Here is a 139,947-nt window from a genome sequence, read left to right as displayed (position 1 = left end):
ATCCATGATCTGACGTTGTGATGGTCGCTCTCATAATAATGAACCAGTTACAACAGACTCTACTGCTGTTGAATCCTAGGAGTATTCGGAGGCACATCTTGTTTACTATGAGTGGTTATTCCTCCGGGGGCGAGTGCGTGTTGGTGCAAACGCAGATCAAAAGTTGGCAGTAATAAACCAACCACTTTGTGTCCTGCAATCCAACATGAAACCCTGTGTTCAGCCATGTGGGGGTCCGAGAAGTTTTCAGTATCACTTTTGCTGTTTGAAAAAATGTTGCCTGGTGCTGCCAAATGGAAAGTAAATATTAACATCCCAGGCAAGCGCTTGATTTTTCAGCAGTACTGCGTTTGTTTCTCTGAAACAAATCTTGGCATATGGTTGAAATTAGAAGGAAACAAATGATGAGGAAGTGATTGCCTATTGTTTTGTATTGTATTGCCTGTGTCTTCTTGGATGCGCAGGACCGGAGCAGAGGAGTTTTCATTTATTGGCTCCATTGTTGTGAAAGCAGGACCAGCTTCTACTCGGTTCAGTCGTTAGTAACACTTCTTCTCTCTTCTAAATACACTCATGACATGAAATGACGTGAAAGCTATACAGTGTGAAATTCTCACGTCCCGGAACTAATCTATCCAGCAGATACAATGATGCCTGTTATGTGCGAAGGTACGTCATGCAATTCGCTGACCTGTGTGCATCATATCATGCCCTCGTCTTTTTCGAGAAGTTCGGAAAGAGCGATACATTAACAACAATGTGTCCTTAACGTCGCCTTCTGTGGTTTCATATGATAATCACCGTATCGGGTGCATGAGAAAAACTGAAATTGATGCATTACTTTGATGAAATATTTAATAATCAGAGCTGAGATGATGGTGATGATTAACCATCAGTTAGATTCTCACTTGTGTCATATGGCAGTATGAAGAAGTACGGGTATGTTATGAATTAACATAGCATTCTATATAGTTTTAAAACCAGTACGATCCAAGGTAAAAGCAGTAAAAAGTGCTACCTAGTTCTTTTTCTTCTTCCTGCTGTTTTAATTACATCATTACTAACATGTCAGTCAAAGATCCCACAAACAGACCTACAGGACACAAAATGCAAACACGGATTGAAGCAGGTCTGGAAATCATTGAGTGTAAAAAGTAACCGTTTCTCAAAACCAAATGTTGTACACTTCTCTCCAGTCCAGTTGTTCAGCCCGAATCATCTTTGAAATTTGGAGGTCTTCCAGATACTTATGTTATATCCCTGAACATTTAAAATGGGAGTACACACACACACACACATTTTCAGAACCGCTTGTCCTTTACGGGGTCACGGAGCCTACCCGGCAACACAGGGCATAAGGCCGGAGGGGGAAGGGGACACACCCAGGACGGGACGCCAGTCCGTCACAAGGCACCCCAAGCGGGACTCGAACCCCAGACCCACCGGAGAGTAGGACTGCGGTCCAACCCACTGCGCCACCGCACCCCCAAAATGGGAGTATTGAACCCAAATCTGGTCAGTTGAATGAATACACAATTTCATTCATTCATTCATTCATTCATTTCTAATTCATGTCAAACCTAAATTCCCTCAGGAAAATTTTCCTAAGCCACAAACAAAATAAAATATATTAGCATTGAACCGCATCTGAACAATTACTTGTATTTGTATAGTTTAAATTACTGTGACCAATTACTTCTGTAATTGTCTAATTGTGTAACCAACCGATGGCTGCAACTCCTTTGTTTAAACAGAAAAATAATAATCCAAAAGAGAAAACTTTGAAGAACATCTCTGTCGTGTAGCATTGGAGTCTATGCTGAGACTATTAGGTTTGTTTCTAATTGGTTGTGTTAATCGTTGTCATTAAATGCTTCCGCTGGGTCAAACTGACCTTAACTGGCAGATATGTTTCAGATAAAATGACCTCTGAGTGACTGCAGCTGCTCCAGTCATGCACACCAAGAGCAGAGCTGAGTATCCGAAGAACATGCATCTGAAGGATCCTAATCCACCTGGAAACAAATAAAGAGCCTATAGATCGAAAAAGATGGTGCTGCATATCCTCATGGGACCGGCTATTTAACCTGAGACCGAATGTCTGAGGAATTTAAGACTTATAGACTCTGAATAGATTCATGAGAGTGGCCATGGTTATGTTGGGGACGCACTTGGAGGGAATCCAGGGCACTAGATGTTAGGTCATTTGTCAGATGGCTGCCATTCGTTGACCATTTCCTACGTTCTTTAAAGCTGTCTCCCATGGCACTGCACTCTAAGAGTAAACCACAACCTCCTTAACAAATCATATCTTTTGACAACATCCCCTTTTGTCTTAGGGGGCTGTCTCTGGAAATTTGTTTCCAGATGTGCAACATAAGAAATTGCCCTTAAATCACAGCCTGGTGGCATATCAAAGATCATAAATTAGACACATTAGCCAACGTGCCTTGACACACCTTGAAGTGGCTAATATTGGTTTATTGTAGCTTCCCCAGGTTGATGACTATGATGCAAAGCATCAAATGCTCCTGCTCAACACTGACCACCTGAATCTCTTGATTAACTCCAGAATAATTTCACTCACTCAGTATTTTTCGTCACATTGGTCTGGAGCCTATCCTAGGAGCATAGGACACCGGGCTAGGCAGGATACCCATTGGGCAGGATGCCAGTCCACCACAGGGCAGCAACACATACTCATTCACTCACACATTCACACGCTACAGGCAGCTGAGAGTCACCGATTCCCCTGAACACGTCTCGGAATCGTGGGAGGAAACCAGAGCATGGAGGAAACCAATGTAAACACAGGGAGAACGTGCAAACTCCAGACAGACCGAAGGGGGATCAAACCAACACCCAATCCCACTCCCCCCTGGCCGCCGTCGCAGAGTAATCCGTCAGTGAAATTTGAGTAAACAGCTCGGAGATTTGTTGCCGGATCTAAAATCCTGCGCGGCCTCGCTGGTCTATAAAGGATGGACTCCATTTTCGTCACAATATAACATTATACTTTCCATGACTTTTCAACCAGTTCTGGCAAACTCGAGGATGTGAAACGACTGCAGTTCTAAGTGCGACATTCCGCAGCACAAAGCCGCCTTGCTGAACTTCCTGCATGCCTGTCTAGCCGGCGCTCTCGCAGTCGCACTTCTGACGAATGTTGTGTCGAACGATCCCCCTCCTAATCTCCGAGCGACTAACTCGGCCTGCGGGGAAGACCACCCTGTGAGGCGAGAGGGACTACGCCACAGCGTCAGCTCTTTTTTCTTCTTTCGTTAAGCATCGTCAAGCATCGCTCCAAAGCGGCAGCATCTCGGTAGCAGAAATATCAGTAATTATCCCATCAAGGACCGAAAAAAGAAAAACAAACATCTGATTTATTTCACCCACGTAGGAACCCCACCGAGGGTAAATGACAACATTACTGGTTTTGTGATGCAAGCCGGAACGAAGTCGGAGGTGTAGGGAGAGAGACCGCCACGCAGCGGCACCTCTCGCTGTGGATTCTGAGAAAGTTTATTTGCTCTTGGCCCTGGGGGACGGACTCAGTGCCAGGGGTCAGAGGACTGGAAATGAATGAGATGACCCCCTTCTCAGTGGACGCTGTAGGAAGTGACTAATCCTGCCCTGGATTTTATGGTGGTATAAACACAAAAGTGAAGTTCCCCTTTACCTACCTTGCACTTAATTCCACTGTAATTACATGTTTTGATGTGGAGAGCAATTACTGGAAAAGAGAATGAGTTTGACGCCCCTCAGATGGTATAACAGTTATTGTTTTCCCCCTTGTTTGCTTACGGCTTGATATTTGTAATTGCCTCTTTCTTTACAGGGGTACCACAGCGGTTGGAGCTTGTGCCTTTAGACTCAGGGGTCACAAGTTCAAATCCCACCGATCCCCTGCCGTACCGTGCTTGATCAAAGCACCCTCAATCGTTCCTGTAAAATTACCCAGCTGTATAAACGGGTAAATCACCAAGTCACTTTGGATAAAAGTGTCAATGAACGAATGTACACGTGCTCATACTATCCTTAAGCTTTTGTTTTCAATCAGGCACTTGAGGTCTATGCGGAGCATGTTGGGGAGGGACCATCAAGTCAAATCCGAGTCCCGGCGAAGGCTCGTGTCGTGTTCGCACTAAGGGAGGGTAAAGAAGTGGTTTACCATCGTCTTCTCCTATTCATTTCTTTGCACTGAGAGAAGAAACCCAGGAAAACATGGGGATAACATGCAAACGCTGCGCAGACTGAGCCGGATTCAAAGCGCGTCTGAATGCACGACCCAGGCGCTGTGATGCACAAGCACTACCTGCTGTGCCGGTTTACCACAATTCCACGTATCAGGATTTGTTCAATACCTTTGGGCAATCGCAGTAGTCTCTCCAGCCAAGTGTGCCTCAGTTCATTAGAGATCCGGAGAGAGACTCAGAGAGACAGCTCATCACAACTGGATGTCTCACTATTGGACCAAGACATCTCTACCAAGTGGTCTGCGTTGCGTTGCTCAAGAAAACAGTCGCTCTGGAAACAGCAACACTCGGAGGTGGCCCGTCTCCAGAAAAAAACGGAGGGTGTGTTTTCCTCGTGTTGCTGTGTAAAGACAACGGGCGGCCTTGGGAATATCGCCGAACGGGGGAGCGGTGTCGTTGTTTATCTTATTACTAAGAAACAATGAGCGTCGGCTTACTCTTACAACTGTGTCAAAGGCCAACTACTAAACAGGAATTCTTTACAGATTTACATGAGACTTTTATCAAAAGCCAGACTTTCCTTTTATTGGCTTACTTTGTTTTTTCAAAGCAGATCCATTTCTTTTCGATATTTTAATGACCGAAAGGAGATGGTTAGAATGTGACAAAAGGCTCCGAGGTTCATTATTCATAGTTTACATCCAAGAAACTGCAGTGTTATTGTTATTGCCATTATTATGGTACGATTATTCAATCACCATCAAATTACCCCTACCAAATTATATACTTGGAAGAGTACTAATGTACGCTGTCACGAGGGAATATTTAAGGAGGAGGAGTAACAAATAAAACTTTAAGTTTTCCAAAACTTGTTTTTCAGTGTTTTCCAGCATTTATTATGAAATATACTGGGAACTTTTTCCCAGACTCCTCTAACACATTGTAATAATTTTAACATGTCACACAAGGAGGGAGACAGCGAAACCCAAGGAAAGTGTACAGTATAGCTTTTGGCAACTGCCACCGAAGGCGCGGCCAAAACAAGTTTCTTCCACCAGTTTGGTTTAATTGCGACAAAATAGCTTTTGTTGGCCAGCTTTTGTGTTTGAGCACTTTGAACGCGAAAGGGTGCTGCGATGGAGTCGCAGCTGCGGAGGTAGCGGAGCGCGGACCGGCCGTCTGTGTCACTGCCGCGCCTATCGTGTCTGGCTGCGGCCGGAGGGTGCGGTTCCCCGCGGACCTCTGCTCTCGCACACTGGGCTCAGGCACCGTCCGACACCGTCCAGCACATGCTAAACACAGAACTTGACCTCAGAGGCCGCATCGATGCTTGTTAAAACCAAGCCTTGCAGGTCCGCGTTGGGCGACGCTGTGTTTTCTCTGGCACGCACTCCGCACACATAGAGGTCAATCAGTTTTAAATGTTTTCCAATTTGTTTTTCTTTCACAAGCCAACATTGGCATCTGTCAAAATTTTTAAAAATATAGTTTTTTTTTTTTTCTGCAGTACTGTGCCTAACAATGATAGGCGCAAAATGTACATTGCATTGGCATGCCATCAGAAGAAAACATTAAGAATACACACACACAGTCTGAAAGCACTTGTCCCATGCAGGGTTGCGGTGAGCCAGAGCCTAACCCAGCAACACAGAGCATAGGGCCAGAGGACACACCCAGGACGGGACGCCAGTCCATCGCAAGGCACTCCAAGCGGGACTCAAACCCCACACCCACCGGAGAGCAGGACCTGACCAACTCTGCTGAGCCACCGCATCCCCCACCTAAGAAATAGACTGTTGCATATCCAGGAGTGGTTCGTATTTAAGCCATAAGCAGATTGCCAGAAACATAAAATGATTCTTAGACACTGTAATTTTAGGGGACATGTTTTGTTGGGAAGGGGGAGCAGTGGCGCAGTGGGTTGGACCACAGTCCTGCTCTCTGGTGGGTCTGGGGTTCGAGTCCCGCTTGGGGTGCCTTGCGACGGACTGGTGTCCTGTCTTGGGTGTGTTCCCTCCGGCCTTACGCCCTGTGTTACCGGGTTGGCTCCGGTTCCTTGCAACCCCATATGGGACAAGCGGTTCTGAAAGTGTGTGTGTTGGCAAGATTCTCCTCAGTTGGTCCAGTGGAAGAATCTCTTAGTAACTGACGTATGAAGTCACCCCTCAAGTAGCGTTCACCTTTTCAGATAGATTTCATTTCCTTCTCTTCTCATTTCTTGTTTCTTCTGGCTTTACATTATAAATCTGTTGCACAACTAAGGGTTATGATTACATGTTGGATGAATACATATGAATATAAGTCTTTCTCATGCACTCTTACTCCCAGCAGCGTAAATATTGCCTAACTTTGCAGATATAAGTTAGAAGCTTATAAGTTAGCAACTCGAGACTTTGGAAGAAAGAATTTCGGGAAACCTCTACCCTAAATATCTTGGGCATAACTGTTATGTGTTTGGTGCCAAATCTGTTTCAATCTGACCTTGTAGTACCAGGAAAATTGTGATAATAACGATGCATTCTCTCCGCCTCAAATTAAGGTTCTAATGTTTGGCAGAGGACTGCATGTTACCTTCCAAAACATAAACAAAAACACAAAGCATACCACAAGAATCAGGCCATTTCTCAGATAATGAACTATTTTGTCTTCGGAAAGGCGTAACTAGAATATTCATTTTGTAACGGAAACCTCCAAGACAAATGACACAAACGCTCTATTTTCCCTTGGACAAAGGCATGAGCCGAGTAAACAGCGTGAATAATAAAGAGAAGCTGAAAAATCCTAATTTTTAGCGTCGTAAAATGCTAATTTAGACATTTTTAATAATCGGTGCCATTTTACAGCTTTTTGGTACTTCGTTGCGTGAGTTATAAAATTCACAGGTTCATTTTTCTGACATGCGAATTTGTTTGAAAACATCCTGATCTCGACCCCTCGCTTGCCAACAATTAGGAGGCAGGCACAGGTGCGCCCGGGCAGCAGGGCCGCAACCGCATGGGGGCATTCCGTGAGGAACAGGTGACTGGTGTTCCCGTGGTGTCGGATCAGAGCCCGGAGATGAGAACTGTAGCCCGCCTCCAGACGTGATGGGCAGACCTCACAGGTAACGGGACCGAACCCACCTTGTGACTGAAAGGCTGGAGGATCTCGAGTCTCAAGTAGGTATTTTGCTGGAACAGCTTTAATTCCATGAGCAGCACAGTGGCACAGCGGGTTGCACTGTTGCCTAGGTTTGAACCCAGCTCAGTCCGCGTGGAGTTCGCGTGTTCTCCCTGTAGCGGCATGGGTTTCCTCGCGCAGTCCAAACACGTGTTTCAGGTGAGTTAGTGACGTGAAGTTGTCTATATGCACCTACCCAAAAAGTGCCCCATCTAGGGTGTACCCTTACTCAGCCTTGTGTCCGGTGATTCCGGGGTAGGTTCTGGACCCCCGTGACTCTGACAAGGACAAGCGGTTAACAAGAATCGACAGATGATGAAATCTCCCACCTCCAGGTATGATGGGCAGACGTAACATTCTTTAATAAATTAATGCAGAGCTAGCCATACTTCAATTTATGACTCGTTTGGCATTGTTTTCTTATTGTAATATTTTTCAGAAAAAAATAAACTACACGAATATATTTATATTTGATTTTTTTTTTATATTTTATTATGTGCATACTGTATATATAGAGAGTATTGGGGCCCTTAAAGACAGAGGCTGAGATCTCCCCTTAAAAATACAGCTGGAAGCATAGTGGTTCAAGCTGCTGCCTTTGGATTAATTTTGTAGGTTCAGATCCTACCTTCAGCTGCAGTACCCTTGAGCAACGTACTTACCCTACTTTTCTTCAGTAAAAAAAAATTACCCTGTTGTTACTTCTCAGCCAAGTGTCTGCTAAATGGATTTAAAAAAATTGTAGGCCAAGTAATTGATGGTAAAGTTGTGATACTGGTGCGAAAACGTCCCTGATGGGAATGGGGACATAGTCTGGGAAGCAGTGTGAGGACAGCATGGGTAGCTTTCACTCCTAACATGTTTTCCTGCAGCAGACTGCGCTTCCACAGATGCTCAGCGAAATAATAAAGTTGCGACATACCCGGAAGAGGTGAAATGGGATTTGAGCCTAGGAAAATGCAAATTTTAGAAACGAGACCCTATAAGTTACATACAGCTTCTCAACGGGCTGCAAACGAAGAAAGCGCAGCGGTTCGGCGTGCTGCGGAAATACAAAACGCAGGTCGTCTCGCTCTTCCTCTTTCATAATTTGACTGCGGGCCAGGCGTGTTGCAAAAATCCCCTCCAGCCGAAATCCCCTCACTCACCGACCATCACCGGGCCGCTCCTCATCAGGAACCCATCAAGGAGTGGATCAGGTCCTAACTCCCCACAGAGCAGAAACCATAGCGAGGGATGGATCTGCTGCCAGAAAAGATACATTACACCACGGCGGCAGCGGCTGCAGAAAAATGCTCTATTCATTGTATGTTCTGTTTGAATTGCATCGCAGGACCTTTCCTCCAAAGCCGCTTACGGCGATTGGGTGTCTTTACATTTTCCTGGTTTTCTGCAGGGGCTATTCTTACTTGCACTGTTCAGGTGAGAGTGACTTGCATAAGGGTATCACCGTGGGGTCCTTTCCGTCGACTGAGCTGCTCTTCCAAAACTTAAGTTCCCAAGATGTCCTGTTTGGATTACACGTACGTATCATCCGAAACCATTTGTCCCATACGGGGTCGCGGGGAGCCGGAGCCTAACCCGGCAACACAGGGCGAGGGGCCGGAGGGGGAGGGGACACACCCTGGATGGGACGCCAGTCCATCGCAAGGTACCCCAAGCTGGACTCGGACCCCAGACCCACTGAAGAGCAGAACCTGGTCCAACCCGCTGCGCCATCGCGCCCCCCATTTAGATGATTCAAAGTTAAAAGTCAAAGTCAACTTTATTGTCACTTCCACAATGTGCTTAGAACATACACCAGCGTGAAACAGTGTTTCTCCTGGACCATGGTGTGACGTAGAGGACAACATACACAACGTATTCTATTACTACAGTACAGTTCACAATAACTAACTATTAAACTGAAAACACTGGAATAAAGTGCAGTGGTGTGGTCGGTTCTATAAACAGAAATGTAAAGAGATTTAAAAGTGGTAGTGCAAAAAAAGCGAGTTATTTTTGTGCAATAATTGATCGATCGAATTATTGATGAAATCGGACCCGTTTCATTTACCGATTGCGACGAGAAACCCCTGCAGTTAAAGTCCAAAAATCTCATCCTTCCATGAAGTGGGGATGGGTTTATATCAATCAGGAATTTCTAACCGGGAGCGAAAGCAGCTTAGATGACCTAGCAGATGCCTTGGGAGCCTTGACTGACAGCCTTTATAGCCATTGGATTTGGCAACATTGTGAATCGGAGCACCACATCATTTACATCGTCTGCTTTGCGGAGATGGCGGCTTTGGAAGGTATAAAAGTGAAAAAGTGGTCATAACTATGAGACAGAATTTTTATCTGATTTCTAAATACATGCCTGTTTAGCCTGAAAAAGTTATCCAGTCCTTATCCAAATCCATAGTGAAGATGCTCTAATAAAATTTTTAAGAGCGAAGCATCTCCACTTGGCTCGACTATGAAAGATGTGGGTAAAAGGGCTCTACTGCTTGAGCTTGCATCTTCCAGACAAACATTATAACCTTTCCTTGTTACAGAAACAGTAGGCGATGGATCGACTGACAACCGAGAGTCCAGCGTTTCCTCATTTTTCTCTTAACACGGGGCAAAGGGTTTTAAGCGCAATAACAGGGATTAATGTGTTGTTCTCAAGCTACTAAACAAGTTAGTGCTGCACAACTTCATTAATACAATGGCTGGAGAGCCAAATTAATGATAGACCTTAGCTGCTCTAATGAAAGAGCGGCACCTTAATGTAATGTCTCCTGACGTGCACTGCTACTCGAAATCAGATCAGAAAAATTGCTCACATTCTTGGTTGCTTGTTAACTTGGTAGGCCAGCATGGCAGCTCCGACACCTTTCGTTGACATTGCCTTCATGCTTAGTCCTCCGCCCCTCCGGGCCACAGAGGAAGTGTTGGATACGGCTCAGCGGGAGATGACTCTATGGGATTCTTCGCTGAGTAACGCCAGCAACGACTTCTCTGTGTGGGTTTACTTTGCTTACGTGGAGTTTCCAGTTAAGAATCATTCACATTTTACATTTATTTATTTAGCAGATGCTTTTGTCCGAAGCAACTTACAATGGATACTATATACTGTTACTAGACCACACACCTTATTCACCACAGTGACTTACACTGCTGGATACACTACTTACACTGGGTCACTCATCCATACATCAGTGGAACACACACACACTCTCTCTCTGTCACTCACACAGTATGGGGGAACCTGAACAACATATCTTTGGACTGTGGGAGGAAACCAGAGCACCCGGAGAAAACCCACGCAGACACGGGGAGAACACGTAAATTCCACAGACAGCAGGGATCAAACCCACATCCTCTCACACCACCCAGCCGCTGTGAGACAGCAGCGCTACTCGCTGTGTCACCGTTACCTTAAGCGCTTTGTGGCAAGCGAGGGCCACACCTAAGCTTCCATTCCAAACAGAAAACCCTGCTTCAAATTCAGCGTTACGTTACATGCTTTTGTTGTAGCGGCGTTTGCTCGCATTTCTGCGTTTTCTTCTCATTTCAAAATTCATAAAACTGTTCATGCAAGAGTTTAGATCGCAAGACGTCACCCTAACCCTGCCATTCTGCTCTGAGTGATTTTGCCGGCTTAAACCGATCACTTCTTAAATTGCTGATGACACTTTGTTGAGACACAAGGGGGAGTGGCGGAGGCTGGAGTCTGTGGGAGGAGATGGAGAGACGGAACACACTCTCAGTTTCACACACAGCTGCAGCCATCTCCCGGAACACCCCCCGGGGCCCCGTCTCGCATTTTCCACAGGCAATCTCTTATTCTGGGGCAAAGTGGGCAGAGACTTAATTTTGAGCTATAAATAGGCGATCAATCACGCTCTCCCCCTTATTAGGAGCCTGTGCATTGTTTCTTCCACCGCTGGGGGCCTGTCTCGCCTCCCGGGATCGTTTATCATCCTCTCCTAGATAAAGATCGGCTTCAGATGGCTTCAGTTTCCCCTGCTCATTGCCAGGTTTTTTTCTTTTCTTTTTTTTACGTCAATAACAGAGTGCCAAGCGGATGAGCGTCAATAATTCACCTTGGGATAATAAATAAGAGCTTTGTGTTGGTACAGTATGAATGGCAACATGGGAATTGGTCAGACCTTGTAAGCGCGGAGTCAGTCCAGTTTACATATGGAGTGATGTAGTGGAACTGGACTTGAGACGGGAAAGTTGGACCGTAGGTTAGAGTCCTATTTTTCTGGAGACTGCTGCTGTGCCCTAAAGTGAGATAGAGAATCTAAATTTTATAAGTACATGTTTTCAAAGGCTGTTGAAATGGGAGTTTGTACAAATATGGCAAAATCTGAGAGCTCTGTTTTTTTGGGGTAAAACAGATCCCGGTAATAATGTTTAAAATATTTGAAGCTCTCGCAAGTGAAAATATGAAAAAGGAGACTATTATAATATGTTGACCTTAGTAATGTCCGAAATACCTGAACTACATGACTAAGAGCGAAAAGACCTCCATACGCCCTGGGACATGCAACCTAAGCTGCATGTCCTTTGTAAAAGACTTGGTTGTGATGTGACATAATATACATTTTACACTACATGCCCAAAACCTAAAATTCCGTACTTTTTGGAGAAAAGCATCAGCCAAGAGTATGAATAATAAACACATTTAGGTTAATTTTATTCACCTATGCAGCTACCACTGTATCTCTCGCTTAGTGACTTCAGAACCTGAAACCTTTTGCGTGAACCTGAGACGTTTTGTGTCTTTCGTATGTCAGTAATGCTTTATATCTCCTCTACGTGTGTAAGCCTTAGCGTTTATGTCTTAAGTTACTGTATTTTTCCTGCTGTATATTACCTTAGTAGTATGTGTCCCCTAGGATGTACATGCTGTTAGTTAGATGTCTTATTATGGTGGTTTGGTTGCCCTTATTGTTTGTGTATTTGCCCTTGATTGACTACAGATGCTCCTCTACTTATGATGGTTCGACATGATTTTTCTAAGTTACCGTTGTAAACATTCAGGAGAATCCCTACTTCGAATTTCAAATTTTGATCTGTTTTTGATCTGATCTGTTTTGATATACGGTACGATAATCTTTCCCGATGCTGGGCCACGGCACCGAGCCGCAGCATCCACTCAACCACACTCGCGATCATGCAGCGATCATGCGAACGAATGTAAACAACTGCAAGTGTAAACAACCGATACTGTGTTGAGAGTGTTTTTTTACTTTGTGTTTTCGCATCCCATCATGTCTACTAAACGCCCATGTGTGTCTTATGGGTAAATGTGCCCAGCTGTAGGCTATGGTAAGCGTTCTGAGCACATTTAAGGTAGGCTAGGCTATGATGTTCGGTACGTGCGGTACTGTATTCTTTTTCGACTTACGATTTTTCCACTTACGATGGGATCACCGGAACATAACCCCACCGTTAATTGAGGAGCATCTGTATATGAAACATCCTATTTAGCAATGGCTTCCATGTCTGTGTGGATGACCTCTGCTTTTTCATTCTTTGCACTTACTGTAGCTCTAAATTGTTCAGTGAAAGTTGCTTTGGACAAAAGCATGTGCTAAATAAATATGCTTAAAAGTAATTCCAGTAATTCCAAATCAAAGTTCATGATCGCAGCTGCGTTGGAAATTTTACCGCTTGCATTCATCGCGGAAGACTGCGGCGGATGATAGGAATGAAGAAGCGGATATCGCTTACGTTTGAAATTGTTTGTGTCCTTCACTCTAATGCACATGTGCTGTAGTTTAATACTTGACTCATCAACACCCAGACTTTTCTTCTGAGCCTGCAATGAATCAGTGGTTCTACATCTATGGTTGCATTGAAACGCCCCTTTCCCACAAGACTTCTGGAAATTATCCCATCTGAGTAACACAGAACCACATCCAGGTCTGTGAGAGACCCAGCAACTCCAATGAATATGAATGCAACCCTATTGAGTAAGACATTTACATATCAGTTTCACTGACTCACAGATAAAAAGTAATGAAGAACTGGGGGAAAGTGTTGGGGAGGGACCCCAATTTGTTAACAGTCGGCAGACCGCTGACTCACAGACGACTCTGACGTCAAAACCAGACGGCAGCTAAGATCTTATCTCCCAGCACTTTGACATGGCCGCATATTCATTAAAGCTATTCTCCAGATACCGACATAGCGGTGTTTGCAATGTGTTTTGAGTAACTGGGAGAGGTAGTGTGGAGGCGGTGGTCTGGAGAAGGCTTTTCCGCTCAGGTTACCCGCCCAGGAGAATCCCTATCAGACTTCCCCATGACCCTCATTGTGCGGTCTCTCTGCTGCTCTGTACGCTGACACGGGGGAAAAGAGGAAACAAAAGTTACGGTGACTCGGAAAGAAGTCGGCTCCATCGGCAGGAAGACATATTTTAAATCGATGAAGCGTACAACTCTGTAGGCTTCTGTTCACCGTAAACCTGCCGGTAGTAAATCCGTTGCCGACCGCTGTCGCCGTTCGTACGTCTACTGTGACAGCTCCAGAGCCACCTCTCACCCCTTTCCCAAGGAACGAGCCAGTGGCATTAATCCGTAACTTGCCGGGAAAAACGTTCTTGCTTCTGCAGTGTTCCGGTCCCGAGAGATATTCGTTTTTCAAGTTACTCCATACATCCCAGATGCTGGAGAATGTTTCATTGTTCAGCAAAATGTCAAAATTTTCACCATTTCCAGCTTATGAAACACAGCACACATTTTATACTGTTGACAGACGGTTACTACCGTGAATGTAAACCTTGCGATCGAATGCGTACAGCGGTGGCAGAGTGGCAAGAGCTGCCAGTGATGGTCTTTGGAAGAAACGGGACGTCATAACTTCTGCGAAGCAGATGCTCTCCAGATGTTCTCCTCTTGGCCACCGCCGATCCTCCTTTCCTTCACACGTCCACCACCAGCAGTCTCTCCTGACAGCACACAGCTCCGCTGGCCGTAGGTCATTTCGCGGCTTTGATCAAGGGGTGGGGGCACACGTTCCGGTGACTGGTGACTATGCCCCTGCATTCCCAGAGGGTCCTCCCTTGTGCCAGATCATAGCAACCCACCGAAACTGACTGCTCCCAGGCCAGACAGCTGATGACACAGACACAGCGTGGAAGTGAATAAGTAAATGACCTGTAAAGGGATAGTTGAATTGTTGAATTATAGGTCTTTTGCAGGTGGTTGTGAGTTAGTATCACTAAAAATACATTTTGTGAGTAAAACGGAAGACTTGTGGCTTGTTCATCTTCCCGATTCCTGGAGGCTTTGTTCTCGGAAGAGGAAGCTTTAACACCGCCGAGGTTCGTACTCATGGTACGACCTGAAGTATTTAATTAACGCATAAGGCGTGTCGGACAGACCAGTCAATAGAAGGCCGACTCTTCTTGTTTCATTTACCTGGGGATCGAGCAGCTAGCGCGTTTACCGTCTATCCGAAGATCTCGCTCAAATGCAGGTATGAAATACCTGCAACTGGAAGCCAAGGAAAGGTCAAAAAAGCTGAGAATTGAAAGGGAAAAAGTAACACAACCTCAGTAAGCTCCTTGCTGGTCAGTTTCCAAGGAGGATGAGAAGCCAAAGCTTCAACGAGCTTCGCTCACGTGCCGCTGCGAATACCTTCAATGAAACACAATGGTGTGTGTTAGATCCAAATGGGCGCAGGCGAGCGTGAGCCCAGTAGAGCTGTGGATAACATCCCAACTGATTCGGCTGTTGGCTGTTATTTTGGTTTCACGCTCCCTTTCAATGCGTATATTTACCACACTGGTATTCACCTCTCCTGTTGTGCCTGTTCAGAGCGGACAGTAGCACCATTTCACTCTTCGTTTCAGCTTACGTTATCGACAGTGTAATAATAAAACCATTATGTATAACCAGGTCACAGAGTATGTGGAACTCAGACAAACTGAATATACTAGTGAACATATGCCGTTTATCTAAAAGAGAATCCTGTACTTGTTTCCTTGGATGGGTTTTCAGAGGCACATACAGTACATATTTAATATCTTGACGGTATGCCGCTTAAACTTTCAGCAACAGCCTGGCTGTATGGAATAATTTTTGAATGAACATCCGTAAAGCTTCTTTCGCACTACGGATGGGAATTGGACACCCGGCCAAACAGATCAATACACTTCGATTTGCATCGGTGCATTTTCCAAAACGTGTGTCTTGGATTACTGTTGCTATTGTATTTCTCTGAGTGTTCATATTAGATTAGAAGCTGTACAGAAGCTCTCTATTGCATTAACAAACCTTTATTAAAGTAGACTCGTTAAGGTAAACTATCACAAGGCGGGAAAAGCTCCCATATTTTTTCTCATATACAGTTTGACATGTATTTCCTAGGAAACGGAGCAGATCTGTTTCACTAGCCTCTAGCAAAATCCTGTGACAGTTTCCAATTTCCTGAGTGACAGAAATTTAAGAGATGTATTAGGCTGCATCCCAGCTTCCATATGATGTTAGCGGGAATCTTTGAACTCCTTGTTTAATGTTTCTCTTTATGCTCAGTGTGAGGTGTCCACCTACTCTCTCTAATTGGTGGCATATGTCATATTTCAGACACATCTGAGAATTTAGATACAGGCGTACTCTGTTTGCTGGTTTGTTACTTTTGGACCCCCTGGGATGATCTTACTGTTTGGTTACATGGTTTGCATTGTCAAGGAAGTGTGTTGGTGACCCTGATTATTATAATCTCGTCCGCTTTCTGTGTCCCTGAGCTCTTAGAGCTGCGAGGTGCCTTTGGAAAAACTATAAAGCTACTAAATAAATAAATATAATGCAAATGTACTGTACATAAAATGAACCTTATGTTATGCAATATATCAAATTCAGGCCTAGAAAGGCTTCCCGCGATGGATTGGGCTCCATGAATAGTCCTCCAGAAACAATATCATAGAGCCAGAGCTTTTTGGATACACATCTCTTTCATCTTAATGGTAATTCTGAATGTATTGTCCTAATACAATAACAGCACTGCTTTAAACTGCCTATATGAGTTACCATTAGTTACATCTGAATGGGGGAACTCTTCTTATCTTATTTAATGACAAAATCCTTGGGAAGCTCTGTAAAGACAAAAGCAATGGTTGTGATCATTTCGTGCAAAAGCTGGATTAAGCAGCCGATTTTAAGATTTTGTGATGGACACCATGAGACCTGTTATAATTTGTACTTTAGAACCCATAAATCTCTCATAAATGATTAATGGTTGGTTTTCATCATCGTCCCATTGCTGTATACTTAAGAAGGAACCTAATAAAAAATGAAGCTAAGGCCAGGTTTAGTAATTCTTCTTTAAAAAAAATCCCTTTTGTTGCATCCAGTTGCACTTATTTCAGAGGTAATCGCTCAGAGTTCGAGGAAGGGGGCCAGCACATTACGGCTTGTTCCAGAGATTCCCGTATGCCTCCCGACGGAGCCAAAGCTGACTTGACTGAGACCACACGGGGTACGCGCTGCTGTCATTCCGCCCGTTAGACACAAGCAATGGCAGAGGAGCGTCGCCTGCAATAGTCATTGAAATGCGCAGCCCAATTAACCCGCTGAAAGAGGACTAACTGTTTGCATTCCCCGGAGCATGGTAGGGGAGTGTGGTGGGGGGAGCAGCGTTTGGTTTCACCATCGCTTGCAATGAGGCATAATTTTTTTCCGTAACTCATGATTTTCAACAGCTGGTCTAAGTGCTCCCTACCCATAGCGGAGAGATGCATGAAGCTGACACTCAGGAAGGTAATTAACTGGTGATTTTTTTTAAAAAAAAGTACTTTAACCAGGGTTTCCTAACTAGTTGCTCTGAAATGTATCTGTGAAGTTCCTCAGCAGTGCAGTGACGTGCAACATCGCACATAGCTAAGTGCGGCCGGTGAGAACGCACCGTGGAGCCCCCTTTGACCGTCTAGTTCACTGATCGTCCACTTCAGTGTTTCATTGTCACAACCACCGATGACAGCCAGTCCAGTCAACATGCATCTACAGATCTGTTGACTGACATCTTGAACAAGTGAGCCTTTCCTTGTTCTTGAGCAGGGTACAATGCAGGATTAATCTTTACAGGTAAACTGTGAGAAAGCCTTCTGCCAGGGGTGCCGGAGTGTAATGTTACACAGTTATTCGGAATGGAAAATGTTACAGCGGCTTCAAGCACCATCAACCATAAATGACGGTCATATTGTAGACAATGCGGTGTTTATAGGCCAGGTATTAAATATCTATGGAGCTGCAATAAGCCTTACCAATCAGGAAAAGGGAGCCAAGGTGGGGGGGCATGAGCATGCCAGTGTCAGACACTGAGATTTCAACACAGTGGTTTTTCTCTGTTGGCTCACGTATCGCATTTACCCTGTGCCACCTGCAATTTTCATATTTGACACTGAGGTGAAAAGGCAGGTAGGGGTACACTGCTGAGGGTAGGAAGGTCTGATCTGTGCCCACTTACGTTATTGTGCCCCTGTCATGAACAAGCACAGCTAGATGGAAGGCAAGAGGTAGGGCAGCTGGGCAGGAGGGTGGCATCGACTAGGGGACTGAGCCCACAGTAGAGTAGGAGGGGCTTGATCTCAACTCGAGATGCGCGGGAGAAGCTTAAACGAACTCCGAGTTTAGGAAAGCAGCCAGGACACGGCCGAGCACGCGCCAGGTTATTCTCTGCTGACATTCTTCATGCGGCAGCCTTCGCTTGCAAACCAGATGCCTGGCTGTTTTCTGTATGCACGGTGCTCAGTGCCAAGGCGTAAATAACGTACACCGTAGAGCCTTTGTGTGACCGAAAATGGGACGAACTCACATTCGAAGGACTTAATGAGAGGGGAAAGACAGCGAGCACATTTGGGAAGATTATGTACGCAACGGGGAGCTTTAATTACTAACCGCGCACGTCGTTCGGCGGTAAACAATTGCAAGCACCTGGACCGAGCTTGGTACAAAGATCCAACTGGAAGAAATTTAGCATGAGGGCTAATGTCACCCTGTGTTACGATTTGGCCCCTCTGTCTTTGTGTCTTTATTAAAGAGTAGAGCTCCGTGCTTGTTAGCAGTTCTCTCCGTTGGCATTAATTTTCGCAGTAGCTGTAGTGCTCAACAGAAAGCTGCTATAACCAAAGGGCATTGCACAAAACGGAGAAAATTACTCAATTAGTTCACTTAAACGGTACTTTAACTTGCGGTAAAATGCCACACCGTGAACCATGTAATCAAGAGTAAGTAAATATTATTACGGATAAAGTGCTGTTATATCTGCTGTCCTTTGTTTCTTATGATCACCCCTTTTTGTTTTACTGTTGAAGCTTGTGACAGAAATGGCTCTGGTTTCGCGGGGCAATGCTGCCCATCTATTCTGAAAAGCCCGAGTAACTCTGAGTAAGCCCCGCTAAGCTTGTATCAAAGCCACATGTGCTAGCCATTAAGACATATGGGCACAGTTAGGCCAAGAAAGACGATTCCCAGGTAGTTTATTCGCAACATTTTGGACTTTTCATCGCACAGTATTTTTACTGAGCAAGATATAAGAAGGTCTCTTTTTTTTCTCAGTTAGTAATCTGAGTCCAGAACAAATGTGCAAATGCTTTGCCATTAGCTTTTGGAAACACGCTGAAATAAAAGCGCATTATTTGCTAGACTTCGATACTTAAGATCAGAGCTAAACGTTTGGCCTCCTCTACATCCGGACAGATCTGTCTAAGAACAAGGTCTTGCGCTGATTTTATGTTGGGTTTCCTTGGGTGGAGGTCTCCTTCTACTGATTCGGGGTCTGGCCAGGAAACTCGCTTACCATTATGCACGTGTGTGTCATCCTTGTTTGAGCGTAATTAACAGTTATGATCTGAAATCCATCTGATCCTTTTCTCACCCAGAGGCTGTCAGTTAAACTCTAACGTAAAACGTATGCTTCGATTTCAGGACTTGCTGCTCCCACCTGTGAAACGCTGTTAGACGCAAACAGACTTAACTCAGTCTAATCTTCCTTAATTAGCTCTTTTTTAGTTTGATTTCTGCTCATAATGAGGCTCCCGCATTGTTTCATTGCTATGGTGCTGCTATTGCTATTCACTGCTATTGCTACGGTGATGTAGTCTCTCCAGTTCCCACCAGCGATGCCGAATGTGTCAAAAGTTGTCAACACCCGGTGGGCTTTCAGAAGATAGTTCTGATCACGGTCAAGCTGGGATGTCTCTCCCATAGAGACCGGCTCTGTAGACACTCCCGACATCACGGGCCTGGTTGGATTTGAGCTCGCGCTATCGGATACTATCGTTTCCGCAAAGCTGCCGAGGTCGGCCTGACACACGTAAGCAAAACTGTCACGGGTCGATTCCTCAGACTTTGCAGTTAACTTCCTGGGTTCGGGGTATCAAAAGAAGTAGCAGGGCAGAGACATTCCCGAAAGCTGGTTAGCTGTTCCAGTGGGATTCTAGGTCTAGCCCTGCAGGCAGAATGGTCATAGCGTCTATGAGTAATGCAATATTTTAGCTAGTAAAAGATAACAGTTCGCAGCAGTTGACTTCCTGACCATGTTTCACAGATGACTTGTATAGTTATGTTAATGAAAAAAAGGCTAAGGAGCTAACAATAATGGAGAGTACTTGCGTCATAGTGCTAATTTTATGCAACAACAGAATGCTAATAGGGCTAAAAACAAATAACGTTGGAATGTTAATGCTAATAACAAATGGTAGCCTGACCCTGGCAGTGGTAGAAGCGAAAGACAAAATGCGCCAGTAGTGCTAATTAATCATGAATAACAACGAGATGCTAATGCTCTTAGTAATTAATGACAATGTGATAGTAATTGAAATGTTAAAGGGGAGCTAACATAGACTTTGAAAATGCTGGTAAACCGTAAGGTTATCAGGCTATGGTCACGCGGCGAGTGACACTGGTGCCTCACGGTGCCCGGACTGTGCAGACAAGCTTCAAATCCAGCACGGTCTGTGAAAAGTTAGCATGTTTTCCCCACGTCTGTGCTACGTTCCTTCCCGAAGACATTTTGGAGGAAGGCAATGGTAAACCACTTCCATATCCACTCTTACCATAATCATGTGAGCATTAACCATGGGCCAAATGTGGCTTGACGGCACTTATCATTCCTCATACTAATTATGTATAGTTAACATGTGTAAATAAATCTGATTTATTTTACTGCTGCATGAACAGATTTGCTTCCATATATTTTGCTGCCAGAGGTCATTACATCCTGCAGTTATCACAATGATTGGGGGGGTGTAACCGCTTAATGATCCATCACTGAACTTTCTTTGTGTTCCATTGCATCTTGTATTACCTCACTTCACTGATCATCTCAATTCAGTCTACTTCCTAATTTGGTTTTCTACTTAATTATATCTTTGGATACCTTACCCGTGCATGTATGTACAGTGTATATACACACACACACACACACACACACACACACACACACACACTGCCTGAAACCACTTGTCCTGACCAGGGTCACGGTGAGCTGGAGCCTAACCCGGCAACACAGGGCGCAAGGCCGGAGGGGGAGGGGACACACCCAGGACAGGACACCAGTCAATCACAAGGCACCCCAAGTGGGACTCGAACCCCAGACCCACCGGAGAGCAGGACCCAGCCAAGCCCACTGTGCCACCGCACCCCTTGCTGTATATATAGTATATATGATAAATGTGTATGCATGCACTGTATGTTGCTGCAACATAAGTGAATTTCAGGTCTAGGAGTGATGAAGTTTCATTCTTTAACTCATTACCTAAAAGTAAAACTCTTTAACTCACCACCTATTTTAAAGAACGTGAAGAAACTATATTCAAAACTCTGTAAAGTATCAAAAATAGACTATGATTAATCCAACAACATGCACTGGCCTCATTTTCAGCAGATATACAATTGTTAGTGTAATGCCCAGAGCTGGATTTGATTGGTTGGCACTTCCACACCCAAAAATGGGTAAATGAGAAAAATGTCAGCTATATATAAATGATAGCCCACTAACTCCTTATCACAACCTATAAACCCCAAATGTGAATGTCTGAATTTTCCTCTATCTTCAAATCGTTCTTAAATCTCAGCGTAGATCGTTATATAATGGTGGAGTTAACATAGTACCCACTGAACTTATGAAATTCAGATGAAAACCATCTGTTTGCTGCACATAAAACCCTCTGAGGTTTTTTTTTTACCTACCCAGTTGTATTGGACGTTGCGTTACTCTTTACCCCATTATAAAACATTTTGCTAAGTGATATTCATAGACAATCAAAAAATCATGTTCTTTTCTTTTGTTAATAATATGTGTTGTGCTACTTTGACAGCAGGGGTGGCATGGTGGTGCAGTAGGTAGTGCTGCCACCTCATGGCACCAAGCCAGCTTAGACCAAGGTACGAATGTAGCTCAGTCTATGTAGAGTTAGTATGTTGTCACCATGTCTTCGTGAATTTCCTCTGGGTGCTCTGGTTTCCTCCTGCAGTCCAAACACATGTGGTTTAGGTGAATTGGCAGTGCTAAATTGCCCATGGCATGTGTGTGTGTGTTTACCCTGCGACGGACTGGCATCTCACTGTGACCCTGTCCAGGACATGTGGTTATCAAATATGAGCAAGTTATTTGACAATGACAAATAACACCCATTTTTGCTTTTTTTTTCCAAAATCCAGTGAATCAACCTCAAAATTGTTTTCGTGCTGTTACATGCTATTGTTGTGTGCTGTGCTATGGCTGTGCTGGGCTGTGCGAGGCTGGACTTTGCCGAACTTCTTTGTTGACTTAATAAAAATAAAACGAGTTAAAATTGGATTATAGTATTAAGTGTTCCAGTAAAACTAAACGCAGAGAAGAGCACAGAAAATAGACTGAATGATAAAGTAAACAGAGTAAAACCAATAAGCTCTTTGGCTTTTCTTTGGGAATATTAAATTAGCACTACCATTCAGACCAGACAACGTTTTCTGCAGCTATGAGCCAAGCTGGATTTGGGGGGGGGGTCCTGAGGGCACTGTGAACCCATTTTTGTGACCAAAGAAAAGGGAAATAAAGCACATCTGTGCGAAAAGAACATGCATTTACATTTGTAAACATGAGCCGCTCTCCTGTCCCCATAACGATTTCATTTTAGCGAGATGCTGATCTAGAGGAACCCAAAGGAATAAATAATCTCATTATCTGACACACTACGTCATGCAGTGTTCTTCGGGATCATCCACCTTAGAGATTTGCTCTCGAAGCAATGCAAAAACGATGAATATAGCCCATAAGAGGACTCATGTTCCATGGAAAGGAGTCAACTCACTCTAAACGCATGATCTCTAAATGTCAATGTCACTCTTCATGGTCCTAAGGCTGTGAAGCATAGTAAAAACGTAGTGTGCGTTGAATCTACATTTACATTACATTTACATGTATTTATTTAGCAGACACTTTTGTCCAAAGCAACTTCCGATGAACTCTATGTAGTGTTACCAGCCCACACACCTTATTCACCGTGGTGACTTACACTGCTGGATACACTACTTACACTGGCTCGCTCATCCATACATCAATACACCTCACATCCATAGTGAAGTTTAAACCAAACCTCTGCTTTCATGTTTATACACTCACTAGCTGGACCATGTGTGGACTTCAAACCAAACATCTAATTTCATGCAAAATACTTTCTTGTTTGTAAACATCAGACAACTAAGTTTGGTCATGATCCTCCTTTCTTCTTTCACCCCTGTTGCCGCTAATGTAAATTTGTGTAGAAACTAAAGGCCCCAAACAGAGCGGGTGACTCGACCTCAGGGCTCACAGGAGATGGTGAGATGATGAGAGGGGGAGACGGTGAGCTTTACGAGGCTGCCAGCTGGTGTTTTGCCGAAGAAAAGGAATTGCTGGATTGAGGGAGGTTAAAATTGATGAACAGCTGACATCTGCCATGGTTCCTCTTCTAGTGTAAAAAAAAAAGTGGGAGGAAGGGCAGGATAAACTGGACAGGTAGCCACCATTATTTTGGAAATCCTTCCCAACCAGGTGTACGAGTTCTGCTCTTCCACTTCAGCTCTGAAAGAAAAAATTCCCAGGACTTTCAAAAACAATATATATATAGATATATATATATTTTTTTTAAAACAATGGACTAGCAAACATCTCTACCCAGGTGATTACTCCATTGTCACCAGCTATGATTTATCACGCTTGGTAGTTTGAATGCTTAGCTGTGGTTTGTGTGACCCTCTTTTACTGGGAGAGAACCCTTGTGAAACAGTATGCACACGTGTGACAAGCCCAATTATTACTCCTTATAATAAACCAGAGCTGGTACTATAGAATTAATTCATTGTTCCTTTTTTGTTCCTTCTGAGCGTGGTGAAAAGATGAAAGGAAATTTAACCATGCGAGATTTGTACCGCTGGAGAAGGTCTTTCAAAGAGAAACAGCCGCCTGCCTTTCTACATGATATGACCTCTCGGTATAAATGCTCATGTCAGCACAGTGATGCTGTTAATTCATATTAATCTATCACTTGGGGCAGCAAGTGGTGCAGTCTTTGAACTCAGCGGTTGCAGGTTCAAATCCTACCGCCTGCTGTCAGAGCCTTGAGCGAGGTACTCACCCTAAAGTGTTCCAGTGAAAATTACCCTGCTGTTTAAATGGGTAAATAATTATAGGTACCTTTAACATTATAAGCTGATTTGGAAAAAAGTGTCAGCCGAATGTATAAATGTAAACGTCAGTATTGGAAAGCATCGTAATGAAAAGGTCTCTCGGCGGAAGCCAATATCTTGCGGAGTAGTTCTGTTTCGCATCTGGGATCATTAGCGCATTTAGGTGAATATGTGTAACGTTATAAAAATTCAGCATAAAAAATGTCCGATTAACTTTATAACTTGTACGATTGGTTGCTATCATGAACGAAGGTTTTACAGGTCCGTGCAGAAGAGGTTCCTCTCTATAAAGTTTTGACTGAACGTAGACCAGTTTACACAACGTGCTTAATTTCTACCAGCCAGGAAACGTCACAGCATGGCGGCACAGCGGGTAGCACTGGTGCCTCACGATCCTCTGGCCTGGCATTCGAGCATGGGTTTGAATCCAGTTCGGTCCGTGTGGGGCTCGCATGTCCTCCCCATGTTCGTGTGAGTGACCTCCCACAGTCCAAAGACATGTGTGTGAGGTGAACCGGTGACTCTAAACTGCCCTCCGTGTGCGTGAGTGAATGAAGTCATGTGCGCGACTGCCCTGTGGTGGACTGGCGTCCCGCCCCGGGTGTCCCCCACCTCACACCCAATGCTTCCTGGACAGGTTCCAGGAGTTTTGGACAATGTATGGATGAATGGAAGTCTGATGATGAATGAATGAACAGTTTCTGTTGACTCAGTCAGTTTTCATCACTCATCAGGTATTGTCACGCCCCCGGGAACAAGCGGAGCGGCAACACCTGCGGCTAATTGATGACACCCAGGATATAAGGCGTTCCGTAACAACGACGCGATGTGGATTCTTGCAGACGCCCTCGTGGTTTTGCGGTCTCAGCAGTTTCTTGTCCGGTGCCTACAGTTTCTGTTCTTGATCTCTGACCGTAGCCCGTTTTCCGACCTCCGAGTTTGACTTGCCCTTGTAGTGACGTTCTCGCCCCGAAGACCTTCGCTTGTTCCTGACCTTGATCGCGTCCTGCCCTTCGAACCTAGGAGAAAAGAATAAAACCAACCCGCACTTGGGTTCACAACCTACCTGTCTGTCTCCAGTCAGTCTGTTGCCATGACAGATATCCTCAGATCACCTCGCTGATTTTTTTTTTCCCCCCCCACACGTCCATTTGTTGTTAGGTGCCGTCGAGTCGATTTCGACTCGTGGCGACTCATCCATTTAGCAGGCGCTTTTTTCCAAGACGGCGTACAACTCCTGGATATTTACCGTCTCTCCCCGACTGATGACGCAATGAGAAAAATAAAGAGTTAACGCATTTCACGTGAAATTGTGTCGACTCCTGATAGAATCGTTTCCGGCGGGAACTGCCCTTACGGGAAGCGCAGGGCTTCTCCGCGACGCCTGCGGGTTCCGTCGCCTCACCTCCCACCGAATGTAATTATTTTAATTCTCTATGAAAAAGCGAGGAGAGCAGAGAGCCGGGGGAAGTGGTGTTAATGACAGCCAGCGTCTCAGCTCCAATAAGGCTGAAGACAGGAACGGTCTGACTCCAGGCCTCTCCGTGAGCCTTTCATCCTCCCCCCACCGGCCCGTTAATCAGAACACGCTATGCCCGGGTCCAGCGGGAGCGGCTCGGGGCTTAACAGTGGGGCACGCTCGACGGGTCGCTGCCATCGGCGGAGCTCAGTAATTATTGCTCTAAAGCCTCGTAATTGCCCGGTCGCGGAGAGGGGCCTGGCCCTTCGTGGTGTTCGGGAGAAGATGTCAACGTGGGGCGCCGCTCTCGTGCTCCACGGCCCTTTTTCTGAAGAAACCTCCCGAGGACGCAACAAGCCACATGGCAGCGTAGCGGTCAAGGCCGAAGGCTTGAAGGGCTGAAGGTTGCGGGTTTAAGTACCAGGAAGTGCCCTGCTGTACTGCCTTTGAATAAGGTACTTAACCTCAATTGCTTCGGTAAAATACACACCTGCATAAATAGGTAAAATTATAAGTCGGTTGCGGGAAAGGACCTAAGCAACGAAAAGGTGGTGCGGTGGGCAGCGCTGGGACCTCGCAGCACCTTTGTTGTTGGATCGGATGTGGGTTCGAATCCCGCTTTGTCTCCGTGGAGTTTGCACGGTATCCCTTTGTTCACATGGATATCCCCCATGCGCTCTGGTTTCCTCCCACAGTCTAAAGATCTGTTTCAGGGGAAGCTGGTGACTTGCGGGAATTGATAGTGCATGAGTGTGTTTATTGGATTGATCTGCTATTTAAATCTGTCTTCTTTGTTTGTATCAATTTTTCTTGCTGTATGCCTGTGTTAAAGCGCTCTGTGTTGCTGCGTGAGAAGAGCGCTCTATAAAAAATAAAAATAATAATAATAATAATAATAATAAATGTATATAGGTACTTAAGCATACTATAAATGACATTGCAAGTCACCTGGGACAGGGGTGTCACCTAAATACTAGTCAATTGTAATTACATTTATTCATTTAGCGGATGCTTGTCTCCATAGCAACGTACATCACAGAGAAAAATACAATGACTGCATTTAATCAACAGAAGGAATAAGTACCTTAATGAGAATAATATGAATATATGAATAAAAATATGAAGAATACAACTAATAAAATAAGGCTGAAGACATACACGATATCATTTCATAATTTCATTAAACAGCAGTAGTTGAAAATGTGATATATTCTTACATGATAAAAAGTCATGTTATTTTATATTCTTTACATGTCGAGAGACTGAATATCAGGTCTGTAAGAAAACGTTTCATTTATGCGAAGGTTCATCCCTCCTTCCTTCTCCCTACATCTCAGGCCCAGTTTTCTTCCCCAGCAGTCGAAGCAACATCAAATGTTTTTTTTTTTTTTGAGCTACATTTTAAAGGTCGGGGGTGACTGCGCACACACACCAGTCACTCAAAAGAAAGGCCAGTAAGTGAAATCCCACGAGGTCCTGCACTGAGAGCCAAAGCGGTGATAAAGGATGGATATGAAGCAACAGCCATCAGTGCCTTCACGGAGACTGTCCTTCCATGCCAATCCGCATTGCGTCCATCGCTTTAGATCGTTCGCCAGGTCGCCGAAAAAGTGTGGGAGTTTCGGTATAGGATGTTCTGATCACGCACTTTATGCGGCTCTTGAGATGCCCCAGTCTCCTGTGTGCTGAAACGGGTACTCGAAGGATAGTCCAAGGATGCTGCAAATGATGCGGAAGCAGGTTCGAGCACACTGCAGTGTATCGGCTCCCTCTACAGGAGATCTGCTCCGTACCGTCTCGCTGGTGACACTATTTTCTCTCGGTTGCATAGCAGCGGGTGGCGTAGCGGTCAGACCCGTCAAGCGGAAAGCAAAGGACCCGGGTTCGAATGCCTGCTGCTGCTGATGCTTCGCCGGAGGCTTCATCCTGCTTCTCCTTCCTATCATGGAATCTGCTTCTGAACCTGAGGAGGTTACCTCTGCTTGCCCAGGGGGGCCTTGAGTTGAGACGCCTGGACTGTGGAGGAGGTCTGATGTTTCACTTTGAATCCTGAATCCTGCTCCTGTAGGATGAGTGTTCAGGTTTTTATTAAGCCCTTCACTGAAGTACCGTAATTATTAACTGTATACACTGGTCTTACCTTCCTGGTCAGTACTGAGGTAGGGCTGGAAAGCCTGTCTGTCCATACTGCGTCCACCTGGGAGGGCAACAGACACTGGGATGCATTTCTGTGTTCGGTGTGTTTGGTCAGCCGTGAACCCCCTCCCCCAAGCATGTTGGACAGGTCCGCTCAAGGGTCCTTTAAATTGCAGGCGCAGGCCAGAATCGGAGATGTTCGAGTTCCAGTATCCCCTCCCCACCCCCCACCTCACCGTTCTCTCCAGCTGGTCCCAGCAGTCTGCGCTGTACAACCAAAGCACACAACACACATCCCTTACCACATTCGGTCTGGTTTTCAGAGTAGAAAACCTGCCCGACCTCGGTCGCTCTGCCCCTTCCACTCGTGTCCCCCCAGCGTCCCTTCGAGGAACGCAAACGGAGAGAACGGAAACGAGGGCTCCCCGAACGTTTCCCGGGGCGCCAGCGCAGGCCGCGATGCTCGCTGACACCGGGGGTCTCCCTGCGAGCAGATCAGCCTCGGCTGATGCCAAAGCGCAGATGGTTTCCGTCCTCGCTGACATTTCCCCTCAATAACACTATTGTGCAGACAACTTTCCACCCTTATCAAACCCTATCTTGTACACTTGGCTCCTCTTTGTGCCCTTACTTACATTAAGCGGCGGAAAAATCAGGGGGAAACACACAGTAAGGCTTTAAAGATGCTGTTAGACCAGCCTAAAATAGACCTGAAAAACTGAATATACATTTTTAATTTTTACAAATGAAACCATGAACCATTCTTTCTCCATTTTTAACTTCCGGAGAAAAAGATTTTACACCGTGTAACTAATGCAATATTGTCTTCTTTTCCTCTAGCGCCACCTAGTGAAAAGATGCGTACTTGCAACCACGTTACCTTAAATGACCCTGTCCTCAATAACTCCCAGTTGCATGCAGACCAAGAAAATAAATAAATAATGTGTTTAGTGCTCTACTATATAGAATATGCAGCACAAATTAACACTACTAATGATTTAGATCCAGGGACGGAAACCTGGTAATCTGGGTTTTATTTTATCCAAAGTGACTTATTATAGTTCATCCGTTTATACAGCTGGGTCATTTTTATTGCACCAAACCAAGGGCAGTACCTTGATCAAGTGTAATATAGCTGGAGACAGGGTTGGAACCTGGGTTCTTTGACTGCAAGACAACAGCTCTAAGCACTGCAGTAAGAAGAAAAGTGCACTGTGGGGGGGGACCATGCACACGCACACATTTTCTGAAACCGCTTGGGTTTCGGTGAACCGGAGCCTAACCCAACAACACAGGGCACAAGGCTGGAGGGGAAGGGGACACACCCAGGACAGGACGCCGGTCTGTCCCAGGGTACCCCGAGCAGGCCATGAACCCTAGACCCACCGGAAAGCAGGACCCGGTCAAACCCGCTGCGCCACCTCACCCCCTTGGGACCCTGCATGTATATAAAAAAATTGTCCTGTATAATTATTTATTCATATATGTGATGCTTTTCTCCAAAGAGACCATTTTAAATTGGGAAACTAAATTAACTGATAATAATTTACCATTTTAATAGTTAAGTAACTGCCTGGAACAATTCGTGTCGCCTTGATCAAGTGCACAACAACAAGAGCTGGGATTCAAACCCAGGGCCCTTGACCGAAAGGCAATGGCTGGAACCACAATATAACCCACTGTATTCATCGGTGCTAAAGAACCAAATGGGTGAGAAACGGAAGTAAATTTTGATTCACAATCAAGCCTAAGACATGCAGTACATACATGATGCCATGGTTCATACTCATTAAAGTGAACTGAAGAGTTCTCAAAGGTAGAGCATCAGTTTGCTTGCAGCGCAAATCATCGGCGCTCTGAGAAGTCTGAGATGAAACATCACAGGCTCCAGCTTTCCCCTCTGAGACGTGCGCTCTGGTTTTTTGCATGGAGCTCCCATTCTCTAATTTTCTCCCCTTCAGGAGAATAGCATGAGAACAAAGAGACGCCCAGAGCCTATATAACGGATCGTCCAACAAGAACGTCTGAAATGAAGATCAGAGCAGACAATGTCCATGTGTTCTCAATTACACTGCAAAGCATACAAGGAATATAAAACTACTGCATTGTAGATGTTTTTCCACCGAAAATGTGAAACGTTTGGTTTTGTGTTTCTGTTTTTATATAGCTATTATTACATACAAAAATAATACGGTCCTGTAACATGCAGGCGAATAAAATAATAGCCGTCAATTTCTTCATCCATCCGTCCATCCATGAGAAGTAAACACTTGTCCAGTGCAGGGTCGTGCTCGTCCACAGCCGATCCTAGAAGCACAGAGGACACCCTGGGTGGGACACCAGTCTATTGCATGGAAAGACATGCAAATGGTACTTTGAAGAATTTAGGTTAAAATGTGGAGAGGATGACTGTAAATTAACACAGTGGTGCAGAAAATGTTGAAATGAACTTACCAGTTTGATATGCATAATCAGATATGTTAAATTATGTAAATTACACAATTATAAAGAAATAGCCCACACCATGCTGATGGACAAATTAAAGTGGAAAATTCATTTCAGCATGAAATAAGGTGTCGAACAGATAGCATTGCTACACATGCATAGGCACACACATACACTCACAGGGGGGTTAGAATGTCTTTGTGATAAAATGAGCCAATGAACCAACAGGCAATCAAAACCAGTCCAGTGCCCAATAAAAGAAGCTGTGGGGGATAAGGCTTTAAGTTCAACCCCCAACCGGATCTCAGACCTTAAAACAACTCAGCAGTGAATTTAGCATTTGGCTGCACTGAAACACACACACGCACATCAAGATTGCCAGGTCTTTGTGATAAAATATGCCAAATAATTAATCAAAATGAGTTCAGTGCCCAATAAAACAAGATCTCAGACCTTAAAAATGAGACTAACTGTAAGCTTGGCTTTTGGCAGCACTGTTACACACACACACACACACACACACACACAGAGTCAGCACTGCCCCAAAAGCTGTGGAATGACTGCACTAAAGTGAAAAAAAAGCATGCAAATGATTTCTAATGTATTACATTCTAATTTGTATGTAAATGTGTCCAGGCGCCGTGGCAGTCGGTTCTCTCTCATAAATAATGCATCCCATTTGCTTCCTGCCACTGCAGGCAGGGCCCAGGGACTGAAATCGGGGACACCTCTCCCACGTTCACAGTTCAATTCTGTCAGAGCAGTCAACAAAAGTCATCTTTTTTTTTTTAAAATCACATTTCAAAAATCTTATTAAAAGGACAATACTTATAGAAAATTCTAAATATACTGTATCTTGTCTAACAGGAAGACCACGAGTTAGAATAAAACAAACATTGTATTATTGAAATAAGCTTGCATAGTTATCGATTATTCACAAAAGTAACCACGATAAAGGCTGCCAATAGTTGATGGAATTAATTAATGCAATATATTACCTCTTTTCATTAATAATGGATGTTTTAATATGTATTGTAGGTGTTCAATATGTAAGTGTTTCATAATGGGAATCGAAAAATATGAAAGAGTACATGATCTTAATAAAATCTGTATAAAATTAAGGTGGATTCAGAGCTGATAGTCACAGGCCTTTGAGTTCAGGACAAGATCATTTGGCAGGTTGAAAGGCGCAGTTCTCGTGAATCGCCACAAGGGGTCGCTCTTCGAACATTGTGCTTGTTCTCTACACTGTACTGTACTGTACTGTACTATGCTGTACTATACCCTGCGTGCAAATGATCCCCTGGAGCAACGTACAGCCTTTTCTTTTCTTCCTAAGAAAAAAGGGAAAACGGCGTTAATAGGGACCAGTGCGACGAAGGATGGAAAAGCAGGGAGAGACACGTTGAGCTTTTTGAAGGGGAGCCTCAGATTTTGTTGGTCAGCGTTAAAGATACTTGGGATCAATAGAGAATAAATGCAGGAAATATGAAAAATGACCTGCACTGTATAAATCTACATTTTGTGTAATAAACACAAGAGACAAAGGAAAAAAACAGACCACAAAGAGCAAGCTGATGCTGCAGAAGGGAGAAAATGTGGCATGAAATGCTACTTTCTTTTGCTGTTCTGGCTTAGTCATTAATATATTTTGTATCTTTCAATTCTTGGTCATTCTGGTCATAAATAACAGTTACTGTATGTTTTGGAGTATTGTATTGATTTTTGTTATAATGTATTTTGGTTTAAGAGCATCTTGTTACTTTAAGCAATCTGCGCTCTCTCATTTAGTGGGCGGTACTTGCCATGATTTTTCCTATACAATGAAGTATTTTATTCATTAATAAATATAAAAGAAATTTAAGTTTCAATTTCAAGTTAAAGTGCATCCCTACATGAGCGTAGCAGTGTACCTCCAGGGTTAAAATGTCTTTTAGCCATGAGTCTGTATGGACAAATATAATGGAAAATATGCATAAACAAACGTGCATTTGGTTTCCATGTGTTCTACAAAATATTTTAGAATTAATATTTTGTTCCAAGATAAAAGGAAGCATTGTGAATATCAGGATTTTCCTTTATTTCAAAGGGAAAAAACAAATACACATTGAGTAGAAACACAAATGTTTTAACACTGCAAAATAAAGAAAAGCAAAAAATAAATACTCCATTAGTGTTCTATTAACAGCGTCCCTGAAATACAATCATTGAATTTATTGTATGAATCAACATAAAATATAATATACATTCTTTTTTAGACAGCATTCACCTGACTCTGCTATGGTGTTTAAAAAGCAGACAGTGATGTATGTGGAGTACTGCTGGTGTCCTGCTGAGGACACTCCATCCAGGTGTGTGGGTGCTGTGGACAGTGACCTTCAGGTGAACACTCACGCACAGCGACACCGCACCGATATCTTCAGAGAGATTCCATCTGACCTTGGGTTCTACCTCACTGCACAATCTGGCCTCCCCGCTACTGTCCCCAACGTCAAGCCCATCTAGAAGAATAAAAAGTCATGCTTGATAGCAGGTGGTGTAGTGGTTAAGGCTACCTTGCAAACTCATGGTTCCCAATTACATTTACAAAGTTTTACATCTAAGACTGTTTAATAAAGACCATGATTACATTATGACATAAAAAAATAGGCCTAACCCAGTAGAGAGGATTAGAAAAATTTCTACACGCACACGCATGCGCACACACACAGTCTGAGACCGCTTGTCCCATGCGGGGTCGCTTGGAGCTGGAGTCCAACCCAGCATTACAGAGAGCAAGGCTGGAGGGGGAGAGGACACACCCAGGACGGGACGCCAGTCCATCAGAAGGCACCCCAAGCGGGACTCGAACCCTAACCCACCAGAAAGCAGGCACAGGCCGAAGGCCAAACCCACTGTCACCACGCCCCCCCCCCTTAGGGCATAACTGCCTAGCAAATATATCACTTATGGAGCTGAATCAATGTCAATACATTTACATCTAAATGTATTAATTTAGCTGACGCTTTTCTCGAAAGAGACTTATGATGTTGATCTACTTACAGTTATTTACCCATTTATACAGCTGGGAAATTTTACTGGAGCAATTAAGGGTAAGTACTTTGCTCAAGGGTACCACAGCTAGAGGTGAGATTCGAACCTGCAACCTTTACACTACACTACACTACACACAGTACACTACACTACCAACTGTTCCCTTATCCCTGGTTCCAACCCCCACCCATACTGTAATGCCTTTGATCAGTGAGCTTACTCTGAAATATTTCAGTAGCAATTCTTTGCTGGATAAATGATTGCATTTGACTTAGTTTTGTGTACTAACATTGTACATTCAGTGCTCTGACCAAAGGTGTCAGCCTAAGTAATAATAATTGATCAACAGCAAGAGGAAAAGGAATGTAAGGCAGGGAGGACGTGTCGATAACCAGAACGTGGGCTCTCAGCCTGAATGCCGTTGGTTCAAGTCCCACTCACGAACGCTCGAGAGAAGTACAGTCCAGTACACTATATTATTCTACTAGAACAAAAGTCATCTTTACAGATGAGTCACGGTGCGCAGTGAATTGCGGCGAACGGTGATCACTCTGAGTAGTTCAAGCGACGGAGGCAGGAGGGGTGACGAGCTCGCACGAGGAGGTGGGAGGGTCTCCGCCCGAACAGGCGCGCGCCGCAGTCGAGCTCGCGGAGGATGCTGGGGGTGGGGCCCCACGTCCCTCCCCTCCCCTCCTCTCCCCTCCCCTCAGTACTTAATATTCAATCACCCGACGTTGTTTACAGGCGCAGGACGACGTCGTCAGAACAAAAATAGTTCATTCATTCATTCATTCATTGATTCACCTCGAAGCGAGAGGGAGGAAGTCCGGGCGCCTCAGACGGCCGCCCCTGCGCCTCGTGCCCCTCCGAACTCCGGGACGCGGGCGACCGCCGCAGAGCTCGCGATGGAAGCGCGGCTCGCGCCGCATGCAAATACGCGCGCTGACGTAGCCGATCATGTGGCTTTTGGCGTAGATCCCTCCGTGATCGGGGACCCTGCGCGTGGTTTTTTTTTCCACCGCCGTCGTCGTCTCCGGGATTCGGACGGAACCTTTAGAATTGTGTCCTCGCGGCCGGCTCCGCGCGCGGATTACAAGGAAGATACGGCCTTTCAGACCCTCACCTTAGGATCCCCCACCTTCGGAACCCCCCCTTCACCCAACGTCCGAGACCCCCCCCTCCCCGGCGCCGCGGGCAGGTAGGAATCTGACGGGTTCTCGAGGGAGGGGTACTGACAAAGAAAAGTGTTAAAGTTAGAGCAGCGCCGGGGGGGGGACGAATGTTTTATTAACTTTCGACCCTGAAGTTGCGGCTGCCCTCCCGTGGGGGCACCCCCCCTCCGGGGGCAGTGCAACTGTGCAGTGAAATAAAGTGGTTCCAGCAGCTGTGCAGCTGACACGCACACACACAGTAAGTCCCCCCCCCCGCGTGGAAACAACCAGAACATAGAACATGGCCTCCGCTCCCCTCCGACATGGAGGCGCTGCGCCGCCGCGGACGCCCGTCTCAGAACGGCCTTCCTGCCCGCCTGCCTTCCGGACAGAGCTAATGGCGATTCCTTCTCCTCCTCCTCCTCTTCTTCTTCCTCTCGTTGCTCCTCTCTCTGGCTTGTCTAGTCAGTGCGCGCGACCGAGCTCGCGGCCGCTCGCGACTTCCATTTTCGGGCGCGCGGAGGAGCGGTGCACGGCGCGCCGCGCGAGCCGCAGGCGCAGCCGTTGCAGCGAAAAGCCGCATTAACGTGGCGCGTTGTCCCGCCTCCCTCCGCGAGGATGTGGGACCGGACGGCGGCGCGCTCCTTTTTCCACCTCCAAAAATACACCACGCACGAAGTGCCGGGTCGCACGCGCACCAGCACCAGGCGAACCTGCATGTTGACCTTTCGGAGGAGTCCGCTCCATCACCCGTGACAGCGCGGCATTCTCCTCCTCCGCCCGCGTGTCGCTTCATTTTACCCTCCTTACTTGACGGTGCGCACGCGGGGTCTAGTGAGGGCGTGCACGTGCCCCCCGGAAGAGGGGCTGGGATATAACTTAGCGTGTCTGAGACTGTCTATATATGAGAAGTTTCACCTGGCTCATCATCATCCCCCCCCTTCAGGCGAGGTCCTGTCCTCAGCTCCTTCTCGAGAGCCTTTTGTTTGCCTCGTTTTAAGGACATTGAGCGGGCCGCTGCGCGTGGCCCTCCGTTAAAGGGCCAGTGCGCAAAAAGGGGCCCCGAACACAGTGCGTCCTGCTGCGGGGGCTGGTGCTCACCTGCCACAGCCGCTTCCCCTCCAGAGGGATTTGAGCTCACTGCCCACACAAATTATCCCGATAGGGCTCGCAGAACATCCCCAACGCGTATTGCGGTGCATGGAAAAAAAAAAAAAAAAAATGTGCAAATACAGGAATTCAGTTGCATGAGTTAAGCTGATGATACTTTATTAGGTTCACATCTGTATCCATGTGGTCTAATGCTGTTGATCTTGTGCAGTGTGGGATTCGAACCCCCGGACATTCCGATTGCAAGGCAGAGGCTCTAACCTCTACACATTATTGATTGATTTTTGCACAATTTCACAGAGTCCATGAGAGTTTTTTTTCCAAAGGAGCTTAAAATATTAGTCTGCCTACCTACTTTTATTTATTTAGCTGATGCTTTTCTCCAAAGCAACTTACAATGTTAGTCTATCTACAATTATTTACTCATTTATAAAGCTGGGTAATTTTACTGCAGCAATTTGAGGTAAGTACCTTCCTCAAGGGTACTACAGCCAGAGGTGAGATTTGAACCTGTGACTTTTTGGGTTCAAAGGCTGCAGTTCTAACCACTATGCCTCCAGCTGTCCCCACTTTGAGTGGGTATGTCTTCTGTAAAACTCTTATTTGCTGCTATTCAGTATCTACTGGTATCTAATGGTTTTGTTTGTTGACTAGGTTGACACCTGAATGCCAGGTAAGGTGAGTAATTGTCCAAAACATGGCTTAATGTGGTCGTTGACTCATTTTAAAAGGAAGTGGGTATAGCCTTTAGCTCCTTAGAGTGTCCATCATCACTCTTACATTTATTCATTTAGCTGATGCTTTTCTCCAAAGCAACTTACAATGTTAAGGTTACAATTATTTACCCATTTATACAGCTGGGTAATTTTAATGGAGCAATTCAGGGTAAGTACCTTGCTCGAGGGTACTACAGCTGGAGGTGAGGCTCGAACCTGCAACCTTTGAGTCCAAAGGCAGTCACTAATCGCTATGTTACCAGCTGTCTGGCTCTTGACTTTGGTGTCAGCGTAGAAGACGGTGATGATCACGTCGAACCGTGAGGGTCGAGTCCCAACTGCGATCCTCCAGGAACGTCGGCGCCGACGTCCCTTGTCTTGTTCCGGATGTCGAAACTTGGCAGCGACTGCGAGGTCACTTGCGCTGGAGATAGCGTCGAAAAAACATTTGCAACCCCGGAAACATTACCGCGTGTGTTTATTCCAAAATTAATTTCATTTTGCTGAGCTGTGGCTTTTTCTGGGACATCTGACGTAGAAAGAGATTACAAGCAGCTTTGTAGTTTATTTGAAAAGGCTGAGAGGTTAAAGAGCAGTAACTATCACCTTTTATGTTGCTAGATAGTGTCATTAAATAGTAAGGTCAAAAGAAAAAACATTGATAAAGCTGGACCACACCTCACATTTTTATTATTTGCATTCCAAAAAAAAACATAGACCTTGGGCCAAGTTTGAATTAACTAGTTTAAATGCTCCCACGATCCATTGTTTCTCTAAGTAACAGCTGATAATGTTCAGTTGTCATGCTTCTCTTATCTAAGCAGGGTAAAGACAGGATTTACAGCGGAAGAACTACGGTAACTGAGCGTGTTTATTTTTGTTTGATGGGCACAAACTAAGCTGTGAGCCGTTAGACTTCACAAACTTGGGCTTTTATGAAGTTATCTGCCATCGTGCTGGTGTCGAGTCGGAGCGAGCACATTGGAAGCTTCCAGAATGTTCCGTCCTCCACGGGGTCCTTAGGGTGGAAACTGTGGTACTGCGTGCAAATGCTGCAGAGTTATTGGTAAATATTAGCCTACAGTACAGCTTTTATATTTCCCAGATCCAACTTTGCCTATTCTTGGTCAATTTTGACCGCAAATGGGCACTAGCCTTGATTTCTAGAAGCTTCCCATCGTTTCAATGGGACGACGATTGTTTAATTTGATTATTTTCGGCAGTCCTTCACTGGAACAAGAGAGATCGGGATCCTGGTGGCTCACCCAGCGGTGTGAAGATCAAGCTACGGGGCCAGCAGCTTGAAACGGATTTGCATTCCTTTCCCGATCTAATGACTTCGTTATCAGGACACGTCAATATTTATTTTAAGCCGCTTCTTTGATTTTTGAAAATATTCCCACAATGTATCGTCACGTTTTCCTGCAAGTCTCACAGGAGGACAGATGTGCTGAGACGCTTGTGGAGGGGATTCTGAAAATATTGTAATTAAGTAACTTACAGTGGAATAAAAGAGCGGTCCTCATTCGGGTCAGTTTGACACACCCGCTCTACTGATTTGCTGTGTTTAAATCTCCACGCTCCCGTCCCGCTCGGCAGAACGTTCGAGGCTCCCGTAGCAGTCCGGCAGATTTAATTTCAAGTACGAAATGGAACGACTAGTGTCTTCGATCAGGGCGTACCGTGCCTCAAGGCCCTCTGCTTCCACGATAGGCTCTAGGCCACATGACCCTTTACTGGGCTGTTGATGGATGGATAGGCGGATGGGTGGATGAAATGGAAGTAATTTCTCTCTGCTGTTGAAAGCCATTCAGATGTTTTGAATGTGATAGCGAGGCTCTCCAAATAGTGGTTTTGTTGCAGCTGGGCTGCAAAGGAGGTGTTGCTGTTGGGCTTTTTTAAGCCCCAGGTCCCACACACGTTGTTAGACATTGTGGTGCCGCTCTGGTCGCTGAGGTCGATGTGGCCAATGACGGTTGCACCGATCGTACCTCGGTCCCCCAGACAAGGGCACTGGGGACATCTTTGAACTCGCTGCTGGGAACTGTTCGTGGTTCGTTGTTTGCCCTCTCATGCCTTTACGTTGAGGACGCGTGGTCAAAAAGGGTTGATCGTTCCAGGAGCCCTTCCGTTGTCCCTTTGAAGAGGGTGTTTGGAGAACTTTACTAAGCAGCACCTCCCTCAGTGGCATAAGTAAACATTTTGAGCTGTATAAATGGAATAAAACAGATTTGCGAGATGTGTACGTCTGCGGATAAAAGCATGCGCCGTGCTGCTAAAAACTTGGTTTCATAATGTTGTCTTGGTTTTTTTTTTTAATGTTAATTTAAATTGATTTGGCACAGAACTGAGCTGCAGGGGAAATTATAGAGGAACAGGCAACTTAACGAAGACATTCGAAGGGGCCTGGATTACGGTGAGTGGCTGACACCGGATCGGGGACCACTGGAAAAATGAGTCGCACGACGTGTCTTGAGCAGAATGGTCCAGGTTGAATGTCCTGCCCAACCAGGTAGCGTGATTTGGTCTCCTTGTCCTTTGGATCTCGGAGGTGTTTCTCCCCACCGCCACCACCACCCACCCACCCCTCCTCCGCTTGTGACGACCGAGCAGAGGGTGACTAAACCGGTGTCGGCCGATGATGTCATCCTGTGGGCTGAGCACTGCTCAAAGGCCTGCTTTCTCTGTCGTCGGCGGCGGCGGCAATGACTTCATTCAGACGAGCGCTCCTGCCTCGCACGGCCGACACGTTCTGAGTCATCCAACCATCGCCGTTTTTCCCTTGGCAAAAAAAGAACCTAAACTAAGGTTAATGCTCACGTTTTACTGCGAACGCCTGTTACGTTTCAAAATTAAATTTCTTAAACATTTGTTCTTTTTTTTTTTTTTTTTTTGCGGCGAATCAGTGTTTCCCCGGCCAGTCGAGCCTCTTATAGACAGTGTCGTATGAAATTTTTTTTCATTGTTTAACCAGATGGTGAAAGTTTAGAATGGGCTGTGGGAATTAATGCGTGTAAGCGGTGTCGCCGTGCCGCAGCGCCCGGTCGGCCACGGAGTATGTTGTTTTGCAAGGGAGCCGTGTGAAAAATGACCACCGCAGGGAGGTTCGTGCTGAGAGAGCTGGGATGCTAGGTGCGATGCCACAGCTCGCAGGGACTAATGGCCCGGCCCGGCCCATGCACGAGTCCCAGCCAGGCGGGCAGTACAAGGACTCAAACCCAGGGCCGGATCGCTTTGCGCAGCAGCTGCATTGAAGATGCTGCATTTTTGCACTTTGTCCCGGTTTTGCAAGATCTACATAAATTTGTGCAAAGATGTGTCAGATGAATGTTTCCAAGCAGAACCGAAGGCCCCTGACCATACGGCCCTGCAGCGTATCGGCTCGCCCCGAACTCCACACTCCAGCCTCTGATTCATCCTTTACTCATCGCCTGCGTTGCTTGTCTTTCACAGCAGTGTGTTTTGGCTCTATTAAATGTCAGCTGTTGGTTTCACCCACTATAAGGCAAAATCTCAAGAAACGGAGCTCTTTGAACGTCGCGTTGTTGCGCAGCTCAGGAAGCCGAGGAAGAACGGCGACTGAAAGCGCTTTAACTCCCCTGCGTTCGTTTCTCGTGTCCCATCGAGAGGCAGCGTTCCGTCAGGATCTCGTAAAGTTGATATTTGATCAGCTGTGTAGTTCTGTTTTATATTGATGTTCCCTCCAAGGCACATGATGTCCTACAGTAAGTATGTGTCTTGCAGACAAATTTTTTGTTGCGGGGGGGTTTTTTTGGTGTTAAAAAAGCATCACTGTTCAGTGTAGACAGTCATCCTTCAGCTGATGTTTTGTGAAATTACTTTCATGTGTTGTTTTCTTTCATCTATCTATCTATCCATCCATCCATTCATTAATAACCGCTGGTCCGGTGCAGGGTCACGCTGGTCCAGGGTGTGTCCTGGAGGCATAGGCCATGAAGCAGGGTACATCGTGGATGGCTATCGCAATCCTTGGGCTGTGGGAGGAAACCAGATCACCCAGAGGAAGCCCCGCACGAATGCGCACAGAACATGCAAACGGCCCACGGACTGAGCTGGATTGAGATCCACGTCCAAACCCAAAACCCAGGAGCCCTCAGGCATCAGCACCACCTGCTGAGCCGCAGTGTCGCCAAGTTCTGTTGACAAAGTTGAGTAAAAGTAAAGTGACAGTGAGCCATTTTCTGGCTTTTTGTGCCTCTAATTAATACCAGAGACATTAAGGGAGAACCAGTGGTGTGATGTAATGTCACAGATGGTGTTTGTAGAGATCTCTCCAGTTGCTCAACATCAGCTCACTGTAAGGGTCTCTTCCCTGCTGAGCCCCCCCCCATATTTACAGAGGTACCACACGGAGAGCGCAGCTGTCCGTACGCTGGACAGCCTGGCTGCGTTTGGTCTCGAGCGCTGGATGAAGGGGTCTCTAATTGCTGTTTGGCCAGGGACCAGCGAGGAGGGGGAGGTCCATGTCCAACAGCATCCCCACCCCAGCCACTCCTGGTCCCTGCTGTGGGGGCTTTACGAGGCCCTGGAGTCATCCACCCTGGGAGAATGACCGCTGCAGAACTGAGGGAGGAGCACATGCTCTGCTAGGTTCATCGTTACCCTTCAAAATTCCCCAGGTGACCAAGTGCCTCGTTTTCATCTGTTCGGCACGCTGCGCTATTGATCATTTCATTTTGACAAGGTTCTAAACGGGCCGCCATCGTTGTACGTGACAAAGGTTGAGGCAGCCTTGGAAAGCACACATTTGTTCGCCGTCACACGGTGGGTTCAGATCCCTGACTTACCGTCCCAGTCAAGTGGGAGTCCGCTTGGGCAACACCTCTGTGGGACAGAAGATCTGGGTTGAAGAGTGAACGCGGAAGCGACACGCAGGCGTCATCCGTCCCTGAGATGTGCGGCAGACGAGCCGGAGACACGGAGCCTCGTTTCCTCCTCAGATTTGTTCACCTGGGCGCCGAGAACGAGGTGCTTTCTGGCAGGTGGACTCACGCTTTGCACTTATAAGAGCAGAGCTGCTTTATTCCTTGTTTTCGGCTCCACGCGCAGAACGTGAAAGTTGTGCGTGAGTAAGATGTTCAGAGCGAACCTGCCGGTGTAATGTGGTATGATTCACCTGCGTGCTCATCTCCTGTAGGTTTGTGAGCCGTGAGTGGTGTCGCACGCGCTCGTCTCATGCACGCACGCGGTTGCCGCTGTCGCCCCTTTCTCGGTCCCCGGGGGATGAGAGAACGGGGAGGGAGGTGTTTCCATAGTGCCCATTTCCCCACTCGATTTTGGACCGGAGCTGTATTTTGCCGCACTTCTCCCTCCCTCCCGAGGACGTTAATGGGGCGGATTGTTTGTCGAGAGGAAACGCGGCCGAGTTGTTTTCCAGCTGGGGACCAATGAGTCCTGGCGCCGAGTCCCGGGCTGTCAGAAGGATGAGCGGTTAACAAAATGTACGAGAGCTGCGGGCGGCAGAGCGGTGGAGGAAGCGTACGCTCCCCTGGGGGTGCGACGGTGCCGTTGCTGCTCGTCGTGGGATCGGCCCGCTTTGACGCTCGGGACCAAGCGGATGTAAGTGAGGGCTGCGGCAGCAGGTGGCGCAGCGGTTGCGACTGTGTATAGCTGATGGACCTGAGTTCAAAGCCTCCTCCTGCTGCACTGCCTTTCATGAAGGTATTTCCCCTAAACTGATGCGGTACAAATACCCAGCTGTATAAATCGGTACGTCAGCGTGAAGTTGATTATCTAACGGTCACCCTGAACGGAGTGGAATCAATTCAAAATCAACGTTTCCCTTTTGGTCAAACATCGGTGAAATAGTACTCATGTGAGGTATTGGGTAAAAGTGTCAGATAACTAATCAAAGAAAGGTCAGAGGTCGAGGTCCACAGCACCCACAGAGGTTTTCACCAACGGCGAATTTCAAACGGACGATTTTTTTTTGATGGGGTTTTTTTTTCCCCCCATATATACACACACCTCCCCGAAGGAATGGCATAGCGGCTGCTTTCTCCCCAGCAGCTGCCTGAGGGGGAAACTTGCCGAGAGACGCGCAGCTTGACGGCTTCCTGTCCCGAACCGATGCTCCTCTCGCCTCCTTCGTTCTTCGATCCGCTTCGTGGGCTCTTCTGGTCTGCCTGTGCTCTGCAGCATCGCACCCTGTGCGTCCAGGATAGATTCTGGAGCGCCGCAGCCCTGCGCCGGACAAGCGGTTACCGGCAGTTGACGAGCAAACAAGCGTTTGGCGTTTCGGTGAATGCTCGCGGGGATGAGTACGCGAGCGCACGCGCCTTGCAACGTGTCACCGGTCCAGACGTGGCGGGACGGTTCCCTGTGTGACGTCTCGACTGGAGAATTTGGGTACTCTCCATTCCATGGACCCGTCGCCTGCCGGCAGCCTGATTCAGTTTGCCTCCGTGGTACTGTCAAACGGTTCGTTTACCTTAAGACGATATTTTTTTTATTTTTCTTAATACGAAAATGTTGGTTAAGAAGCAAAATCATCAAATAACTTTACGGTGTGACTTATTTTGCCTGTCGGGGTTATTACCTACCTTCTCACAACCGTAACGTCGTCTTTAGAGCTGCTGCCTTTGGACCGAAAGGTCGCAGGTTCGAATCTCGCCTCTAGTTCTAGTACCCTTGACCTAGGTACTTACCCTGAATTGCTCCAGTAAAATTACTAAGCTGTGTAAATGGGTAGATAACTTTAAGTACCTTAATGTTGTCAGTGGCTTTAGGGAAAAGTGTCGGACAAACATAAACGGTGCTTATTTTGCTCGATTCCTCATTTTTAAACATAATCAGGTGCTGTTTGTTTTGAAAGCTTGTTTCGCCACGTGGGACGGAGCAGCGAAAGCTGTGCACAACATGGTTTTGAAGGCAGAATGCACCATCAGAGGGGCCAGCAGACCGTGCGCCGCCCCCCTCGGACCCTCTGCGGCGTTTCGCAATGCCCCGGCCGGGCCTCCGCTGGGGGTCCCGCTCCGCAGAGATTGCGCTGCGCTTCTGGCTCGAGCAGAAAGGCAACGCGGCGTCATTGCCTCCCTCTCCACGCAGATGGCTTTCGCAGGCGCCTCTCCCGGGTGCCCGCGTCCGCCGTGTTCCCGAGCGCGGCTCCGCTTTGCGCAACAAAATGGCTGCCGCGCAGGGCTTCGGCACCGCCGCCGTCGCTCGCCGACTCTTTGTAACAGCCGTTCTTTCCTTTGGTTTCTCGTAATGTGTCGCGTCGACAGAAAAACGCTGTGCGTGAGAAAGGGACTTCTGGGAAAACACGGCTTTGTCTCGAAGAAGGAAAAATGAGAATTTCTTTGTGCAGCGATGGCGTTTGTGATCCATTCGTTGTCCTTATCCACCCGTTTGCTCCCATCACCAGTGTCCGCTATAGGGTTGCAGTGGCCCACAGTGTCTTCCGGAAGCTCCAACCTGGACAGTCCGTCACAGGGCGGTCGCACACACTCATTCGCTCACATAGACACGCTTTGGGCAATTTGGAGTGACCGGTTCACCTGGAATACGTCTTCGGACTGTGGGAGGAAACCAGAGCACCTTGAGGAAAGCCGCACAAGTACAGGGAAGCGCTGTGGTGTTGCTTTGTGGTAGATGCTGCTGCTGCTTATTTGTTGCAGATAAGTGTCCGATCGCCTGCGAGTGAGACGATGCTGTTTTGCGGTCAAATTCCTAGCTGCCTTGTGAGGAACTCATGAGGACCAGCAGTCGCTCTTCCTGCTTCCTCTTTGTCACCCGAAGCACGTTGCACAAAGAGCATATTTTATTCACAAAAGAACATTGTATTATTGAAGTCTTTTCTGTTGGTTTAACTCGAAGTAATTAGAAGTAATTAAATTGACTAAGTATGCAAGATATTTCCAGAACCCGCACTTTGCTTGTTTCCATGGCAACATCTCAATCCACAGTTCAGCGGCTGTTAAAGAACCTCTCTGCCGACTGTCCCCAAACCCACCTGGCTGGCGCATGGTGCCGATGAGAATTGGGGCGGGATGAAGTCCCCACCCGCAGACGATCCCACCTGGTAACCATGGCGATTTCTGTACACGGTTGCTCTACAGAAGAGCGCTAAATACAGCAGCAGCCAGTTAGCCCCAAAAGCTGATTGCACGCTTTGGAGAGAAAATGTAAGAGGAAAAAGTGCATGTATTTTTAGCGTTCCTCACAACATCCCTCATTGCCCTGTCTTATCCTCACGTGCCCCAGCGACCGCTTCGTTTTTACTGTACGGATAGGAGCTCGCGCTGAAGCCGACTCATTAGAGCTACGAAAAATTAGCTCATTAATTCGGAGGCAGCGTGGCGCTTTGGTGCCGTTTGAAGGAAAATGGACAGTGCCTTTTTGCCGTATCGCTACCATCTTTTCCATTCCTGAGACGGCCATCCCGTGACCCCTGCGTACTGTGACGTCCGCAGCAGAGTCCCCGCTTCAAACGTCGATTACGATTTATGAAACTGAGATTTATGCCTCCGTCTGTTCCCATGCAGAACTGGCAAGGTATTAAAGGCCTTTGATGAGATTTAAATTAATTCGGCATTAATTCCAAATTCAGGCGTCGTGCTGAGAGGAGCGATATTATTACTCGGTCCCCCCCCCTTGCATTGTCAACACAGCGAGAGGGGATGTTACGTTTTATTATTTAACGTTTCTGTTCCGTCAAAGGAGAACAGTGTCTCTCGTCTTCCCATTATTTACATTTCACAGGATTCCTGTCACTGCCTTTGATGAGAAATTTCTGTGCCGTCAAAGTGTCGCAGCGTGGTTCCCGCTGCACGAATGTGAAGACGTGTAATTGTTTTGCTGACAGACCCGTTCTTTTCCCTTTCTTCTTCCCCTCCTCCCTCCAAATTGAATGTGACTCTCGGATTGTTGCGCTGACTTTATCGTGTCTGCTGGAGCGTGTCTCTGATTTGACAGATTGCCCGTGTCGGTGTCAGTGATTCCCACGTGTCCGGACCATCGGCGTCGCTCTTCCGGGGACTCTCTGTCCCTCGGACGCGGAACCGATGCTCTGTCACTGTGGCTCTCCGCTCTCCTCCGTCATTGTGTCACTGGGATTTACCGGCGCCGTACCTGGACCCGTGTCACCCGCGGTTTGGGAGATGCGCTTTGCTGACAGTTTCCAAACCCGCCCGGAAGGTTCACCTGTCCCATTGAGTGTCAGGGAGGAGAATTGCCACATTGATGTCACCAAAGTAGTATACCAGTCAAAAATTTGAGTCCTGGACACCAGATTTACAAGCTCACCTCCTCAAAAGGCTTTTGCTTAAGTTTGAAAAGGAAATCGACCATGTCTTCATTCGTTCATTTTCGCTAACCGTTTGTCCTGCTAGGGGGTGTGGTGGCGCAGCAGCTTTGACTGGGTCCGGTGGGTCTGGGGTTCGAGTTCCGCTTGGGGTGCCTTGTGGTGGACTGGCATCCCGTCCTGGGTGTGTCCCCTCCCCCTCCAGCCTTGCACCCTGTGTTGCCGGGTTAGGCTCCGCTTTGCCACGACCCCACTTGGGACAAGCGGTCTCAGACTCTGTGTGTGTGTGTGTGTGTGTGTGTGTGTGTGTGTGCGCGCGCGCGCGCATGTCCTGATGAGGGTCGCGGTGGTCCAGAGCCTATCCTGGAGTTACTGGGTGCAAGGCTGTCTTCCCAGTTCTTCTGCAGCAGTTCCTAGAGGGGTCAGAAGTAGAATCTTACACCTTCTCACGAAGGTAATTAATTTCTCAAAACCCTTCGTAAGGTGAATTCTCAGAAAGGCAGAAGTACTATTTGTTTGTGTTAAAAATTATCATTTTCCTGAGCTGCAGAATTGACACCCATTAATGCAAAAGTATCACTAAACTGCTGTCAAATGATCGCATTTACATCGGTAGCTTTCCTTAAATATGTTTCCATTAAATGCTCTATGATACTGCATGGCCGTACAGCTGTACTCGTTCTGCTCCCGTAGGTATTACGTACCGCACCACATTAAGTGCCGTATAAAAGCACTCAAACAAAACATACCTACCTATAATACCGAGCATTTGTGTTTTAATTCAGCCCTTAATGGAAAAAAAGCACAAAAGAAATGAATAAAAACAATGCAAATGAGTTTACGCTCAGCGAAAGTTGAGGTGGTCCATATGGGGTTCGTCATCGTCAAGGTCATACGGGTACCATATACGAGCGAACGGGCGCTAATGGAGCCGGCGCAGCACGAGCCGAACCGTAAGTGGGGATGGCCCTGGACTCGCACCTCTCACGTTGAAGTAGGGGTATTAAAGGGAGCTCCTCAAAGTCAAATTCTTGTGTTCCGGATGGGCCAATCTAAGCGTATGACTGTATTGCCCAGGTTCACTCTGACTTTCCACAGGTTTTGTACTTCTACCTGGTAACCATGGTGATGTCTGTACGCCGTAACCTGGACGTGGCCCTTTCTCTCGCGGCCCCTCGGCTCCATTATAATCACTCCTCATCGCTGCGTCCCCAGGCCTGGAGACATTCATCTCTTAACTGCTCTCTTCTTCAGAGATGTATGGAGACCTGCTCACTGGTGCTGCCGCAGACGGTTGTTTTCTGCGTTGGAGTTGCGGTGTGTCAGTAGTTCTGTGCTTTAGCACGGTTTATTTATTTCTTTAGCTGATGCTTTTCTCCGAAGCTACTTACAGTGTTGTGGTACTTGGAATTATTTACCCATTTATACACCTGGGTAATTTTTACCGGAGCAATTTTTCAATTTAACTTTTATAGAGCTCTCTTCTCACACAGTGACACAGAGAATTTGAGCACAGCCATAGGGCAAAGAAACATACATCAGACAAGGAAACAAAGAAGACAGTTGAATACAGACAAGCATAATACATTACCAGTGCTTTTGTAAGTATGCCTACTGGCCATGGAGGAAAGGAACAAAAAATTCCCAACTGAAAGTTGAGGGAGGGAAAAAAAAAAAAACCTCTGGGGGTCCAAGTGCCAGTGGCTGCCCACCCCTCCTGGGCAAAATTTTGGACAAGTGGACAATATTATTATTATTATTATTATTATTATTATTCCTACTATAACATCACACCCATTCAGACACGCGGAGCTCCTCCGAAGGCCACGTCTTCCCGCTGTATGAAAGCATTGACGTATTCTCTCTTACGGAGAGTGCCCGTGGGGACGGGGCTGTGGTCAGCACTGCGCAGTCAGCAGGCGTTCATCTTCTGGACCGCAGCAGCACCGCGCTGACAAGAAGCCCACCAGCTAGCAGACCCGGCTGAGGACAAGGATGGCAAGTTCACGAGCGCGGCGGGACCTGTTGTCCAGCACGAAGCGCAGGTAGCCCGGCTCACACCGCAGCCGTAGGATCTCGTCCTGCGTGGGCCGCAGCCTCTCTGACCGCGTCGGCCACCGGCTGCTTGTACTGCACCAAAGCCTGCTCCACAGTGCCGCCCAACACTGCTGCGTGGATCGCCATCAGGTTGGATAGGCTGGGCCAGGCCTTGGGGTCAAAGGTCACCTCGGACGTGAAGTCGGTGACCGCCTCGAAGAACTTGAGTGTCGCATCCTCCGGGGAGCCTGTGAGGAGCATCGTGGCCAGATGCTCCGGATCCGACTTGGACATCTTAGCCGTGGGGTTTCTGAGGGACTGCACCTTCGTTGCGGGACTGAGCAGCTCTCACGGCTGGGGGAGGAAGGGCTCGTAACGGTGGTTGAAGATGCTCGCCATGGGCTGAGCCAGTTTCAGGTGCTGAATCTGATCCTCTCCCACGGGGACGTGGTTGAACCAGTAGAGCAGGATGTCGGCGGCCTGAAGGACAGGATAGGTTATACGGTCCCAAGCTGCCCTCGCTCCTCATCTTCCACTCCGGCAGCTGTCACGGACGCAGCGCCAGATGCAGTCATGTCCGGGATGTCATGCCGCAGCACGAACCGTGATGGAGTGCAGGTCTACGATGCTGTAGAGGACAGAGCTGTGACGGTCCTGCAGGTTCACCCAACTCTCCAGAGCACCCAGGTAGTTGCCCAGGTGAGGGATACCTATGGATTGGATCCCAAAGAAGATGCAGTCCAGAAGGGCGGAGCTCTCTGCCATCACCACCACTCTGCCTACGAACTGCACCATGAAGTCGCCGAGTGGATGAATGAGCTGCTTCGAATTCCTTTGCGCCGCTATCTTCACTATCCGAAGGATCACGTGTGCGGAGCACTACGGCTCCTTGGGAGGGACACGAGAGACAAACTACTGCTTTTTTTTTTTTTTTTTTTTTTTTTTTTTTTTTTTTTTTTCTCCCCCCCCCTCCCCTGTTTTCTTTTCTTTAGGGTAAATACCTTTCTCACTGGTACTACAGCCAGAGGTGGGAATTGAACGAGCTGCCCCTATATCCCCTCGCTAAGCGCTGTCCAGTTTCTTAGTGAGATCGAGTTTAACGTTTCATTTGACATTTTATATCGCACAATATTTACATTGCCTTGAGTGTCTTCCTATCTTTCCTTCTTCCCTACATTTCTTTACAAAGAATTGAGCAGCATAAATAAAACGATTAACTTGCAGTTTTTTATGCATCTTTCATGCTGTTTGAAAAGATACAGAACAAAGTGATAAATACGATTTTTTAAAAAAAGATAAAAATGGCTTAGGGTACTGATTTATGTATTTCCATTTCTCATAGTTTTAGTGCGATTTTTGTCATGTTACGTCTACGTTTTGGTTTGCAGTTTCATCCTACTACTTGTGAACCACACACATCAATAATCACTAAACCGCTCTGTGGGATGTCGAAGGAGCAGAGGGTCTTCGGCGGAGTCGAGGGTACACTGTGTTCACACCGGGATTTTACCCTTGGATGGTCAGTCCTGACATTGCGGCTTTGTCAACTGGTACGATTAACAGACCTGCAACTGCGTCTTTACAACGAATGGGGAGAGATGATGTTCTTGCTGCTGCACAGTTGGGGTAACAGTGGAGAGAGCAGTATGACTGGTAGTGCGGCATTAACTTTAGTGCGTGGTGGGAGGTAACCTGCTGGTCAAGGATTCAGGTTTGGGGTTGGATTGTTGCAGGTCCACTTCCCCGATGTTGTACCTGTGAACCAAGGCATGTGCCATGGCTGGCATTTGTAAAAAGTCGGGTCTAGGCTACAAATGTTTTTCGAACTGAAATCCATGTTTTTTTCCTCTGTGTGAAAATAAAGATCCTAAAATCAAAAGCACAGAGTTGCGGGTCTCTCCAGGCCAAGGGATTATGGGATATCATGCATGCCTGATGAGGTTCTCCTTTTGACGAGTCCTTCCGATGTGGCCCATGCGGGCGAGCAATCGCCTGCCCTGGCACCGGTGCAGGCTTCAACCTGGACCTCCTGCGGAAGTACAAACCCTCCACGCCTCCCATACATCTCTACGGCTTTACCCTAATTAATACCTGTGAGGAAATCATTAATATGCAGCAGGGAGGTAGCGCAAGGGCAGCTCAGTGTCTGCTGTTGCCATGGCTACTGCATAGCAATGAAGCTCTTCTTAATTTTTAATGAGCTCCCGTAGCGCTCCTTAAACCGGAATTTGTGAGACATTGAAAGGAGCAACTGTCTTTTGTAAAGCTTTGTCTTTTTGTTTGTTTGATTTTCTAAATGACATTTTTCCTCTTTAGCATCTCAACACCTTTTATCTTTTTCTGCATAAACTGTGAAATTGAAATTGAAGTAAAACCCCAATAATTTCCATAATGAGGGATAAGGGCATATACTGATTTTCACCAATATCTTAATTTGCCCTTGCTGATTTGCATTTTTCCCCCAGTGTTCTCCTTTTGCCAAGAACAAATTCCCAGCACTTTCGTGTTAGTGCTTTATTAGGATTTTCTGTACTTTTTCTCAAGTTATTCCGTTTTTGCTTGCTGCAAAGATATGCGTGTTGAGTCGTTGCCAAGTATCCCCCCCCCCCCCCCCCCCCAACTCCTAAAATTTGTTCTGATTTCGCTTATGAATAATGGAGATATATAACTGCTAAAGTAATGATTAAAGCATTGATGTAGGGCATATTTCATAGCTTGTGTAAAGTGCATTTTAATACAAGCAGATATTCCCATTGCCGTTGCTGCAGAAAGTTCTGGAAGGATGAGTGAAGCGAAACCCCACGAAGCAGCGTTTCCGTTCCGTGCAGCTGCTTCGCTACAGCTCTAGCTGTACTCGCGGACCCAGTGCTGGACCTGGGGGATGTTGTTAGGGAGCACCGCCACTTGTTCCAGGTTTTCGGACCCCTCTCACGGCAGGCCGTGACCCATTTTTGCACGTGGACTTGAGGTTCGTTGGGTTTGGACACTTGCAGCATTGCTGTCTTGGATACCCGCAAACGGAGAGACTCCTGTGCGTCTTGAGTCCTGGTTGGTCTGTTGCTAGGCTCCACGGCTGCCTTCTTGAGCTATTTTTGGTTACTAACCGAACATCACTTGGCTGCATTATAGCTCAATGACGATGAACTCTTGCAACTCTTTGTTTTGTTACATTAATTGTTCTTAAGGTAATTTGAAATTTCCTTTGCAGTTGGACATTTGAATGTATAATTGTTAGCAATTTTAAAAATTTCAAGTTGATCTTTCTACCTTGTTAAAGAAATAACGGGTGAAATGAAGTCTGCTTAATTTCCTTTTGTTACTTTTTTTCTTTTGGCTGTTGTAGACCATTATTTTTTAAATCTTAGAAGCTATAATAGCAAAGTACATGTTTTGTTCATGATGGAAATAAAATGAAATTCGGAGTCACATAGACCATTATAACCTCTAACTGGGGTGCCAGTAGATTGAAAATTGACTTTGAAGCTTTCTTTAATTATTGTGTTTTTTGCATTTAAATAGATGTCAGAAACAGTTCTGCAAAGAGAATGTGCGTTGCAGGAATTACAGAAAAAAATATGCTCTTTCCTCACTTTGAGCTCTTTTTACAAACGGAAAAGCCACAAGTATTTTGAATGCAAAATGATTCCCCCCCCCATTATTTAATATGGACATGCGACAATGGCTCAGAATTGCAACCTGACAAATCCTTTTTTTTTTTTTTTCTTTCCCCTTTTCTTTTGGTGTGAAGTACATACTTCCATGGAAGAATGACTGTTTTCCTATCAGCTGAATCATGTCTCACTGAAACTTATTTTTACTAGCCTACTCCATGTTCTTTATTCCTTTCCATGTCAAACAAATTACACTTATACAATTTCCTCTGAATCACCTGCCTTATACCTGTTCTCATCTTAGAATATCTTTTTTTGGTCTAGGTTGGACTGTCTGTGATGAAGTCCTATGAAGTCTTCAACTCGAGCTGACACTGGCCGTCAGCAGGAAATTCCTGAAAGAAGAGTCTAGAAGGCAGTTCTGTCCTTGAAAGCAGACTCCCCGGTCTACATTACTTGGGTCGACATCGAGTCCAAGCATGGCAAGTCGAAGGAAGTCGAGTACTCCTTGCATGATCCGAGCCAGCGATGTGACAGAACAGGACGACTCTGATGAAATGGAGGTGCCCGTCAACAGCGCTGCAGAGAACAGCTCGCCCGATCTGTCCAACTGGTCTTTGGACAAGGACTCCTTGAGTTCAACGGGGGAGGTGAGGGGGGCACCCGAGCAGGCAAAGTCCACAGCAGAGCCTCAACCTCAGCGAAAACAGCAAGGTGGCTACGAGTGCAAGTACTGTCCATTCTCCACGCAGAACCTGAACGAGTTCAAGGAGCACGTCGATTCCAGCCACCCCAACGTGATTCTGAATCCCCTCTACCTGTGCGCTGTGTGCAACTTCAACACAAAGAAGTTTGACACTCTAACGGAACACAACGAGAAGTGCCATCCGGGGGAGAGCAACTTCAAGTTCAAACGGATCAAAGTCAATAGCCAGACAATCTTGGAGCAGACAATTGAAGGTACCAACAGTTCCCTCACTTATGCTGCCCCTCAAGGTGCGGAGGACTTTGCTACTTTTCCTTTGAATCGATCAGTCAACGAGAAGATCGGCAAGCCAAAAACGGAGAATAAGCGTTTTTTCCGCAAAGGAGAGGAGCTGGAAAGTAAACTGGACGGGGTTTCCCTGGAGCCGCCCAAGAAGCCAATTACAGCGCTAAATGTGAACGGGACGGTGATTATCCCAGAAGCCGCTCTTAAAGAAGGACTTTCTCACATAACGCCCTCCCTCCAGCGCCCGCCCAACTTCAACCTGGTACCAAAAATTGCCGTCCCTCTGAACACCACCAAATACAATCCCTCACTGGATGGAAACATGACGCTGATCACCTCGTTCAACAAGTTCCCCTACCCAACTCAAGCTGAGCTGTCCTGGCTGACAGCAGCGTCCAAGCACCCTGAAGAGCAGATAAAGGTGTGGTTTACTACCCAGCGGCTAAAGCAAGGCATCAGTTGGTCCCCAGAGGAGGTAGAGGAGGCCCGTAAAAAGATGTTCAACGGAACCATCCAGCCAGTGCAGCAAACATTTACAGTTGTGCCAGCGCAACTGACCCAGCCATCCAAAGCAGCACAGCCCCTCCTTCAGACTGTTCCTTGTCAGCTCCTTGGACAGTCTAGCCTGGTGTTGACACCCGTTGCCAACGGGTCGACAGTAACGTGTGCTCCGATTGCCCTCACAGTCGCCAATCAGGTGGTGCAAACTTTCAAGCGGCCCTTGCCTGCTTCCACGGCGACCCCCGAGGCAAAGAGGCCAACTATTATCCAGTCAGTTCCGGCTCCCCTGAAACCACCTTCCCCTACTGGCAATTTTATTTCAGATCAAAAGAAAACAAGAGATCAGCTCACGGTGTTGAAGGCCAGCTATGCTCAGAGCCAGTTTCCCGACGAGAAGGAGGTATACCGTCTCATAGAATCTACCGGGCTTTCCCGGGGCGAGATCAAAAAGTGGTTCAGTGACCAGCGTTCTCGTAACCAGAGGGGCCCTCTGCACTTGAACAATGATGTCTCACCGAAAGACGTGCTTCCAAAGTCAGTTCCCACTCAGTTCCCTCTCTTGGAGAGGGTCAAAGGCAAATCTTCGGAACAGCTAAAAATGTTGGAGGAAAGTTTCCAGAAGACCAGCTTCCCAACGCAGGCTGAAGTTGACCACCTGGTGAACGATACGAGGCTGTCCAAAAAGGAAATCGACAGCTGGTTTTCGGAGCGGCGAGCCTTGCGGGACAATTTGGAGCAAGCATTGCTGAATTCCATGGGCTCGAAAAAGGTGGAGGTTGAGGAGCAGAAGCAGCAGCTACAGAGGGGCACGCGCAACGGCGTGCATGAACAAGATGCTCCTCCAAAGTCCTCTCCCATCGCCATCGTCGCCCCTTGCCCTTCTCCTATTAACGGAAAGACGCTAGGGCTCCTCCGAGATGTCTTCACTAAGACCCAGTGGCCATCGCCGGAGGAGTACAGTCAACTGGAGTCCCAGACAGGCCTGTCTCGCACCGACATTGTCCGCTGGTTCAAGGACAGCCGGTCAGCCCTCAAGAGCGGAACCTTGGACTGGATGGAGCAGTTCCAGAAGCTTAGCGGCCAGTGTCGAACGGACCAGAGTTTGCTGCCGAGTTCAGAGAGCATCCTGCAGAAGTGCTTCCAGGAGGGGAAGATGCTTCGCGGGGACGACGTAAAGAGGACATCGGAACGGTCGAAGATCAGCACCCAGGAGATCACAGACTGGTTCCCCAGCAAGTTGGGACAGGGCACTGACAAGAGCGGAGTCCAGCACAGACAAGCGAGGGAGGTTCAGGAAAGCTGGGTCACGGTGACAATGGGGCTGGATGGGAGCACGGACTTGAGGGAAAAGGTGTTGGCTTCAGACCCTGATGTGGTGATCGGGGACAGCACTGGAAGGCTCACAGGATAACGCGTGTGAGGTAAACCCTGGCAGGATTTGGCCAGCGCTGCTTTCTTTTCAGGCCCGATTCTTTTCGGGATTTGTTGTTTAGACAATATTTCCCCTCGGCCCCAGCCCCCTCACCCCCCGAGAAATGTACCGCATGATTTTCCTAGCCTGTGCTGGTACACAAAATTATTGGTAAAGTACTGAATATTTATGGAAGGCAGGAGTACAAGTACACCGCAGTTGTTTTTGCAGAACAGTTAGAATGTCATTAAGTCAGATCCTCGTCTGTTGCCGCACATGTCGGCACTTTGTCGTTCGGTTAATTGTCCCTTTGGAAAACTGTGTTTGGCAGCGAAAAAGCAAACGTGAATGAGCTCTGTTTGCTGGAACAGGGCGGCACGTTATCCGGTAGGGTAGTGACATTTCCCCGATGACGTGGCGCGCCTCTCCGCTGCTCTGTGCGCGCTGGTTCGTGAAGCTCCCGCTGTTACCTGACAGCGGGACGTTCTTACAGCACGAGAGGCTCACAAATCCGTACAAAAAGTACAGTACCAGGGAAAGGGTTGAGCGCACCTGCTGGAAACGAGTTCTTTTTCACGAGGCATTTGGTGAGCAAGTCTGGTCAGGAAATGAGCCAAAGTCTTCCCAGCTCTTCTGCAGCACTTCCCAGAGATGTAGGACACCTGCGTGTTGCTTTGCTTTCACGTTCCTGTCCAGTTTGTCCCATACAGGTGTTGCCCAGGTTGCCCAGGTGGACTCTCACTTTTCACCGGTACTGTATGTAATGTACGCATTAACAATTTGGCATGCGCTCTTCTGCATGTGGTGCACCGTGTAATGTGTTTCTGTTTTTGTGGGTTCCCCCCCAGGTGAAGATGGAGGAAACCGTTAAGTTATCCAGCGGAAGGGGGAACAAAGGGGACAGATTCTATATTTTTGTACTTGGAGGCGGTGGAGTCAGAGACACGGGAGACCGTGAGCACTCGAAGCGTTGAGCACCCGGCGTCACCATCCAGTTCTGAAAGCGGACTGTTGCATTATAACGTTTAAAAAGGGCCCTTGTATATAATTTTTCTGTATTGCTACAGATTTGTACTTTTTTGGCGGGGGGGATTTTGTTACATTTGTAATGACAGTGACATATCTCTTTGCGTCGCATCTTCGTGGTGGAATTCTCTGCGTTTTGTATCAGACATCAAACCACTGCATCTGTCTGCCGAGATGTCATAGCATCCTGAGCACAGCTCGGTTGTGCTGATTTTGGTTACACGGATGTTCTTCATACCGAAGCCTTGACTGGAGGGGGGTGGCAGTTGAACTCCAGAGGTCTGCGGCACCCTGGCAAGGAGAGCATTGCTCAACGCCTATTCTTTCAGACTGCTCTTCTCACACCTTGGAGACAAAGGACCTGTGGTCATGTTGACCATGTTACTCCACTGGAGAAATAATTGCACCGAAGATGACACAGAGGCACACAGGACATGCCTTTTAACACTTTCTTATTTTTGCGCTGTTTTTTTTTTTTTTTTTCTGGTAGTTGTGGTTTTTGTCTCTCCCTCATACGAACGCGTCAGAACAGTTTATTACACATCGGCTCTGTGGATAGTCTAGTCACGGAAAGGACTGCATACAAGCTGCTGCTCTCTGGTGTTCCGCTGCTGCTCTCGTGTCATGTTCAGACTTGTATCAAGAATAGTGTACTGATATGGAGTTCCGCTTGCTTTTGTTTTTTTTTTTTTTTTTGTTTTTTTTAAATTGGTTGCTATCTTCTTGAGCCCAATAAAAAGACCCCCCATTTGAACATCTTGTCTGAGTTCTGTTGGGTGCAACTTTACTCAGTTTTCCCAAGGTCTATCAGCAGCTACACATTTCATCCTAAAATACAACACTTTTATTACTGCAATTCTTTTGGTTTGATTTGTAAAATGATTGCCCTTACTGGGCACGTTGTATATTTGTCGCCCTCTGGCTGTGAAGCATTTGCGCAGAACAGCCTTTCTATCAGAAAGAAGTGTAAATATAATGCTCATTTTTACCCAGTGCTTGAACACGGAGCTCTGCTAAACTCCACTGTGCCTGTTGATCAAGTGCACTTGGTTTTTCCACCCCGTGACGCCACATCGGCAGGGATGTCAAATGGGCAAATGTGACGTTCAGGGTCCAAATGTGGACAGGCACATCCAGAGTATATCACCAGTACATTCCTCTGCACTCGGATGGTTTTCGCTTCAGTATGTTGTTATTGTAAAATAGTTGTTTAAGCCATTGTTTTGTGAAGGGATGTCTGTTGTATTATGGCTAGTGCACAAAACCCATTGTGAACAAAGAAGAATCAATGAGTAATTTACTTCCAGTTTTCTGTTTTCTGCGGTGCGCATTCACCGATTCGTGTTATAGACATTCAGCTTGGAGGGACATGTCCTGTTGATTTTCAGACGCATGTCCTTCCCTGATCCGTTCTGTAAAAAATTTCGACATATAGCGGATCATACATGACTTGTTTACCCTCCGGGCCAATAGATGGCGGTAAAGAGCACCCACATGGGACAAGGAGTTTGACATGACGACCTTTGTGTTTCTACCAAGGGTTGTAAACCGATCCACCTTAAATCGGGCTTTGTGGAGAGAAGGTATTGTTGTTTTCCATCATTTAAATTCAATGTAATTTTTTATTTAATTTAGCTTGAACTTAAAATATTGGGAGTTTTTTTTTTTTTTTTATTATTATGTTAAAATATATCTGAGATTTTTAAAGACTAATTTGTAAATAAATGAAGGGACATCTGAATTATTAAACTTTTATTTATTGTGGTTTAATGGGCATTGGAGTTGCAAACAAAAGTAATTATGAAAACTAATTATGACTTCCCTGTTGTGCCGGTAAGGTGTGCAGCCAGTGTCTTATTGTTTCTGAGAAGCTGTTGCATGTTATGTGTGTTTTGTACATTTTAGTTTTTTCTTCCCCCGATTGTTCATTGATTCATAGCGAGTAGAAGAGGATCAGAGGTCACTTACTTGCATCTCCTGCTCTCTGTTCAGGAACTTTGAAGATTCAAGCTGTGGACACGGTGTCATCTGCGCAGTTGCATTTAAGCTCTCGCGTTCAGCACGGCTAAAGAGCAGCGCGCTCAAAATGTCCGCGTGTCGGCTGCGCTACGAGTGACCTAGATAAGCCGCCTCTTTGCTCGTAGTGTAATGACACGGGGCGTTCGCACCTGGTGGAGGACAGACGTGGCAACAGCGTGAGCTGGGCCTCCGGCATTGCACCGTTGGGAGGTGGTTCACTGTTATTAAAAAAAAAAAAAAAAAAAAAAACACACACATTCTACTGAAATGCAGAGGAGCACCTCATCCCCCTTTCCACACTCCAACAGCAGACGAGTTTGTCTGGCAGGCTCGGTCGCCGTGGCGATCGTTACCGTATGTGGAAGGCCAGTGGTGCTGCACACGGAGATCAGTGCAACGGGCTGCTAGAACACAGAAGGTATTCAACGCTGGAGGTACTGAGCTCGACAGCAGCCAAACGAATGGCATTCTGGGTTAGAGGTGGATTGTCACAGTCAGATTGCTTCTCTGAATTCTTCACACCCTCTTGGGGATCTGAGATATATAGAATCTGAATATTATCTGTGATGAGCTGGTGTCCCTTTCATGTTATGCTCTGCCCCATATCTTATGCTTCCAGGATAGGCTCTGGACCACTGTGACCCTGCTTTGGGCAAGTGAGTATTGATAATTGATGGAACGAGTATCGTCATTCATTGTTAATTAGCGGGCTGCTCGGGTCACTCGCTAGTTTTTTGCGTCGATCTCTTCTTGTTTCCATGTGTGCTGCTCTGCATGGGCCAGCAGGTGGTGTGTTGGTTAAGGACCTGGTCTTGTGACCTGCAGGTTCCCATAGGAGAGGCCCTATTGCTATGCCGTTGAGCAGAGTTCTTCACCTGTGATTCTTCAGTAAATCTACCCCCCACCTCCCACCCGTGTGGTAATTGTTGTTTTTAAATGTAACTGTTTTGGGTGAAATCATGTGCTGTGTGTCACGGTAACGGCAATGGTTCACGTGTTCTGCGTGTACGAAGCTGTAAGTGGAAGTGCAGGTAAACGGATGTGACGACTGTGCCGTCTGCGCCGCCAGGATCTGAAGATGTTTGTTTCCCGTCACAACAGACACGCAGCGCCGCTGAGGACGTTCGCCTGCACGAGAAGCGGGACGTTACGGAAACAAAGCGCAGTCAAACCCGATGTCGCCCCGTCGGAGAATCTGATCCTCCGCTCGTCGTCGCTGCTTTCATCACCGCACACGGGAGTGACTGCGCCGAAACACGGCTTCCGCTTCATCCCAGACGAAACGAAACGTGTGTCAAAATAGGACGGGTTCGTCTTCCATGTTTCCCTCTTTTTTTTTTTTTTTTTTTACCTCGTTTCCTCAGGGGCCATGAAGAATAAGGATTGCTATTCTTGCAGCGGAGGGGTGCGGTGGCGCAGCAGGTTTGACCGGGTCCTGCTCTCCGGTGAGTCTGAGGTTCGAGTTCCGCTTGGGGACCCTTGCGACGGACTGGTGCCCCATCCTGGGGTGTGTCCCCTCCCCCTCCAGCCTTGTGCCCTGTGTTTCCGGGTTAGGCTCGGGTTCGCCGCAACCCCGCTTGGGATAAGCGGTTTCAGATGGTGTGTGTGTGTGTGTGTGTGTGTGTGTGTGTGTGTGTGTGTGTGTGTGTGTGTGTGTGTTACAGCCAATCCAGCTGTCCGTGGTGTAACAACACTCGTCTGTGTGTGAGTGGCCATCACAGCCCCCCCATCTAGCAGCACAGCGAGCTTCTGCATCTCCACGTCACTGACCTCCGTCCGCTGGAGCTGAGGATCTTCGGGAGAAGAACAGCTGGCGGACATGTAGGATCCACAGGTCCTGGACGATGTTGTCCCATGGTGTCCATCGCTCTGCTGTTCACGGCGTGTCTGGAGGACGTGGTCCTGGGCTGCGATGCCACACACTGCGGATCTCTGCCAGGCCAATTAAAGTGACGACAAGTGAAACCACAAGCTCTACATGAAGGAGCCCAAGTTAATTTTTGCTTTACAAATAACTACATTCGGAGGGAGTGTTTGCATAATTTGAGCCAAAATTTAAATGAAATTTAAAGTGGAAATTGTTACACTTTTATAATGTAACTATAAGTGGAGAACCTGCCTTTGATATGTTTGAAGGCATTTTATACCTTTTGTAAGTGTATGCACTGTATATACACACACACACACACACACACACACACACACACACTGTCTGAACCGCTTGTCCCACATGGTGTCGCAGGGAGCCAGAGCCTAACCTAGCCACACGGCATAAAGCTGGAGGGAGAAGAGAGACACCCAGGACGGGACACCAGTCCACCGCAAGGCACCCCAAGCGGGACTTGAACCCCAGACCCATCGGAGAGCAGGACCCAGTTCAACCCACTGCGCCGCCGTGCCCCCCCCCCCCCCAATACACTGTAAGCTTTAGAACAAATAGGGTTATTTTTATATTTGAAATCATAACTTCCTCGCTGATAGATTGATGGCAAATGCAGCATGATTTTTAGAAACATTACATCCTCCTGGCCTTTCTTTTCTGTTTATTTGGTTATTGTTTAGTGTTGATACCTGCACTGGACAAGCGGTTATTGCAAAAGGACGGATAGTGATTAGTGATTATTATTAGTAGTAGTAGTAGTAGTAGTATTAATTTGTGTGTTTCTGGAGGCAGTTGTCCATTAAGACTGCTGTTGTGCACACTGATATGACAGCCCATAATTAGGCTCTGATGATATATAGAGCTGAACGAAGTACGAAAGTGAGAGCGTCGACCGCAGCTGTGAACTCGCTGTCTGTGATGCGTGCAGCAGGTCGTCGCTCGGCACCGCAGGAACCGACGTGTGAAACGGAGAAGCTCTGGGTTCTCTGGGCTTTTGTGACAACCAAGGGCCATATTACTGCGGCCCCCCCCACTCTCCACGTCCATGCAAATGAGTTCAGATGTTGGAGTCCTGCATCCAGCTGCCTTGTTTCTCCTGCCCACCCCAGTGAAAAGACGCTGTGTCTGGCATCGAGCAGCGGAGCGCCACCCAGCAGCCCTGGAGCAATGACGGTCATTAGCCATCAGCTTGTCAGGATGCGGCCTGACGCTGATCACACGGTGTGTGTCCCTCTCCAAGGCACGGCATCATGGGCGTGAGTGGGAACGGGTGCCAGTCGACGTGGGGTCCGCCCGGTCAGGACTGACTCATGGTCACATGGTCCAAGCGGCAGGACGAGGGAAAAGAAAACCGTCCCGCGACACATCTCCCCAACCGAACGAGTGGAGCTGGGCAACATCCGCTCACCTTAACCGCTTATTCTCGTTTGTGTCTTCCTTTGGTTACAAGATAACAGTTCAGATGCTCTAATCCGAGTTCTGGCTTCAGTGCAAAAACATCAAGGACTGAATCTCAAGGGGACTTGGCAGGTGGGGCAAATGACTCGAGATTTGTATAACAATACATTTGCTTCCACACGGTGACGTTGATGGATCTATCCAGGCAGCACGGTGGCAGAGTGAGTAGCGCTGCTGTCTTACAGCACCTGGGTGGTGTGAGAGAACGGGGGTTCGATCCACGCTCAGTCTGTGTGGAGTTTGCGTGTTCTCCCCGTGTCCGCGTGGGTTTCCTCCGGGTGCTCTGGTTTCCTCCCATACTCCAAAGACATGCTGTTCAGGTTCCCCCATCGTGTGGAGTGACACAGAGAGAGAGAGAGAGTTTGTTCCACTGATGTAGGGATGAATTACCCAGTGTGTGTAGTGTATCTAGCAGTGTAAGTCACTGTGGTGAATAAGGTGTGTGGGCTGATAACACTACATAGTACCCACTGGAAGTCGCTTTGGAGAAAAGCATCTACTAAATGAATAAAAGTAAATGTATACTAGAGCAATGTGAAACACGCAGAGCAACCAGTTAAGAGTCACCCGTTCTCTAGTGGTGGGGAGAGACCAGAATATGGAGCGGAATCCCACATGAATGGAGGGAGATCATTCAAACTTCACTGGATTTGAACCCGTGTCCAAATGCACGAGAAGCTGTGAGGCCCATCGTTACTTGCTATGCCATTGTACTGCTAAGGCCTGCTTTGAAAGGTCCTGTCCTGTTCCACCAATGTTATTTTCAGGATGATTTGTTATACAGTATAAACCAGCAAGAAACAAGCGGAACCCAGCCGCACCTGTGAAAGAATTAATAAAATGAATAATAACTAAAACAATAAAAGTGGATAACAATCTCAGTTGCTCACATACAACTGGCTGACTTCACCAGGGCAACGCCACCTTGTGACGAAAGTTCTAAGTGCACAAAATGTGTGTATTGCTTCGAAATGGGTGCGTGAACCCAAAGTCAATTTTACCTTTAATTCACAATCACACACACACACACACATTTTCAGAACCGCTTGTCCGTCACGGGAAACCGGAGCCTACCCGCAGCTTAATATGGACTCCATCTGTAATAAGCACCAATAAGAGATTACGGTATTTTATTTGTAATTTGAGATATATGGAAATGACAGGCTTTTATTTGATTCTCTCAATTCATTCCATAAACATATGCAGTGTTTCTCTTCTCGTCATTGTTCGAAGTGACTGACACCAGATGTAAAACAGTGTAAAAGCAAGTTGAAATGAGGCAGTTCCACACACCGGTTCTCTGTGCTTTTTCTGTCAAGTGTGCTTGCTCCGCAACAGATTTGAAAGATTGTGCAGAAAATTTTCTTAATTACATTTAAGTTACAATTAAATTTTCCCCATCTTTGGAAATGTGTATAATGCGTGAGTCCGGTGCACTGAGCAAGAAGAGGTTCAATATCGCAAAATGCAAAAAGTAGATATTTATACTGCCGAGGATATCTCATAACCAATACTTAGTTTAAAAGGTTTTCTTAATGTTGAATTTACATTTGAATGGAATAGCGTCATTGCGGCATAAACTAAGAAAGAAGGTGAGTTACTATAGGCCTAATTATATTTAGGTAGTAACTGCTGGGCAAGTGGTTTAACACCCTACAAACTATGGCTGTCTTTCCAACTAAAGCAGATCACAGCAGTGTCTTTGTATTTTAGAAATATGACAACGCAGTACGAAAAATAGTTCATGAAATACACACGCATGAAATACAACTTCTATATAGCGTACGGTACAGGAAGAGGTAAGACTGATGAACTACAATAACCATAATCAAAAGCGTGCGGGTTCAATCGACTACAATGCCCACAATGCATTTTTTTTCCTTACGTCATTTCACAACTTCCCGTTCTAACGAAAGTTTAGCGAATATTTGCGCCTCAGCCGGTAAACTTTTGTGTTGTAATCCGTAGCGAGGGATGCGGACTGCTTCTTTCACGGGTTCGAGGAAATTCTGAGATGTTTTTTTCCACCAAGGTTGCAACCACGTTTAATTGCACAGCTCAGCCTGGGGCAGAGTCGCTGTCTCTGTTCAAATTTCCCGCTGTGGCAACTGTGCGAGCGCCGCCGCCGTCGCCGCTGTCACTCACAGGCCGCTTTCGGGGGCATGAACTAAGGCTAGTAGTAGCAGAGAGTGGCCGGGCGGTGGGGGGAGGGGTGAGTGAGTGAGAAGACTCGCGCGCGCTACTTGTACATATTTAGAAATCAACATGCAGACGACAGACATTGGAGCCAAGGAGGAGGGAAAGATCTGGCAGCGAAAACCTGCGCCAAGCAGCGTGTAAGTAGTGTGTGTGTAAAGGTAGGCTGTGTGTGTAGCTTTTGTGTGTGTGTGTGTGTGTGTGTGTGTGTGTGTGTATATATTTGCTCTGCTCTCAGCTCTGTACTCTTGAAAAGCTATTTATTTACTAGTAATTCGAGGTAAGTACTTGGGACTTGAGTGTGGGGCTTGAACCAACAGCCTTCAGGTTATGTGTCCAGTCCTGAGTTTGTCAGAGACAGGTAAAGTTCCCAGGCCTGGTATTTTGATATTGATGATGGTATTGATTTTCAGTAGGATTTACCTTATTATACTTCACTACCACGTGTGTGAAAGTGATGGCCGTCCATCCATGGTCATTGCCCACCTGTCTAGTGCCCATTGCAGGACTCTGCTGATCCACTCTCTATTCTGGATCCACAGACTGCCAGTCCATCGCTGGGCAATCACACACACATGTACAGACTATAGGCAATTTCATCACCACTTCACCTGAATAATCTCCTTTGACTGTGGGAGGAAACCAGAGCACCTGGAGAATGCCCATGTCAACTCTATGCAGCCTGAGCAGGACTTGAACCCACAGCTAGAGAACTGTGAGGCACTAACACCACCCATGTCTCGAACATGGTTATGATTGGTGGTAAATATGGAGTGTCACTGAGACAGCTGGTGTTCTTACACACTGTAAACATAAGTGCTTTTACATTGTTTTGGTACGGAATTATTGACAACCCCCCCCCCGCCTCCCGAATTGTCTGACTTTGGATCCACTATTTCCTTTTGAGTCGTTCTGCATTACCTTGGTTTTCCCACACAGGGTCGTGGTCAGTGTCATCCGGAGTCTGGCTGGGCATCGCAGTAAGACCGCCCGCTTCCTGCACGTGGCCTTCGATGTAACGGGCGAGTCGTTCCTCGCCGGAGACCACCACGGCAACATCTACGTGTTCGACCTCAGCAGGAACAGGTGAGTGGCTGTAAGTGCGTGTGTGTGCGCGCGCACGTGCAAGAACGGCATTTGAAACCCCTCGCTGCTTCAGTATTTGTATATATGTGGACTTGACTGTTGTTATTAAACTGATTATTAACAGTGTTTGTCTTCCTATGTTGTTTCGCAGGTTTAAACTTGTCCAGAAGACGGGACAGGCGTGCACCGCGCTGGCTTTCGGTCTGCGCCGCACAACGGAATATTTAGTCGCTCTCGCCGACTACTCCATCAAGTGCTTCGATAAAGGTACCTGCTGACCTCCTCAAACTGCAGAACCCAAAAGAGGGGGAAAAATGTTGGACACTATTCAGCTTGTGACTGCTAGATGCTTAATCTGCTCACCAGGGGCAGTGAGGCTTGAAGTCCTCATGTTTGAGGACTGGCTGTTCCTGAACTAAGTGGTTCAGTTAACTTTGTGTAAGAATAACTTGAAATGGTTGCCTTCGCTGTACAGAGGGGTAAAGTATAATGTTACGAGCTAAAAGGTGATTGTTGTAATTTTATAGGGATTCAGTAGGAAATTGGCTGTAAAACTGGACAAAATGACTACAAAGGAGTGCAGGAGAGGTGGTTGCAAGGTTTGTGTGAAACGGACACAATTTGTCCATCTCCTGTCTCTTCGTCCCGCGTCTCGTCTCATCTCGTGTCAGACACGAAGCAGCTGGTGAGCTGGATGCGGGGCCACGACGGAGCCGTGTCCTCTATATCGGTGCACGGTTCGGGCCGGTACGCCATCACGACCTCGGCAGACACGGCGCAGCTGTGGGACCTGGAGACCTTCCAGAGGAAGAGGAAGCTCAGTGTGCAGCGGGCTGTGGGCATCCAGAAGGTCTGACCTCCACCATCGTGGGACATAAAGACAACAGTACACACTGCAGATGCTGATTGAGCACCTGAGTACCAGGTTAACAGTTCAGTATTGGTATGTTGATGGTAAAACTGGATTTTGTCCAAGCTCTGTGCTTGTGTGTGCGTTTCCTTAACCGTTTTAGGTTTTCTTCCTGCCTCTGAGTAACACCATCCTGAGCTGCTTTAGTGATGATTCCATCTTCGCCTGGGACAGCGACACACTGCAGTGTAAACACCAGCTTCCTGTGCCAGAGGAGGGGTCCAGGCCACGCTACCGGGCGTTCGCTGTCTCACGGTCAGAGCTCGCGGTCGTACACTTCATGGATGTCCCTCTCTTGGCTGCATAAATTCATCTGTTAATGCAGCTATAGTCAAATAGTGACAATAACTCCCAGTTACATGGACATACTTGTCCTGCTTTTGACCTGTGAAGGTGGGCGGTCCGTCCTGTTTCACTCATCTGGAATTCCTTTATTAAGGAATGAAAGATTAAGGCTTTACTAGGGTATTCTATTTGAAGCTGTTTGTATGACTGGGTGTGGCAGCATGGAGCTATGAGGGGAGAGGGTCCAGTCCCTCACTGCTGTCGCTTAGGGGTCCCTGCTTCTGCACAAGTGTGACACACACCTCGAGTGTGTCCTCAGTCCTGCTACCTGAAACAAGCCACTTTTTCACAGTTTAAGTATAAACATGAAACTATTTACTGAAATTATTTTATTTCTATAAGGACTCAAAGATTCCAGGTTTGAATCCATCCCCTACTGTTGTACGCTAGTGCAAGGTACTTACCTTAAATTGATAGAGTAAAAATAACACAGCTGTACGAATGGGTAACTCATTGTAGCAGCTTCCCACACTAAGTAGCTTTTAAGAAAAGCATCAACTAAATTAATTACTGTTATTATTACCACTAATAATAATCATTCTGATATTTCAGTTGTGATTTTAGATTGACACTAATGTATAGTTGTGATTGGGTGACACTCAATATGACAGGACATTGCTCTCCCAAGTTGTCTTATGATACGTATAATTAAGTTTCTGTACATAGCGCGGTATTTATTGTGCTGTATAATTGGCTTAAATGGTATCATGAGTGCTGTATGAGTGTCCTTACCATAAATTTATACCATAAAAATTACCCAGCTGTATACATGGGTGAATCACTGTAAGCCGCTTGGAGTACAAACCTCACATTGTAAGCGACCTTCTACCTGCTTTTATTGATAAGGGCATGAGGAGATGAGGGGGTGTGACGCTCACTGACTGACTGACTGGGCTCTGCTTCTCCAGGGACGGCAGGCTTCTGGCTGCAGGCGGACGGTCCAGCGTTGTCCACCTGTGGTGCCTGGACAACTGGCAGCTCCTCAAGGCCGTGCAGATGCCCCCCAAAGTGAGGACAGTACGGCAGCTGGAGTTTGTGTCCGACAGCTTTGACCGCGGCTCCAGTCAGGTGTGGTCATACATTTACCGTCATGTAAGTTTTGTCAAAGAAGCTCCCAAAAATCAGAAAAGGCAAAATATGATTTTAAACAAGTAGCAGCTGATGCAGTGATTAACGGCCCAAGGAGAGTCCCGGGAGCAGGGTGTTCATGGGCTGCTTTGCTTTTTACCATGCTTTTAATACGTATAACAGTATAAGGACTAAGGGACTTCATAAGCCAGCTGGTAGTGTAGTGGTTAGAGCTGCTGCCTTTGGACCTGAAAGTTGCCAGTTTGATCCCCACCTCTGGCTGTAGTATGCTTGAGCAAGGTACTTACCCTAAGTTGTTCTGGTAAAAATTACCCTGCTGTATAAATGGGTAAATAGTTATAGGTTGATTAACATGGTAAGTTGCTTTAGAGAAAAGCATCAAATGAATGTGTAAGAGGGGTACATTTTTCTTCCCCATCATCTGTGTTGTATTTTTTTAAGCCCAGTTCATTTCCCTCAGATACTCGGCGTACTGAGCCAAGACGGCATCGTGCAGTTCATCAACATTCAGACGCTGAAGCTCCTCTTTGAGGTGGGCAGTCCTCACAACGGAATCACCTCTGTGGCCATCGGTCCCAACGGCCGCCACGTCGTCGGGGTGATGGAGAGCGGAGGTCTCAACGTCTACAGCGTCCAGGCTCTGACTCAGCACGTCAACAAGGTGACACTTGCTCTGCACCTGCTCACACACGAGCACGCACATGCACAAGTCCAGGGATTTACAATTTTCCAGCCTAACCTTAAGTGTAGAGAAATGTTCTCTGTTTCAGACAAGTCTTCACACACCAGGTTTTCGTCCATCTTGCAGATTATTTTGTATATTAGTTATACTGTCAACAGTGTGGGTGAGGCTATTTATTTATTGTGGGAGGGAATTGGTTTTATGTCAATTTGCAGCACTGCCATACAGAATGAGTTTGGGGAACACTGAGTGCTGACACATTCACCTCCCAAGTGGGATGTCCTGTAGGTACACCATTGCAACTTACTTTTGCTCCTTGACCACAAACTGAACATGGTGGCATGTTGTGAGTTGGAAGATCTTGTGTTTGGAAAGTCTTACATTGTTTGTCCTTTTTCTTCCTCGGTCACCTCAAAGCCTCCCGCCCCTCTGGTGAAAGTGGTCACGGAGTCCGACCGGACTGCGAAGGTGCGGTCAGCAGCAGGCCGGGGTCCGGTCAGAACATCCAGCCACACGGTCCACCCTCGCAGTTTGAGGCCTCTAGCTGTGTCTGCCCCGGAAGATAAGGAGGTGACTGATAACTGTCCACTCTGTGAGAATGTGGAGCTCGTGAACCGTCTCTTGTTATTTTGGTCATACAGAGTGTAAAAAATCCGCAGAATTTACACGGGTTATTGGTGTAATTCAAATTTTTTCAAATGTTAAGCACTGTTTTCCACACTGAGTCTCTCAAAGATGTAAGATGTGGAAGTTATTTTGCTTATTAGCATTTCATCAGCAAATGATTAAACATCACTCCCTCACCTGCATGCTACAGAATGAGCTGCCAGATGAACTGAACAAGAAGAGACTGCAGAAGTTGCTGAAAACATTTGGAGAGTATCCTGCCAAGTACAGGTAGGGGATGCTCAACTCGGCAATCGGAGGAAAACCCTCATCTGGACGAGCCGATGTCGCACCCGAGTCTCTCTCTGCGTGCGTGTTTCTCCTAGAATGTTTATCTGGCGCTCCCTGCTGCAACTACCAGAGAACTTCTCAGCCTTCAGCAGTTTGACAGACAAGGGGCGGCACGCCGCCTTCGTGACGCTGCACCAGCGATACCCCATCAAGAGCCAACGGCTGCAGCGCGGTCTCCAGAGGTACCACTGTCCGCCAGATGCTCACGTTTCCTGCCAATTAACACAAGCACTGGCAGCGTATACACACACGACAGCACGTACACAGCTTACCAGGGAGGTCATGTAAGTTGAAATATGAAACCGACATTTGGTGTGTTGATTAGTGCCGCTGCGGTCGTTCTGTGGTCTCCACACATACTGTGCTGACTACTGTCACATGTTCAGGGTCTTGTCAGCGCTCGCTCACTGGTCGGCTATCTTCGGGGAGACTGATTACCTACCGCTGCTGGCCTTCCCTTTCGTGAAGCTCTTCCACAATAACCCCCTCATATGCTTCGAAGTGGTCGCCACGGTAATAGGTATGATCGCGTCACCGAAAACAAATGAAAGATGCAAGTGTGGTGCAAGCGTGAACGTGTGCACCTGTTGTGCGTTGGCAGTGAACTGGTGCCAGCACTGGTTCGAGTACTTCCCAAACCCACCGCTCAACGTGCTGAGCGTGGCAGAGAACGTCCTGGCGCATCACGACAAGGAGCTGCTGCAGCACCTGGTCAACTGCGGCGTGACGTCACAGGTATTCCGAGTTGGGTGCCATTTATACAGCTGGATAATTTTTACTGGATCAATTTAGGGTACGTACCTTGCTCAAGGGTACTAGACCCGCTACGCTACCTGTTGCCCCCAGCAATCTTGTAATCCACAGGGTACTTTGACTTAGCAGCTCTTAGCAATATTTCACACTCTTTATACTGCGTTCTGATTATTTTCTGATGAAGATGATAATGGCCAGATTGACAGACGTCATCGTTCCTGTACTGACCGCACCCTCCCCACCCCCAGGTGTACGCGTGGCCGCTGCTGGAGACGCTCTTCTCGGAGGCACTCACGCGGGACGAGTGGCTGAAGCTGTTCGACAACGTGTTCTCCAACCACCCCTCGTTCCTGCTCATGGCTGTAGTGGCATACGTGACCTGCAGCCGGGCGCCGCTCCTGCTCTGCACCCAACGGGAGGACTTTGAGGTGGGGAGATGGAGAGGGGGCACACTGGGGGGCAGAGTCTTGGCATGTTTTTTTTTTTTTTTTTTTTTTTTTTTTTCTCTTTCTCAAAGCTATGCAGTTCCATCGTTTTCCCATTACCATGGCTGCTACTATAGGCAGACGTTCCGTGTGTTAGTCAGCAAGTACTTTTCATGCCCCCTGTGGGGTCCCTGCAGGTCTTATTTCCCGTTAGTAAGAGCAGAGAGACAGAACAGTCACTTACTTTTTTTTTTTTTTTTTATTATTATGAACCTGTCCTTTTAAACACTGACATATAAATAATAGAATAATAATATTTACATGATGCTTTCCTCCAAAGTGACTTGCATTGTTAAAGTACATGCAATTTTTATTTACCCATGTATACAGCTGGGTAGTTTTACTGGAGTAATTTAGAGTAAGCACCTTGCTCCAGGGTACTACAGCAGTAGGTGAGATTTGAACCAGCAACCTTCAGATCCAAGACAGCAGCTCTAAGCACTATTCTACCAGCTGTCGGAATGATAGCAGAATAATAGACACTTATTTCATGTAACTTGAGTCATACAGTTTATATTCATTTATAGAGCAGGACATTTTACTGTAGACCCTCTGGGACTTGAACCCGTAACCTGTGGCCTCAGGCTCACACCATTTCGCCGTATTACCTGTTGTTATGTAATTGTTGCTCCTCAGAAGGGGTTCTGCTGAAAGCTATTTCTCCCCCCCTTCAGTACTTCTTCCATCATCGCAACAATCTGGACATCGACGCCTTGATCAAGGAGACGTACCGGTTCATGGAGAGCACCCCTGCCGAGCTCCACCCCCGCAGCACGTTGGACGACTTTGAGCCCCTGACGAAGGGCCTGTACCCTGTCTTCAACAAGTACCCCACTTTTATAGTGGAGTATTACTCGCAGGAGCGTGATAGGATCCGCCGGGAGGAAGCAGAGTACCTGCGAGAGAGGTAGTACCACTGTTACCACACCATTACCGCAGTATGGTATGGTAAACTCGAGCAGAGGGTCAGCCTGCATATATACATTTACCCCTGCAGGCAGCAGGTGCAGGAGCTGCAGGCGGAGGCGGTTCGGAGGCAGGCAGAGGACGAGGCTTGGCATGTCCAGCAGGAGCTGCTGCGGGAGGCTGAAGAGCAGCGCAGGAGGACACTCCAGGAGGAGGAGGCACGGTTGACCCAGCAGCGCGTCAGGTCCGCACCCGTCGTCTTCATCCCCATCGAGCTCTTTCCTGTGCAGGGACAGCTGAGCTCATGGTCCCTCCTTGTCCACCTGTCCTCTGGGCTCCAGGTTGACAGCTATGAAGCGGGAGCTGAAGGCAAAGGAGCTGCAGCTGATGGACGCGACACGGAGACGCTTCCTCCAGCACCAGCAGGAGCAGAAGAGGGCCGAGCTGCGGAGGCTCGACGACGAGATCCGGAGGAAGGTTCGGGCTGTCTTTCGGCGTTGGAGGAAACGGAGCTCCGCTTCGAACCCGCAGCCGCGGAGTTGACTTGTCCGTCACCCTGTCCTATTCTGCGTCCTCCATAGATGTCCCTGAGGCAGGAGGAGACGGCAGCCGCCGTGCAGGAACTCGAAGTGCGTCAGATGGAGCTGGAGGCGCAGAGACGGCTGTTTGAACAGGTCCACCCCTGTGAAATACCACAGTAAAACCTCATTAAATATTCATATGTTTACGTTTGCTAGGGTATGTGGAATATTTTAATGTTTATCTTCTCTTTACATCATGAAAAATAGTAAACTGAAGCTTTCTTTTTTCAAACTATTTTGTCTACTAAATAGTTATTTGCCATTGTCAATGTTGGAGAACCTCATTGTTAAAATCCACAGTAAAGCTTCAGTAGAACAGTGTAAACATTGATCTTGTTATTCTTCCTGAAGGATCATTGTGGCTGCATGATTTTGGAAGCAATATTAATGTGTCTTGTTTTCAGGAACTGGCAAAAGAGCAAGACAGAGTGGTGCATGACATAACGGGCGAAATGAATGTCCGTCATCACCTGGCAGAGGTCAGCGAGTTGACATTCCAGCAGCGGCTGCGAGCCGAACCAGACCTCAGCCTGGCAACCAAGAAGGTGAGCTTGGTCTCATACCACACTAATAGCAGAGACAAGTTACATTCAAGGGGCAGCTATATATTAAATGTTGTTGGATTTCATGTACATTTGGACGGAGTTTTCAGATTTCATATGAATGTTTAAGTGTGAACGTTGAATCATCCTACATTCCGAAAGGAGTGTTGGAACGGTGGAAGTTCCTGGCGGTCATTGTTCCTAGCAGTTCAGCTATATTAAGAATGCCTGTGGCGTTGCCAAGGAGACGCTCTGAGTATGATTGGCTCTCGTGGGTCTTTCACCCCTCCCCTCCCCCCCCCCAGGGCCTGCAGGAGTCCCTAGCGAAGGCAGGCCTGCAGAGCCAAGGGGCAGAATGGCGGGCGGCGGCACTAGAGCGGATGAACAGGGCCGAGCAGGAGCAGGAGGAGCACCAACAGCGGTTGGCTGCTCTCAGCAGGGAGGCCTGTTCCTCGGAACACCGGCTCACCTGCACCATGCAGCAGGTGGAGGGCATGAAGGTGAGGGCCCTCCCAGCAGGGGGTGCCAATGGCTATGTCTGAAAGGAAGCCACTTCTTTACTGACTATGCAGCCAACAGGTGGTGCAGTCATTAGACCTGCTATTACATTACATCTGTTCATTTAGCTGATGACTTACAATTATTTACCCATTCATAAAGCTGGGTAATTTTACTGGAGCAGTTTAGGGCCAGTACCTTGCTCAAGGGTATTATAGCTGAAGGTGAAATTCAAACCTGCAACCTTTGATTCCAAAGCCAGCAGCTCTAACCACTATGCTACCAGCATGCTGTGCTCACGGAATGCAGGTTCAAATCCTGCCTTCCTTAGGGCGCTTACCCTAAATAGCACCAGTAAAAATGACCCAGCTGTATAAATGGGTAAATCAGACTAAGTAGCTTAACACTGTGAATTGCATTGAAGAAAAGCATCACATAAATGAATAAATGTAATAACTGCCCCATTACTGGCTGCCTGCATAAAAGTAAAATAAGTGGCAGGAATGGCCTGAGGGTTGCTGGTTCGAGTCTAAAGCTGTGAGAAAGGCACTGAACTTGAACAGCCACTGTAGAATATTGAGCTGTATAAATGGATGAAAAGCAAAGTTTCTTTGGGTAAAAACAAACAGTGTGACAGTGAAATAAAGTAAAAGTGCCGGTTGGACTGTGTTTGATACGTGTGTCGTGTTCACTGTCCTGCCCAGTGGGAGGAGGTGGTGGACAGGAGGGTCCAGCTTGAAGCACAGCGGCGGGTCGCAGCGAGGAGGGATGCATCCCGGACGGAGGGGGAGGAGTGGGACCCTCGGTGCCTGGGTGAGTGAGTGGAGCACTGAGGAGGAGGGACAGAGCAGTGAGAGTCAGCACTCTGTAGTGTGTGTGTGTGTGTGAGAGAGAGATGGGGCACTTTTTGAAGAGGTTCTGGAAACCCGTCTCACAGCACCTGGGTGGTGCGAGAGAATGTGGGTTCCATCCCTGCTCAGCCTGTGTGGCGTTTCCATGTTCTCCTCAGGTCTGCGTGGGTTTCCTCCCACAGTCCAAAGACATGCGGTTCAGGTCCCCCATAGTGTGTGAGTGACACAGAGAATGTGTGTGTTCCACTGAGGTATGGATGAGTGACCCAGTGTAAGCAGTGTATCTAGCAGTGTAATTCACCGCGGTGAATAAGGTCTGTGGGCTGATAACACTATATAGAGTTCACCGGAAGTTGCTTTGGAGAAAACACATACACACCATATCTCCAACCGCTTGTCGCAAGTGGGGTCTCTCTGAACCGGAGCCTAACCCGGAGGGGGAGGGGACACACCCCGTATGGGACGCCAGTCCACCGCAAGGCAGCCCAAGCAGGGATCGAACCCCAGACCCACCACAGAGCAGGCCCTGGCCAAGCCCGCCTCACCAACGCACCCCATATTTTGGAGAAAAGCGTCTGCTAAATAAATAAATGTAAATGTAAACCCTGAGAAACACTCGTGCCTTTGTTTTTCCAACAAAGCAATATTAAGAGGGTGAAATGCCTTTTTAATGTTCCTAATCTTTTTATGACAGTTTATTGGGTGTTTAGTTTTTTTATTATAAATTTTAAGTGTTACTGTATCTGTGTGTCTGTTTCTGCCACAGTGGACTGTTCGAACCCAGAGATCGGGTCCCCTCTCTCAACCAGTGGACGGATACAGAAACCATCACCTGATCGAAGAGAGCCAGACGACATCTGCCTGAACACACTGTCCTCGCTGGATGAGTCAGTGCCCTGTGAGCGCCGGAAACACTCCGGTTTTACACCTTTGTATGAAAACTGATATTATCTTAATTGCTCCTATGTCAGTGGTCACCATCAAGTTGTGTGTCTGTACCAACGGTGTGTGTGTGTCTTACAAGAGCTAGAGTTCGGTGTGGACGTGTCCTCCTTACCCCCAGCACTATGTACCTGACCACAGCTAACCCTCTGGTCCCTATCTCCCAGTTTCCCTGGACAGGGGCCGCAGCGAGCTGGACAGCCAGGAGAGGCAGCTGATGCAAGATATCCGGGACCTGAGGCTGAAACTGGCCGCCCGCGCCAAAAACGCAATGCCCCTCTCCAGCGCTTCAGTGAGAGCAGCCCAGGGCACAGTGCCCTCTGTAGGCCAGGAGCCGTCAAGGCAATGTGGTTTGGACTTGTAGGCCATTATATCCAGGACTAGGCATTCGCCACTCTGGAACAACGCTGATCATCCAAGGAGCTCTTTTTCACGTTGCTTTGCAGTAATAAAGAAGAGCTCTTCTCATTTTTTTCCTGCCAAAATTTAACATTCCCTTACAGACCTTCTAATATGACAGTTTTAGAGAGCACCTTCAAACTTTAAAATTTAGGTGTATTTAAGTAGTAAGATGCCCAATTATGTAGTGTAAATATTAGACTTTTAAGCATATTTTTTAAATGTTTATATAGGAATTCAATCAATGTATAATTTTAATAAAAAGTGGAGTCTTACATGTGACTTTTGTTTTATTTTAGCTATATAACTTTTAGTAGGGGGTGCGGTGGGTTGAACCGCAGTCCTGCTCTCCGGTGGGTCTGGGGTTCGAGTCCCGCTTGGGGTGCCTTGCGATGGACTGGCGTCCCGTCCTGGGTGTGTCCCCTCCCCCTCCGGCCTTACGCCCTGTGTTACTGGTTAGGCTCCGGTTCCTCGTGACCCCGTATGGGACAAGCGGTTCTGAAAGTGTGTGTGAAACGTGTGTGTGCGTATAACTTTTAACACTTTGTGGGGAAAAAATGGATAGTAATTCATAAATGGCACCCAGGACTCTGACTGAGGATGTAAAACTGAGTAGTCAGTAGGGTGTCTGTTACTGAGCTTTAAGAGTACAGCTTGTTTCTTGTTTAGCTGCCATAAAGAACCTTTCTGTCCAGTTTCTGTTCTGTTTTCTGTCCAGTTTCTGTTCATCACGATGAAAGACAGTCACAGGGACTGACGGATGAATACAGTGCTCAAATTACCTGTGAAAGGTGCAGCAGACTGTGACCGTGCGCCTCTGAGCCGATCTGACACCCCTGTGCCCATACCTGTCAATCACATGCTCATCTGTGCCGTCCCGGGCTGGGCGTGTCGGATGAGCGTTGCTCACATGACACTCGCTCCATCCTCCCCCACAGAGGGGAGCGCCGCAGCGCCGTGCCTTCCCACGCTTTATGTGAGGGACGCCCGACATCTGCACGTCGCGCTAGCGGACGGAGCCCTCGGCATGAACGTGCAGAGCGGCAGCCTGTCGCTGGGCTTCTATCTGCGGTCCAAGCTGCTGGGCAAGGTGAGGCGGCGGGTGCAGGAGATGCGCTACACATCCTCTACCTCCACCAAGATCGATCTGAGCCACAACGAGAGCGCGCGGCTGGCTACGGACGCCCTGCTGGACCGCGGCCTGGGCGCGTACCGTGAGGCGCTGACCCTCGAGGCCGAGGTGGACTTTTTGTCCCAGGAGGAGAAGGACTACATCCTGAGGAACGTGAAGAACCCAGGCAGCAGCGGGAGCGAGCTGGAGGAGGAGCAGGGGCAGGATGGGAGCGACACGGTGTCCCAGACATCTGTAACATACTTCCCTGTTGACTCGGAGAGCGACCCTCCAGAGCTGGAGTACGGTTGGCCAGCATCCGAGTGGAGCTACCATTTACAGGGGATGCCCACTGTGGAGGTGTTCCTCCAGTCCGACAGGACGGTCAGCGTGCGGGACCTGCTGCGGGAAGGCATCAGCAAGGCCACCTCGGTAAGCTTCTGCTTTCCCCTCATCCTTGTGGGGGACAGGGGTTTTGTGTGACCTTGCAAAACATTGCACAGCAGTACATGATGTCAGACTTCTGTACACATCCAGTTTGCTCCAGGGAGCACTGATGTCCATCCACAGGGCTGTTGACACGGTACATGAACGACAAGCAACTCGACAGTTTGGGCCATCAGGCAGGCGTATTCAGCTATACTTGCATTTACCTCTTTGTTACTGCATTTACTCTACATGTGACCGATGGGGAAACAGTTACTCCGAGATAGGATGGGCTGAGGCCGCAACTCTTGGACTTGAAGACATTGACTGTCTGCGCTTGTCCCAGGTCCTGGCCATCGTTATGGACACCTTCAGCGATGTAGAGATCTTCTGCGACATCCTGGAGGCGACCAGGAAGCGCAACGTGTCTGTTTACCTCCTGCTGGATGACGCCAATCTCCATCTCTTCATGGAGATGTGTGCAAATTTGCAAATCGGCAGCTCCCACCTCACTGTGAGTATCAGGGTAATGGTGTATACTTAAACAAACAAGGTTTTTTTTCCTTTTAATTATTTTGTCATTTGCAAATGATCAGCAATAAAAATGTGAGCCAGGATCTAATTACGCTGGCAGTTCTGAAAGCAGATATTTTGTCAGCCTGTTACTCACGGAACATTATTTATACATGCAGTAATACATCTGTAATTTATTCACTTTCCTCAACCGCTTATGGTCAGGGCTGCAGCGGTCCAGATCCTGTCACAATAAATAGGGATCTATGTACTTCTGTGCCAGCATTGTACCTGTCAAAACATTCACAGTGTATAAATCCACAAATAAGTGTAATACTTTTGCTGCAGGAAATATTTCATGGACCCTAGATATGTTGTCAGAAAGGCAAAAGGCATGACTTTAGGAACTGACTATACTTGATCTTGTTGGTCGGGCCGGCCCATAAAAATTGTTGATGTTATCCGCAGCGCATGTCTGTCCGTAGCGTGTGTGGAGACACGTACTGTGCGAAGTCTGGGAGAAAGTTCACCGGTCAGGTCAAGGAAAAGTTCGTCATCATCGACTGCACCCAGGTTCTGGCAGGATCCTTCAGGTAACATTTATCAGCCGTACAGAACAGTTACCATTTAACAGTTTCCTCTAAGCCGACTTACAATATTACAAACCTAATATTGTAAGTTTTGTAGCTGATGGCTAAGTTTAATAATGGGGAGCTGGTAGTATAGCGGTTAGAGCTGCTTCCTTTGGACCAAAATGTGCCAGGTTCCACCTGTAGTACCCTTGAGCAAGGTACTTACCCTAAATTGCACAAGGAAAATTACCCAACTCTATAAATAGGTAAATAATTGTAAGTGACTTTGAAGAAAAGCATCAGCTAAATGAAAAAAATGTAAATTACAATTTATCCATTTGTATAGCAGGGTGGGGGGCATGGTGGCGCAACGGGTTTGACCGGGTCCTGCTCTCTGGTGGGTCGGGGGTTCGAGTCCCGCTTGGGGTGCCTTGTGACAGACTGGCGTCCCGTCCTGGGTGTGTCCCCTCCCCCTCCAGCCTTTCGCCCTGTGTTGCCGAATTAGGCTCCGGCTCCCCGCGACTCCCCCCGTATGGGACAAGCGGTTTCAGATGATGTGTGTGTATAGCAGGGTAATTTTTACTGTATTAGGGTAAGTACCTTAAAAGTACGGAGCCCATCAGGTAGAAGGCTGTGACAAATCACTGTGCCTGCTATTGGCCCACCTACCTTTCCGTCACCTTGACGAACAACACATACGCTCATCTGGATTCGCGTCTTAAACGCATCGCAGACCCACAGCGTCACGCTCTCCTGCTCTAAAGCCCAAGCTGACAGTCTGGCACTAATATTTTATTTAGCTGCTGCTCATGTCTGGAAGGGTTTCAAGCATTAATATTCTTACAGCAGTTTCCTCTCTGAGAACTGCAAATGGAGCAGCTAGCACTCTAACCTCTCGTGTGCCACAGCTTTGCCTGGCTCTCCTGGCAGGTCCACCGGGATCTGGCCGTGCTCTTCAAGGGCAGCGGCGTCAAAGCCTTCGACCTGGAGTTCCGGCAGCTCTACGCCTCTTCCAAGCCGGTGCCGGGCTTCCCCCCTCCCTCGCCCTCGTGTCCCTCGGTCCAGCTGACGGACCGTATTGGGCCCCGGCGCACGAGACCCGCCACCCCACCCGCAACCCAGTGCCTGGCCAAGCAGCCAGGTTCTTTCTTGCCCCTGGGGCTGCAGTCTGCCCCCAAGAGGCATGTGGTGAGTGCCCCCATTGTCCGACAGCCATCCTTCGGGAAGGAGAACGCCGCCGTGCGACTGGGGTGGCGCTCCCACCAGATGGTGCCCAGCCGGCCTGAGGAACGCGTTTTTGGGCTGGGCTTCAGCCTCTACTTCCGCAGCGGACCCAACATCCCACCACACTGACCGCTACGCACAGAAAACGGATGAGAGCAGCAACGTCGTACCTGTCTCACACACCACCACCCCCCCCCCCCCCCCCCCCCCCCCCAGCCTTTACACCACTCTTCATGTGGAATATGAATGGGTGCAGTTTATATTAATCTGTATTCTATGAAACATTTGCTTATTAAAGATTTTTTGACCACACTAGAAGCTCTGGAGTCATTTTACATTTATTTTTTTAAATATTTTGATGAGATTTAGACCACATTTAATACTTTAAGCGAAGCCCTCCTTCTGTGTACATGGACATATCTGCATTTTCTATTTACTGTCAATCTGGATGCTGTCGCTCCACATAAACCAATTAAAAATAATACAAAGTGAACACGCAGTGACATCAAAATCATTTGTGTAGATCTATTTAGCATTGCAATACCACAAGAACAGATTTAGTATTTCATTTTTATATTAAAATATTTTACCCTGACAGCCTCATTCAAGAGAGGTATAAAACAAAAAAAAATCATGTTTATCGCAAACACAGATCCTTACATCTCCTCCTGAAGTGAGTGGGAAGGGAGAAGATCACAGTCTCATGGGCTCAGTCAGGGTCCTGGCGTGTCTGTGGGTCCAGAGCCCGCCGAACACCGTCCTTGATCCACGCTGCAGCTTGTTGGAGCTTCTTGTACCACCTCTCATCGAAATCTGAGGCGCGCAGCCCTGCCAGGCTCTCACCGTCCTGACTGTCTTCCCTCATCCTCTCTGGGGAAAGGTCCTCGCTCATCACCTGAAAGATTGACAGCGGTGACTGTGCAGACGAATGAAAACTACCTCAACTCGGGCACAAGGAAGTGAAGGTGCATGCTGGATACAGAAAGGGTCTAAGGGGCAGGGCTTGGGATTTGTCCAGTACAGTTCCACAGAGTTGGGACTGCAAGGATCCTGCATATTTCATAAAAGGACCGCAGAGGTACCCAAGTAATCCCGTCTTCAACAGATCAACAAGCACATAAAACTACTCAAGTCTTACTGACCCATATAATTTAAAGGACTCAAATGAACTAGTTTAGTAGCACAAAGCAAGTTCCTCAACATGCATTACTCTAGTACATGTATATTTTTTCATCCAGCTGATGCTTTTCTCCAAAGCCCCTACACCAAGAAATTTTTACTGTCAATTCAGGGTAAGAATCTTGATCAAGTGTACAATGGCAGGAGGTGGGAACTGAATTTAGAACCTCTGACCCCAAAGGCAGCAGCTCTAACCGCTACACCACATGCTGCCCCTAGTAAAATATCCAACTCTATGAATTGATATTAAGACAATTTAAACAAAGTATTACCTAAGAAACTAAACAATACTTCAAACTATTATCATAATTATGTAGGTCCTGTGATGGACTGCTGCTCCTTCCAGGGCGTACCGTCTAACATCCTATGCTTCCACTACAGGCTTCAAGCCACTGTGACCGTCACTGGACAAGCGGTTATCAATAATTATCAATGGATTGATAATTATTTGCGCATACATAGACCAGTGTTTTAACCACAATACTTACATCTGTCCCACTCTCTCTTCTGGTTTCTCACCTCAGCTATGACATGTAGTGCAGTCTCCTTGGCTCCCAAGCGCTGCAGAGCCTCGTCTGTCTCCCGCTGGGCTCTTTCACTGCGCTGGAGCACAAACGACGACTGCTGGCTGCGCAAAAACCGGACCAGGAGCCTGCAGGCAAACCCATCACTGCGTCACCCTCTGCACAGACCACGCGTGTCGCTCCACATGCAGGACTAACTGCTGGTCACAGACGCACGATCGATCCAGGATACCACGTGAACGGGGACATGAACAAAGCTGCACACAATGCACATAATTTCTGAACTAAGTTCTGAATATAATCAATCATGTTTATGGTGAAGGCTGCAGGTTTGAGGATGTTGACCTTACCCCTCCAGATGCACTCACCTGGTTCTGACAAAGCACATGGTAGCCTTCAGCCAGACCTCCTCCCATTGTTCCTGGCTTTCCTCGACTCTCGTCCCGTGGCCACATTCCAGTCCCATGCATTTCCTTCCATTCCCATTCGTTTCTAGCTGGTCTCCATGGTGACGGGAGGTGGTCCTTGAGCAGGCAGACAGAGACTGGAAGTAGTTCAGGTAACCCTGGGCGAGCCTCTGCCAGCACCACGGGTTATAAGGATGAAGGCAGATCAACTCCTGGAGGACGGATATCTCCCCATGCATATTTCCAAAGCGCTGGTGGATGGCCAGCAACAGGTTCAAGGTGCAGGTGAGGTGTCCGGTGTTTGTTGCTTCTTTCCTCTGTCCATCACGAACAGGCAGAAATAATTATTGACAGACAAGTTTGGGACTCATTTTTCCTTCTCTCTTATTTTCACTTCATTCTTTAAGACAAGAAAGACTTTGTCAAAGTTCCCTCACAACTGCTGAATCCCCTCCAGCATTCAAGGGACTCAAAACATCTTTCACACAAGACTTCTCTCCTCATCTCCTAACAGCTACAGAAATCGCATCATCTGTCATGATCGTTTTGCACTTCCTATCAGTCTCAATTGTACAGGCAAAATACTAGGGGATAACGGGCAAAAAAGTACCACACATGGAAACACGTCTATGTCAAAAGTTCTGCATGATTTGAAATACACTTCATTTTACTCTGTGTCCGTCTGGAGAAAAGCATCTGCTAAATTACTAAATGCAAATGCTGACAATGTGTCCTGCCATGTTTTTCTCCTTAAAAAAAATATCCCAATTCTGCTTCTGTACGCAATATTACAGGACCATAACAACATTTTATTGCTATATAAATTCTCTGGAGCAGTTCGATGGATTGTAAGAGCATCTGTGGAGTCACATGTCCTCACAAGGGTCTCGGCGATCTCCAGAGATGCGTCCTGATGGCCCAGGTGCAAGTGGCATCTGGCCTGACTCTCCAGGACGTCCCTCCTGATGGTCACGTTGCCCTTGGGCACCAAAGCCAGGCATGAGGAGTAGTCCTCCAGCGCTTTCTGAAGACACACACACACAGAGAGAGAGCAGATTTACATTTATTCATTCAGATGCTGCTTTTCTCCAAACTGTGGCTTAAAATCACAATCTTACAACGCAATCTTATTTACCCATATATACAGCTGGGTCATTTTACTGGAGCAATTCAAGGTAAGTACTTTGCTCAAGGCCAAGGGACTACAGCCAGAGGTGGGGATCGAACCTGTAACCTCGGGGTTCGAAGGCAGCAGCTCTAACCGCTACGCTACTAGGTGTAGCGCTACATCTCAACTGGACCCAGGGACGGCAGGTGGCATAGCGATTAGGGTTCTGAAGGTCATGGGGTCGAATCCCACAGCCGCTGTAGTATAGTAGCCTCGACACCAAGGTAATTTACCGTGAATTATTAATACAGACTGAGTGTGAATGAGGAAGCCAGGCCTTGTGACCAGGCAGGGAGTGACGTTTTGCTGTGTTTTTTTTTTTTTTTTTTTAAATTTACCTCATATTCCTGGTGTCTGTAGGACAGGTCAGCGCGGAACTTGAGGTGTTTCTGCTGCTCCAGCTCGTCCTGCGCGGTCACGTCACGACAGAACCACTGCGGGGAAACGACCTTCGCATCGCGGTGCTTCAACAATCATTCACAGTCACAGTGGTGGCTACTTTTTTCGCTATTATTATTAACTGAAGGGGGGAGGGGAGCTACACAGCCTACCTTTGGCTCGCAGAACTTGGCGTCGTAGGACGACAAGGCGACTGAGACATTATTATTATTTCTACTACTGTCCTCAAACACCGAGTCGTCGAAACCGCTGCCAAATATCTCCATTCTTACAAAACAAACAAGTGCTAGCCGCACAGTTTCGCTGCACAGCGACTTCTATTCATTCCATCCCGCGAGCCTCCGGTCGCGTGTTTGTGTGTAAGGGTAACTTGGGGCCGGGGGGGAAACAAATGCTCGCACTCTTTCAGTTCCGGACATTGGTTCCCACCGCAGGCCTTAACGTTTACATATTGTTACTCAGGAGAAACTTAAATCGAAAGCTAACATAGCAAATGTCCAAATATTTTCAGAATACTGTCTAAGTAAATGTTCAGGTGTTTATAGTATGCTTTTCAGGGTGCACAATGAAATCCCATCAAATTAAACAGACACTAGTCTTAAAAACATGTGATGGTTCCTGTCAAACATTATATTGCGTATTGTATTAAACACTGTTAGATAAATGTAAATGTATTACAAATTTAACACTTTTCTCCAAATGGTTTACAGTGTTAAACAACCCATTTCTTGAGCTGGATAACATTTACTGTGTCGATTCATGATGGAAGTATTGATAAAATTTATATGTGCATTTATCTGACACTTTTTTTCCAAAGCAACTTACGAAGTTGAGGTATTTACCCATTTATACAGCTGGGTATTTTTATGGGAGCAACTTAGGGTAAGTACCTTGCTCAAGAGTACTACAGTTAGAGATCAAACTTATAACCTTTGGGTCTAAAGGCAGCAGCTCTACACTACCAGCTGTCCCTGTAATATGTATGTGGAAGATGTATTATACATATAATCAAATTATTACATTATTTAAACATTAGCTCATACTGAGAGGGGTGCGGTGGTGCAGCGGGTTTGGCCAGGGCCTGCTCTCTGGTGGGTCTGGGGTTCGACTCCCACTTGGGGTGCCTTGTGATGGACTGGCGTCCCGTCCTGGGTGTGTCCCCTCCCCCTCCAGCCTTACACCCTGTATTGCCGGGTTAGGCTCCGGTTCACCGCACCCTGCTTGGGACAGGCGGGTTCAGACAATGTGTGTGTAGTTCATAGCGAATGTGCATGGTGTAAACCATAGCTCTACATGACATTATTTAAACTTGAGACATACAGATCTGTATTAAAAGGGATTTTTTTTCTTCTTAGGCACTTCTACAATAATGTACATACAGTATGGTTATCATGAACAGATTCTAAAACAATCACCTTTACTGCTTTTGAACTTAAAAGTTGGTGCAATAAGTTCACAAAGTGTTTTGTCCAATTCCCAGAATGAAAAGTCAGAAGGTTTTTAAAAAGCAACAAGAACGCCACTATTTTTTTTTTTACCGTTTATTAGTTCTTTTCTCCAAACACAAGTATAAAATATATCTTGTCTAAATCCAAGAGAAAGCCACAGTTTCTTAAAAACACAATCTTTAAGTTAATCAAATGTCATAATTCAGAGCCTGGGGGGGAAAAAAAAAAGGTTTTCCCGCAAAATAAAATACTTGCAATATCCACTATATAGTATTTCTGTAACAAAAGTGTTTCTATACAAGTAAAAGGTTTTCTTGCCACTCTACAATCACTTACTTGTTATGCTCTTAGGTTTACAGCAAACTTTTCTAAATTACTTTCCAGTATCAAAGTGGTATGTGCTGGGAAAAAAATGACTGCTATTCTTAGCAATCTGTTGATTGAACAGATCAGAGCATCCATCAATACCTTTATTTCTATTCAGTGAAATTATACCAAAGTACATCTGTCTTCATTTGTGGAAACCTATAATACCTACACTGAAGTCTATATGATCATAAGCAACACATTCATAAGTGGTGTAATATATATGTATGTATATATATATATTTTACCATATTTTCAGAACTGCAATGTTTGTAAAAGAAAAACATTAGTGGCCAAACATCTGCAATGACCACAGATCCGTGAAGGCAAGTACTGACACATCCCTATGCGGGTAAAGAAATGCTATGTGCAAAAAGGTCCACATTACAGCATCAGGAAAGAGAAAGGAAGAGAAAAGAAGCTTTGAAGTCATCAATCACTACAGTTTTTGTAAAGAAACACAATACAGGCAACGCGTCAGTGAGCCGAACAACATTCTGGCCTTACATTGCAAGTTTAAAAAATCACCTAACGCACACAGTATTCCTCGACAAGCTACCCAGAATAAAACAAAACATATGCAGATCCAGAATTGGCTTGAATGATCAAGGCATACAATTTTTTTTTTCTCCATACAAAACCACAATATATCAAGATCACCTACTGTATTAGTGAATGTCTCAATGAACAACACTTGAGTAACATACTTTAGTTCAAGGCTATACTGATAATTATCATAAATTAAAAAAGTATAAAACAATTACAAAGTTTTTTTTTCCTCCAAATACAAGATCATAAAATGTTGTATATACAGAGTAAGAATTTTTTTTTCTCTTTCAGTTTTCATGGTCGCTGCGAGCAGGACAACGTAAACATCCAGCTGATCGGTTTTAAGAGTACCTGTACTGTTGTTTATCACCAACACGAAGTGCTTTACACCACCGTCACCAAGTGCCTTGTAGTAACAGCATCAGTGCCCGCTATTCGCGCACAACGAGCGCTGCTGCAGCATCAACCTGCCTGTGCTATCCTCAGTGTCCCTGTGTCTAAAATCTCAGTCTAAACACACCCAACTGCAGCTCTCTCCAAACACAGTTTTATTTAAGCAGGTCATCAAGAAAGGAACACATCCAGGGCTTACCATGAATGTTATTGCTCTGTGACTGATTACAATTTTTTTTTTCCAACACAGGATGAAATAAATACTTTTACAGAATACATTAAAATATTTAAAAAGGCTTCAGGAATATTTGCTTGAAAAAAATTGGTTTTAGAGTATGGTATTCCAAATTGTCCCATTGGAAGAAGAAAGTGGCATGGCCTTAATATAAGTAATTTTGCCACCTTCTTGTAACACACTTATCAGTATTTTAATTTTAGTCAAAGGGAACAATCATCATTGCCCTGCACAACTGGGAAATTTATACTACAGACATATAAACACAGTCAGAAGAAGGACTCTAAGACGAGTCCGTAAAAGGCCCACAGGACAATGAAAATGATCTGCTGTTCCATGATTAAAAAGGCACCATTTCCTCAAGACCAAATAAGAAATTCATTTACCTTGAGCCTGTGGCATGTGCAAATATGTGTCATCTTCATTAACAAATAGAACCGCTGACCTGCTCAAGCATTTCTCACACGCCATTTCGAGAATAAACGCAGAGCGCACGCCATTTAGCAAGATGCTCCTTAAAGGTGACTCCTGATTAAAATCACAACCCAGGTTATGCTAATGAGTTGGTCCACTTATCAGCCACCTCCCAGAGGATCTACTGGAATACAGGGAATATTGATTTGTGCAGAGTTCAAGAAGACAATTTTCTTTCCTTGATTGAGAAATATTCTATGCTGGAAAATTAAACAGCAGGAAAAAAATTAAGGCGACTCATCGGCGTCCACTGATAATTATCCGGGACATTAAAAAAACCACAGTGGTCACAGTACCGAATGTCTCTCGTGCAATTTCTAAGGGCAAAGATAATATTCAGTCAAATTCTCTGGCGTGGGGAACTCAAGCACAGGAAACTTCCACCTACAGCAGCGTTGCTTTGGCACCACAAGTCCTTGTTTGGACTGGGAAAGAACACCTTGAAAGGCTCCTTCGGACCATCTCCATCCACTTTGTAACAAATTTCAGCTCTCCTCGCTCCACGCAGAGAACCACACCTCCAGTCTTCCCTCTTCCTTCCATATGCATACAAAGTGCTGGAGGAAAGAAATGAAACTCACTATCTTTAAAATCAAATATAGAGTACCAGTCAAAACATTGAGCTCACCTGCTTGAGACCAGAATTGCCTGAGTCAAGAACCACACAAACTAGATGTCTGAGCAATAGAGGTTGGTCTTAGGGACTGACAAGTCAAAAAATAAACATCTAGGTTCAACCGCTGAATTTTTGTAAGATGCAGAAAGAGTGAGTGCATGACTTGTGTCAGCGTGGTTCCCACTGTCCAGCATAGAGGAGACAGTATCATGGTCTGGGGCTACTTTACTGGTGAGAGCTGGTGACCTTTACCAAGTCCATTGCAATCTCAACCAGCACGGCTGTCAAGGCATATTTCAGAGGCATGCCATTCCTTCAAGCCATCTGCCCTTCCCCAGCAAGAGACAACCAAAAACACAACTCAAATTTGTGCAAGAGCTTTCTGGCCAAAAAGGAAAGTGAAGGACAGCACAAACTAATGGTCTGAACGTAAAACATTGTCAGTTATGAAAAACACAGTTTCCAGCAAGGTTATTCAAACTTTTGACTGGCACCATATAAATTCAGGTTATCAATCATATTGTATATAATAATATTCAAACATTATATGATGTACCTGTCTGTAAGTAAACAAATAAATTCACGTTAATACCTGCTGAAGACGGACAGCTTTTTGCTGCTAATCTTCTGACCCCGAAACTGTTCGTTTGACACTTTGCGGAGGCTCCCACGCATCGCTGTCATCTGAGTCTCCATCATCGTCATCTTCATCATCATCATCCTCATCGCCCATGACTTCTTCCTGCTCCTCTGCCACCATTTCACTGTCTCCCTGCGATGATGACTCCTCCTTGTGTTCCCCATTATCAGCAGCTTCATCAAACGGGTCCGTGCCCATCCCCTCCTTCCGGCGGATCTCAGCAAACCAGTCCCTCACCTGCTCGTAGCCCATGTTGGACTTGGCCACCAGCTCGTCCAGGTCTTGCTCGTTCAGGAACCTGTGCTTTAGATAGTACTCTTTCAGAATCTCCTTCCCCGACTTGAATTTAATAACAGGAGAGGACTTCCCCGCTCCCGAGGATCTCCGGGACTTCCGTCGCCGGGACTTGCCTCGTCCTCGGCTCCGGCACCTCCCCCTCTTCCGGCTCCCACTTCCATTCATTGCCTCAACGTTCCCGCTCTGGTACAAGTAGAACCACTTGAGGTTGCCATTCTTCCAGGAATAACGGCTGTCTCCAAACCAGTTGACCACGTAGGCCCTGGGCAGCCCGCTCTCTTCAGCAAGCTTGTCATACTCCTCAGCTGTGGGCCACTGTGTGCGCACGAAGGCACTCTTGAGGATGTGAAGCTGCTCCGGGGTTTTCTTCCCAATCTTGTCCTTGATGGGTACTCGTCCACTTGGTGGAATCTGGCTCTCGGGCTTCGGCGAGGAGAGGTTTTTAGCCACCTCACCTTCAACAAGTTCTGCTTTATGATCTGCCTGCTCTGTTGGTACCTTCCTCTTCTCTGTGAACCAGGCATCGATTTCCCGCCTCGTGAGCTTGGTTTCCGTCCTCAGTCTGCTCAGCTCTTCATCAGTGGGTGTGTTGCATCTCTGGTAGCTCTCCTGTAAAACCAGAAGCTGCTCAGTGGTCTTCTCCTTAAATTTCTGCAGCGTGAAGTCTGGGAAGGGGTTCCAAGTCTTGTTGCGCGTCTCCTTCTCTTTAACAGGTGCAGATGTGGGGGATTCCGTGGTCTCGTCACTCGAGTCGATCACGATGGTGTTGTTGCTGTTGGCATTGCCGCTTTCGTTAAAGACAATGACGTGGCTGTTTTTCGAGTTGCGCTGGTTATAACGAGTGTCGCTGAACCACTTCTTTATCTCCCCTTTGGTGAGATTCGTCAGCTTCATTAGCCGAGATATCTCTGCATCACTGGCAAAGTGGTTCTTCAGGTAACTGGCCTTCAGCTCTGCCAGCTGTTCTTTGGACTTCTTGGGCCGCATGCCAAAGTGATCGGCACTCAGGGCCGAGTTCTCCTGAGGTGTCAGTGAAGGCGGCTGGACGGTGGTGGCCCTTTTGGTCTCCACGACAGCGGGATTGGTCTGGATGGTGGTGGCCTTAGGCAGCTGTGCTTGGCCAGGCACTCCCGCCACCGTCAGTGTGATGGGTGCAGTCACTGGCAAGCTGCCGGCACCACCCACCTGTGTTAGCACGAGACCGGGCTGTCCAACAATCTGGCAGGTCTGCAGAATGGACTGCAGGCCATTATGGGTAGAGGGCAAGTGGGTCGGGATCACCGTGATAGTCTGGGGCACTGTGTGCACTGTGCCATTGAACTGCTTCCTCCTGGCATCCTCTACCTCCTCAGGGGTCCAGCTTACGCCGTGCTTCAGACGCTGAGCGGAGAACCAGATCTTGATCTGCTCCTCCGAGAACTTTGTCTGAGAGGCTAATCCCATGATCTCCGACACTGATGGATACGGGAACTTGCTGTAGGTGCTCACTAGTAAAGGGTTGGCATCCATGGTGCTGTTGTAGGTCGGGATGCTGCTGACTGGTATCAGCAGCTGGGTGTGGGCATTTTGCTGGGCTTGCAGTGCAGACAGAACCTGGGCCAGGCCAGCAGGCAGAACCGTGGCAGAGTTGATGACAGTTTTCTTTGGCTCAGGCTGAACAGTGTTAGGATTGGTCACGACGACACTGGGCTTCACAGGCTCGGCCGGCAGTGGGGTAACCACCTCCACAGGGTGGGATGGGGTCAGAGGGGCTGCATCCTTGGGCTCCAGCTCACCTTCAATCTCTCCCTTTGTGCCATTCTCATCCATGGCCTTGTGAGAAACCACAATTCGCTTGGGTTCATTTTTGCTCTTCATCTTCATAATGGGCGTCTTGCTCAGCGAAATGGCAGCGACAGCGGTATCCGTACTTTCCTCGCTCCCTTGACGTACAAAATCAGCATCGGAAGCTGAATCAATCTGTTCAGAGACGGTCCGGCCGTTACGCTTCACGGTGGTCCGGGTGAAACTATCCTCCCCAGGGCGGTGCAGCACGTCATGGTCTGAAAACGCATTGATCATTGTGGTTTGACATTTTCGATCCACACAAGCCACATAAAACATCTTGTGCCAAAACAAGGAAGCAGGTAGAGCCTAAGTTAATACTTTGAACATTTCACCAAGTGTTATCTGAAACATATTATATCCACCCTGAAAGGCTTCATTGACAAATATCTAGTTGTATTATTAATTATAGTATTGTAATTGTATTATTAATAATTACATTGTAAAGTCATAACATCTTTGAGAAGCAGATTCATTATGCACCGAGTAAGGAGGCAAAATAAACACAAAATTAAAATAAACCGAACCCCAAAGACTGGGAACTGCAACACCTAAACTCCTAAAATCATCCCAAACCGCACTGCGGCGTAACTGTTCCGATTCCGTTGTCTCTTCACCTTGATCAGCTTTGGTGGAAGTTGGGGCGGAACCCACGTGGCTCTTGACAGCACTTTCCGCTCCATCCCCTTCCTCCATCACCTCCACGTCCGGATCCTGCTCCGCCGGATCCACGGAAAGGACCATGCAAGGCGTTGTGGATTTCCTTCTGCTCGACATCGCGTCGGCGGCCCAAAGGCGTCTCCTTAGCAGAAAATGACAACCCGACAGCGTTTACTCAAACGCCTTCTTCGGTCTTCCTCAGAGTCGCTCCGCAGCACGTGTCCGGCACATGTCTGAAGTCAAATTTCTCCTGCGGCCCGGAAAACAAAGAGGACAGTTAGATCAGTGAACTCACCCTCTATCGAATCCTTCATTCACAGAAGCCCTGCTGGAGAAGCAAACAGCTGCCGATCGTCACAAACTGGAGATTATGAATTTAACCGAAGAGCAGCCAAACATCTCGTCTTTAGAAATCTCCATTGCCAGACATTTAAAAAAAAAAAAAATACTTAATTAATAATGTTTACTGAAAACAGAAGTAAAACTTCTCAGATCAGAAGGCTGCTTTATACTAGTGACAGATTTATGGTCGGACAAAGATGAGGAGGAGTAACCAGCCAGGGGTTTCTGGCTTCAGCACAGCTGTCCTGTCCTGTGTCCACGGTGGGCGTATCGATGAACCTCTCCGTGGCGTGGATGCGATCACACTCACAGTGAGTGCATCTCTGGATCATACATGATCATGTGTCTCTAGCGGGAAGACTCTGCCCTCCTCGCAGGACTTACCCAGGGACCCGGCGGCGCTGGCGGCTTCTTCTCTCCCCCGTTTTTTTTTTTTTTTTTTTTTTTTTTGGTGTTTTTAGTGCAGGATAAATAATCAGGGCTGTGTGTGCGGCACTTTTCGGTGGGAACGGAAAGGAGAAGAAGGACAGAAAAGAGGAGAAAGGAAAGAAGGCGACGGGAGAGCACCAGCACACTCTCTCACAACAACAAAAAAAACACACACACACACAAAAAAAACACAAACACTCTACGCTTCTCCCCCCAAAAACTGCGCAGCTTTTTGGCTTGTTTCACCCTTAGAAAAACACCTTCTTTCTCGACGTATATTTAAAAATAAAAATTAAAAAATGCGAAAACATACACAAAGTCCGGTCGCTGCGGGCACACAGTTTGTTAATGGAGGACAATAACAGTTCTGCTTAATTTTAATGGCAGTATTATTTTAATGACCGGGCGTAACCGTCGATAAAATACGTAATTGCGTCATCACCGCGCGACACCGCCGAACTCCCCGTATCCGTCCGAGCTCGCGGGGGCGTTCCGAGTGCTCGCGCGAGGACCCCGCGAGGTAATAGACCACAGTGACCGCGGTATATAGGAAGTGGCGGGTGCAGCTCGTGTCTCCTTCTCTTTGTTAAAGTTTATTTTTCAGATATTTCCACAGTAGTTTTTATGCAGTCATTAACACGACTGAAGAGCCCGTAACAAAATGAGGTTTACAGCGAATTTAGCTGCTGCATTATTACCTGACAGAATACGATCATCTTGTTCCAAAACGAACAGGTTAAAAAAAAAGGATCATAATTGAAAAACTACAACTAGTCTGCACTCACTGCAACGGTAAATGTGTTGTTTTCTCCAAACATAAAGTATAGATATATATTCTAAAATACTAAATATTACTTCGAAATCTAGAAAAAGCACGTTTTAAAAAATGACAATTTAAGTTAAAATGTCATAATTCATTGGCTCAATGAGAAAAAAGCTTTTTCCTGCGAAAATCACTGTTACACATAAAATTTAATATTAATACTTGTAATATCCACGTACGGATTTTGGATGGTTAAAGTGAAACTTCTTAAACTGTATTTCCTTCATGTCTTATTTTCACTATTTGAGGGAACAAGACGGTCCTGCTTTTCTACACCCAGCTGTTATTTACAGTGAAGTGAATCCAAACAGAAAAGGAATGTTGGCCGAGATTATTCAACTCACTTCCACAGTGATTACAACTCCTTTCTGCTTTTCATCGGTCCCTGCGCTCAATATTAAGACCATAAATGTTGGACATGATTATGGAATTAACGGGTTAGCAATCTGCACTCAATAGAATAGGAGTCCTTGGAGACAAGAACTTATTTTCAGTTTAATTTGATTTTAATGTAGCTGAAAGTTAAAAAAATAAAGAAAATGACTCCTACAACCTTGTTTTATGTATTATAGCTATATCTGAGAGTTTTACAGAAACTACCGAGTCAAAAAATTGAGATATTTTATTACATTTGATTTACACTTATTTGTGTAAAATATAAAGCAAGCAAAGTGGCCAGATAGATGCTCATGAATGCTGGCCATGCTTATGCTTTAACAATTAAGATGTAATACAATGTTGGAGAGTTGATTTTTTATTTTCAGGAATTTTAATAAAGGCTTTTTTTTATTGTTTAAATATAATAAACATTCAGCATAAATAAAAGTCCTCTGATAGACTGGTATTCCATCCATGTGTACCCTGCCTCATATCGTATGTTTCCATGTTTCTAGGGTCAGGACCACCACAACTACATTGTAACAATGGTACATCCTTTTTGCTGGTGTTTACGGAACCCGAACTGTGAACAAATTAAGGCAGGTTGGTATTATTTGCTCTGATTGACTGTGACTTTGTGGTAAAAAGTAAATTTAGATTTATGAACAGATTAAGTTATGAACATACTTCCAGTAATTGTTTTAAAATTGACTGTGTGGTGTGTGTAATATATATATTTCTGGAAAAAACATCTCTGGTAGCCTCATGCAGTCAGAGAACAATGACTTTGTATTTATACTGTAGGATAACACAAAGTTTGAGTTACAGCTAAATTATTTTATAGAATTTTGTATCCTTTGTTGTTTTGGTTTTTTGCTCCAATGTACAAACGTTATTTTAACATGAGTCCTGAAGTACAATCTACTTAAGGTGATGGTATGAACTCAATCGTTTACATTTGACAACTGTTAGACATGATTAAGCAGTCACTACTTACTACCATAACTGTGTGCTCTTGAGCTACAGTGAGAAAAGATTCATTTTGGACAGAACAGTAAACTGCTCCACTTAAAATGCCTCTAAAATGTTGTTTCATAAATGTACACTATTGCTCATTTTATTCTCATCGTTACAAGCAAGATTTCATTATCACCTGCATACTTATGGAGGTAATCAAGTCTGTATTACACACTAAAGGTTATAAATCATTTTAATTTGGGGTTTCTTCCTCCCCTCGAAATTAAACTAAACTGGCACTGTTAAATCACCCGCAAAGCATGACAGACATTCCCGTTGTGGAACATGTGGTGTAATTGGTGCATAATGGACCATAAACTCATTGGCTGTGTTGTGCTCTGCTGATTTCCCATATGCTCTGTACTTATTCCATGTTATTGATGTAGCCATGGCAAAAAAGGAAGAACAAGAAACAAAACATTGAAGGGAGGAAAAAAAAAAAATTTAATACATGAAATTCAGTAATACTGGAATCTGCAATCTGTATATTTATACTAAATATAACCATTTTAGCCTTTATATATTAAAGGACAGAAGATTCTGTTTAAAAAAAAATAAATTTGTCTTGTGAAAAATTAAAAATTGTTGATTTCTTTTTGCATTTCCTAGAAAAGAAGAGAAAAGATAGTACTGAATAATGCTCAAGGTATAATATATTGAGGTTCAACTAAATTGTGTGGATCTAACATTTCAGCAACAGCAATTATAACTTTTACAACCTGGTTGTAAAATAAATTAGACAATAGCATATTAAATAAAAAAAAAAAAAATTCCCCACCTGAACAAGTTCGGTTTTATCATAGTCTTTCCGGTGTCTATAGATGCACTGACTCAACAAGGCATAAAGTTTCTCTAGTTGGTACACTTCATACCCTTCAGTCTTGGAAACAACTTTCTGCAACAATTCCTAAAAACAAAAAGAAGCTTAAAACAAAGTAACGAGCTGGCAATTCTGAACAAGTAAAACTGTGAATGTTGCATGAACGAACTGCTGACAAACCCTTAATGGTTACCTTCAACTTGTCATGATCAACTACAAGCTGTGGGGTTTTCTCAGCCAGGATCTGCAAGGCTTTTTCCACATTGATGTGCTGCTGTTGCTCCACCTGAGTCTTCTTCCCGCGGGTAATTCGAGCCACTCCTTTCTCCGAGTATGGGAAGACAGCACGTGATGAGGGAGTGACACGACTGAACAAACTGTGCTGTAACATCTACAGTAATCCTGCAGACCTGGTGAATAGGCTTTGCTGAGAGGAAGAACAACATCTGATTTTTATATATAAAATATAAAACACACACACACACACACACACACACACACACACACACACACACACACACACAGATTGACTTACAGAACTGTTAACAGGTTGCCTGAACAAAAACCAATTGAAGGACTTGAGTCATTGCTGGATGGAATGTCACCTCACTGGCGGGGAAGGAGCCTGAGCTGGTGCGGGAAGTTGAGAGATACCGTCTAGATATAGTCGGGCTCACTTCCACTCACAGCTTGGGTTCTGGAACCACTCTACTCGATCGAGGGTGGACTCTCCACTATTCTGGCGTTGCCCAAGGTGAGAGGCGGCGGGCTGGTGTGGGCTTATTAATAGCCCCCCAGTTCAGCCACCATGTGTTGGAGTCTACCCCGGTGAATGAGAGGGTCATCTCCCTACGCCTTCGGGTCAGGGAACGGTCTCTCACTGTCGTTTGTGCTTATGCGCCTAGCGGCAGTGTAGAGTACCCGGCCTTTTTAGAGTCCCTGGGGGGCGTGCTGGAAAGCGCTCCCACTGGGGACTCTGTCGTTCTACTGGGGGACTTTAACGCCCACGTGGGCAGCGACAGTGATACCTGGAGGGGCGTGATTGGGAGGAACGGCCTCCCTGATCTGAACCCGAGCGGTGAGTTGTTATTGGATTTCTGTGCTAGTCGCGGTTTATCCATAACGAACACCATGTTCATGCATAAGGGTGTCCACCAGTGCACTTGGCACCAGGACACCCTAGGTCGGAGGTCGATGATCGACTTTGTAGTCGTTTCTTCTGACCTTCGGCCATATGTCTTGGACACTCGGGTGAAGAGAGGGGCTGAGCTGTCAACTGATCACCACCTGGTGGTGAGTTGGATTCGATGGCGGGGGAAAAAGCTGGACAGACCTGGCAGGCCCAAACGCATAGTGAGGGTCTGTTGGGAACGTTTGGCGGAGGCCCCTGTCAGAGAGGTCTTCAACTCCCACCTCCGACAGAGCTTCAACCAGGTCCCGAGGGAGGTGGGGGACATTGAGTCTGAATGGACTATGTTCCGCTCCTCCATTGTCGGTGCGGCTGTCCGGAGCTGCGGCCATAAGGTCTCCGGTGCCTGTCGCGGCGGCAATCCCCGAACACGGTGGTGGACACCGGAAGTAAGGGATGCCGTCAAGCTGAAGAAGGAGTTCTATCGGGCCTGGCTGGCTCATGGGACTCCTGAAGCAGCTGACAGGTACCGACGGGCCAAACGGAGCGCGGCTCTGGCAGTCGCCGCGGCAAAAACTCGGGCTTGGGAGGAGTTCGGTGAGGCCATGGAGGAAGACTTTCGGTCGGCCTCAAAGAGATTCTGGCAAACCGTCCGGCGACTCAGAGGGGGGAAGCGGTGTTCCACGAACACTGTTTACAGTGGAAGTGGTGCGCTGCTGACCTCAGCTGAGGATGTTCTCGGGCGGTGGAAGGAGTACTTTGAGGATCTCCTCAATCCCTCCGACACGCCTTCCGTAGAGGAAGCTGAGGCTGGGGACTCGGAGGGGGACTCGTCCATTACCCTGGCTGAAGTTGCTGAGGTAGTCAAAAAACTCCTCGGTGGCAAGGCTCCGGGGGTGGATGAGATCCGCCCCGAGTTTCTCAAGTCTCTGGATGTTGTGGGGCTGTCTTGGCTGACACGCCTCTGCAGCATCGCGTGGAGTTCGGGAACGGTGCCTCTGGACTGGCAGACCGGGGTGGTGGTCCCTCTTTTTAAGAAGGGGGACCGGAGATTGTGTTCCAACTACAGGGGGATCACACTCCTTAGCCTCCCTGGGAAAGTCTATGCCAGGGTACTGGAAAGGAGAATCCGACCGATAGTCGAACCTCGGATTCAGGAGGAGCAATGCGGTTTTCGCCCTGGCCGTGGAACACTGGACCAGCTCTATACCCTCACTAGGGTGTTGGAGGGTTCGTGGGAGTTTGCCCAACCAGTCCATATGTGTTTTGTGGACCTGGAGAAGGCATTCGACCGTGTCCCTCGTGGCATCCTGTGGGGGGTGCTTCGGGATTATGGGGTTCGGGGCTCGTTGCTACGGGCTGTTCGTTCCCTGTATGACCGGAGCAGGAGCTTGGTTCGCATTGCCGGCAGTAAGTCAGACCTGTTCCCGGTGCATGTTGGACTCCGCCAGGGCTGCCCTTTGTCACCGATTCTGTTCATTATTTTTATGGACAGAATTTCTAGGCGCAGTCAGGGAACGGAGGGTGTCTGTTTTGGTGGCCGCGAGATCTCGTCTCTGCTTTTTGCGGACGATGTGGTCCTGTTGGCTTCATCAAGTCAAGACTTGCAGCGTGCACTGGGGAGGTTTGCAGCCGAGTGCGAAGCGGCGGGGATGAGAATCAGCACCTCCAAATCCGAGGCCATGGTTCTCAGTCGGAAAAAGGTGGATTGCTCCCTCCGGGTTAGGGGGGAGTTGCTCCCTCAAGTGGAGGAGTTTAAGTATCTTGGGGTCTTGTTCACGAGTGAGGGAAAAATGGAGCGGCAGGTCGACAGACGGATCGGTGCGGCGTCTGCAGTAATGCGGTCATTGTACCGGTCTGTTGTGGTGAAGAGGGAGCTGAGTCGTAAGGCGAAGCTCTCAATTTACCGGTCGATCTACGTTCCTACCCTCACCTATGGTCATGAACTCTGGATCATGACCGAAAGAATGAGATCGCGGATACAAGCGGCAGAAATGAGTTTCCTCCGCAGAGTGGCTGGGCGCACCCTTAGGGATAGGGTGAGGAGCTCAGTCACCCGGGAGGAGCTCGGAGTAGAGCCGCTGCTCCTCCGCATCGAGAGGAGCCAGTTGAGGTGGCTCGGGCATCTGTTCCGGATGCCTCCTGGACGCCTCCCTGGGGAGGTGCTCCGGGCTTGTCCCACTGGGAGGAGGCCTCGGGGCAGACCCAGGACACGTTGGAGAGACTATGTCTCCCGGCTGGCCTGGGAACGCCTTGGGGTTCCCCCAGAGGAACTGGAGGAGGTGTGCGGGGAGAGGGAGGTCTGGAGTACTCTGCTCGGACTGCTGCCCCCGCGACCCGGCCCCGGATAAAAGCGGAGGAAGATGGATGGATGGATGGAGTCATTGCTGGAAAGCAAACTTATGTATATCACTACACTTTAGAGTAGGAACATTCTAACTTTAAACATAATTTATTCATTTACCTCACACCTTTCTCTAAAGCAAGTTACAATGTTAGGTTAGTACACTAAGCTATTAATAAAGATCTACCCATTTATACAGCTGGGTAATTTTTGTTGCATCCATTCAAGGCAAGTACTTTGATGAAGGGTATTGATGCAGAAGCAGGGATTTGAGCCTGGGTGAAGTAAGGTGGCAACAGCTCTAACTACTACACTATCCATATATGTATTCAAGCAGAATATAGAGCTAAAAAAGGCATAAAGAACTAGCATCATGTAGTCAGCACAGTAGCTCTGAGTCAGTTACTGATTGAATGCATGACAGCAGTAGTTCTCTCAACCAATACAGACCTGTTCCGGATTCCTGCTCAAACAGAGCTGTGTTAAAGCTGGACTCAGTGGCTTTGGGGGACAGCTTTTTCCCTGGGTCTCCCTCCTCTACGAGGACCTCGTTGCCATGCTCAGACTCTGTCCCTTCAGCCAATGTGCATTCCAGCAAGGTCTTGCCACAGTTTGACTCATCAGGGCCTGACGCTAGTGTGGGGCCAGTTTCATCCTCCCCGTCTTCGCTCTCAGCCGTCTTCCCATCCTCACCTTCCCCATCTTCATCAGACTCAACAGAATCCCTCTCTTTGGAAGAATACTTCCTCTTCTTCCGAATGATGCCGGAACTCCAACCGCTTCTTTTGCGCTTCTTCTTCTGAGCTGCTAGAAATAGATTTCATTCTCTTTTTTAAATATTTGTTGGCCAGCTGTCTGACAAACAACAACAACATGGACGAAGGACTCATCTGTAAACCTAACATAACACAAGGTGGGTGGTAGCAGTTACCCAGAACATCTTTCCCCTAAGGGTGCCGTTTTACTCTATACTATTGGTGTGACACACGATTAGGTTCATCACCAGTGCTGACTGAGCACGTGACCCATAAAAACGAATCCTAGGGATACGCGTGCAAAAATCCTATTACCTGCTGAGCGGGGCGTGCTTGCCGCAATTGGAGTGGAGGAGGGGGCATCTTTTGCAATCTCAGCATTGCTATTCTTGGTGTCAGAAATGCTTCTCTTTGGTTGTACGTGGTAAAAGGACGGAGCAAATCTTGATGTTGAACAACCTAAAGTTTCACATGTGAATACGACAAATTATTGAAGCATATACCTCAGCTCATTACATCTTGTACCTCCATTCACTTATTTCTGCTTAAGTTTCCTCTTATGGCCTCTCCTTCATAAATGAACTACTGTGTCACTGATTCACAGAGACTCAAATTTAGCAATAATGAAGTTTAACCTCTCTTAATGCGAGATTCCCTGATCTCTTCACAGATCTTCTCAAAGTCCTCATCAAGTTCATCTCTGATGATTACGTGCACAGTGTCTTTCAGAGCACAAGCACGATGGCGGATCTGTCGGTCTGCAAGGCACAAAAGTATTAGTGGTGAATATTAATGCAAAATGTTATGATCTTCTGAAAATAGTATAAAAACCAGCTGTTCTCATTTAAATACTGCAAATATTCAGACATGGGGAAAAATGTGCCACAATAAACAAAGAGAAAATATAACTACTCACCAGAAGGGTCTGTGTCTGGGTTGTACTCCAGTGCATTCTGCCAGATCAAGTCAACATCATGTAAAAAGTCTTTGACTGTCACATACTTGTGCAGGTCAATCTTTGAGAGCACGGTGGACAGGTCCATGGGCTGCTTGATCACAGTCGTGTAATCGGGCACCTGAACAATGGGTGAAGCACACGACACATATGAACGCACACATTTACACGTGTGCAGTTGAGGGGGAAGGGGAGAAGGAAAAAAAAAAAAAATCCCACCTCTGCCCCAAAACACACACCTCTTCCACATCTACAGGTTTGGTGAAGGCCTTGAAACGCTTATCCAGTGCCAGGCGGTTGGTGACGTCACGCAGGAAGAGCCTCAGCTCCCGCAAAGTGTCCTCCTCCTGCTCCTCTAAACGCTGCTGCTCCTCCTCTGTCAGCTGACGGGGGGCAGGCGGGGGCGCCAGTGGCAGCACCTCCAAAGCCTGTAGCACTGGAACACAAGGCGCAGCATAATGTCACTAGCAATCACACAGGGAGCAAGAGGAGAAGCACAGGTTTGGTTTGTTAAGGAAAACTGTCCTCCCCATTGATTTAAACATTTTTAGATATGGAACTCACATCCACTTTCCACTTAACAGAGCTGTTGGTGTTTTGCAGCCTTTATTATATGATATTAGTTACCACCTGTGGTACCCAACATGCTCTCCAAAAAAAGATTTAGGAAAAGGAAGCACCACATACTGCAACAGAATTAAGTTTTTAACCCCGATTCCTGATCTGAAACACAATCCCTCTTTAGACTGTAAGGTTCATTTCAAAGACATAACAGTAAAACAAAAATACTTACCAGCCTTCTTCTTAGATACTGGTGCTTTGGCAGCTTGAGTCAAAATTAGGTCCTCAAAGAATTTGTTTCTCTCCTTTTGCGTAGGCCGTGAAATGTGGAAAACTTCTCCATATTCAGCACGAAACAGATCCTGTACCTTGGATTGGAGAGAGAGGAAAAAAAAAAAAAAAAAAAAAAAAAAAATTTAGTTCACAATATTTTAAAAAAATGATGTTTCATTTACTTGTAAAGAAGGAATATAAAACATGTGGTAATAAGTACCTACCTCCTGGAAAAGGCAGTCGTAGGGCACACTGCAGGTGGCCAGTAGCAGAATGGGAGCGAAGGAGGGGATGTCCTGGAGCAGACTGAGGAAGGTGGCTTTAACTGCAGAGCTCACCGTTTCCCACCACTGGTGGATGTAGGGGATGTACAGGACGCTGGGAGATGTTCTCTTCGCCTCACAGAAGATCTGTGGTGCCAAAATAAAGCGTGACCCAGGGCCCCATGCAAACAGCTCAGACACTTTCAAATCCCCTGGTTTATACAAGTGCAAAACAGGGAAAAAAAGGTTCAATTTCTACCACTTAAAATGAGTCAACTGATTTTTTTTTTTTTTTTTGTTTTCAAGGCATGTTGGAAAAACCAAGAAACACCACCAGGGTATGGCCAAGAGTTCAAAGACAAGAGCAAATAGAGAAGACAGATGTGCACACATGTTGGGAGGAAAAGGAAGGGTGCAAAACTGGCAGCTGTCAGTACCTGAGCACATGCCTCTTCTGGGGAGGTGCTGCTGACCCCGAACAACACAGCCATGTCAAGTGTATATACTGTGAACTTCTCTAGGGCATGGAGCACCGCTGGCGCCAGGTGGGAGTTCTGGCCAGAGCCAGGTCTGCCCACCAACAGGAGTCTGGGGCGATAGGAGGTGGGCTGGTGCAGAGCACTCCTGTTGAGTTGGGGAAGCCAGTCCACTGAGCAAACAAGCGAGCAACCCAGAGAGCAAACCCTACGCGACAGCATCTACTAGACGGACTGCTCACCGGTTAAAGTTCAGGAAACTCTCTGCTTTGTTGAGCTGCTTCTGAATGGCTCCCTCCGCACACAAGGAGGGGCCCTCGTCTTCACTGTACAACAGATCATCCTCCAAAACATGAATGGTGATGTCTAATAAACACAAAATGAAAACTTTCAATTAGTTTAAACATCTATTACAATTAGACTTTATAATGGTCTATCTTGGGTCACACACACAAAACGGGGGTGTGCGACACCACAACTGTAGTACTTTCAAAATCTGATTCATTGCAGTGTTAGAACTACCTGCACTCATTCCTTTCTTAGGCAGTCCCATCTCGCCATTATCTCGGATTGTAAATTAAAGAAAAGCAACCCGCAAATGAGTAGTGTACCTACCGCTGTCCTGCTTTCTCTTGATGGTCATTTCTGCATGCGGGAAAATCCTTTTTAGTGTTTTCAGGGTATGGTCTAGAGTATCAGCCAACAGGGGCTGCACGATGGGAATCAAAGCTTTTGCTGGAGACGATACGGCGCGCTGGGAGGCAGGCACCACCTTCCTCATGGCCGCTACAAAGTCCCGGCTGCTGATGCTGATGGAGGCCACGTCTAACTGCAGCTTCTCGGAAGTTCCGTAGATCTGCGGGTAGCGACGACGCAGAGCACAGAGGGCAGCCTCCGCACACACAGCTTTCACATCCGCACCACAGTACCCTGGGGAATGAGGGGACAGAACAACATCCAGCATGGTGGCACTCAGAGGAACTAAATGTCATCTGAATAATGAGGCAAAAATGTACAGAATCAGGATGTAAAGAAAGGAGCAGGTTCTTTTATCAGTTCACAAAAATTAAGGAAACTGGGGTTAGAGGGGAAACAAAGTTAAGACTATTCCTGAAAGTAAAAAATAAGAAAACCTACCAACACACTTGTCAGCCAGTTCTTCAATGAAGGCATGAGAAAGCTGGGGATTCCATTGCCTTGTGTGTATTTTCAGGATTTCTTTCCGAGCCTCAAAAAAAGTTCAGTTCATATTAAACAGCTACCACAGTGCAGATCTATGGATTTAAAAGATCACTTCAAGTATGGCAATATAGTTTAGTTGACATGCTTCAAAAAGGGCCCAAAAACTCACTTCTCTGTCTGGGAGGCCGAAGAGGAACTCCCTGTCAAAACGTCCAGGACGCCTGAGCGCAGGGTCAATAGAGTCTAGCCGGTTAGTAGCCCCAATCACTACGACCTCCCCGCGGCTGTCCAGACCATCCATGAGGGCTAGCAGAGTGGAAACGATGGAGCTGTATGGGGGGTGGGGGGCAAATATCATGATTCCACATGCACTGTATCCTAAAAACTGCAACTAATCAGAAACTTAAAAAAAAAATTAAGAGTTTTGATTTAGACTAATACACACACACACACACACACACATTTTCAGAACCGCTTGTCCCATACGGGGTCACGGGGAACCGGAGCCTACCCGGCAACAGAGGGCGTAAGGCCGGAGGGGGAGGGGACACACCCAGGACGGGACGCCAGTCCGTCGCAAGGCACCCCAAGCGGGACTCGAACCGCAGACCCACTGAAGAGCAGGACCCGGTCCAACCCACTGCGCCACCGCGCCACCCCTTAGACTAATATATTATAACAATTTTCAGGAATGGGATAACTCTTGTTTCAGTCTTCACAATGTTTCGAAATGGCCTTACGCGGTTTCATAAATTAAAATGTTCACAGTAATCAGTGAAGTACACAGCTATATGCAGGCATGCATTCGAAGTTGTATTAATAATTGTAAAAATTCAAAACTCAGAATCACAGAACGTAAACTTTACCACAGCCAACCTGCATACTGAAAATCCATTCTTAATGCATTTATTTCTTGTAATATAAGAAAACTGTAGTTAAGTCATAAAGGGTGACATCTACTAGTTGGTCCAACCTGTGTATTTGGTCCTGCCGACTGGATCGAACTGGAGCAAGACCATCAATCTCATCAAAGAAAATGATGGACGGCCTCATCTGATACGCCTGGAAAATTCAAATCAGAATCAACTGTTCAATCAAGTATTTGCCATCAATGGCACTAGTCTGTTGACGTGATATTCTTGAGATTAAAAATGATAAATAAAAACAAATTACCTGATCAAACAGCAGTCTGAGCTGCCGCTCTGACTCGCCAACCCATTTGCTCAGACAGTCGGCCCCCTTCCTCATGAAGAAGGCCACCTTGCGGGTCCCTTGGCTACACTCGTTTGCCAGGGCTCGTGCCACCAGCGTCTTCCCTGTCCCCGGAGGGCCGTAGAACAGACAGCCCCTGAACATGTAGGCAGGCATGGGCAATGCTCAGTTATATTTATAAATAAATATATTTTAAAAAAAAAAAAAAAAAACCCACACCCATATGTGTCAGACTCATGGACACACAGTTATCTATACCCGCAAATACCTTTTAATATGGTAAGGGGGGGAAAAATGCCACTAAATTCATTCAGATACAAAATTTTGATTCCTATAATAAAATTGTCTACATTTAATATTTGGGGCTCACAGGCACATTGGGTGAAGCTGGTGTTTTACAGCGTACTGCAAGTTTGAGTGTACGTTCCAATCTGGTTCAGGACGTGCCGTGTCTAATCCACACATGCGTGAAAGAAGGTAATGGTAAAGCACTCCTGAACCCCTCCTTATGATGAAAACTGCAAGTGGTTGCCTTGAACCAAACTCAATCCAGTGGTGCTTAATATAACAAATATAAGGCAGAGGTAGGTTAACAAAAATTTTTAGCAAGTTTTACTGAAAATTGCCTATGGGACATATAATCCTACCCGCACCTTACAAAGGTAATTAATGCCACAAAAACCTTAGCAGCACAAGCTTTCATAACTCAAAAATGGAATTGCTATTAGTTTCAACTGTAATTTTTGATGCTTTTCCTGAGCCCCCAAAAGAGATGCCGATTCATGCTAAAATATCACTAAACCCCATTAAACTGGACAGTTAATAGTTATTGTGACAACACCACAAGGTATTTTTTTAATTTATTACTCCAGTACTTTATGGATTTATTAATAATAATACTGTATCTCTTTACCTGCACCCTGGCTCTTTCCCAAATACTATATACTTAAATACTCGCAAACACAACATACATAAACACTAAATATCATGTATTATCCAGACTTTAAAGAAAAAAAAAGTAGGAAAACAAAAATGAATTTGTTCTCACTGAACAAACTGACATGGTGTCTAAAAGAGCGTGGGTTCACTTCCAAAGACGTGTTTGGAGTCAACGCTTTACCAAATTGTGCATATGCATGTGCACAAGTATTTGTGCATGTTTCTGCTTTCTTCACACACGAGCGTAAACGGAGAGATGCTATCAAAACATGTGCCCACACTAACTGCCAAGATTACTGCCTGGGGTGGTGCAGTGTGTGTGCGCCTCACCCATCAGGATAAAGGCGACTTTGAAGGATGAAATAAGCAATTTTTTTTCCCCCCAGAGTTGCTACCGGCCCAGAGTGCTTTACGTAACTGCAAACATTTGTCGTAAATAGAGAAGCCATACTAAATCGTGTTTTTCGTAAACACAAGTCAAACATGCTTATCTAAAGGGATGACCGGAATGATGCATGAGCACACAGTGCAGACAACCAATATAAAACCTGTACCAAATCCTCAACAAAACACCCATTTGACAAAACTGGTGCCTTTAGGCTTTGGAAATAAAACTGATCTACTCACCTTGGTGGCTGTATCTTGAACCTCTCAAACACCTCGGGGTAAAGCAGTGGGAAGACCACCATCTCCTTCAAAGCAGAAATATGACTTGACAGACCCCCAATGCTGTCAAATCGCACCTGGGAGGAAGCAGAGTTACATTAACATTTATTCATTTAGCTGACGCTTTCTCCAAAGTGACTTCTAATATTAGGCGACTTACAATTATTTACCCATTTATACAACCTGGGTAATTTTACTGGAGTAATTCAGGGCAAGTACCTTGGCTCAAGGGTATTACAGCTGTAGATAAGATTTGAACCGGCAACCTTTGGATTCAAAAGATACAGCTCTAACCACTAAACTATCAGCTGTCTCCTGAAATTAACATTTCATTACTGAAAAACCAATGTTCATGGCCTGTCACTTTCTGGAAATGCATTTAATAAATAGGTCATGGGTGAAATCAGAACAATGTATCAGTTTTTATAAACTAGCAGCAATGTTTTGAACGTATTGAAAGACTAAAGATAAAATTCCGATGACAACTATCCTCCACAAAGGCACAACCCTTACCGACTGATCAATCTGCATAGGGTCAACATCAGCAAGACTCGCCCCAATCTTCATTCTGTCCTTGTGTATTCCCAACAAGTCCTCCTTGCGTAAATTTAATGGTAGGCATCTGGAGGGTGAGATCACGTTACATTTACACTTGTTCATTTAGCACACACTTTTCTCCAAAGTGACATACACCAATGGCAAAACAGCTATTCATAAGGCTGTGTTGAATGAAAACTGACACCACAAGCTACAGAAGTTACTACATTTTCCCTTGATATACATTTTCAAGTTAGAAATGTTTAATTATGCAGTCCTTTTATAATTCAGTTACTGCTTTCTTTATACCCATTTTCAAAAATTTGTTGCAGAGCCCTGTATTTACACTGCATAACTGCACGTTTTTTTTTTTTTTTAAACACGAATCAGTCCACACATGGGATTGAATAAGTTTGTGGAGGGATGTTTTTATTTTCAGCATTATATATCAATTTATTTCAAAGCTTAAAACAATATTTACTTATTACAGCTACGTTCAATACTTTAAGAAACCATATCCCATAAAGAAATCAAGGGATATACACTTATTAACAACTTAATGCAAATACTGACATTTAATTTACAGACAAAACTTCCAATCCCAACTGCTAGTAAGATCAGATCAGGGGCCGGTGTACTTCTTGCTGAAACCCAGCATACTGCACTTCTACAACCATAACACAAAATGCCCTAACTCACTTTTATAGGTACACTTACATACCTGTTCATTGATCTATTCCGATTCTTATTCCTGCGCCTTTGGAATTGCTCTTCCTCATCATTATCCCCCTCATCAGATGAAGGTGTTGAAGATGAAGTGGAGTCACTGCTGTGGATAGCATGTCTCCGTCTGGTGGCCAGATTTATTAAATGTTTTTGATTGTCCAGATCATTTATAATAATGGCATATTTATCCTAGAGGTAACTTATTTGGCAAAACCCATTGAAAAAACAGTGGCATTGTACAGCAAGATGGTTCAGTTTATAAAAAGCCTTATAGAGGGTAATTAAAATCCTTTGGTTTCACACTAGGATCACAGCCCCCTACCCAGAATTATTATTGAACAATCAACCTACTTCCTGCAAGTTATGATTTACACAGTAAGAGGGTATCTTCTGCATCAACTGCCAGCAAAATGATGCAACAAGTTTATGAAAAATGGCAGAATATTTTACAAGAATATTTCTATCCTAATGGAATGAAATCACAGAAGCAATGTAGTGCTGCTGACCTGCTGCTCCTCCTCCTGTTGTAGAGGCTTCGGGGACCAGAGGATCTGAACGAGTACCTTCTCCTGGTGGCAGTTGAATGGCGGTTGAAAAACATGCTTTGTTTTCTAGGTTCTGTTAGGGGGGGGGAGAAAAAAAAAAAAAAAAATTGCATCACTCATTAAGTTCTGGAAACAAGTAGTCATTTCAAAATGATTCATTTTGGTATTTTTCCTTTGTCCTTTGGTAAGAAAGGAAATGTAGAAAATGTTTAAAAAAAAACAAACACATGAAGCAGTTATTACTAAGACTTAAAATCACAATTTTGAGCCAAACAACTTTTCACATTAAAAAAAAATTAAATTGCACGATTGTGGAATCTGAATGACTACATTTTAGCAACAAAAAAAACACTACTGAAAAGGACTTAACCATTAATCAAACAACAATCTAATGTTAATCATGCTTCATAACATATTATAATCTCAAGATTTTTTTTTTTTTTTTAACCTTCAAGAGGTGCCTGGTAGCGGACAACAGCTTTGCGCTGCCTGAACTCGTATCGTTTCTGATTTCCCTCCTCCACATCATCATCGTCTTCATCATCTCCTTCCTCCTCATCTTCATCACAGTCATCATCCTCCTCAGTGTAGTCTAAATTTAGAAGGGAATCAAATGTCAGAATGAAAGAAGCTCATACAAAGTTACCATAATGGAGAGAGAATGAGAAGAGTTTGGCAAACAAACTCACCATTCTCTTGATTATCCTCATCACTTGCTTTTTCTTTTCCAGTGGTCTTCCTCTTCACTCCTGAATAAATTCCAAGATTCTACAAAGAAAAAGCTAAAAATCATTTTAACCCTCTCCAAGCAGGCGCTGCAAATTAGCACCACTAACTGCCTACTAATGCTAGCATTTACTACTGCTAGTATTAATCTGGCCTTGAGAGGGTTAATCTTAAATTGTTTAACCTTCAACCCAGAAAAAAAGTTTTCTAGAAGCTTCCAGGAGGGGAAAAAAATAAATACTGCAAGGTCTGAATATCACACCCATCTAGGTCTTACAGGGGTTTCAAACCAATCACAGAGAACACAACAGTGTAGGACCAACCGCTTCTTTGGCGTCGCTGCTTCTCAGCTTCCGTCGCATCTTCTGCATATCATCCATCTTCTGCAGAACTGCTTCTGCGGTGCTTTACAAAATTACCAAAATGATTAACATTTTAGACATTTTTTTAAAAATGGCTTCACCATGCAGATTTCAACTGCTTTGCCTAAATCAAAACTTCAGGCAACCTATAAACTAAAACATAATTTAACAACCTGGGAGTGGATTGTAAAGAAATTAAGGAAGCCTTACTTAGTAATGAGCCTGTCGTAGAGCATGGACTGTTTGTATCTGGTAATTCGGGAGCTGCGCCGTACCGAACCACCCTCCTCCATCACTCTCAGTTTACTCTGGGAGTTTCTTAAAGTGAGCCTCCTCTCCACATCACCTATGACAACAGGTATCAAAGTCATTTTCTTAATGAAATTTTAAACATTCACAATTCAGGTTACAACAACCAATTTGTGCAAGGTCTTTTCACCCCCTCAAATTCTTTTTGATTCTAATGATACATTTTTCTAGTTTATTATGCACTAAACAGCAAGGCATGAAGGAATTTAAAAGTAGTGACAAATTATCACACCATTTTTTAGTGATTCACACTTCACAGTTTTCTGGTCTCCATTAGTTTTTTCACCAGCCTTCAACTTTGGGGACTTCCTGTGGATGAAAAATGCCAGAGGAACAAAATATGAATGTGACATGATGTTTAAAAACAAAACAATGTCAGTCAATAAAAAAACATGACTACAGCTTTCTCTCCCAGGGCTGATGGACAAGTTCAAGGTTTATTGTCATAAGTACCATGAAACTCTTGTTTTGAGTGCTTCTACAGGGTATGGAAAGAAAAAGAAAAAGATAGATAGTATTGCACAAAAACAAAAATAGTGCCAATAACAATGAACAACAGTAACATCTTTAATTCTATGCACATTTTTATCTGAGGTACCTTGTGAAATATTTTCCAGTTCTTTCTTCTAGCAACACATCTGATCCATTCATATTCTCAAAAGGTGATTTGCATTTCTCTTTCGGTACCCGTGTCCTTTGGTTTTGACTTGCATGCTCATCCTCCTTTGGTGACAAATGGCCCTGTAAGAAGAAAAAAATATGTATGGAGTGCAATTGGTCAGCTGATAGAGTGACTAGGTCTGTAACCCAACACTCTAGAAGAGTCCTGGTTTAAAGCCCAAATCTCCTGTAATGCTTTTGACAATGGTGTTTGCCTTAAGTAAGAGTAGCCAGCTATGTAAGTGGTAAATAATTGTAAAGTTGATTAACATTACAAGCTGCCTTGGACACAGGTGTCAGCTAAAAAGGTTTAAAAAATTACCCCCCCCCAACCACATTAAGCAGGTTTCAGTGAAAACGCTAACCCCGTTATCGGACATCCAATCCACATACGTTACAAAAAAATAGTCAATTTAAATAAGTAACAAGAACCCAAGGTGACTTACACTGCTATATACGCTACTTACATTTTTACATTCATTCATTTACATTTCAAGTTTATTGTCATAGATACAAGTACCATGTACATGTATTATGAAAATCTTCCTGAATGCTTCTCCACAGACTATGGACAAAAAATAGAAACACTGCACAAACAAAATGACAGTGAGTAGTGCAACAACAGCAATAAATAATGGTAACACTAACAATAACAATAATGCCAGTTGACAGAACTCAGAATGAGAGGATGAGAATGCTTAAAGTGGTAGCGTAATTTACCAATGTGCTTGGGTGGAGCAGTCCAACTCTAGTTACTAAAGGTAGCACATTGGTTAGTGTTGTATACTCTTACAGCAGTGGGGTAAAAGCTGTTCCTGTACCGAGCTGTGCGGGTTTGAATAGACTTAAGCCGTTTTGCAGATGCCGCAGGGAAGAGAAGAGTGCCCGTACAGAATGACTATGGACAGTAGTATGGTCTCATGATGCGCATCGTCTTTCTGAGGCAGCATGTGGTGTAGGTGTCCTGGACTGCTGGTAGCTGTGTGCCTATGATTTCCTGAGCCGTTTTGACCATCCTCTGTGGGGCTTTCTTGTCCTTAGCAGATACTTTTCCCCAAAGTGACATACATCTCAGCGAAAACACACATTTCATTTGTGCATTACATTAGCTGATGCTTTTCTCCGAAACGACTCACAATGTGAAACTCACACATTGTCTGAGAACTGCTTGTCCCATACGGGGTTGCGGGGAGCCGGAACCTAATCCGGCAACGCAGGGCGCAAGGCCGGAGGGGACACACCCAGGACGGGATGTCAGTCCGTCGCAAGGCACCCCAAGCGGGACTCGAACCCCAGACCCACCAGAGAGCAGGACCTGGTCCAACCCACTGCGCCACCACACCTCCACAATGTGAAACTACTATACAACTATTTAACCATTGATTATACAGCTGTGTAGTCTGACTAGAGCAATTTAGGCTAAGTACCTTGCTCATGGCCAATGGCCCATGGGTACTACAGCTGGAGGTGGGATTCAAACCTGCGACCTTTGGGTAAAATCCACCTGAACAGCATGTCTTCGGACTGTGGAAGGAAACCGGAGCACCGGAAAAAACCCACCAAGACACAGGGAAAACATCATGCGGGGTTCGAACTCACGTCCTCCACCACCGCCGGTGTGAGACAGCAGCGCAAATCAAATGGTTGCAGGACTGAGTCCCTGCTCCTTTTAGCACCCCCGATCACTGACCCCCTGGTTTGCAGGTTCGAGTCCCTCCCCGCGCGGCTGTGATTGATTCCGTTCGTTCGCATGATATTTTTTTTTTTATCCAAATTGCGGATACAGGTAAAAAACGGAAAGTCAATTTTAATAAACAATAAAAGAAAAAGATACAAGTATTAATTCCATTTGGCCCGTGTCCAGCCGCCCTTTTTCAAAAGCCCGCGCTGGGGCGGCGTCGTTGGTGACAGACAAGAAGCGTTGAAGTAAAGTTTGCGTCACGAGAATGTTTACATACTTTATGATCTCCTGATGTCAAACGGCCCTCCTGTTCCTGATGGTATCCCCCCCCCTTCTTAATATCACACGTAACGATTAGCCGGCAGCTACAGCAGCACATCCAACAAGAACTGTGTAACTAACTGTTTGGGGCGAAGAAGAGAGGTGTAAAATACTGACTGACCGCGCACAACAAGTCAAGACAAGTGCGCGCGAGACATGCTAATTAGCGCGAGACGTTTCCGCACGTTCGGAGGACGAACACTCACGCTGTCCGAGGCGTTGTGGGCGCCGCCAAGGCTGTCATCCAGGCCGCGGTTCAGGCGAGCCGACTTCCTCAGCGGCGGCCGCAGGGAGAGAAACTCGGAGCTCGAATCGAGCTCGGTCGGCCGCCTGCGGGTCGCCGGCTCGGCGGCCGCGTTGCTGCGTAGCATCACCATTTCGCTCCGAGCGTCCGCCGCTTTAGCATACGAGGACTGCTGAGGCTTTCCTCTAAAAATTATTATAAATAGTTTTCCATAAGTAATTAAAAACGACAGTCCCTCGCAGTGTTTTCCCTCTTTTCCGAACCCTTCATTTCTGGCGCCACAAACGTCACACGAAGCCGGGTCACCACCTACCGTATGCTTCCGATTCAAGAAGTAGTCCTCCGTGAACAGCGAAGGCGCGTCTAACAATTCGCCTCACGTTTTCATCTATTTTTCAGTTTTTTTGTATGACTGAAGTAAATTTGGCAAATAAAAATTCGGAAGGCTTAAACGACTAAACGCCTGTTTAACTCCTAAGTTAAGAAGCGGATGATTCTTATTTGGGAAGTGTACCGGTAGCTGTCCTTTTTTTTGTTTTGGCGCGGCGCTGCGCATCTCAGATCTGAGACAGCTGATTGGCTAAAGAGCGAACCCACCCACTACCAACCAACGCTGCAATGTAACAAATGCGTGAGCTAAAGAAAAGGCGCGCAACGGTATTCGAAAAGACGTGACGTAGTGGATGACGTGATTTCACACTTAAATGGTGTGTCGTAATAAACGCTATAATCTGAAAAACATTCTGATGCTGCTGCAATCAAATGAAGCCTGTTTCTCATTGTTTGTCATTTTATATTATTAATGTTTTTAAAGGAGGGCATGGGACAGCTGCTAGTGTAGTGGATAGATCTGCACCCCCCTGGGATCAAAAGGTTGCAGTTCAATCTCCCTCTGGCCATACTATAGTACCCTTGAGTAAGGTACTTACCCTAAATTGTTCCAGTAAAATTAGCCAGCTGTATAAATGGGTAAATAACCTTAACATTATAAGGTACTTTGGATAAAAGCATCAGCTAAATGTAATAGATTATGAATGAGCTTTATTGCCAAGTATGTTTACACATACAAGGAATTCATCTTGGTGACAGGAACTTGCACAGACAGAATGACAGTGACAAGACATAGATAATAAAAAGTAGAGTGGGCTAATAAAAGATAAAATAATAGAGTATAAAGTACACAATATATAAAATAGACACTAGACATTATATGTTTGTACAGGTGTGTTATATACAGTGCAAGGGAAAGTAAATAAGAGAAATTATGTGAAAAAATAAATATAAATAGCATTGTTTATTGCACCAGTTTACTCCCTAGGGGGTATTTAGCTGTTCATGAGGTAGATGACCTGAGGAAAGAAACTTTTCCTGTGCCTGGCTGTCCTGGTGCTCAGTGCCCTGTAGCACCAGCCAGACAGCAAAAGTTCAAAGAGGAAGTGGCCTGGGTGCAAAGAGTCTAGGATGATTTTGCCAGCCCTTTTTCTCTTTGCAGTATTGATTACTCATATCACTAATGATTGGTTATGTTCTTATTCCTGGCATTAAAAAAATAATAAGCAGTGCAATAATTGCATCTTTAATCATAGTTTCTGTTACTTACACACTGAAAAAACTTAAAATTTCTGAAGATTATTCAGTCATGGGTGCTCACTGGATTAACAAAGACACAAGGATGGAGGCCTTAATGCAGAATTTATTCAAACATAAAGCATCAATAGGATGAGGCCAGGGAGAGTAAACAGAAATGTTGGCCCTTATGCCAGAGAAACCCCAAGCCTGAATAACTAGCACTAGGCTAGTGCTTGTCCGACTAATGTCACACACATTCATATTAACTAGTGGCACAATTACTCACAGTTCACTTCTGCCACCTATTGCTAGGGTAGCCCCAGGGTAGCAGACACACACACTATCTGAAACCGCTTGTCCAAAGCAGAGTTGCGGCAAATGGGAGCCTAACTCAGCAACACAGGGCGCAAGGCTGAGGGGGGAGGAGACACACCCAGGTTGGGACACTAACCCACCACAGGGCACCTCAAGCAGGACTCAAACCCAGGACCCACCAGGGAGCAGGACCAGGCCAAGCCCGTTGCACCATTGCACCACCCCAGGGTAGCAGATACCAAATTCCTACATTAATTTCAGTGATAATTAGGTTACTGAAGTACTACAAAGTTTCTTTTGTCCATTTACATCATTGCTAAAAGTAAACAACACTTGAACTATTCATTGCAAAAGCACAAAGATTTTCATTTCTGGCTCAGATTTGGTGGGATGACTTCCCGCTCTCACTCAGAACTGCTGCATCGCTCTATATTGAAGAAGGGTCTCAAAACTCACCTCTTTTGGACTCACTTCTCACCTGATCTCATAACTGCTTGACAAACATGTACGTGTTTATGTTTAATAGTTTTTAGTAACAATATTGTTTAATGATGGAATAGCCTATATGCATCTACTTACATAATGTTTACTGGTTAATACAGTGGTGTGATTCTTGAGTACAGTCAATTTGTCACATGTCTACATCCAAATCTCTCCTTTTGATGTAATGCACTTTTTGTATTGTTCTCTGAGATGTATGGAAAAAAGTGTCTGCTAAATGAATAAATGTAAATCTGAAAGTAAGTGTCATACTATGAGCTTCTAACTCCCAGCTGTTTCTAAAAAGCCCTTGAAAATACAAACATTTGTACTTTCCTTGCATTCGTTGAATTTTCATGAGAAAACAGTTACTCCATTGTAAAAGCATGAGTGTGGGCTGATAAAGCGATTGTAAATATGGTAAGAAGTCATGAAAAGGAAAGGGTTAAAGGAAAAGAAAATACAAATTATTTTAAATTACCAGCATTTATTGGTAATTATCTACAAAGGAGGATGAAGAGCCAAGGAATAAAAATGTTCTTTTGAAAAAAACCATTTTTAAAAGTACTGAAAACCCACTCCAGAACTCATCAATAGTGCACATAAAGTAGGACTACAGTGGATTCGTGTTATGCAAGAGCTGCCAGGTAATCTTTGACTTCGGCTGGGGAGAGTCGTCTGAAGCCTGCCTCATTGCAGATGCCCACTTCAATGTTGTCTTCAGTCATCTGACCCTCAAAACTTTCCTGAACGAAATAATATTAAGTGATCACTTAACCTGGAATAATTAGAAACTGAATAAATGAGTGCCTGCAGTATATTACAACAGAGAATATCTATATTAATCACACATACACACACATTTTCTGAACTGCTTGTCCCATACGGGGTCACAGGGAACCAGAGCCTACCCGGCAACACAGGGCGTAAGGCCGGAGGGGGAGGGGACACACCTAGGACGGGACGCCAGTCTGTCGCAAGGCACCCCAAGCGGGACTCAAACCCCGGACCCACTGGAGAGCAGGACCCGGTCCAACCCACTGCGCCACCGCGCCCCCGTCCTATACTAATCATTACCAGGTAAAATAAAGGACAGTTAAATAGCATTTGCAGCCTCATGTTGTTAAAACGCTATTAATTCCACCCCCCCAGAAAATACAACACCGAAAATGCACAGCAATGTTTTTACACCTGTCTTGGAAAGTATTACTTACTTTCAGAGTCAAGATTGCTGTGTGAATTGCATCTTCAAGCTCCAGGTCCGCATTGTATCTAAAAAATAGCAAGTGTAATTACATTTTCATTATTGAATAATACATGGGATCAATATGATTTACTGTATCCCAAAATAAAGTCAAAGACCAGTGAAACACCAGATTTTAAATTGACATTTATTAAAAATTAATTGAATGTGTCTATTATAACTTGAATTTGTAAACAAGGAATGCAAATTAAAAACATTTACTTCAAGTTGCAAGTGTACAAGAACCGCACTACAACGTCAGCTCACTTTTCAGGGAATCATTTTATTTACCTTTTCTCAAGGAATGTTTTTCCATTAACATAGTTCTTTCCCATTGCAGTTGCTTTCCAAGCAAAATATGCACCCTGTGCAAAAAGAGTTTAAAAAAAAAGTACCGATTTAAAATGCTGCCCTGCAATAGACTGATGCCCAATTCTGAGGGTACCTTGCCTCACACCCTATGCTCGGCTCTGGAATATTAAACCAGAATGTGGGCAAGCAGTTATCAACAACTACAAAAAAATATTTAAACTCAGTAATTAAAGCAAAAAGAGTTTTACAATAATATCAAATACATTACCACCAAGACACCAATATTCTGTTGTGAAAGTAAATACAATACAAAACAAGTTATCAAATATTAAACACTTTCACACGACTCGGGCTTTTGTTTTGTCAAACTTGACCCAATTCGCAAACACTGAAAATCTGTATATGCTTATACAAAAATACAATAACTATCAAAACTGTTGGTTTGCTGAGAGCAAAACAGTATGTAGCACTTACAGATGGGTCTGACTGAAAGAGGTAAGGGCAATCTTCATCCCAGCCAGCAATTAACAGTGAGACTCCAAAGGGACGCACACCTCTGTGGATACATATTTTAAAAATATTGATCAGAAATATTATAATGTTTTCATTGTGTTTTCAATAAAAATCAAGCAATACAAAAGAAGTATATTTTGTTTCCTGCATCTAAGCAAAACAAAACAGAGAATTGCCTTCTTACATTTACACGTATTAATCATGTGGGGGGGCGGTGGTGCAGCGAGTTTGGCCTGTGCCTGCTCTCTGGTGAGTCTAGGGTTCAAGTCCCACTTGGGGTGCCTTGCGACAGGCTGGCGTCCCATCCTGGGTGTGTCCCCTCCCCCCTCCAGCCTTGCACCGTGTGTTGCTGGGTGAGGCTCTCATTCGCCGCAACCCCACTTGGGACAAGCAGTTTCAGACAATGTGTGTGTGTGTGTGTGTGTGTGTGTGTGTGTGTGTGTGTGTGTGTGTAATTAAGCAGACGCTTTCTCCAAAGCGGCATACAACTCAGCAAATGGGTATTAGTGCAAAAGCGCACCTTCGTATACATACAAAACTGAACAATTTGGCAATAAGAAACAACAAAATTCAGCCCCACTGTATCTCTTCTATTGCCGTGGATGCATAGCTAACATACCCCGACTGTGTGTACTCCTGCATGACAGAGGCCACTCTCTGCACCAGCTGCCCTGTGGGAATCGGCTCCTGGTACACTAGGAAGTACTGCTGCGCTAATTTGCGTGCTCGTCGCACTAGCACCCTGCAGAAAAAGAAACAAGATATGCATTGCTTTAACAAAAGAGAAAGGCATCATATTACAACATGGCTGAACTGTAAAAACTAAGCGGCATCATTACCTGTAGTCTGGACCCATACCACTGTACACCATTCCTATATGTTTCGTTATTGGTTCCACTTTATGCACACTTTGTTCATCGTACAGAACAGACTTCTGTTTCTTCTCTGTTGCCAGCACAACTCCATTTGAAGCTAAGACAAAGAGAAAAATGTAGAATAAAAGCAGGCTACTATAATCACTATATTGTGCAGTTATAACAATTGATGCTCAAAATTAGAGGTGTCATGTTTCTAACTGTAAAAAAAAAAAAGCATGTATTGACTGGATTTCCTAAAGATTAAAAAAATAAATACAAAAAAGAAAAACAATATCCTATGGTCATAGACAGAAGAACACATACAACCAGGCATAGAGGGAATACAAATATGGAAATGCTAAGTTTAATTTACTCCCTTCATGTTCTTCAGTTTTGCATTATCTGTTTCTATATTAATAATGAGCTTCAAATTATAAGTTTGAAGTTCTTGATATGCATGACAACTTCAAAGATTGTAAGTGACAGGATTGTCCTGTAAAAAAAAAAAAGAATGAACCCAGGGCAAGCAAGTAAACAGGATCAATTCTGTTAACCCACAATTGCCACCATTTATTGTTGGATACATTTACATTAGAACTTAGTTATTCATTTAGCGGGGGGTAGGCTCCGGTTCCCCGCGACCCCGTATGGGATAAGCGGTTCTGAAAGTGTGTGTGTGTGTATATTCATTTAGCAGACGCTTTTATCCAAAGCGACTTCCAATGAACTCTAGGTAGTGTTATCAGCCCACACACCTTATTCACCGCAGTGACTTACACTAGTAGATACACTACTTACAATGTGTCACTCATCCATACATCAGTGGAATACACACACACACACACACACACACACACACACTCTGTCACTCACACACTATGGGGGAACCTGAACAGCGTGTCTTTGGACTGTGGGAGGAAACCCACACAGACACAGGGGAGAATATACAAACTCCACACAGACTGAGCAGACTGAACCCATGTCCTCTCACACCACCTAGGTGCTGTGAGACAGCAGTGCTACTCACTGTGCCACAGTGCTGCCATTTGGGGGTTTAGAGTATAACATACACAGATATCAAAGAAAATGGTCAATGCAACCATAGCATTTCTTCTCACAGGAACGTGATTTATGTTGCTAGTACTGCTGTATTTTAAAAAGGCCCATTGTGGTTTTAACAAAGTATGCATGATGCCAACTCTGCCTAGCTGCTTGTAAATCTCATGCTCTGAGGGTAATTTCTATACATCACACCTATTTAATGATTTACTTTTCCCCCAAACTATGATATACATTACTGACATATTGCTTGATAAATGTGTACATGTTTGTTATGTTTAATAATGCTTAATAATTTGGTTAATGATGGAAAGCCTAGATGCAACTACTTGTGAAATGTATACTGGTCCATATGATGGTGTGTGACGAATTGTATTCAAAAATCACGTCTGCATCCAAATCTCCCCTTTTGTTGATGTAATGCACTTTCTGTACTGTTCTCTGAAGATGTACGTCGCTTTGGAGAAAAGTGACCGCTATTCTATCTGCTGTTCCTGCTACTGCCATCAAACTTCTGCAGCTTCTAAAAATGCTGCTGCACAAGTTGTGTTTGATTTGCCAAAGCGTTCCCATGTATCTCCTCTACTCATTTCTCTGCACTGGCTTCCTATAGCTGCCCGAATCAAATTCAAGACCCTGGTTATTGTCTACAAATGCATCAATAGAACTGCTCCCAGCTATTTACAGGTCTCGATCAACCGCTACACCTCAACTAGACCCCTTCGCTCGTCTACTTTTGCTCGCTTGGTGGTCCCGCCCACGAAAGGTACAGCACAGAGGTTCTCTGTTATAGCTCCCTTGTGGTGGAACAACCTTCCCCTGTCACTCAGAACTGCGGAAGCTGTCTACATTCAAGAAGAGTCTGAAAACTCACCTTTTCTGGACCCATTTCACCCAAGATCTTTCCATCTCATGTATGGCGTAAATGTTCATGCACCGTAACTTAATGAGCATCACCAGATAAAGCCTTGAATCAGGCACTACTCCGGCATTGTATTTGCTTGCTTGTGTATCTTATAATATGAAAAAAAATGGTAGGAAGGTATCAGAATTTGTCTATCCTGTGTTTTATGCACCTACTTGAATGATGAACCTCAGTGCAGCAAGTGGTAAGTAACAAACTAGGTTACTTGACTCACATGTCTGCAGCTATGTCTCTTTCTCTTAATGTAATGCATAAATTGTACTTTTGCTGAAATGTACGTCGCTTTGGACAAAGCATCTGCTAAATGAATAAATGTAGAAGAATTTCCAAAGTTTTTGTTAATAATCACACACCACATTGCTTCAGACCTCTTTTAATGGAACTTTTACCTTTAATTCCAACGGATGGAGCACCAGCTGCTACGGCGGCCAAGGCATATTCGATCTGGACCAGTTTACCAGAGGGGCTGTAGGACCACAGAAATAGGTTTCATAAACACAGTCACGCAGCAACATTAAACTGTAAGGGGAACGCAGAAAGTTCTCCCTACTTTGCAACTTTGTCTGTACAATCTTAATAATTTCTTTACTTTTCTTTATTTAAACATTTAAACAGCCCCATCGCATCGAATCAAAACCAGCGACCTCCACTGGTCGCTGGTGATCGATGCGATGGGATGATCCACCATGCATGTATGTCTCTGTGTGACTGATGTTTTATTATTTTACCTAACCCGTGAGGAAACATTCATTTGCAAGCGGTGTACAACACACTTAATCATGATCAGCTAAAAAAAAAAAAAAAAAAAATTCATTCCGGCGATTAAAAAAAATACACACACACACAGAGAGAGAGAGAGAGAGAGAGAGAGAGAGAGAGAGAGAGAGAGAGAGAGAGAGAGACACAACCGACCACCTACTGAACCGTCACCGAAGAGATCACGAAAATGTTAAAACTATTGCCACAACCAGGAAGAAACTTATAAGGTTAAATAGTGACATTTGTAACAAGTATTTGTGTATAAACCTGCTTCTTTCTTACGTTGTATAAGGAAATCGCCGCATCATCTACACAACCAGTTTAGATTGTCACTTTCGTTACGTCAGGACACTTCATTCATTGTAATCATAATGACTCAACAAAAAGAAATTATGTATAACTCTGCAAAAAAAAAAAAAAAAAAAAAACTAACAAATTTTCTGCTCTTGTCACGTGGCATACAGTGTTTATTTTATACGGGAAACGACTTCTTTACCTGAACGTGGTAAGAGAGAAACTATATCCTCGTTCTGCCATGTTTCTGTCTCCGAGAGGAAGATTGGAAAACGATTTTCATTGGCTAATACATCGCCTCACCGCTTGGCATCCTGGGAAAGTTATGCTTCAGAATCCGATCTTATAAATTTTTAAGCGTCGGAATGTTATCATAAGGATCTGTTAATTTGATTTACTTATTATTTATTTAAATTTCAATAATAAATTAGTAATTAATTACTTTTGTGATTCAAAACACTAGCCGCTGTTGAAACATTTTCTTCGTAAAACTCTAACTCCCAGAATGTTAGTTTTCCCAGAAGCCCTTGAGCGCGCAGGCGCAGTTTAGTGACATCGATGACCGTGACTGTAATGGTCTGGTTTCTCTGTAGTTAGATAGTACAGTAAATATGAATTTATCCAGCTTTGTTGGTTTCCTCAGACGTTCGCTGTTACACTTAGAATGTAGAATTATGGAGGCAGCAGGACTGGACAGACATTTTGGTAAGTTCTTTTTATATTTAATACTCGTGCTAAGCGGGTAGTTGTTGGTCTCGACTCGTGCAGACTCAGTCGTGCTACTTCACTTCTTCTTGACATATAAAAAACATAAACAGCAATACTGTGAATGTCGTATGTGTAGTAATCATATAAATATAGTAGACATTTAATGGAGCGCAACTCAGGTATTTGAATGAACTTTGACTTCATATACAATACTAAACCTAAATACATGATTTAATTTTAATAATTAAGGTAGAACTAACCCAATTTGATCAAAAAGAAACCAGTTTGAATAACAGATAACTAAACACACTAAATGATGTAATATTTTGAAAAGTCTAAACTGTTACTGAAAAGTTGTCTAATCTGAAAGGGAGCTGGCAGTTCACTGTTTGTTGAGATATAAAGTGAATGACATCATCAAACTATTTGTGATTACCGTAATGTCTATCACTGTTCCTTTTCCTTGAAGCTCCAGCTCTGGCCGTGCAGGGTCCAAACCTTCTTGAACAGCCGCAGCGTGAGAATGGAGAATGCAAAGAAAATAGTCTACTGGATAGCATTTTCTGGATGGCAGCCCCCAAGAAAAGACGGACCATCGAGGTCAACCGCTGCAGGAGGCGCAATGAGAACAAGCTCATTCCCATTAAGGTAATGGAGTGTCATTTAACGTGGTGTGTATGGTTGTGGTTGTCGTATTTCACATTGCCTTGTTTTAAGTTAAGCAAAGCACTGAAGCGTGTTTGCAATGGGCTAAGCTGTTCATGTGTATTTGCATGCATTTGTGAGCACTTTTTGTATTCTGCAAAATGTCTGTAGAAGTGCTGTACTGAGGTCTTTTTCTCATTGTAGACAACATAAATGTTTATGTTTCTCCTCTTCCTCCCTAGAACAACATTGTACCCTGTCCAGAGTGTGGGCACCTGAAGCAGAAACATATTCTATGTGGTTTCTGTTACGAGAAGGTCCGTCGGGAGACTGCACTGATTCGTGGACAGATACAGGCCATGGAAGGTGGTCCCCTGAAGAATCCAGCCATGGAGACTGTTGTCCTTTATGAAAATGAAAAGCCTGGAGATGCTGACAAGGGGAAGCGTATTGTAGAAGTAAAGAGAAAACGGCCCTCCTGGTTCAGTCAGTTGGTGTGAATTACACCCAAGCACTGAACTGTACTGTAGTACAGTCTGTATACTGTACTAAGATGTATCTTGTATCCTTACTTTATTATGGAATCTTTGTCAAAGCCTTGTATGTAGTCTACATTATAGACCATCGTACAAGGCTTGAAAATCTGTAATTTGCTCTGACATCAGGAGTTCATCTGTATTTGTAATAAATTTTTTTTTTCAAATGTGAGATGCTCCTTGCAATATTTCTTGCAATTACTTTCATTATGCAACAGTAATGGACTTTATTGGACTAATTGGAAATGATTGTTCATATTTTAGTTTATTATAATAACTGATGGTAAAGTGAGCATGTTAAATTTATGTGGTGAAGTCTAATGTTGGAAAGCAGTATTTTGAGACATCTGAGTAGTTCAAACTCTGAATGTGTACAGAAAAAACAAAACCTCGATTACTCTGAGTATTTAAAGAGATATTTCTCATATCACTAATATGCATTGACTGATGATAATGGTTTTCTTACCTGGGGCAAACAACAGACCTGGACAGATAATATGTCTCTAGAAAATTGCAAATGAGGTGTGGTTAACCAGCTGTCACAATTAATGAGTGGTTTATAAATCCCCAAGCTCTAGTGAGGAGAGGTACACAAACCTTGTTTGAACAGAAGGCATGTTTGAACATCACCAGTTCCGCCTCACCAGGTCTTGAATGTTGCACGCAATCTTCTCTAAGAACTACCCTTCTGCCAGGGAACTGAAGATGTTCCAGACAGCAACTATACAATTCATTCTATTGGTGCACAGGTCCTCCAGCTAATTCAGGTATTCAGGGTCATTCCATCCACCACTGAAAAACAGCATTAAGGCTTCTTCACAGACAGGTTCTCGTAAACAAAATCTGAGACCATCAGATGTCTATGATTCATTTAATTGCCTTAAGCATTGCTTCAAAATATTTCAACAACATGGTGCTTGGATCCCCTATTATGAGTGTCCTGAAGCATTCTTAAGAGGGAGCCTGACATCCAGCAAAAGTTAGGCAAGAACCAGTCAGGGACATCCCTCAATACAACATGGTAAACCTGATATTGTTGTATTTGACAGTTTCAGGCATCTTCTACTGGATTAACTGAAGCAGAATAAAATGTTTTTCATGTTACACATTAATTATTTTATATAAATGAACCTATAGTCCGGGGGCACGGTGGCGCAGTGGGTTGGACCGGGTCCTGCTCTCTGGTGGGTCTAGAGTTCGAGTCCCGCTTGGGGTGCCTTGCGACGGACTGGCGTCCCGTCCTTGGTGTGTCCCCTCCCCCTCCAGCCTTACGCCCTGAGTTGCCAGGTTAGGCTCCGGTTCCCCGCGACCCCGTATGGGACAAGCGGTTCAGGAAGTGTGTGTGTGAACCTATAGTCACATAGCTTTCTCAATGTCAGTTAAAATGAAAGCAACATTACCAAACTACATTGTTGGCTCCAATAAGTAGAACTGACATATGCCCTTAGCCAAGCTTGTTAGATATAGTTAAAGTTTTCTGCAAGGCTCTTCAACTTACACCTTTCTCCAGAGCAATTTACAATGGAGGATAAGCAACTTCACAATGACTTAACCATTTATACTACAGGGTAAAACTATCTTGCTTGAGCAACTACTACCATGCAGTGGGATTCGAACCCAGTACCACACGGCCTCTGAGGAACTTGTTTCTGAGGATTTTGTGTTACTTATTCACTGCAACCAAAAATACAACAATGAAAAACACACACACACACACACACACACACATTTTCAGAACCACTTGTCCCATACGGGGTCACGGGGAACTGGAGCCTACCCGGCAACACAGGGCGTAAGGCCGGAGGGGGAGGGGACACACCCAGGACGGGACGCCAGTCCATTGCAAGGTACCCCAAGCGGGACTCGAACCCCAGACCCACCGGACAGCAGGACTGTGGCCCAACCCACTGCGCCACCGCACCCCCCTACAATGAAAAACAAATCTGCAATAAAAAATTCACATGAACCATTTATATCAAATAGCACAGAGTATAATAAAAGAACATCGACGATCGTTGAAAACCAAGGACATACTATTCCAGATTACCTGGTTAACTGGGTTTCCTCCAGGTGCTCTGGTTTCCTCCCACAGTCAAGACATGCTGTTCAGGTTCTCCCATAGTGTGTAAGTGACAGAGAGAGAGTGTGTGTGTGTGTTCCACTGATGTATGGATGAGTGACCCATTCATTGTAAGTAGTGTATTGTAACGACCCACGTTACTGTTTCGCGCGGGAAAAGTGTTTATTGTAATTGGTTCGATTTGGGTGACGTAAGGGGAATATATGCGGGCGATTGCGTCAGCCAGAAGAGAAAGAACTTAGAGAGAGAGTCTGGGGGCGCTAAGCAGGCTGGGAAGGCTGGCTAGACGCGCAGGTCCTGGAAGAAACGGGGTCCTCGGTTCGGGAGCGTTATTTCCTCGTGCGTTGGTGTTTAATAAAACGTTCGAAATAAAATCTGCCTCTGCGTCCTTCTTCGCCCCCATCGAATTTTACCCGCGCCACACACAGCACAGTCAGTGTAGTCACGGCTGATAAGTTCATTGGAAATCGCTTTGGAGAAAACGTCTGCTGAGTAAGTTGAGTAGAAAAATAACACGCGCTTGAAAGTTGAGCGGAGAAGTGACAAAGTCATCTGTTAATAATTAATAAGACCACTCGAAGCAACTACAACGCTGTGGCCGGTAAACCTGCAGCGTTTTTCAATTTCGTATATAAAGAGACAGGGCACAAAAGAGGCGCGGGAAAATGACGAAACCTATTTTGATTGGTCCTTTTGTTGGAATGTGCCATGTGCAATGTGTTCACTGAGAATGGTATGAACTAAAACGAGCGATAAAATGCATAATCTTATTTTATAATCTTCACTGAAATCTTGATTGAAATTTTCTAAATGATATTCTCTAATATTACATATATAAATATCGTTTTTTTTCTTTCTGAACAATGTTATTATGCGTAATCATACACCCCCAGGGCACTAGCAGTCGTCTTTCCTCTCGCAGAGTTGAACGAAACAGGAGTGACGTCATTCTCTAAGTGTTGGTCGGAAGGGATCGGTGTGGCTGTGCGGGATCGCGCAGGATCCAGAGCAAAGGTCGGTGGACGGCAGCGCTACACTGTGATCACTTTGAGTTCTGTAACTCGGAGCGGCTGTGCTGGCTTTCTGCATAAAATAATACATTTTTGTAGCTGGATTACAGTTTAACACACACAGAGTTGCACCAAAAAAATGTGGAATTGTTGACGGACAGGCTGTTATGACTCTATCTATCATGTCATGGTGTTCTCTTCTCAGGGTGTCTCCATGAACAACCTGAATGACCCCCCAGGATGGAACATCAGGCCGGATCAGCGAGAGGGAGGAGATGGTAATAAGTGGAATTATGCCCTCCTGGTGCCAATGCTCGGCTTGGCTGCCTTTCGTAAGTATGATATCGGGATCGGGATGCTTTTTACCAGCTTCCCAAGGAGCCCATTTCTCTTTTTCATATCTCAGCCTCCCGCGACTGGTGAAATCATTGGGATTTCAACACCGGAACAATCCACGTTGTTTTACAGGGTGGATCTGGACCAGGGAGTCTCAGAGGCAAATCCAGGAGGTGAAAGAGCGCTATGACAAAGACATGAAATCGATCACGGCGGACCTCGAAGGGAAGTACAGGGAGACCCTGATCGAGAACCGGAGGACAGCGGCGCACCTGGAGCTGGAGCTGGAGAAAGAGCGCCACCGTGTCCGAGGCTACCGTCAGGCCCTGGTCTCCCAGAGCCAGCAGCTGCTGGAGGAGCGCAAGCAGCTCCAGCGAGACCGAGAGGCTCTGGAGACGGAGAAGGCCCGGCTCCTGAGGTCCGGCGTGGCAGCGGGGCTCTTCCGCAGCGTGCTGGAGAAGGAGAACGACTGGGAGCTGAGGGCCATGACTGTCCTCAAGGAGTTCGAGGTCGAGCTGGTGGAGAGGCAGAGCGCCTACTGCAGCGTCCTCCTACCCCGAGACCGACGGCTGGAGATGGAGAAGAACCTCCTGATCAAAGCTGCCAAGGAGCCGCTGGCCGCCGAACTGAACATGGAGGCCGACCTCGAGGACATTTTCAAAAACGACCGGCACTGCGCAGACCTGATGAACGTGGACAAGCGTAAGAACGGCAGCTTGATGTGGCTGTACCTGAGGTACTGGCAGCTGCAGGTTACCCTACGGAAGCACAAGAGGGCTGAAGAGGCTCTGCTGAAAGCCCAGCCCCACCTGAGGTGAACTCACCGGCGCAGCAGGGAGAGCTCAGCGACGAGGGCTCAACCTCGGGCTGCTCCGGGAGTCGACGCATCCAACCCGACGACGCTAAAAACGGAACCCGGAAAAGAAGCCATTGCGATGGACGTGAGAAGACCTTGATATTTTTTTCATAGGAACGTCGTGTCATGTATTCCTGTGAAATGTTAAGTGACGCTTTACCGTGACAGTGACCTGTTGTCATTCATTTGTAAACAAAGATAAAGATGCACTTAATGTACTTGCACTGGATGATCTATGTATTTAGACAGATTAAAATTTCACAGCTCAGAATCCAACCTCAGTTCAGATTTTATTGATTTATCATAAATGGCAGTGGCACGTAAGGCCCAATCACGGCCGAAACTAGATGGTACCAGTGTTGTATTCCAAGAGAACACCGCGGATTATCAGTTCATTACACTCAGCATTAGCGATGATTTTTATGATGGCTGTATACCTGTTCAGCTGTAAATTATAAATATATTCCCTGGCAGGCTCTGTGTTTGCATCATTTCTTTGAGTCCTTTGGATCTCTCCTTGCAGAATTGACTCTGGATGGTGGTCTCTATGTGCTTCTAAATGTTTTCCAAATTTCAGTTTTCCCAATACCCCATTTTCACATTTAGACATAATTAAAAGTACATCATTTTCAACAGTTTATTTTTCCATTTAAAGTCACTGAGGCCTGTCCTAATATTTAATCCTGCAAAGTAAGAGGCCTGAGGTGTTTGATTTTTGAGAAAAGCACAAATAGTGCATGTGCACTAATATCCTTCATAATACTTTATTAGATTATTATATATCAAAAGTAAACCTGCACATGATACAAATGTTACAAAATGTTATATCAGTAGCTGATACATTGAAGTTCATAATTAATGTCACATTGCTTAAATATTATTCACTTTCTGATAATATGCTTTGGATTTTAATGATTGTATTAATTATGCCTGCATTTTTTGCAATTTTGTTTTTCTAATGACATAGTAAATATGACTTTTCTATGCAGAGCTGCTCTGCATTTTAATTACTCCATTACATAAGTGCCCCCCATGCAGGGTACAGTGGGAGATCCTATTAGGACAAGTGTAACGGTACTCACATCATGGTGTATTCCACTTTTTACGTTAAACTGGGTCTGTAGCTCTAGGTAGTCAACAGTTCTGCTCATCTGCAGCACAATGCATGAAGATTAAAGACACAATAAGGATTTATGTCAGCAGCATAAATGATTTTCTGATATTTGATTTATTGCCCAATATATCACATCAATTTTCATGATAAGGTCAGAAATCAATATTCATTGGTGTGCTGATCAATTTTGGTGCTTCATGGAGCACTTTGAAAAAAACAAAGACATATTTAAATCTGCCAGTGCCCGGTGTGCATTTTGAAATGTCTGATCAACTTCATTTATAGTATCAAACCTAGAGGCTAACCTGCATCTAAAGCTATTAAATAAAAGAATGTGTGTCTTTAGCCATAATCATCATATCTGCCCAAGATAAAATTGACATTTAGCTGGACAGAGGAAACAGGACGTCCCGGTCCAAAAACAATGTTCACCTTTAAATACCCTCGCCGAGCTCAGCAACATTCTTGCTGAGGTGGCTGAAATGGGCCCCTGTTGTTTAATTGGGGGCCTCCTGCCTATGGTTGTTGAGGGGATCCTATGGGGGGGTCAGTTTGGATCTTTCCTCAATCTGAGATACTCCAGTGCTTATTCCACAGTCAAGTGAAATTAATTTAAATCAGACGTTCTTAACCTTTAAGCCATGGCCATCTTTATGAATCTGAAGAAGGCTAAGAATCCCTTCCTATGAAAATGTCCATAAATAAAATTCCACAAATAAAGAAAACAGTGAGCTCGGTGTATTCCACTGCAAATGGATAGTTATGTCATAAATAGAAAGAGTGTAATGATATTTTATTCTTAACTGTTATTTTCATTTACTCTGTGCCCTCATGAGCCCCTTGAAGCCCATTAAGGACCTCCAAGTCCATGAGCCGCAGGTTAAGGACCCCTGATTTAAATTTTAGCAAAGTAAACTATGGTTAAAATGTACAGAATGGGGTTGGGGTTACCGTGAACTCTTTTTCCGAACACTCAGCGGTACAACTTGCTCATCACTCATCTTAGTGTCTCTTTTTATTTTTATTAGGACTGAAATACCAGTCTAACGGAAGCGGACTGCTACGTCTGCAAGGCAGTGCAATTTACCCACATGCAGCTACAGTCTGTGTGGGGCACAGCGGCACAGGTGGACTCGGCTGACATGTCGCGCGATCCAAGTTCAACAGCGAGTCTGTGCCTCGCAGCTCCTGAGCTGCTCGGAGGGCGTGGGGTTCGAGACCAGCACGGGGTGTGCCGAGTTTGCAAGTTTCTTCCTGCGTTTGCACCCGCTGAGATGTGCACAGAAGAAAGTGCTGGAAAAACACTATTGTCCCTCCCTTGCCTTGGAAAATATGTCTGTTGTCTCTGAGTTGGAGTCGACGATGTTACTGAAGACCGAAGGCCGATGTATTGGATGCTAAATCAGTAACTATCTGCAGTAAAAATCAAATCCGTACATGTTACCTTATTTGTAAATTTACCACACGTCTCTAACAGATCCACAGATCTCAGTATATCTGTTAAAGGTTTTGTTTTCCCTTTAATAGAAACAGGAATCATAAATATTACAAATATTTTTCATGATGAATGCAAAAGCCGTTCACCTTATACCTGGGCCAGCAGGTGGCGTAGTCACTAGAGCTGTCACCTTGCAGTTGGAATGGTTCCAGTTTTAAATCCCCCTCCTGCTGCAGGAAACTTAAAACCAAAATATTTACCATGAATTGCTCCAGGAAGAATACTCTGTTGTGTAGGTGGGTAAATCATAGTAAAGTCTCTTTGGCCAAGGGTATCAGCTAAACAAAGGTTAATATATTATCAGGAATAAGGCCACCAATAGTGTTGGACCTGGTACTTGTGACATCTCAACTTTCAGCAGATGGCAGTGTGGAGCCCTCATGGGACACACTACTGTAGTTCCACTGAAATAATAATAATAATAATAATAATAATAATAATAATAATAATAATAATCATCCAGTGCAGGGTTGTGGTGCTCCAGAGCTTATCCCGGAGTTCTTCATGTCGCAGGCATCTTTGTCGAAGGAAACATACAGAGAGAGGAGATATCCAACTTCTTGGGAACTTGTATTCACATTTATTTCTAAGCTGTTACTGACTGGAGTGTTTATCATCATGCGGGGTAACGTGTAAACTGAGGAGAAGCTGCGTTTCTGAAATTAAAAGACATTAATGCAAAAATACCGTTTTAATAAGGCGTTCCTCTAGGTTGTTGTAATATTCACCGTCCAGGAAGTTTTTGTCTCTGTCCGGTATTAAAATAAACCAATCAATTCAATACAGCTGACTCATAGATACGGCACTGGCTTAAATTCATAATATAGACACCAAAAACGAAAGAATGATGTCTTTAGAGGATCCTTAGATGATTAGATGATGTTTCAAAGGAGATTTTTAAAAAAAAAAGTGACGCACCACAGAAATGAGCAGCATCTCATTCTCTTGCTCATATATTCCTTCCGTCAGCTGTCAGAAAAGAGTTATATTCAATAACAGACCATAAATAGCATCAGAGTATGAACTTCTGGGGCGTCTGCAGGGCGCGGCGAAGCCCTGCTGTGATGGAATTGCCACCCAGACCTTAGGCCCTAGGCCACATACTGATGACCCACAGCACTGTCCCTCACACACACACACACACACACACACACACACACACACACACACACACACACACACACACACACACACACTCCAGGAGAGCACGCTGTCCTCAGTAGCGCCTCTGTTGGTGGTGCGAGGACTCGCCCGGCGGGGAGATGAGGCCGGACGCCCTGAACTCCACACGCCTGGGCTGGACCACCTTTGGCATGTCTCTCGTGATGTGGGACACTTCAGTTTTGTCGGCGCACACACCGCTGGATAGCTCCCGCTCGAGGGCCACGGCAGCCCGGAGCTCATCGGGGGTGGGGGTTCGACTCGCCTCCTTCAGGGACGCCACGTTGCTGGGCGCGAAGATGGGCACGGGGAGGACGTTCCTGTAGGGCAGCTGGTGCTCCGTCATTCCCTGTCCCAGCCTCCCGAGCCGGATCCTTTGCTGGGGGGAGCGCTGCACCAGGAAGTGGGCCACCTGCGCCCGGGTGTAGCTCTCCCTTCGGAGAGCGTCGCTCTCAAGCAGGGTTGTGCTGGGAAGGAGGAGGAGACACCGAGGCGCTGACGTCAAACTCTTCCGAAACCCTCCCAGATGAATGCCGACATGAGCCGCAGCTCCCTACCCTCCAAAGGTCCGTGGACTCCAGTATCATCATTCTTTACAAGGACATTTGGTCCATTTTTTACCCCACAAACAACAATGGCAATAGAACATTGACCACAGCGTACCTGTAGTTCAAAGCACAAGCATATATATGCTTAAATATGAGAAATTCTACAAATTACAAATATATAAATTAAATATTTATCTAAATATTAAACATTGCTATGCGTGTGTTGTTTTAATAGATTTTTCTCTGCGATGGCATAATTGCTTCCTACTTGTCAAATATTTCTCTGATGGTAAGTTTAAAAAAATTCCTAGACTTTATGTAACTTTACTTACAAATGTATTCGGGCTTCTTTTGACAGAAAGCATTTTATTTTTTCAGCTGATGCTTCTCTCCAAAGCAGCTTTCGTGCTTTATCCACTTATAAAGCTGGATTTTTTTTCCCCCTTGGAGCAATTCAATATACTGTAAGTACCTTGCTCAAGGGTACTGCAGCTTGAGTTGAGGTTTTGAACCCGGGTCCTTTGAGCGGCAGTAGCGGTAACTACTACGCCACCTGCTGGGTGGATGAAGGCAGATGATCAGGTTACCACATGAGAAGAAGGTGAGGATGATCACATACTTGTGCTCAGGTCGGGTCTCCGTTACCAGGTCGAGCCAGGTGGACTGGTAGTACTCCCTGTGCTCTTCATTGTTCTCCTTCAGCTCGCAGTGGGCGTTCACCAGGTAAAAGGTGTCTTTCCTGCTCAGGTGGTTCATCTCAAGCAGCGAGAGACTCCCAGCTAGGCGAGATAATGGTTTTATCGGGGTTCGTTGATGGCCTCGGCTGCATGACAGTTGACTCAGTATCGTCCTCCAGAGCCTTTTAAATCACATCGCGCCTCTATTTTTACCCCAGCGCATGATGGTGAATGTCTTCGACATGGCGGCCCCGAGATTGGTTTACGAGCAGGATGTGAGTGACACCGAATCAGTGTCATCATAGAAGTTTAGGGATCAAGAAAGACATATCAACTAGTGTAGACACACACACACACACACACACACACACACAGACACACACATTGGCTGCAACTGCTCGTCCCAAGTGTGGTTGCGGTGAGCTGGAGCCTAACCCGGCAACACAGGGCGTAAGGCTGGAGGGGGAGGGAACACACCTAGGACGGGGCTAGTGTAGACAAAATTTATTATTATTATTATTATTATTATTATTATATAAACAGCAGAATTCAGGACAGGCAATATGTTTATAGTAGTGCCATTTTTACTTAATTGTTTGACCAGATAATTTATCTACAATTTTTTCTCAATAAATTTAACATTTTGCTACTTGTAGGTGTGTTTTTTTTAAGTGAGATGGGTAAAGGTATGATAGAGTCTTGCTGATCAGGGGTATTTGGAAGGACTTGCTGTGTAGGACGAGGAACTGCGAGACCTCGCGGTCACAGTCCCGTGTCCGTCCAACGTCCATCCAGGGTGTTTAAAGAGCGGGACTTCAACCAAAGGCTGAGCGGAGCCACTGCTGTGACCTCTGAGCTGTTTGGGTTCAGGGAAGGACGCTGTCTGGAGTCCACAGAAGACACGCGAGTTGTCTTTATGTAACTGAAGACTGTGCCATGCAGCATGACGCCCGAGAGCCTTTATTCCTCTGGCGTTATGACGAGAGACACCTTTCAAACAGCATTAAAGCTGCTCAACCGCTAGAGAAGCAGTTGTCAACTGCCTGTCATGACTTTAATGAATGAGAGTTACGTGGAGGGGGATCTGGTGGTGCAGCGGGTTGGACCGGGTCCTGCTCTCCGGTAGGTCTGGGGTTCGAATCCCGCTTGGGGTGCCTTGCGACGGACTGGTGTCCCGTCTAGGGTGTGTCCCCTCCCCCTCCAGCCTTACGCCCTGTGTTGCCGAGTTAGGCTCCGGCTCCCCGCGACCCCGTATGGGACAAGCGGGTCTGAAAGTGTGTGTGTGTGTGTGTGTGTGTGTGTGTGTGAGTGTGTATGTTTGGTGTTGCTCATTTGCAAGTCTAAGAAATTATTCTTAAGAAACTGCACATAGTATGAATCACGTGAAGGAAACTCAGGCAGTTTCAATGCCCTTTATATGGCCTGTAATAAAAACGTACTCATAGCTACCCGGGACAGCAGGTGGCGTAGCGGTTAGAGCTGTCGCCTTGCATTTGATGGACGCAGATATGAATCGCGCCCTTGGTCAAAGTGCTTATTCTGGATTTACCCTGAATTAATACGGTTAAAAATGACCGTGCTGCACAAATAGCGAAGTAATTGGAAGCAGCTCGGTGTACGAACCTCATGTTGAAAGCTGCCGTGGAGAAAAGTGATGAATGCATAATGGGTAGACTATTGTTTGGGTGGCATTAATTTACAGTTTCTATAAAGAGAACCACTTCTCTTCTATGTAGGGATCTTAAAATGACAACTTCAGATAAAAATACAATGTCAGGTCTAATTATAAGTGTTTAGACCCCACTTTCACCTTTGCCGGTGTGTAATTAATCCAGAAGGAGCTGTGACATCATCGCGGCGAATGCTGCTGAGGCTTCAAAGTTACTACATGCGGAGCCCAAATCATGCGGTGATATAAAGCGCCACTTTAAAACTGAAGGAACTTGACGGGCAGCCAGGGAATTACTTTGGATCATTTAGCGCAGGTTGCAGAGTCAAATTGCAAGGTCAGGGCCGGATCAAAAGTCCGTGGAACGGACACCCTGTCAAGCGTCCCAGCTCCTTCTCTGTAAGGGGACACCGTGATGAGTGTGATCGCACCCGTTTCCATGGGGATTTCTGCATCAGTTTAACATTCAAATTGGGTACAAACATATCTCTGCTTACTGCACATGGGGGTGGGGGGTGGGCGCTGGGCATTTTACTCCACCGTACTGAAAGATACCGCTGTAGCGTAGGTGGGCAGCAGGTGGCGTAGCGGTTAGAGCTATCACCTGCTTGAAAGAGTGGGGTTTGAATCTTACAGTAGTACCCTTGGTCAGGCTACTGTGCTTACCCTTAACTGACAGAGTAAAAATTACCCAGGTGGGTAATTAATTTCAGGTAGCTTGGCATACACTGTAAGTAGCTTTGGAAAAAAGCATTAGAAAAATTAACAATAATAATGTTCTTTCTAGGCAAATGATAAAATCTCAGAGGATTTAATCGAATTAAATATAATCAGTAAATCAGTGACAATACTGTAGAAAAAATATTTTGAACTAAGCAAAAAGCTCGAGTGAAAGTGGAGTGACAAATATTACACTGTTTTAATATTGTAATATTACAGTATTATACCTGTGACATGGAATTATTCCGAAGTGGCAGCACAATACATCTGTCTTAGACAAATTAGGGAGGGCTCAGAAAAAACAAATATTAGTAATGGGTACGTTAAATGTTGGATTTACAGATGCAATTTATATTGATTATGACACTGCTCATAGTACTGACATGGAAGCATACAGCTGTGGAAAAAATAAATATTATATAATATATTTATCTTAATATAATATATTAGTATTATGTAATATTATTAATAATACTATTATATACTGTATTACTAATATAATATAATATACACACACACACACACACACACACACATTTTCTGAACCGCTTGTCCCATACAGGGTCGCGGGGAACCGGAGCCTAACCCGGCAACTCAGGACGTAAGGCTGGAGGGAGAGGGGACACACCCAGGACGGGATGCCAGTCCATCGCAAGGCACCCCAAGCGAGACTTGAACCCCAGACCCACTGGAGAGTAGGACCCGGTCCAACCCACTGCGCCACCGCACCCCCCTATAATATAATATAATATAATATAATATAATATAATATAATTATTATTACTGTTACTATTATGGGGAGCACCGTGGCGCAGTGGGTTGGACCAGGTCCTGCTCTCTGGTGGGTCTGAGGTTCGAGTCCCGTTTGGGGTGCCTTGCGATGGACTGGCGTCCCATCTTGGGTGTGTCCCTTATGCCCTGAGTTGCCGGGTTAGGCTCTGGTTCCCCGGGACCCTGTATGGGACAAGCGGTTCAGAAAGTGTGTGTGTGTTAATATTATTATTATTATTATTATTATTATTATTATATGTAAACATATAGCTGTTTATAACTTGGGATCAACCACATTAGACTGAAGGGGTTTCTCCTCGACCATCTGAGTGGAAGTTGTGGGGGGTGGTGTCTGGTTTCAAGGGTACCTGTCAAGGGGAGAACACCTGACACCACCCAGATGATCTTCCCCAGGGACAGACGTGTCTGTTAGCCAAGCCCTGATGAAGTAACAGCGGCTTCATCAATTCTCAGGAAGGGGATCCAAGGCAGGAGGACACAGCTGGGTCCGCTGGACCTGAGAGGTGACCATCGGCACATTAGTGGAGGGGCCCAGAGAGGGTTGCTGTGTATTTCCGCAGGGCTGCGGCCGAGCTGCGAAGCGCAACTACGCTTTCACCGCAGATGTTGTAATAGAACTGCTTCGAAAAATATTTTCTCTTCTGAGGGATGATGTCCTGTCATGCCTCTAAGAATAAGGCGGGGCGACATCAAAACATCAAAACCGGTTCTGTTTTGTTTTACTCAAACCAAATCATTTGCAGTTCCGAGAAATATTTCAACTTTCATTTACGCGCATAATGAAAGCTGACTAGTAAAAACTAGGAAAAATACACTAACAACACTCTAGATAATACAATGATTTCTGACTGGAGTAATCTAACGAGTACTAAGTGTTTGAAAATTTTAAAGTGATCACATTAGTAGATGATCTATTTGCTGCACCCCTTCAGTGAAAATCCTTGGTACGTAGGCCAAATAAAAGAGACCATGTATTTTAGTTTTATAATTACTTTGCTATACAGAGCACTATATAGTAAATATATTAATATTTCAGTGAGGGGCAGCAGGTGGCGCAGTGGTTAGAGTTGCCATCGTGTGCTCCAGGGACCCAGATTCTATACAATACATTCTTCTGCTGTGGTACCCTTGATCAAGGTATTTACCCTCAATTGCTCCAGTAAAGTTACTCAGATGTTTAAACTAGTAAATCATTATAAAGATTTAAAACTGAGAACCGTCAGCTATGTAAATGCACATAAACTATGCAATTAGGGTTTTTCCTCTTTATGAGCTGCTTGTGTTTACTGTTAAAGTAATGTAGTGTAGTTATGTGTACCGAATTGTTGGCTCGAGACCCACTCCGTGCCGCTGCTGTAGTACCAGTGATCCAGGTACCGAATTACTCCTGTAAAATTACCCGGCTCGAGTAAAGTACTCCAGTAGCTACAGTACTCCAGTAAAATTAACCAGCTGTTTAAATGGATCAAATATACTGCATGTATCTTTGGACAAAGGGGTGAGATGAGATAAAGGCTAATAATTAATTTTTGACAGCAATTGTTATTTTACACTTGAGCAGTGAAAAGGTCAGCAGGACCAGTGCTGGAGAGACCAGTCAATAAGTTCACCCCATTGACAAAGGTATGGGTTCTGTAAGGACTATTCACATTTATTAGTCTCACTTTAAGCATAAAATCAATTATTTTACTCTGCGTTATAGTCTTTAAAGAGATACGGCCATGGGTGGTTTTTAGGGTATTTTATTTTTAGGGTCTGACAACCAATCATTAGTCCTAAGACATTAATTTCTTTGCTTTACTCTTATTTTACTGTAACCTAAATGTTTTTGTTACTGCGTGAATCTGTGGGGGATCGAAAGAAGCTGAGAGCAAATATGCAGGTTCGATAACAGTTACAACAGAGGATTAGAAAAAAATACAGTGAAACATTGTTTTTTATCTTAAACTTGTCCATATACTCATTTACATAGAGAGCTGCTTGAAAGTATGTGAACCCTATCAGAATGGTAATTATTCTTGTATAAAATATCAAAATAGACTTATAAAATGAATAAATGGTTATGAGGGGGGCGTGGTGGGTTGGACCGGGTCCTGCTCTCTGGTGGGTCTGGGGGTTGGGTCCCGCTTGGGGTGCCTTGTGATGGACTGGCATCCCCTCCTGGGTGTGTCCCCTCCCCTTCTGGCCATACGCCCTGTGTTACCGGGTAGGCTCCGTTTCCCCGTGACCCCGTATGGCAAAAGCGGTTCCGAAAATGTGTGTGTGTGTGTGTGTGTGTGTGTGTGTGTGGGTTATGAAGGGAGCGTGGTGGCGCAGTGGGTTTGGCCGGGTCCTGCTCTCTGGCGGGTCTGGGGTTCGAGTTCTGTTTGGGGTGCCTTGCAATGGACTGGTGCGTTGTCCCCCCCGTGCCCTGTGTTGCTGGGTTAGGCTTCGGCTCACTGCAACCCTGTTTGGGATGAGCAGTTTTGGACTCTGTGTGTGTGTGTGTGTGTGTGTGATAAATGGTTATGATTTACACACCTGATTCTTCTTAACTACTTGGTTTAACCAGTGCAACACAGGTTTATTTTGCACTTCTTCAGTTTTCTGAACCAACATAAGGAACTGGTCATTACACACACACACCTATTATGTCACATGAGAAACACCGGTCCTGATTCAACAACGACTTCGTGGTACAATTTAGGGACACATGACAAGAGGTTACCACAATTTCAAGCATAGCTGTATCTTTTGGTCCATAAACATGGGTCTATATTGAAAAACAGTCTACATACTGATCTATAAAGAGAAGTCCACACACAACAGTGATCTCGGTATATTATTCTGTCTTATATGAACTGGTTTAAAAGTGTTGTTTCATACAGGAAAAACTGGGAAACGGGGATGACGGTGGACTCAGGTGCAGAGTTTGATCAAACACACCTGGATACTCCAGAACTGATCCACCTGAAAGTACGCAAAATATAATGAAATAAACACAGCTGGACGGAGAGCTGATGAACAGTGCCAGCCTGGGGGGTTCGGGGGGGGGGGGGGGGGTGAGGGGCATTCCTGGGTGCGGGATTCGTGACCATATAATACTGTAAAGTGCTCTACATACTGCCCTATATATCGGAGTCAGTTTGAACTGGTCGTAATCTGTAGGTTTATTAATTTTGAGACGTCACTGACTGAGTGGCAATATTGTTGCCGGTCGTATTGACACATTGTTGCGCACAAAGACACGCGCGACTGTTTGGAATGCATATCAAGAACGTGGTTAATACGGCATCATAATCTAAGAGTAAACATAAGCATGATGCGCGTACTTCGGGAAATGAGTTTCCACGCCGGGCGGCACTCTGCGCTCCTGCTGCTTTTTCCCACAAAAGGGTTAAAAGATCCACAGCAGCAGCCGGAGCTGGAGAGCAGAATGAGGAAGAAGGAAGCGCCGCGCGCTGCCTGGGGAACCGCACACACACCGCACACACAGCGCACCTCACGCAGGTAAACACACGGGGGGTGTTCCAACGCGGGTGGGTTGCTGGGGGAGGGCGCGTGGGCCGGACCCATCCCCGTGAGATCATCGAGGTGACCGCAGGTGCCGAGTGGGCGACCTGGCGCGTGGGTTGTCTCTCTCTCTCTCTTCCCCTTCCCCTCTGTGCGTGTGCGTGCGGTGTGTGTGGCGGAGAGCGGGTGCGATCCCGCCCGATGTGTCGGGAGTCCGAGCTAGAGGAGAGCACTGCGGCTGCGGGACGCGCGAGAGGGCGAGCCGCCGCCGCGCGCCGCCTGCGGGGTGAGTTGCGCGCGCCGTCGTCGCGTGCCTTCATTGCCGTTCGCGAGTCGAGTGTGTCACCCGCTCGGCGCGCTGCTCCGCGCCTCCGCGCTTCCGTCGGGACGTTCGCCGCGGATGAGTGGCGATCCGCCAGAATTGACGCTGAAACTGAACAATGAAAATTCACACTGAAGCGCACGGGGGGGGGGGGGGGGGCGCGCGGCGGTTCACGCGCGAGCGATGACGATCCCGCCGGTCCCCGGTCGGTCCGCCAAAGAAAGAGGACGGACGTCGTAGTCTGTCATCGGTCCGCACCGGAGAGGAGCGTCGCCCGCATCAAGAATGAACATTATTAACTACCATCATGAAACCATAATCTGAATAATACTACCCTTCCTTCGCTACGTATCTTAATAGACTAGAGCAACGTAGAAAATTGCGCAAACGTGGATGATTTAAAGAGACAAATACGGTAGGTGGGTCTTGTCCAGCGCTCCAACTCTGTACTGTATGTATTTATTTCAGCTGTACGGATTTTATACACATGCTTATGACAGTCTGAGTAATAATTCCAAACTATTGCATCTAGACCTGTTCCTGAACCTTCTCTGAACACATCAAACCTTGTCAGAACACACACACACATATAAATTCCTGCGTAAAATGATCTTCATGGGCTTTCAGAATCACGAATATCTATTATCACAGACACACATATGCTTATAATAATTTAATTTGTTAGGTATGACAAGCAAGTGAAGCTGAACTTGGGTTCATTCCAACTTTTCCTCCCAACTGTTTGCCTGGGATGTAAGAAAGGCTCCGCAATTCTAATTTTTCATCTTTACCTCCAGAATGAAGCAGCTCTGAATTATTATGTGCGGAACATTTGTGTTCATTTAGCGCGGAAGTGATAAATGATAAATTCCAGCTACATGCATAGCAAAGATGGAATTAGCCTGTTTTTGACCCTACCATGTACATCAAATACTGCCATGTCACATGTCTACCCTGTTTTACACCTGTTTTTCGGAACAGTGACAGAGCGGAAATAAGTGTACACTGATTGGGGGGGGGTCAGTGTTTTGCTCTTGTGCCACAAAGTATTGTAGTTTTCATTTGCATTAAACGACACAGCCTTTGCAGGTAATGCGTGATCTGTGGCCTTTCCTCTGGTCACGCAGGTACTTTCTACTTTCGTAATTTTCATCAACTACCGTTGCACCGTTATGCTCTAATCTACCTTGATCCTAGATTACAGTTTCATTCCTCGTTTTTTTGCCGGGATTGGGTTGTGGGAGAATTGCCTCTCCTTGTGTGCCATTCCACACTCCAGCTGTTGTCACATCACATCTGTGCTGTGTAGGTGAAGTATAAAGCGCAGAAAGCACTGTAATGACACCAAAATGGACAAATGTCCTACTGAGGACTGCTTTAGAGACATAGTTAGAAGTGTACTAACACGTCCTGGGGTGACATGTCTTATTAAAAGACTTATTGATTGGTTTGGTGTAGGTGGAAGGCCGCTGGAGAAAGTATTAAATCAGAGCACGCCTACACGTGGTGCAAAGTCAGAGAAGTGCTTTTTCTGAACATTTGGACAGGGATGTTACAGATGGGTGTTGGACTACATAAAATCATTACTTTTAGAGTGATCTCTCCCCAAAGGAAAGGCCTCCAGATCCAGCCTTGCAGATGCTGCAGATTTAGCAATGTCATTTTGCGATTTCTGCTTCTCGGAGGGGAAGGCAGCGTGCTGTGTTGTTTAAAGTAAAAGTAAGTCATTTGTCTCCGTTGGTAATTAGTTCTCAACCGCTGTCCGGGCAGGTTGCGATGTGTGCAGGTTTCGGCAGCTTTCTTGAAATCATTAACGATCTTTAGAGAGAGGGAATTTTGAAAGAGTCCCATTGAGGGAACACTGTTGGAGGACTCGGGTGGACCGAACCACCAGGTCGTGTCATTAAAAACTCAGGTTGCGAGAACCTAGAACATGATGGTTTTCCAGACGTGGGGCTTGACAAGCTTGATGAAGAGGTGTGTTCACCTGGTCTCCGGTTCATTACGTGGCGTAACCAAAGTTTACATCAGAGCTGTGATGCTGATCTCAAAGTTGTGAAAATGCGACAACGTCTTGCACGTGTGCGGTCCTCTCCGTCCCAGAATGCACCGTTAGGACAGCCGAACCACGTCGACCATGGCCCGTGCGTAGAGCGCGCCAGGGTGACGCTCGCCTGCCGTTATGTGCCAGGATCTCGCTTTCGTTGCGGTGCACGATGGCGAAGGGAATTACGCAGTCAGTTAAGCATAAACAAATACTCTGCCACTGCTTTTCGGAAGATTGTAGCATGAATGAATGCGGTCGCTTCTTATCGATACTTGCGAATTCCATGTTTGCCATTGGTTTTCACTGCTTATTTTGAAGTCAAATTAAGTCAAACTCAGAGATGTAAAGTACAAAGTAAAACCATGAAGGTATGGCATGAGCCAGCCTGGACCCCTGAGCTTGGACTCCTCAAGGAGCGGAAGAAGCCCCGCTTTCCCTGTGCACCTCCGTTTTTCTCTGCAGCAAGTCTCTGCGTGGACGCCGTTGACCCCGTTGCCCTTCACGCCAGCTGCGCTGAGTGCATGAACCGTTCCCTGACCGCCTCTGTGGTGTTTTTGTCCCGCACAATCATGGAGTGTGTAGTCTCACAATTTTCCCACCCGTAGAGCGAAGGAAGAGAGGAAGGAGGGATGGAGTCCACGTCGGCAGATGGCGGTCCCGGCCGGGCGGACAACGGGACCGCGGCGTCCCTTGTCTACTGCAAGCTGTGCCTTAGCGAGTATCCTCCGACTGCAACAAACAAGCTGCATAGCTGCAACTGCGTCTTCTGCACCTCGGTGAGTCTCAGCGGTTTGGACCTTGGAAGATGTCGTGGAGGAGAGCGTTGCAGTAAGAGGGCAGGAGTGTGACATTTGAAAGGAGGGCCGAGACGTCGTACCCTGGGAGAGGTACATAGCGAGGGCCGGTATTGATAGATACGGCACAGCATAATGAATAGATCAGTTCAGTTTTAAATATCAAATATCACGATGGACTGGATGGAACAGTGGGGCAGTAGGTAGTGCTGGGACTTCACCTCTCCTGGGCTGTGGGTTTGGATCTGGCTCAGTCTGTGTGGAGTTTGCATGATCTCCACATATTTGTGTGGCTTTTCTCCCACTGTCCCAAAGATGTGTTTCATGTGAACCGATGACTTGAAATTGCTCATATAGTGTGTGTGTGATGGCATGGTGTCATGTCCAGGGTGTATCCTGTCTCATAACCTCTGCAGCCCTGCACTGGACAAGCAGATATTTTAATGTATGGATCTATTACATTTATTTATTTAGCAGATGCTTTTCTCAAAGCAACCTCCAATGAGCTCTGTAGTGTTATGAGTCCACACACCTAATTCACCAAGGTGACTTACACTGGGTCACTCATCCATACATCAGTGGAAAAAAAAAACACACACACACACACACACACACACACACACACTCTGGGGGAACCTGAACAGCATGTCTTTGGAGTGTGGGAGGAAACCAGAGCACTCAGCAGAAACCCACACAGACACGCAAGGATCGAACCCACATCCTCTCACACCACCCAGGTGTTGTGAGACAGCAGGGCTACTCGCTGTGCCACCATGCCGCCCCTACTATTATTGGTTTTCCATTAATTTTCCATTAATTCTCCCACTAAAGAGCAAAACAACAATAGCGGCAACAAGCTTCAGAATTTATTTTTCTCATTTCCTTGTTTTTATTCTTTTTGTTTCCCTTCTTCACTTTTCTTTGAGTTTTCAACTTCATTAATCTGACGTGGGTTTTCTAATTGGAGCGTTATTATCCATGACGGATTTTTTTTCCTCCTTTCTGAATCTCTTGCCTGTTGTTGTCAGCGTTGGTAAAGCCAAATATCAAGGTGGAAGCCTCGTGTCTTGACACAACAGGTTTCCAAACCCGAGTCCGTCCGCTATAATCCCCCATTAATGACATTCAAGGTCTCAGCTGTGATATCAGTTGCTATCCCGACACGAGTCACGAAGGCATACTGTAAACAAAATACGACGGTAACCAGTCACGCCTCTGGGAATAATCCGCTGGCGCTGTGTACTCGGCCGTTGCTCGGCGAGGCCTATCTCATATTTACCCAAGGAGCGGGTTCTGCATGCAGTCGAACAGAAAATTTCTTACTGCCCAAGTGGGTGTCAACAGAAGTAGCACGGCGGGAGATTATGATTGCTACAGCAAGCGTTTTTACCCTATGTGGCTGTATCGCGTCAGTAAATAAACTATGAATTTCCAATTAGAAACGTCGGCCCTGCTCA

The 139,947-nt window shown here is 45.8% G+C and overlaps 11 protein-coding genes and 1 pseudogene across 20 annotated transcripts in view; 6 read left to right on the top strand and 6 right to left on the bottom strand.

Moving 5' to 3' along the window:
* The first annotated feature begins 33,791 nt into the window (after positions 1 to 33,791).
* LOC108940702 (zinc fingers and homeoboxes protein 2-like) lies at positions 33,792 to 55,967 on the top strand. Of its 2 annotated transcripts, none has more exons than XR_001966582.2 (3): positions 33,792 to 34,260; positions 51,274 to 54,603; positions 54,701 to 55,967. XR_001966582.2 is itself a non-coding variant. In XM_018763025.2 (3 exons), the coding sequence occupies exon 2, from the start codon at positions 51,429 to 51,431 to the stop codon at positions 53,850 to 53,852; it is 2,424 nt and encodes an 807-aa protein (XP_018618541.1). In that variant the 5' UTR covers positions 33,792 to 34,260; positions 51,274 to 51,428; the 3' UTR covers positions 53,853 to 53,862; positions 54,701 to 55,966. The 2 variants fall into 2 exon arrangements, 1 of the variants encoding a protein (XP_018618541.1); XM_018763025.2 differs by having other exon boundaries at positions 51,274 to 53,862; positions 54,701 to 55,966.
* On the bottom strand, positions 47,097 to 48,279 carry LOC108940534 (tryptophan--tRNA ligase, mitochondrial pseudogene; annotated as a pseudogene).
* Positions 55,968 to 62,366: 6,399 nt separating the features above from the next.
* Positions 62,367 to 73,632, top strand: tbc1d31 (TBC1 domain family, member 31). Its single transcript, XM_018762849.2, has 22 exons — positions 62,367 to 62,573; positions 63,373 to 63,519; positions 63,671 to 63,786; positions 64,191 to 64,369; positions 64,533 to 64,684; positions 65,683 to 65,842; positions 66,324 to 66,524; positions 66,963 to 67,115; positions 67,363 to 67,442; positions 67,538 to 67,684; positions 67,889 to 68,022; positions 68,104 to 68,237; positions 68,504 to 68,683; positions 69,415 to 69,647; positions 69,738 to 69,890; positions 69,988 to 70,123; positions 70,228 to 70,320; positions 70,632 to 70,772; positions 71,075 to 71,269; positions 71,972 to 72,080; positions 72,885 to 73,016; positions 73,228 to 73,632. The coding sequence occupies exons 1-22, from the start codon at positions 62,503 to 62,505 to the stop codon at positions 73,422 to 73,424; spliced, it is 3,243 nt and encodes a 1,080-aa protein (XP_018618365.2). The 5' UTR covers positions 62,367 to 62,502; the 3' UTR covers positions 73,425 to 73,632.
* Positions 73,633 to 74,049: 417 nt separating this feature from the next.
* On the top strand, positions 74,050 to 77,493 carry fam83a (family with sequence similarity 83 member A). The gene is made up of 4 exons (XM_018762894.2): positions 74,050 to 75,002; positions 75,343 to 75,510; positions 75,978 to 76,102; positions 76,990 to 77,493. Exons 1-4 carry the CDS (start codon positions 74,220 to 74,222, stop codon positions 77,432 to 77,434), a joined length of 1,521 nt encoding a protein of 506 aa, XP_018618410.2. The 5' UTR covers positions 74,050 to 74,219; the 3' UTR covers positions 77,435 to 77,493.
* Positions 77,494 to 77,847: 354 nt separating this feature from the next.
* On the bottom strand, positions 77,848 to 81,326 carry c18h8orf76 (chromosome 18 C8orf76 homolog). 2 transcript variants are annotated; one of them, XM_018762887.1, is made up of 6 exons: positions 81,135 to 81,326; positions 80,922 to 81,017; positions 80,296 to 80,439; positions 79,377 to 79,732; positions 79,004 to 79,136; positions 77,848 to 78,200 (listed from the first exon to the last, which is right to left on the bottom strand). In XM_018762887.1, exons 1-6 carry the CDS (start codon positions 81,246 to 81,248, stop codon positions 78,015 to 78,017), a joined length of 1,029 nt encoding a protein of 342 aa, XP_018618403.1. In that variant the 5' UTR covers positions 81,249 to 81,326; the 3' UTR covers positions 77,848 to 78,014. The 2 variants fall into 2 exon arrangements, with proteins under 2 accessions (XP_018618403.1, XP_018618404.1); XM_018762888.2 differs by having other exon boundaries at positions 78,058 to 78,200; positions 78,973 to 79,136.
* A 2,293-nt stretch (positions 81,327 to 83,619) lies between these two features.
* zhx1 (zinc fingers and homeoboxes 1) lies at positions 83,620 to 89,666 on the bottom strand. Its single transcript, XM_018762714.2, has 4 exons — positions 89,211 to 89,666; positions 88,442 to 88,734; positions 85,656 to 88,042; positions 83,620 to 85,004 (listed from the first exon to the last, which is right to left on the bottom strand). Exons 2-3 carry the CDS (start codon positions 88,599 to 88,601, stop codon positions 85,683 to 85,685), a joined length of 2,520 nt encoding a protein of 839 aa, XP_018618230.1. The 5' UTR covers positions 88,602 to 88,734; positions 89,211 to 89,666; the 3' UTR covers positions 83,620 to 85,004; positions 85,656 to 85,682.
* A 2,020-nt stretch (positions 89,667 to 91,686) lies between these two features.
* Positions 91,687 to 109,677, bottom strand: atad2 (ATPase family AAA domain containing 2). Of its 6 annotated transcripts, none has more exons than XM_029246039.1 (28): positions 109,122 to 109,430; positions 106,852 to 106,994; positions 106,486 to 106,562; positions 106,155 to 106,290; positions 105,906 to 105,987; positions 105,546 to 105,624; positions 105,305 to 105,448; positions 104,818 to 104,929; positions 104,307 to 104,435; positions 103,562 to 103,670; positions 103,010 to 103,125; positions 101,405 to 101,579; positions 101,205 to 101,293; positions 100,401 to 100,560; positions 100,187 to 100,277; positions 99,665 to 99,979; positions 99,292 to 99,415; positions 99,011 to 99,197; positions 98,535 to 98,720; positions 98,270 to 98,405; positions 97,716 to 97,912; positions 97,438 to 97,597; positions 97,157 to 97,279; positions 96,837 to 96,980; positions 96,217 to 96,573; positions 92,487 to 92,614; positions 92,252 to 92,380; positions 91,687 to 92,078 (listed from the first exon to the last, which is right to left on the bottom strand). In XM_029246039.1, exons 1-28 carry the CDS (start codon positions 109,290 to 109,292, stop codon positions 92,049 to 92,051), a joined length of 4,029 nt encoding a protein of 1,342 aa, XP_029101872.1. In that variant the 5' UTR covers positions 109,293 to 109,430; the 3' UTR covers positions 91,687 to 92,048. The 6 variants fall into 6 exon arrangements, with proteins under 6 accessions (XP_029101872.1, XP_029101870.1, XP_029101869.1 ...); XM_029246037.1 differs by lacking the exon at positions 91,687 to 92,078 and adding an exon at positions 109,473 to 109,677 and having other exon boundaries at positions 92,155 to 92,380; positions 109,122 to 109,344; XM_029246036.1 differs by lacking the exon at positions 91,687 to 92,078 and having other exon boundaries at positions 92,155 to 92,380.
* A 2,336-nt stretch (positions 109,678 to 112,013) lies between these two features.
* psma2a (proteasome 20S subunit alpha 2a) lies at positions 112,014 to 117,745 on the bottom strand. Its single transcript, XM_018762841.2, has 8 exons — positions 117,688 to 117,745; positions 116,822 to 116,898; positions 114,431 to 114,563; positions 114,211 to 114,333; positions 113,553 to 113,634; positions 113,058 to 113,131; positions 112,738 to 112,795; positions 112,014 to 112,269 (listed from the first exon to the last, which is right to left on the bottom strand). The coding sequence occupies exons 1-8, from the start codon at positions 117,726 to 117,728 to the stop codon at positions 112,153 to 112,155; spliced, it is 705 nt and encodes a 234-aa protein (XP_018618357.1). The 5' UTR covers positions 117,729 to 117,745; the 3' UTR covers positions 112,014 to 112,152.
* A 333-nt stretch (positions 117,746 to 118,078) lies between these two features.
* On the top strand, positions 118,079 to 119,500 carry mrpl32 (mitochondrial ribosomal protein L32). Its single transcript, XM_018762902.2, has 3 exons — positions 118,079 to 118,190; positions 118,663 to 118,841; positions 119,081 to 119,500. Exons 1-3 carry the CDS (start codon positions 118,097 to 118,099, stop codon positions 119,336 to 119,338), a joined length of 531 nt encoding a protein of 176 aa, XP_018618418.2. The 5' UTR covers positions 118,079 to 118,096; the 3' UTR covers positions 119,339 to 119,500.
* A 2,901-nt stretch (positions 119,501 to 122,401) lies between these two features.
* ccdc127a (coiled-coil domain containing 127a) lies at positions 122,402 to 124,126 on the top strand. Its single transcript, XM_018762884.2, has 3 exons — positions 122,402 to 122,468; positions 122,670 to 122,796; positions 122,933 to 124,126. Exons 2-3 carry the CDS (start codon positions 122,679 to 122,681, stop codon positions 123,616 to 123,618), a joined length of 804 nt encoding a protein of 267 aa, XP_018618400.2. The 5' UTR covers positions 122,402 to 122,468; positions 122,670 to 122,678; the 3' UTR covers positions 123,619 to 124,126.
* A 2,699-nt stretch (positions 124,127 to 126,825) lies between these two features.
* Positions 126,826 to 128,848, bottom strand: LOC108940629 (telethonin). Its single transcript, XM_018762895.2, has 2 exons — positions 128,597 to 128,848; positions 126,826 to 127,896 (listed from the first exon to the last, which is right to left on the bottom strand). The coding sequence occupies exons 1-2, from the start codon at positions 128,731 to 128,733 to the stop codon at positions 127,485 to 127,487; spliced, it is 549 nt and encodes a 182-aa protein (XP_018618411.1). The 5' UTR covers positions 128,734 to 128,848; the 3' UTR covers positions 126,826 to 127,484.
* A 6,372-nt stretch (positions 128,849 to 135,220) lies between these two features.
* The window catches only part of rnf144b (ring finger protein 144B), a 10,916-nt gene continuing 6,189 nt past the window's right edge, over positions 135,221 to 139,947 (top strand). The window contains exons 1-2 of one of the 3 annotated variants that reach the window (XM_018762737.2): positions 135,221 to 135,324; positions 138,302 to 138,472. In XM_018762737.2, the coding sequence (XP_018618253.2) occupies positions 138,326 to 138,472 (147 nt within the window). In that variant the 5' untranslated portion in view covers positions 135,221 to 135,324; positions 138,302 to 138,325. The other 2 variants (XM_029259774.1, XM_018762738.2) reach the window with 2 other exon arrangements.

This window comes from Scleropages formosus, chromosome 18 (assembly GCF_900964775.1).
Source record: "Scleropages formosus chromosome 18, fSclFor1.1, whole genome shotgun sequence".
Lineage (NCBI taxonomy): Eukaryota > Metazoa > Chordata > Actinopteri > Osteoglossiformes > Osteoglossidae > Scleropages > Scleropages formosus.
Note: the sequence above shows the minus strand (reverse complement) of the source record. Positions and strands in the feature narration are given on the sequence as shown.

Bases quoted from the DNA above. Each gene is read 5' to 3' on its own strand.
- LOC108940702 (XM_018763025.2), top strand. From the start codon at position 51,429: ATGGCAAGTCGAAGGAAGTCGAGTACTCCTTGCATGATCCGAGCCAGC.
- tbc1d31 (XM_018762849.2), top strand. From the start codon at position 62,503: ATGCAGACGACAGACATTGGAGCCAAGGAGGAGGGAAAGATCTGGCAG. The intron at 64,685-65,682 runs GTCAGAGCTCGC...CTGCTTCTCCAG, and splicing joins CGGGCGTTCGCTGTCTCACG to GGACGGCAGGCTTCTGGCTG. The intron at 71,270-71,971 runs GTGAGGGCCCTC...TGTCCTGCCCAG, and splicing joins AGCAGGTGGAGGGCATGAAG to TGGGAGGAGGTGGTGGACAG.
- fam83a (XM_018762894.2), top strand. From the start codon at position 74,220: ATGAATACAGTGCTCAAATTACCTGTGAAAGGTGCAGCAGACTGTGAC. The intron at 75,003-75,342 runs GTAAGCTTCTGC...CGCTTGTCCCAG, and splicing joins GCATCAGCAAGGCCACCTCG to GTCCTGGCCATCGTTATGGA. The intron at 75,511-75,977 runs GTGAGTATCAGG...TGTTATCCGCAG, and splicing joins TCGGCAGCTCCCACCTCACT to CGCATGTCTGTCCGTAGCGT.
- c18h8orf76 (XM_018762887.1), bottom strand. From the start codon at position 81,248: ATGGAGATATTTGGCAGCGGTTTCGACGACTCGGTGTTTGAGGACAGT. The intron at 81,018-81,134 runs GTAGGCTGTGTA...GTTTCCCCGCAG, and splicing joins CCAAGTTCTGCGAGCCAAAG to TGGTTCTGTCGTGACGTGAC. The intron at 79,137-79,376 runs GTGAGTGCATCT...GTTTGCCTGCAG, and splicing joins ATGTGCTTTGTCAGAACCAG to GCTCCTGGTCCGGTTTTTGC.
- zhx1 (XM_018762714.2), bottom strand. From the start codon at position 88,601: ATGTCGAGCAGAAGGAAATCCACAACGCCTTGCATGGTCCTTTCCGTG. The intron at 88,043-88,441 runs GTGAAGAGACAA...ATGCGTTTTCAG, and splicing joins TTCCACCAAAGCTGATCAAG to ACCATGACGTGCTGCACCGC.
- atad2 (XM_029246037.1), bottom strand. From the start codon at position 109,292: ATGGTGATGCTACGCAGCAACGCGGCCGCCGAGCCGGCGACCCGCAGG. The intron at 97,598-97,715 runs GTGTGTGTTTTG...CCCATTGTTCAG, and splicing joins AACCTGTAGATGTGGAAGAG to GTGCCCGATTACACGACTGT. The intron at 97,280-97,437 runs GTGAGTAGTTAT...TGTGCCTTGCAG, and splicing joins CCCAGACACAGACCCTTCTG to ACCGACAGATCCGCCATCGT.
- psma2a (XM_018762841.2), bottom strand. From the start codon at position 117,728: ATGGCAGAACGAGGATATAGTTTCTCTCTTACCACGTTCAG. The intron at 114,334-114,430 runs GTAATGATGCCG...CTTTTTCTGCAG, and splicing joins GGTATGGGTCCAGACTACAG to GGTGCTAGTGCGACGAGCAC. The intron at 112,270-112,737 runs GTAAGTAATACT...TATTTCGTTCAG, and splicing joins CAGCAATCTTGACTCTGAAA to GAAAGTTTTGAGGGTCAGAT.
- mrpl32 (XM_018762902.2), top strand. From the start codon at position 118,097: ATGAATTTATCCAGCTTTGTTGGTTTCCTCAGACGTTCGCTGTTACAC. The intron at 118,191-118,662 runs GTAAGTTCTTTT...TTTTCCTTGAAG, and splicing joins AGGACTGGACAGACATTTTG to CTCCAGCTCTGGCCGTGCAG. The intron at 118,842-119,080 runs GTAATGGAGTGT...CTTCCTCCCTAG, and splicing joins ACAAGCTCATTCCCATTAAG to AACAACATTGTACCCTGTCC.
- ccdc127a (XM_018762884.2), top strand. From the start codon at position 122,679: ATGAACAACCTGAATGACCCCCCAGGATGGAACATCAGGCCGGATCAG. The intron at 122,797-122,932 runs GTAAGTATGATA...GTTGTTTTACAG, and splicing joins GCTCGGCTTGGCTGCCTTTC to GGTGGATCTGGACCAGGGAG.
- LOC108940629 (XM_018762895.2), bottom strand. From the start codon at position 128,733: ATGAACCACCTGAGCAGGAAAGACACCTTTTACCTGGTGAACGCCCAC. The intron at 127,897-128,596 runs GTATGTGATCAT...CCTCCTTCCCAG, and splicing joins GAGACCCGACCTGAGCACAA to CACAACCCTGCTTGAGAGCG.